We start from the raw sequence: 144,179 nt of genomic DNA, 5'->3' as shown, positions 1-144,179 counted from the left end.
CCTGGAAGCTCAGTCTATTATCTTTATGTCTCAAATGGTCCGTCATGCTTTGGTGAAGTTTAACTGTGATGTGTGATGGTAGTTTGTTAGCTCAATTGTTTCTACGCTGTTGTGTCAATTAACGTGGGTAAATTCGCCTTATTGTCTTAAAAATTTATTATTTGAGGAATATATTCTGCGGGTTCTCAGGATAACCTGAATCAGCCATATCATGTTACTCACACACAGGAATGATTCATCCAACATTGAAGCTGAGTATTTACTGAAGCAAATTTACTTATTCTATAACGGATAAAAAAATCACTCATGAATCCCCTTTGTGAGTAAAACACGATACTATTTTTACAGAACCGCAGGTATAATATTGATTTATTCTTCTTAAAGGTGTACTTGTGTTGGGTAAATATTGCAAGGAAAATAGAACTCGACGGCGGAGATGTGGCGATTCCTCTTTAAGTCTCCATGAAGAGAAAATAAAGCCGAACCGCGTCACCACCCTGACAGAGGTAGATTGGAGCAGCGACTTGAGCGACAGCGATGATATCAGTCATATACTATATACTAAATATTACCTGCTGGAGTGTGAGGTACCCGAGCGTGGTCAGCAGGGAGCACCTCCATGGGTCATCCTCCTAGGTCATCATCCTCGAGTTGAGCTATCAAAGTCATCCATCCTCCTTGGGGTTATCCTGCTCGGGGTCATTCTCATTGGGGTTTTCCTATTTGTGTGTCATCGTCCTTGTTGGTCAGAATTTTTCGGGTTGCCCTACACAGGGGCTAATTTTTCTTGCGTCCTGTGTATTTTGACTCATGCAATGAAGGACACAAGTGCTGGAAGGGCGTGGTTTGTGTCGGCAAGTGCCAGACCTGTCTCTAAGAGGAGGGATATTTGGTCAAGGAATGTCATCGTCTATGGGGTTATCCACCTCGGGTCACCATAGGATCACCCACCTTGGGGTCAGGCTCATTGGGTGTTATTCTCCTCGGGGTCATTCTCCTGAGGTTGGTTCCTTGAGGGGTCAGTCTCTTTTAGGGTCATCCTTAGGGTCAGCATATTTGAGGGGTCATCCTCCTGTGGATCAGTTCAACATAACATAAAGACGTGTTTTTATCCACAGCAGCAAGATGAGTGATGAGCAGCATGTTGTGTGGGTGCTCACGTTACTATGAGTGCCACTTATCGATCGAGGTCAAGTAACATTGTACCAGATGTCGGCTGAGGTCAATATTCTGCATGTGTCATTAGTCACGTCTGAGCATTGTATGAGTGTGCGTGATCAAATACGTGCAGGTAGCAAGTGTCAAGTCCAGGAACAGCTTGTAGGAAATGTGTTTAGGTCAGATCAGAGAGTGTAGCACACCATGGGTATAGCATGTGTTCTGTGACGTCATATCTTTCATACACCTGTGTGGCGAGGACTCGTATTAAGGTCATAAAACCTCTATAAATGGCATCTTCCCACGTACATTACCATATTTTTACATCCATGACATTATTAGCATTATGAAGTGCTCGTTAACCCTTAAGTCGTAAAAATTTTGCCCAGGAGATTAACGAGACAGTGCATTTATGTACATAATGATGTGTAAATGAGCGGTCACACCCAGGCGCCGAGCTTTGTGTAAGAGATTCTAGTCCAGACACTTACTATAGTCAGCTCTACTTTTTATGGCCGCATTAAAGAAAACAACTAAGCATTATTGTGGGCAAGTGATCCGTCCGTCCGATTTTATTTCTCAACATCCTAAATACAGTTTTATTGAATGTATGTCAACAAAACTGAGTCCATATACAACCCTCAGGTCCTGGCTGAGTCGTGTGCCTCGATTACAATGCTCTTATTTTCCACTTTTTTCGTATGTTTTTTCTTTTTCATTCTTCCGTCATTTTTCTTTTTTCTCATCCCACATACTCCTCTTCACTTCATTTAATCTTACTTGGTCTATTCTTAGTCATGTTCTTGCAATATCTCTTATTCTTACCCTTTTTATTACTTTTCAACTCTTTTTTATTCTCATCGCTTTCACTCCCATGCTGTCTTTATACTGTGCTACAGCCCATAGAGTACTTGCTGACAGATACAAGAACAGCACATCCCATATTGTTAAAATAATAGCAACTCGTTTCTTTTCATGTCTGATATATATTTCAGCTGCACAACAGCATTGTCATCTGGAGACAGGAGGCACAGTTTTCATCATAACATGTGAGGAGTACTACACCATGGCCTCTTTCCTAGCAGAAGGTTCTGTGGGCCCCTCATAACACCATCTGTGAGGGAATTACTACACCACGTGAGGCCCCTCATAACACCATCTTGAGGGAATTACTACACCACGTGAGGCCCCTCATAACATCTGTGAGGGAATTACTACCATGAGCCCTCATAACACCTCTGTGAGGGATACTGCACACACATGTGAGCCCCTCATAACACCATCTGTGAGGAATTACTCATACCACGTGAGGCCCCTCATAACACCATCTGTGAGGGAATTACTACACCACGTGAGGCCTCATAACACCATCTGTGATTTCACCACGTGAGGCCCCTCACCATCTGTGGGGAACACCACCACGTGAGGTCCCTCTAACACCATCTGGAGGGATTACTACACTACGTTTTTGCTGTTCAACACCAACAATAATCTATATATTCTGTGTGTTCCTTTTACTTTCTCTAATGAAGGTTTTGTTAAACCACCAATGTATTATTACGTCATTGTCAATGTATATTTTCAGCCTTCGGGCTGCAGAACTTTCATCAATAAATCATTATTATTATTATTTATTATTTACACACACACACTCTCTCTCTCTCTCTCTCTCTCTCTCTCTCTAACACAAAATTATTCACTTTTCATGTTCTTTCACCCCTTTACTCTCACTCTCCCTCTCCCTCTCACTCCCTCCACTCTCCTCCCCCACTCTGTTCTCTCCGTTACTCCACCAGGCATACTCTTTAAGTCCTTGTGAGGTTTACACCACAATGTAACATACAAGGTGTCAAGATCTTGTGCTATACTGATTAACAATAACAATGTACATAGACGAAGGCATGGATATCGACTGTACCTGGTTTGTGAATGATACAGAACTATTTGGTCTAGTCAAATTAATTTGATTATGAATTATTTTATACTAAAAAAATAATCTCTTCACCTTTCGAGTATGTTAACAAGATGATGCTATTGTTGTTAAGTATAAATACCTAATTTTATGTTACTTATTATTAACAAATTAATTTTTTTCTTTATTTTCTTTATAGTTTTCAGTATCGTGATGATTGATTTACACAATTCTTCAAGAGTGGGTAGTTTTAAAGAGTGATGTGAGGGAGTATTATTACTGAACACAACTCCTCAAGTTATGGGCGTTTAACCTGGGCGGTGACTACCATCTCTCTTAACTTATGACACGCCAGGTATAGGACACTGGACCCATTGTGATATTAAAACGTTCAAACTATTTATTTATTTATTTATTTATTATTGGGGGGCTTGGTCGCATAATTTGTATTTTTGTGTATATGATTAATAAGTACAACAATAGTTAGTCAAGGTTGTTAAACGTTGAGATAAATTTATTCTCTAAAAAAAATACGATGATTAATTCTGTATTCAATATATGTACAAAAAAAATACGATAATCTCAATATTCATCAATTTTTCCTCTTCTTTCCTTCGTAGTTTTAATTTTTAACTTTGTCTTCTTTCTTCATTCACAGTTTTTCCTCTTTTTCTTCTTAGTTTTGACCTTTTCACTTTATCCTTTTCTTTATCCATTTTTATGTCTGTTTATGGGTGTGTGTCGACTACAAGGACCCAAGACAAGTTAAATGGAAGCAAATGATGTAGATAGACTCTTATGGTGAAATAAAAACACCAGAGGATGTATTTACTTTGAGCACACAGGAGACGCACCTGAGTATTTTGTGTCGGAGTGTAGGTGTTGAGGAGCAGGGTGTAGGTGTTGAGGGGTGAGTGTAGGTGTTGGGGAGCAGGGTGTAGGTGTTGAGGGGGTGAGTGTAGGTGTTGAGGGGAGGGTGTAGGTGTTGAGGGGTGAGTGTAGGTGTTGAGGTGTGTGTAGGTGTTGAGGGTGAGTGGTGTTGAGGTGAGTGTAGGTGTTGGGGGTGTGTGTAGGTGTTGGGGGTGAGTGTAGGTGTTGAGGGTGGTGTAGGTGTCGAGGGTGAGTGTGGTGTCAGGGGTGAGTGTGGGTGTCGAGGGTGAGTGTAGGTGTGGGTGTGTAGGTGTCGGGGTGAGTGTAGGTGTCGAGGGGTGAGTGTAGGTGTCGGGGTGAGTGTAGGTGTTGAGGGTGAGTGTCGGTGTTGAGGGGTGAGTGTAGGTGTTGAGGGTGAGTGTAGGTGTTGAGGGTAGTGTAGGTGTTGAGGGTGAGTGTCGGTGTTGAGGGTGGTGTCGGTGTTGAGGGTGAGTGGGTGTTGGGGGTGAGTGTAGGTGTTGGGGTGGTGTAGGTGTTGAGGGGTGTAGGTGTTGGGGTGGTGTCGGTGTTGAGGGTGAGTGTGTGTTGGGGTGAGTGTAGGTGTTGGGGGTGAGTGTAGGTGTTGAGGGGTGGTGTAGGTGTCGAGGGGTGAGTGTAGGTGTCGAGGGGTGAGTGTAGGTGTCAGGGGTGATGTGGTGTGGGGTGGGTGTGGTGGTGTGGTGTGGGGTGAGGTGGTGTCGGGGTGAGTGTAGGTGTCGAGGGGTGAGTGTAGGTGTCGAGGGTAGTGTAGGTGTCGAGGGTGAGTGTGGGTGTCGAGGGTGAGTGTAGGTGTTGAGAGTGTAGGTGTTGAGGTCAGAGGGTTGCCTTTGTGTTATGGTATAAAAGTTCGGTAGCGACTGACCGCCACACATGGTGAAACTCACATAAATATATAAGTTGTTTATTATCGTACTCCAGGTGTACACTGGAGGGGTGAGCCATGGGGCCTCCTGATTTAGCTCATGTTGTAAATAAACGCCGACGTAACGCAGGTGTCAAGTCTCAAAATAAAGAAAAACAAAATGTTGATAAGAAATTAATAAATAAAATTTATCTTAGTTGTGTTCTTTATGGATATCACAGTCGTGTGTTATCACCCTTATTGGGGCTGAATTAATGATACGAGTCATACTGTAGTTTGAAGTGTGTAATAAATAGCACGCATCACTGAACCCCAATTGTCTAATATTTATATATATATATATATATATATATATATATATATATATATATATATATATATATATATATATATATATATATATATATATATATATATATATATGCGCGTGCGTGCGTGCGTACACCCACTAAAAAGTTATTCGACACCCTCACGGCGTGATACAATATGACACGGGTGCTGAATAATTTTTTAGTGGGTGTACACATATATTTGTATATGGTTCGGGATTTATAATTATAATAATTTTATAATTTGCCCCACGAAGGAGCTAGTTTATTCTGGATTTAAACTTGCGTCCACAAAAGAAGAGAGAGGTCAATGAAATTGGTATTCAGTCCGAGGTCACTCTAATGGTCCGGCTGAGGGTGTCCTTCAGAGGTCACCTGTAAAGGACACGGGACTCAGGTGTGTGAGTGCTGTTGGCGTCATAAACACAATTAGTGCTCATTTAATTGTGAAATATCTACGTCATTTTGATATGTAAATTTTATTTAAGTGCTACATAAAATATACTGTTATATATTGTTCTCCTTATAAAGTCGTTCCTGAGTAGATAATATTAACGTAATTAAGCCAAGAATTAAGGTAATTAGTGTAATTTTTTCTGATGAGTCGCCCCATGTGAGTCATTCATCTCTTTAAGTCCCACCTGAGTGTTAACCAACCCCACCTGCTCTCACCCTCACCAAGCAATAAAGGAAACACAAGTTATAGAAAACGTCACCATTCTTGTGCGTGTTACAAGACCTTTACAACAGTTCTGGCAATTCATCCTCACCTTTCTTTATTTCCCTCCCTTCCTAACTTGTTTCCTCATTTCTTTCTCTTTTTCCGTTCATTAATGCTTTCCTTCCTTTCTTCTTTCCTTCCTTATTTCCTTGCTTCTGTACTACTTTTTTCTTCCTTCCAATTTCCTTCTTTATCCTTCCTTCTTTTCTTCATTCTCGTTCCTTCCTTTATTTCCTTTATTTTTATTCCTTCTTTTCTCTTTCCTTCCTTCCTTCACCGTTCACCATACACACTGTTCCTACTAGGTTACACGTGGAGGTCACGGTGGAAGGGCAGTGGGGTCATCTGAGGTCATCTGTCCGGTGCCAAGTTTGGTGCTGGGTCGAGTCGCTCATGAATTACGGCCACGTCCTCGCCTGGTGTGTGGTGATAGTGGTGGTAGTAGTGGTGACAGTAGTGGAGGTGGTAGTAGTGGTGACAATAGTGGTGGTGGTGATGCTGTTTGTGACTGGGGTATTGGTGATCAAGAATGCTATGGTAGTGATAGTGACAATGGTGTTGGTGTTGGGGACAGTGGTGGTGTTAATGGTGACGGTAGTGGTGACAAAACAGTTGATGGTTGTTGTGACTAATTGGAACAAAATATGTTTGAATTTTCAAGGTTTCATAAAATCACCAGGTGTGTAGTTTACCAGAGTGGACACCTGTACGATACATTATGAGGATGGATATATATCATATATAAAACAAATTATGCGCTTCTTAATTATATCCCAGAACAAATTTATTGGATGTTACAGAATCGCGGGTAACCGTTTCCGTCATATAACAGCGATAATTTATGAAGTGATGGACGGGTGTTCTTGAAACTTTGACAAGAGGATTAATTCCTATAAAAACCCCGACGAGTTAAACCGGGGGACTAAAGAATTATCGGGGATCTCTCGCGTGTTCGACATCTATGAACACACACGCTGAGTCCAGATGCATATAGCAGGTAGCTAAGCAGGTTTTATTTTTTTCGTCTGGTGTTATTGTAACTTAATTTATAACATCTCGTGCCTGCATAAAATTAGTTACAAAAACAAACACACATGATATATGTTTTTCTTTTGTTTTTGTCTACGTTTTAGCTTTCAGTTCAGTGTAGGTGGGAGGTGTTACCTGTGCTGGGTGTGTGTGTGTAGCCAGACCTGATACATGTTGTTGTACAGTATATGCTGACACAAGACAACCAACAAAACATCGTCGTATTGAGCGTTTTACATAGTTCATGAATCCCGAGAGAGAGATGTATCTTTTTATTGTTGGTGGCTAGAGAATGTACCAACCTAGTATACGCTCTCAAAGACCTTGGTTGTTGAAATGCTTTAATACATTATACCATCAGCGCTACACCCTACACAGATACAACTATTTTTCTCGAAGACTTGTTGTGTGGCCAGCCTTTCCCTGCATCGTATATGACTCGTGTCTTAGGCCGAGACTGTACTGAGAACCTTGAGAAAATTTAACAGTTACGCGAAAATTCCTGATAAATAATTAACACAAAGTAAAGATTCAACAATATTGTGCCATCATTAACTCGTAAATCTCTGGATCATAATTATGCATCTCATTTGTCCGTTGTTTAGATCGAATTGGCAGTGACATTTTTAAACAGTCATGATATTTATGGCACTAGATTTTTTAGATGATATTAGCAGGTTTTTTTTTATTGCTTGCATATACTGTTCACAGATGTTCTAAACACCCTTAACTCTTTCGTGCCGGTTGCCGTACTGATGCTTGTCATATGAGACGCTCCGGATGAGAACAGGACAAGCGATACAGAAGCCTGAGATGTGTTCAGTATACCATTGTTATCCTCCAACTTCCCTCTCTCGTACACAATACCGAGTCACCTAATTTCACCTTTGCCGCTTGTTTCTTATACAGTACAGGGAACCTTTTGACTGTATCTCTCAGGTTTACCCGAGTTGAGTCACTGAATATGGGTGGAGTGTTATGTATGTGTTGGTAGGAGGTGACAGCACATGGGGGGCGGGGGGGTCGTTGTGTGTGTGTGTGTGTGTGTGTGTGTGTGTGTGTGTGTGTGTGTGTGTGTGTGTGTGTGTGTGTGTGTGTGTGTGTGTGTGTGTGTGTGTGTGTGTGTGTGTGTGTGTGTGTGTGTGTGTGTGTGTGTGTGTGTGTGTGTGTGTGTGTGTGTGTGTGTGTGTGTGTGTGTGTGTGTGTGTGTGTGTGTGTGTGTGTGTGTGTGTGTGTGTGTGTGTGTGTGTGTGTGTGTGTGTGTGTGTGTGTGTGTGTGTGTGTGTGTGTGTGTGTGTGTGTGTGTGTGTGTGTGTGTGTGTGTGTGTGTGTGTGTGTGTGTGTGTGTGTGTGTGTGTGTGTGTGTGTGTGTGTGTGTGTGTGTGTGTGTGTGTGTGTGTGTGTGTGTGTGTGTGTGTGTGTGTGTGTGTGTGTGTGTGTGTGTGTGTGTGTGTGTGTCTTTGGGTGATCAGATTGTGGCGTCAGGTTCACTGTTTATTATAGTGTCTCGTGTGATAAACTTGTAAGTAAATATGGAAGCTCACGCCAAGGTGTGATAAGCAAAACTAGAGGCAAGTGGATGGACAACATTCCTCTAGATATTCAACTTGTTTTTATCGAATTCACAAAATTTTTATCGTCTTAAATTAGATAGCAAGTGAGGTATGTTATATTACCTGCTGTTGACCCACCCGGAAATAAGAGGGAGTTTGTTTGTGTTTCGCCTCGTGTACTTTGACAAACACCATAAGTTTGGTACTTACCTCAGCACGATGGTGAGTCCCACTACACCATATTCAGCTTCACTGACGGCGGCGGGGAATGCATCGTAGGTTCAGCTCAGTGGAGCACCATTAAGGGCAGCGCTGCCCTTAATGGTAGCTGGACCTCGTCAGATTTTCGTCGGTGCTGTGATGGTCGGGCGAAGACCTCCGTTAAGGTGGCAGACCAAGGGAAGAAAATTTTAATGTTGATAAGAATAAATTAGAATAATTATGATAATAATTTACCGACGAAATTATTGCAAATAATACGTTACAAACACAATCCCTTTTCTGCCACGAGAGTATCATGAGCACTGGAGTGTACATTAGTTATTATTGTTAGACAAGACTCACTGAAGCTCTGCACCTCATCAGCGATCATTCTTTCCTTGCTCAGTGACAATCATAGCCACTCTATCCTCCTCTGTTCCATCCCAGTCACCCAACAGGTTTACTGTATTTACCTTATCTACCTAATGACCACCCACTAGAGGCGGGCATGCAGAGGGAAGGAGGCCAATGGCCTCTGTAGGATCCTTCCATTGTTATTAATAGTTTTATCTCGACAACTAGAGCTATTTTGAAGCCCATTACTAATCACGATTCCACTGCTTGAGCTGGTATTTCCTTAGGCTGTTCGTTCTGCATGATAACTTTGCGAGTTTGAAGTAATGTTCCCTCGTGTTGGTGGTGCACGACATCACCAAAAATGTCTCGGGTTCACGTTTTCTATCTCTTTCAAGATTTTGAATCTTTATATCCTATATCTCGGTGTCTTTTTTCACTGCTGCTTCCACTTGTTGGTTATTCCTTATCTTGCCACACCTACTCTTTGCAACTTCCGTTTTGTCACACTTCATCATCATTCACCTACTCCACTCCTCGCATTTCTCGTTTATAAAATCCCTGCTCCACTACGTCTTTCCATCCATCTACAGATTCTACAGGTTTCAAATCTTTGTGTATGAGACAAACAGCCACCCACCCCATATTACACAAGTACTAAAAATTATATTTCATTTATTTCATCCTTTTTTATCCCAGGTGCACTGTACTAGTTAAGTGTAGCTTGAATATGTTTTGTTTTGATGCCAGTTGTGTGGCCTTCAGCGTACAAAGACACGGTGCCTCCCCAGGCTCATCATCGAGTCAAAACAAATTTTAACATTCATATATATGGCTAAAGGATACACGTCGTTACAATAGTCTTCTCGTGTAGTTATCACGGTAACAACCTTTTACACAAGGCAATTAATTCCTCTCGTTACGGCTACCAGGTGTAATATACACATGTGAAGAATATTGAGAATATTGCAAATCCCGCATAGTCATCAGACTGGAGTAATCACAGGGGCCAGCAGGGTGATACTCCCGTTAAAGTCAGGCAGCGGAATTGGCCGGAGCTGTATAGGGAGGTGTTGTCCATATTTGGACGAATGCTTGTTGAGCGACCCCTGCTGGTGGTGGCAGCGGCGACGGTGGTGGTGGTGGTAGTGGTGGCCGTGACGGTGGTGGTGACTGAGTGGTAGTGGTGGGGGGTGGTAGTGCTGGTGGTGTTGGGAGGATGGTGTTACACAGCAGGTGGTGTTGCAGAGATGTTGATGGTGGTGGTGCTGGGGGGATGGTGATGGTGGTGGTGCTAGGGGTTGGTGATAGTGGTGGTGTTGGAGGGATGGTTGTGGTGAGAGATGATTGTAATTATGGTGGTGGAGGGGGGATTGTGTGGTGGCGGCGGCGGCGGTGGAGTGGTCGACCTACACGCCCCCCTCCTGCCCGCCCAATGGCAAGATGACGTACGGGGCAGCGCCTGGAGGTCACTTCCCCCCCTCCACCTTAACACAGGGAGTTTAATCTCTCATAATTTATAAATGTTGATGTGATAATGTAATTACTGACCTTGTTACGTGCTTAAAGACCTCAGTTGTTGAAGCCCAGTAATAACACAACAACAACCTCCACCAAGAATGCGAGTGCTTAGGCCAGGATAGAAGGTTAAGGATAGAAGTAGTCATAGATGGAACTGAATATAAATAATAGTTAGATATATGGAAATACATAAGAGAGAGATGGTGTTGACTGATACAGTGTGTGTGTGGGGTAGTGACACCTGTCCCCATCAGATTCTTTACTATATGCCCTAAGTCTTGGCTCCTTACACCGAGTGATGAACTTCTGACTCCTGTTGGTTGTGATGTCACCTTTGCGTCTTACAAGTTTTCACCTCTTGTGTACAACACGTTTTATATTCTTGTATATAGTTATACCACAGCTTAATATATAAAGTACCACAGCTCATTATATAAAGTACCACAGCTCAATATATAAAGTACCGCAGCTAAATATATAAGTATGACAACTTAATATGTAAAGTACCACAGCTTAATAATTATAAAGTACCACAACTTAATTATAAAGTACCACAGCTTAATAATTATAAAGTACCGCAGCTTAATATATAAAGTACCACAACTTAATTATAAAGTACCACAGCTTAATAATTATAAAGTACCGCAGCTTAATATATAAAGTACCACAGCTTTATGTATAAAGTACCACATCTTAATATATAAATTACCACAGCTTAATATATAAAGTACCACAGCTTAATAATTATAAAATACCACAGCTTATTATATAAAGTACCGCAGCTTAATATGTAAAGTACCGCAGCTTAATACATAACGTACCGCAGCTTAATATATAAAGTACCACAGCTTATTATATAAAGTACCACAGCTTAATAATTATAAAATACCACAGCTTATTATATAAAGTACCGCAGCTTAATATATTATCAAGCATGACAATCTAAGAATACATAAACTACCACCACTTAAGAATGCATAGACAGGCTACATAGACTACCACTACTACATGCAGCAGACTACCACCAGTTAATACTACATAGAAAAATAAAACTATAAAGTTAAGATCCTTGCTGAGAGAACTTCATTATAGCAGTTCGCCGCGAGGATTTTTAAAAGAGTCTTAAGAGTTTAATTTGCAGTTTACGCTGTTATATAATTTCAAATTATTGGGTTTAGAGGCTAATAACTCGTAGGTGTGAACCCTTGAGGGGACGAGATAGAGCGGTCACTGTTTCATCCCTGTGTGTGTGTGTGAGTACAATGGTTGGGAGGAGTCTACCACCAACATCATTATCAGCTGTGTGTGTATTGGTAGTAGTGGTGGTGATGGTAGTAGAGGTGGTGGTGGTTGTTGTGTGGTAGGTGGTGGTGGTGGTGGTGATGATGGTAATTGTGGTAGTAGTACTGGTTATAGTAGATGTAATGGAGGTGGAAGTTGTGGCAGTGGTGGTAGTGGTAAGGTGTAGTGGTAGTGGTAGTAATAATGGTAAGAGTGGCGGTGGTAGTAGTAGTGGTGGTGGTAGTAATAGTAGTGGCGGCGAAGGTGTGGCTATTGGGGGAGGCTGGAGGCCACTATATTAAAAAAAAATAGTAGTAGTACTATTGTTGGTGGTCGTAGTGATGGAGGTAGGTCTGGAAATGGTAGTAGTGGTGGTAGGAATGACGGTAGTAGTGGTGTTGGTGGTAGTGGTGAGTTCAGGAGTCGCTCTGCCACACCCACACCCGGCCATTCATTATCCCCTCCACCACCGCCTCCCGCACACCACACACACACCACCACCACCACCGACCGACCACCATTATTGACACAACTATTACTGACCACCACAACTATTACTGACCACCACAACTGCTACTGACCACCACAACTACTACTGACCACCACAACAACGACTACTGACCACCACAACTATTACTGATCACCACAACTACTACTGACCACCACAACTATTTTTTTTTAATGGCCTCCATCCTCCTCTTATAGCCACACCTTCGCCACTATTTTATTACCTTAAAATTAAATATCCTAATACATAAGTAGCTACCCTAGCTGTGTTGAGTTAGTTGAGCCACAGATCTATGCGGCATTCAGTGACTGTGGCCTCATTGTCAATATCTGCAACTGTTGTCGGCTCTGGGGCCGATGCTCTCGTTCCCCTAAGGCAGAGCGAAGCCGACCTAAGGAGAGAGAAGGACAGTCGACATCTCATCCAGGCTGTAACATAACTTCTGGGCTGCTGCTTCTGTTCGGATATCACCTCCGCGAGTCTGACGTAGAAGTATCTTGCACTTGGTCCCATCCCACCAGAGGTTGTGAACACTAGAGGAGTGAAGATGCCTTGATCAACGATCTGAATTCTCTCCCCGTATGCCCTTATCTTGTCGTTCTCGTTCCTCCTGTGTGCAGCATCGAGAGCTAAGTTACGGTGACATGCGGCCATGGGATCAAAAATCCTGATGTCGAAGAAAGCTCGCTGTCCCTGCGTCCAGAATCCTCGAGCACTGACGTCAACACGGGCTTCGTTGGATGTGTTTGAAGTCCTGTGTTGGAAGATCTCACCATCCAATGGAAGGAGGGTCGGTTCTACCCTGACATCACGGCAGATTTCCTAGAACATATTTGCTATAAGATCCCTTACTTGTCATGCCTCATGCATATGAAGCCCCCCTTTCTTGCACACCATGGCGTGATCGACGTCATAGGAAGAGCGACCACCACCACTACAACTACTGACCACCACTACTACTACTGACCACCACCACTACTACTGACCACCACCACTACTACTGACCACCACCACTACTACTACTGCTGACCACCACTACTACTACTACTGCTGACCACCACTACTACTACTACTACTACTACTACTGCTGACCACCGCCACTATTACTGCTGACCACCACCACTACCACTACTGCTGACCACTACTACTACTACTACTGCTGACCACTACTACTACTACTACTACTGCTGACCACTACTACTACTACTACTGCTGACCACTACTACTACTACTACTACTGCTGACCACTACTACTGACCACGACTTCAGCTAATCACTACTATTGACCACTACTGCAGCTAACCACTACTACTGACTACTACCACTACTGCTGACCACTACTACCGACTGCCACCACTACTATTACTGACCACCGCCACTACTACTACTACTGACTACCACTACTGACTACCACTGTTAGTAATGTTCTAAAAAAAATCTTAACTGAATGACACTTTATAAGGTATGTTTGCTCGGAGTAGGTTGGGTGAGGGGGAGTGTTACCTGAAGGGGTGGGGGTAGGGAGGTAAGATAGGTAGGTAGGGAGGAAGGGTGAGAGATGGTGTCAGCTGCAGATAGTACGACTGTGGGGGGTGAGGTGGGGTGGGGTGGGTGGGGTGGGTGGGGTGGGTGAGGTTGGGTGGGTGAGGTGGGGTGGGGTAGAATGAGTGCATGTGGAGGTGGTCGGGTGGGCGGGGGGCTGACCTAACCTTGAGATTCCTCCATCTCTCCTGACCATTCTCTTCCGTGAACTCTTTGTTTGGCTGAAGCGACTGAGGATGCTGCGAGGATGTATTAAGTCGCTGAGGATGCTGATAGGATGTATTAAGTTGCTGAGGATGCTGATAGGATGTATTAAGTCGCTGAGGATGCTGATAGGATGTATTAAATCGCTGAGGATGCTGATAGGATGTATTAAGTCGCTGAGGATGTTGCTAGGATGCATCAAGTCGCTAAGGATGCTGCTAGAATTTATGAAGTCGTTGAGAATGCTGATAGGAAGCACCTGAAGAGCTCATTAATGTTCTGTACGGATATTCCTTAGTGGGTGATAATGTTGCTTAATACACGCAATTGCCGTTGTAAATACTCACAAAGAGCATTGAAGTATAGCGGGGAATTGCATTTGTTAAGACAGATGACTTGTGGTGCAGGTACACCCACGTCCACCTCCCTTCCCTCCCCCAAGGTGAACCTCTCCTGTGACGACCATACACAGAATCGTCTATTTACTCAGCTAACGCAGGTGTGTGTGTGTGTGTGTGTGTGTGTGTGTGTGTGTGTGTGTGTGTGTGTGTGTGTGTGTGTGTGTGTGTGTGTGTGTGTGTGTGTGTGTGTGTGTGTGTGTGTGTGTGTGTGTGTGTGTGTGTGTGTGTGTGTGTGTGTGTGTGTGTGTGTGTGTGTGTGTGTGTGTGTGTGTGTGTGTGTGTGTGTGTGTGTGTGTGTGTGTGTGTGTGTGTGTGTGTGTGTGTGTGTGTGTGTGTGTGTGTGTGTGTGTGTGTGTGTGTGTGTGTGTGTGTGTGTGTGTGTGTGTGTGTGTGTGTGTGTGTGTGTGTGTGTGTGTGTGTGTGTGTGTGTGTGTGTGTGTGTGTGAGGATTTTAGTAAGAATAGTTAAAGGAGTATTGTAGTGTAAGTGAGGTACTGGTTCTTAGTTGGAATGCGCTCAGGCGTCAGTGTTAATATATTCCAGCTATGGCTTCATAAATCCATTTGCTGATGTTAATAACCAAGACAATAGTTTATCTTCCCTCTGTGATGCCTTCCCACAGTCACGTCTTCCAGTTAAGAGCCGAAATAATATACCTCAGTAAGGAATAGATTACTTTGTTATACATTTCAGTTAGACCTAGACACAAACTCTGACTGTCTCTTACAAAAGTTAATGGGATAATTCTCAGCCTCCTACTTTCCTACATTAACTTTGTTACTCACACTGTACCAACTATTTGATCTTTGTATGACCAGTAAACTCTCTTGGTAGCACTGCATCTCTTTAATTACCTCAGATGTAAACTAAAAAATAGACGTTCCTTTAGTTTTAATTTGCAAAATATGTTAAGAAATTAGCCACTGAGTGTTTGAGACATCGTTTAGAAGGAGATACATACAGGATATACACTCTGAGATACATACAGGATATACACTCAGAGATACATACAGGATATACACTCAGAGATACATACAGGATATACACTCAGAGATACATACAGGATATACACTCTGAGATACATACAGGATATACACTCAGAGATACATACAGGATATACACTCAGAGATACATACAGGATATACACTCAGAGATACATACAGGATATACACTCATGATAGTGGTACAGATATGTCCAGTTTTTTGTGTATTATTCGAGCATTTAGTCAGATCTAAACATATTTTACTTTTAGATTTCTTCCGACAATGACAATTTAATGGTAATTGTCACCACAGTTAAGCAAATTGATTCTTATTACATTAACTTGTGAAATCTGACTTTCGTTATCAGTAGTCTATGGTAACTTTGTTGTAGTGAAATTTGGGTTGATTTATTTTTTTATTTATTTTTAATTGCAAGTTGGTCGTGTTACAGAAAGGTAGCAATCTATAGTGCGTGTCTTGTCCTGTCAGATTATAGTGAGTTTTTTGGATATATTACAGGTGTGTTTCCTTACAGGTATGGTGATGACTATGGATATATTACAGGTGTGTTTCCTTACAGGTATGATGGTGACTATGGATATATATTACAGGTGTGTTTCCTTACAGGTATGATGATGACTATGGATATATTACAGGTGTTTCCTTACAGGTATGATGATGACTATGGATATATTACAGGTGTGTTTCCTTACAGGTATGATGGTGACCATGGATATATTACAGGTGTGTTTCCTTACAGGTATGATGATGACTATGGATATATATTACAGGTGTGTTTCCTTACAGGTATGATGATGACTGCTGCTCTCCTCCACCATCGTGCCATTCTTAGTTCGTATGTCAGTCTGGCTTTTCCTTCCTCGAGATACAGTAAACGATATCCTTGTCGTCAAAGTAGGTACGTGGAGTACTGTACTATATCGTAGAACACTCTTGGTAAACACGTCAAATAAGGCTACTTATCATTGTATTCTTCTTTCTTCTGTATTATGCCAAGACAACTGTGTAAATACGATTATATTATTTTAGTAATTGTCATAATATTCGGGTATTTTAACAATATTATTTTTACTTTTATTTTGTTTTTGTTTTGCTTTTGGAAGATGTGTCATAGCTTCGAGAAATATGAATGAAAAAATAATGTTATCAGTTTCACCTCCGGCTCCTTGAAGTAAAGTTTAAGCTGCGTGAACTTTTAAGCCCGAGTGAACAACAACAGGAACAAAAACAATAACACCTCCACCAGCAACAATAACAGGAATAAAAACAATAACACCTTATTAGTTAAGGCTCCGGATATCTTGGGTTATATTAAAATTTCGATATATTAATTTACTAAAAAGTGGATATCATCTAAACTTCTATTAGAATGTTATTATCGCCTTTAATTTAGTAAAATATGATTGCCACTTTTATTTACTAATATATGGACATTTATAGTTATTAAATTTTAAATAATTTCTTTAACTTATTACAATGTGGATTTCTGTTTAAATTTATTAAAATATTGGGCGTGAGTTTAATAGAATGAGAGACTGACATTCTTCTTCCCACCAATGAGGGGAACGCCAGGTACTGTTGAGTTCTCGTGCTGGCGGTAACGTTGTGGTAGGAGCCATAACCTGGTCCTAAGTAATGAAGAAATTGTCTGTCTGTTTCAATATAAAAGTTTAGTAATTTATTGTCTCTTTTTCTTTCTCTCTCAAGTTCGGGGTCGTAAGTGAGGTTGAGGGGTCGTAGTGTGGGAGTCGAAGGTCGTAGTTAGGATGAGGTATCTTAGGGGAGAGTGTGGGATCGTAGTTAAGTGTAGTGAGGGGTCGTGGGTTAAGTCAGGGGTCGTTGGTTAATTCAGGAGTAGTGGGCTAGGTCAGTGGTCGTGGGTTAAGTTAGGGGTCGTGGGTTAGGTCAGGGGTCGTGGCTTAAGTCAGGGGTCGTAGGTTTAATCAGTGGTCTTTGGTTAAATCAGGGGTCGTAGGTTAAGTCAGGGGTCGTGGGTTAGGTCGGGGATCTTGGGTTAAGTCAGGGGTTGTGGATCGGGTGTCCGTCCGCCAGCCAATCAGTTGCCTCATTACAAACACCCTAGGCCTCAGTTGTAAAGTTGAGTGAACAGGCTATAGGAGGCCATAGGTTAATAACAAGGGGTCTTGAAGTTGAAAGTTGACCAAAGGGAGAGGCTGGGGGGCACAAGTTGATGAAGGAGGGGGAGGAGGTAGGAGGGTGAGAGGTTGACAGGTTGAAAGGTGATCGTCATCACTGAGGGGGAGGGGCGAAATTGGTCATTAAAAAAATCGCTTATCGTGCTGCTTTGATGATAAAGAACAAGAGTTGGAGGCAATGTGGGGCGGGAGGGGTGAGGGAGGGGTAGACCAAGATGAAGGAGGGACAGGGGAAGACGAAGAGCAGGGGAGGGGTTAGTCATTTTTAAAGAAGAAAGGAAAGGAGATGAGGGAGGGAGTATGAGATGGAAGGGTTGGTGAAAACGAGGGAGGAATGCAGAGACAGAGGAAGAGGGTAGGAGAAAAGGGTAAATACGAGAGAAGGAGGACAGGGAAATATATATGAGTGTAGTGTAGTGTAGTCTAGTGTAGTGTAGTCAATATTTATAAAACAAGAGAGACCAGCCGGACTGTGGTGACTACCGCGGGATCTCGCTGCTGGCAAAATTATTGCCCGAGTCCTCCTAAACAGACTTTTTCCTGAGGCGGAAAACATCCTCCCAGAATCTCAATGTGGCTTTAGACCATCACGTGGCACCACTGACATGATGTTTGCTGCCCGTCAGATACAGGAAAAGTGCAGAGAACAGCGTCGTGACCAAGGCATTCGACTCGGTCAACAGGGAAGCCCTCTGGTGGACCTTCAGCCGTTTTGGCTGCCCACCAAAACTCATCGCCATTGTGAGGCAACTCCATGATGGCATGAACGGCAGTGCTCTGCACAATTGCATCCATTCTGAGTTCTTCCCCATCCAAACGGGGGTTAAACAAGCGTGTGTACTGGCACCAACTCTCTCTTCCATTTTCTTGGCTGCCTTCCTTACTCGTGCCAGCTCAAATTTAGCCGTCGGGGTGGATATCGGATACTGGATGAAGGGTCTTTTCAACATAAGACGACTCCAGGCAGGAACAAAGGTGTCGACAGCTTCTATTACTAAGCTTCAGTATGCAGACGACCTCACTGTTGTCGCTCACACTGAACGCGACATACAGGAGATCCTGAACACCTACGCAGACGCGTATGCACGCTTCGGCCTTGAGGTGAATGTACGTAAGACTCGGGTTTTCTTTCAGCCTGTCCCTGGTTTCAGCCACACGTCCACCATCCATCCAGTTTAACGATACTACCCTCACTAATGTTATCCACTTTTGGTATCTCGGCTCCCACCTATCCACCACCGCGGACATCGATGAAGAGATTCAACATCGGATCAGATGTGCATCTCAAGCCTTTGGCAGACTCCAAGACCGTGTCTTCAGCTGCAGGAAGCTGAAATTATGTACAAAGTTGCACATATACCGGGCAGTGGTCCTCCCCAGCTTGCTATATGGCAGCAAGACATGGGTCATATACAGGAGGCACATCAAGGCACTTGAAAACTTTCACCAACGTAGTCTACTGTACGTTCCATCCTCCGAGTTCATTGGGAAGACAAGAGAAGAAATGTCAGTATTCTTGCTGACACCAACTGTAGAAGCATCGAGGCTACCATTATCCATGAACAACTACGCTGGATTGGCCATGTTACCTTCATAGACGACAGTAGACTGCCAAAGCAGCTACTTTACAGTCACCTAACGAATAGTAAACGTAACGCTGGCGGGCAACTGAAAAGGTATAAGGATATTCTAAAGACAAACCTGAAAAAGTAAAAAATCTACCCCCTCACTTGGTAAACGATTACTCCACACCGTAACGCTTGGAGGAGCACCACACAAAAACGTGTCAATACTTTCGAGTTAGCCCGACTGTAAAACGAGGCAGACGAGCGCCAACGCCGGAAAAACGTTGTTGCCGCCCCTCCCGCACTAGATGTAGCCCCCCACATGTGCAACATCTGTGATCAACCCTGTCGGTCCCGTGTCGGCCTCTTTAGTCACCTCAGAATTCACCAACCTAGGTGACATCCTTAATAACTCATATCATTGTATCGCAGTTGGATAATCGTCATATTCGATTCCGAGTGACAGCAAAGTAGTAGTAGTAGTGTGTGTGTGTGTGTGTGTGTGTGTGTGTGTGTGTGTGTGTGTGGAGAGATTGGTGTCCACGAGGTAAATCATCAGTATCTTAGTAATTTCTATTCAATGTATGTCGTTCTCGCCTCAACACCTGTCTTTTTTAACGCTCTCTCACCCCTCCCACCTCATCACGGGTTTCCTTTCTCTCCTTTCCGCTTGTCTCTTCATTCTATTTCGTCGCTTATTTTCTTTCTCCCGCTTCCTCTCCCTTCTCCATCTCAATCCCATGCCCCGCTCATTAATCTTTCTACTCACCTTTCACCTCCCTCCCCCCCTGCCTCCCCCATGACACGTGTCGATCCCATGACCCCCAACATCCCCCTCCTGACTTGATCTTCCTCACTTGGTGCCCTCTGACCCCGAGGCTACAGCACGGAGGGACCTTTTTTTTTTAATAAGCGATCATAAGCACGCGACCTTCTCCCCCAGCACACCTATTACAACACTCACCAGGTCCACCTTCTCTTCCAACTGACGGTGCTAGGTAGTAATATTTATTGTCAGGCAGAATCATAATGTTTTAGTTCATGGCTGTGAGGTTCTTCAATAAAACTCTGGGTTCGGAGGTACTTGGATCTTTATTTTTTTTAACATGATTTGTGATTAGTGGATAACATGTGTAAAGAAAAATACAATATAGTCTAAAGTTTGTCACTAAGATGACCCCGGGAGTTTAGTGTCCTTCCCTGCTTACTGAACCCCATTATGTCCGGAGAAGGTGAGGCAGCTGGGTTACAACAAATCCCTCCCTCCCCCTCCACCTCCTCCCCTCCCCCCTCCTCTCTGTTTGTGGCTGAGAATATTAAAAAGAAAAAAAAAGTGTGATATTCCGTGACTCGTTAAATTATAGCGATAATAATTAAATTACATGCAGACTGTTTACTCCCAGACGCTGTCACGAGTCCGTCTCAGTGCTGTGTGAGGAAGGGGGTGGGCGATAAACCGTCTCAAAGCATGACTACAAATAACGATTATTCTCATAAAATTTTAGTTTTAACAAATTTTTTTCGTAGCTTGAAAATATTGATGCTAAAAACTCAAATATTAAAAGAATTACAACATTTCAGTATTCCATGAAAAAATATATTCCCATATGGACAAAGAATATAGAATATTTTGTTTAAGATGTTTATAGTCATCTGCATATCTGTTCCGTAAGTTCCAAGATCTTTGCTGGTGTAGTTGTAAAGAAACAGTGAGGAAGGGTTGCTTCTATCCTTGACTGTTGGTGATGTTGGGTCACCCCGGCCACAACATTAGTCAGTAGTGCTATAGGTTGTGATTTGACGGACGGATGGACGGACGCATAAGAGGCCACATCTACGGATTAGTTATCTGGGCTTCGCTACCCGTTTCTCCTTGCCGTCGTACCCACTTAACTATCACTAACATGTAAACACAGATGTCTAGTTACTTAGTACAAACGTGTGTATTTATGCAAGTTGAAACCGGATGGATTTGTGTAAAAATAAAATAAAAAAGAACGCAAAATAAACATGGCTCCACGAGAATATATATATATATATATATATATATATATATATATATATATATATATATATATATATATATATATATATATATATATATATATATATATATATATAGTGTATATTCGGATAATGAACTGCAAATGTGTGTGTGTGTGGAATGGGCTTGAGGGTGTGGGATGTGTATGTGTGTGCGTGTGCGTGAGAATGTGGGTTGAGGGTGTGGCGTATATGTGAGGATGTGGGGTGTGTGTGAGGTGGGTGCAAGGGTGTGGGTTAGGTGTAAGGACGTGGAGTGCGTTTAATGAGCGTTGTGTGTGTGTGTGTGTGTGTGTGTGAGAGAGACAAGATGAAGAATGTACCTGAGAGCTGTTTACTGCCCATTACCTCTCACAAAACACCTCAGTACCTCCAGGGGTGAGAGAGGGAGGGGAGGAACATCACCCCCGTGTCACGTGGAGGTCGTCAGGGTGGTCGACCTCAAGCATGAAGTAGCGATAATAAAACCAATAACCTAAGGAGGCTGAAAAGACTTCAATTAGCGTCAAAAAGAGGGTTTATTTTTTTAACCACAAATATATAGTTTGTAAGTGATTAATTACCCCAGTATTGGGTGTTTTATTTTCTGGGGTAATGGGTATTGATTGCAGTAGACTGTGATTGTTTTGATGTAGAGTAATTTATTTTATCCAACTCACCTCAGATGATGAGTGTTCTCCCCCTCCCCCCCATCCCACTCCCCTTCCCTTCCCCTCCCATCCCACTCCCCTCCTCCCTCTCCAACCTCTTCCTCTCCTTTCACAATGACAATTTCTTCTCCGCTACACCTCTTTAATCGTGTGTTTTTCAACACCTCTTCCACTCTCTTCCACTTCCTCCTTTCTCCATGGGTTTCTCTTCCTTTCTTCGTCCACATCACCCACACAATTGTTAAACTGTTTTTTATAGTATCCGAGTAGACTGTTATATAATGCGTTCAGCGTTTATATCAGCAGACCTGAGCATATTTCTCACATTATTTTTTTGTTTCACATTACAAAATAAAAAAGTGACAATTGCTGTCGTAGGTATTTTATTTCCCAACACGCTTGAACATATACTTGTGGGCGTCATATAAAAAACACTATAAAATTAATGTAAACATGAAATTGTTCACGAGTAGTACATTTTCTCAGCCAAAATATAACTTACTGACGTCTTAGGAACTCATAATTTTGTAAAAGCTGTTTAAAATAGGAAAGATCTTGACACAGACCTTTCAGCTTTTTTACTTTTTTCACCTTGGCGATAATAAAACAGAACTATATAGTCCTACTGTAAGGATTAAACAGTAATGATGATTATATCAGGTGAGACGCCGGGTAACGTGACCTGTGTATACAAGATGGTGTACGTTAAGGAATCCTTAAACAACTCTTAAAACTGCGATGATGAAATTGACATGAGAACATTTCTACCTTTCTTTAATAGTTGAAGTTACATTAAAAAGTGGTATCATCTTTTCCTTTCGGTCAACATTACTGTATTGTATTGTCTACTCGACCTACGTGAGAGGATTTTTTATCAGTTGTGATGTGTGTGTACAAACTATACAGTGCGTGTGTGTTATATAACCACAGTGCTGAGCTTGTGGGTGAGTGACACTGTGTGGTAGAAGAATAACACTCGTTTTGTAACTCTTTTGTGAAGACTTCAGTGATGTGAACATTTTTATTGTAAATATTTACTACAATAGTTGAGTGACCTCTAGTTCCCATCCCCTCACTCCCTACCCACACCTCCTCTTATTCCTCACCCTCACACCTCCCCTCACACCTCCCCTTACACCTCCCCCTTGCCCTACTTATTTGTCCACCACCTTCTCCCCTTCTGCAACTTCACCGCTTCTCACACCTCAGTATCACCCCTCCCGCATTACCCTTTTTCCTCCCCTTTCATCCTCACCCCTCACCTTCTCCCCTCCCTTCCCCTTCATCCTCACCCATCCTCCTCCAACCTCACCCTTCCCTCCTCGCCTTTCACCCCTTAATTGTCGCCCCTTACCTCTCCCACTTCACCTTTTATCTCTCTATCCTCACCTTCACTTCTTCCTCACCTTTCACTTCTCCCTCCTTGTCTTTCACCCCTCCCTCCTCACACTTTCACCCCTCTGACCGACGTATATGTATGTATGTGTGCGTGTGTGTGTATATATATGTACATGTATATGTGTATGTATATATGTATATGTATGTATATGTGTGTTGTGTGTGTGTGTGTGTGTGTACATATATGTATATGTACTCTCAATGAATATGATGCATCTCTTTGTGTACGAACCTCTGTCTTGCATGACAGTTAACAGTGACATTACCCATATGAATCTGACCTCTATACATTTATAGCTGTTAATGAATATGATGTATTTCTTTGTGTATGAACCTCTGTCCTGCGTGGCAGTGAGAAGTGATACCACCCTCAGTGTCAAGACCTGACTGAATTACTCAGAATAGGCAAACTGTACTACAAGCTCTGCCAATAAATTGTTAAACTAACTAAAACTTCACCCCTCCCTCCTTCACCCCTCCCTCCTCACCTCTCACCCCTCCCTCACACTTTCACCCTCCCTCTTCTGTCTTTCACCCCTCCCCTCTCGTCCTACCCTCCCTCCTCATCTTTCACCCCCTGCCTCACCCCTCCCTCACGCCTTTCATCCCTCCCCTCACCCTCATTCCTCCCTCTCACCCCCATTCCTCCTCCTCACCTGTCACCTTTCACCCCTCCCTCCCTCCCTTCACCCATCCTTCCTCACCTCCCTCCTTCCTCACCTTTCACCTCCTCCCTCTCTCACCCTCCCTTCACCCTCCCTCCTCCTTTCACCCCTCCCTCCTCACCTTTCACCCCTCCCCTCCCTCACCTTTCACCCCTCCCTTCACCTCACCTCCTCCCACCTTTCACCTCCTTCCTCACCTTTCACCTCCCTCCTCACCTTTCACCCCTCTTTCCCCCCCCCCTCCCTCCTGCCTTCACCCCTCCTTCCTCCCTCTCACCCCTCTCCCTCACCTTTCACCCCTCCCTCCCTCACCTTTCACCCCCCTCCTTCACTCACCTTTCACCCTCCTTCCTCACCTTTCACCCCTCCTTCCTCACCTTTCACCCCTCCCTCCTCACCTTTCACCCACCCTCCCTCCTCACCTTTCACCTCACTCCTCCTCACCTTTCACCCCTCCCTGCCTCCTCCTCCTCACCTTTCACCCCTCCCTCCTCCCACCCTCCCTCCTCCCTTTCACCTTTCACCCTCCTCCCTCCCTCACCCCTTTCACCCCCTCCCTCCACGCCTTTCACTCCCCTCACCCACCCTTCATTCCTCCTCACCTTCTCCTCCCCTCCTCACCTTTCACCCCTCCCTCCTCACCTTTCACCCCTCCCTCCCTCACCTTTCATCCCTCCTCACCCCTTTCACCCTCCCCCTCACCTTTCACCCTCCTTCCTCACCTTCTCCTCCCCTTTCACCCCCTCCCTCCCACCTTTCACCCTCCTCCCTCACCTTTCACTCCTCCACTTTCACCCCTCCCTCCCTCACCTCCTCCCTCACCTTTCACCCTCCTCCTTCCTCACTTTTCCTCCTTCATCCCAATCTTTAACGACCTCATCCCATCCCACCACTGTTGTCCTATCCCACCCCATGATTCTGCCAGCCTCCTCCCTTTAAATAACAAAAGCATTGTTACTACATCCCACCACTGTTGTCCTATCCCACCCCATGATTCTGCCAGCCTCCTCCCTTTAAATAACAAAAGCATTGTTACTACACAAGCAGATCATTTATCTGCCTGATGGATTGCCTCTGCTAATGTACGTTGGCTTTTCACCCCCCCTCACCCGACCAACACCTGTGTGTTTTAGGGTACGAGTGTTAGTGCCCGAGTGTTAGTGCCCGAGTGTTAGTGCCCGAGTGTTAGTGCCCGAGTGTTAGTGCCCGAGTGTTAGTGCCCGATTGGAAAATTTACCTACAATGCCTGGTGGAGGTGGATCCGAGTTATTAGAATTATCCTTAACTGGCGAATATGACCTTTATGGTTCAATTGTTTGCATAGAATGCTATTAATAATATCAATAATTTTGTACTGGCCTTCAGAGATATTAAAGTTGATTCAATAATTTTTCTTTCTATTGAATCTTGGGATTTATAGAGTAAAACTGGGTTATTTATACTCAAAGATATGATGTACATCTGTATGAAGTGTGAGACATACAGTAGTACACGTGTAGAAGTTGGTGCTCATGAGAGAGAATTCCTACAGAGCCTTCAGTTCTTTTAGCAAGACCTCCACTGTCTGCTGTAGGTAATGGTAATTTTATTTCATCGCCGGCTCGTATCGACATCATTTTAATTTTCAGATTGTGTCCGGTCGTTATTTAGTCCGGGATGATGGGTGGTCTTGTGGACGCTGTTGAATGTTGGTTGCGGTGAATGGGTCGACAAATGTTGCTTCAGAAGCAAGAATTGTTTGACACACACACATGCCGTGGTAGGTTTTGCTGGCTCTCAACTCGACCCGTCTCAAGTTACACAAGAGTTTGCTTTGGTAGGATACATTGTCTCTGAAGAAAGTAAAATAAACAGTGGAGCTCCACAAGGTTCTACACAAGGTCCATGTTTATATTTTGTTGTATATTTATAAAATGATAATGGCTATTCCTCTCATGGTGAATTTCATGATGTTGGCTGTTGTTTCATGTAAATTTGCCTCTCAGGGTGATGGTGTTTCCTTTGTTTCTCAAGTTTATTCAGACTGGCGTGATGCTTGTGCCTTCAGTCTCATAAGAGTGTTATGGCAAACATCAGTAAGTCTGAGTATGTATCGTCTCAAGAAGAAAGAGGAGTGCATTCGTTCCAGTGAGTAGAGCCTAAGTATCTCAAGTCGCCTCAAGTAGTTTTAAAGTTTAATTCAATGTAGACAATGACTGTTCGTTGAGGGTCTTTTCTGCCTCTCTTATCTCACCGCGCGACCCCGAGGAAGATGTCAGCACACAACAGCATCACTTAATCTTAACTTATTACCTCGGTTCATATTCCCTCTTAACTATGACTTACAACAGTTTAACACAGCAGCCAACAGACCCCCCCGCCCCTTCACATGATTCCACAATATTTTTCATCTACAGTCAATTATTTGTTCTCGTTTATCTTGGTCAGGTCCTTCAAGATACTGTAAAGCTCTTTAGTATATGGTCTTGGGTTGCTGCCTGTAGCTCTTGTCGTACTCTTTAGTTATAGAGAACATCATAGCCGTGAAGGTGCAGGTGACTGGAAGGATATCACCACCACCACCGCCGCCACTATCACCACTACCGCCATCACCGCCACTCTTACTACCACCACTAACACCACTAATTCCACCACCACTAATAGCTGGTCGGTATGTGATGTTTCAGACGATCTCACAGTGCATGCCATCAGTTCCCCGATAACCCGTAGTTGGCTTGGTTGTGATGGCCGCCACTAAGATCATCAAGACAGATCTTTCACGTTTCTCCGTCGTGATGTGATAAGATCGTACTGTCTTGTGCTCAGTTCCGGTCTGGAGATCTTCATTTACCTCATAGTAGAGCAGCTGGGCACGGCACTTCGGACACACCGCGGCCTTGTTACTGTCCTATTTACACCCCATTATGGTATAGTGTACTAGCTAGAGTGTATAATATACGATTTAGTAGGTAGTGCCTGTGAGGATATACTGTACAGGTTCCTACAGACAAGACAATACGGATTTCGCACTGCATTTACAACATCTTCTGAGACACGAGGACGTCCAGATCTTGGTTCATCATTAACAGATCCCGCTCTTTTGAATTTATTCGACAATTCGCGTATTGTTTTGTCTGTAGGACCTGGCTTATGAAACTTTCTTTGAAACTTCTCTCTAATTTCTTTGCATTTCTTTCGGTCAATACGTAGTGTTATCACCAGCACACGTTCTAGCACATTCATCTTCATGGAGTTCTGCAATAAAAATAAATAAAAACCGCTATTTAACTGAAATAGATATGGACTTTATAAACAACTTGTATAATAGACAGGTTAATGTTGTATATTTTTAAGGCAATACGTGGGTGAAGGAAGTTCTAAAGTTCGTACAGTGGATCATTATGTACGTGCAGTTGTGTAGCCCAGAACATACAGGGCTGTCCGGCCTGTGGTGTAACAGGAAAATGATAAATGCAAGTTGTACTGACAGGAAATGATGTATGTCAACAAATGATGAATTGTGTTGTTATTGTTCTACCTTTGCAAAAGTTCACAATGTGTGCGTGCGTACGTGCGTGCATGCGTACGTGCGTGTTATTACTTTTTAGATTTTGTACATCACACCTGTTAGTACGTCACACCTTGAGTACGTCATAGTTGTAGGCAATCACACTTGTTGTACTATACGTTTTACCTGTGCTGCTTCGAACCTATAACACGACACACCTGCTGTACGCCATACTTGTATTACGTCACACTTGCAACACGCCATACCCTCGCTTATCACAATATATTCTGAACACTGAGGCACCAGATGACACCCCACATGTCACTATAAAACTTTGACACCTCATATTATATTACATCATACCTGTGTTACGATACATCCCATGCTACCTGAGATAAGTCTGTTATGGGTGCTAATGAATTCTGCCTCATCCGAACCCGACGTCACAAAGGACTCGGCCTTATGAAGATCCCGGCCTTGCCCGAACCCGACCTATATAATTATAGACCGGGTTCGGCTTGGACATATAATAAATAGTTGTAGTTCTTAGGTCAGTAGGTTAGGATTTATGGTAATGATGGATGACTTGACTGGGGTTTGACCTCTGGTAGTCATCTATGTTACCTGTCCTGGATGTTAAGATCAGGAAATTGACTATCAACAGTACGTGACTTAATGTGTCAAGATGGTAAATATGAAGCTCCTAACACTATAACATTGATCAATTATGAGCCTCGGTTTTAACTTTATCCAGAGAGTTGTATCTCTCAGGGTTTTTTTATTGTTGATGGATTAGTGTAATTATTAACTTTATTACGCTCATTAAACCTTAGTTGAAGCGGAGTAACATAATTATAGAGTCGACTTTATCAGTTATCAGACAGGAAGATTCATTCTACTACAGGTATATTATGTTGGTTTTGTGTCTGAATAATGTGTGCGGGTCACTCGACTGTCACTACCATGTCTGAGCCTTTTTACAGATCCGCGCGTCACTTGTTCTGAAGAAGTCAGACCTCACCAAGAAGCTCCAGGGTGTTAATATATTCATCATAACGATATCCTCTAGTCTAGTATACGAAGTTGTTAACGTTATGGTATGGGAACAGCGCATGACGAGGGGAGCGTAATGGCATTAACTAATAACATGCTCTCTAACTCTTAAGTTGCCAATATTCCGAAATTACAACATTTTCTTTTGCCGAATTACACCCTCTTATTCAGCGTAATGTTTATATACCAATTAACAGCATTACGACAGACTGGTAAGAATATGATTATATTACCTGTAACAGCTCCTGCTAACCTAACCTAACCACACGATGCTTCCTCAGTAAAAACTCGACCCTTGAGCCTCGAGTTTACCAGACGAGTATGATAATAACTCGACCAGATTAAGAATGTGGGTGTGGTCGAGGTATATGGGCGTTGGAGGTATGTGGGTGGGCTATATGGGTGTGGGTGGGGTATATGAGGGTAGGTGGGAGTGGATATATGGGGTGGATGTAGGATATGTGGGCTTAAGAGAGATATGGACGTGGTAGGATATATTGCTATGGGAGGAACCTATTGGTCAGGGCGGGGTAAAGGCATATGGATTCGGGCGTGATAGAAGAAGCATGTAGGTGCGATAGTTATGGATGCGGATTGGATAGAATCATATGGGCGGGGTGGAGGGGCGTTATGCTTGGCCGCCCACCCAGAACACCACCGGAGTGTCACACCCACTTAGCCCATCAACACGTATCTGAATTTTGATATATTCGACCGTGGATTATATGGTTAATGTTGGGGGGGGGGGTGAGTACAGGACGATGAGACGGAAGGAGGAGGAAGACGACGAAAGGAGGAGGAAGGAGGGAGATCGTCATGTGACAGGAAGAACTAAGTATAGAGGAGGGGAGAATGTTGATACAAAGGTAATTAGGAGTAGTGGGGAGAGATGAGGAGAGGCGTTAGTGGAGAGTGAGTGAGGTGTGAGAAGAGAGATGGGGTGAGTGAGTGGTGAGGAGAGGTAGATTGAGAGGAAGTTGGAGAGAGAGAGAGAGAGAGAGAGTGAGAGTGAGTGTGTGTGTGTGATGGACTAGAAAGGTATGAGAACCACCGTTCATTTGTTGTAGCTGCCAGGATCCTATTCCAGGTAGCGGGGTACAGGTGTCAGGATGAGTTACCCGAGTCAGTTGATAATCGGATTGTATTGGTCATTCTCTTCACTCATAGCCTCCCAATAGTCAAGTGGTACCTGTGTCAAGTCGTATCTGTGTCTTTGTACTTGTGTTACGACTCATGACATATTGTACCTGTGTCATTTATACCTATGTCACTTCATACTTGTAGGAGTCTTGGGTAACTGTGTATCTTGGTGGCATGATGCAGGTAAAAGGGAGCGCGTGGGAGATTAATGAGTACATTGTAGTCGCGTCCTTCAAATGGTTTTCCATAAAGGATGACAGAGTTTGTTTTTCTTTTGCTGCTGCAGAGTTCCGGTTGAGAACAATATGTGAATAATCTGTGTGATTTAAGGATAAGGAATTCCTAGCTCTATATACTGTTGTGGTTTGATAGAGAGAACGTGTGTGACGTGAATTAGTCACAACTTCACTTAAGAATGTTGTCTATAAGTGATCTGACATCTTCCAACATACACCACCTGCACCTGGCCAGGTCTCTCTCTTCACCTGTCATGTCAGCTGGGATCTCACCTCGTCCCCTCACTGTCACTGTTGTATAAAACCCTTTTGTGGAATTAGGTAATTGTCTTATAGCTTAAGATTCTCATATCTGATATTTTTCGCCACTAGATGACGTATGTGAACAGTTATAATCCATCTATGATATTAAAGGTATCTGAGCGGTGGGTAAGGCAGACATGTGGAGGGATTGTTTTTAGTGAGACAACCATCCAATCAGCATCCAGACCCAACCTGGGCGGGGCACAGGAGGGGATATTAGTGCATCGTGACATGCCAGAACTGGTCTCTTATAACCGGATCTCGTGCCGCCGTCGTCAGCTGGTGCTCTAACAGGGCTCAGATGGAGTCTACAAGAGGGTGGTTGTAGCAGAACCAGTTAAGAGAGTGAACCCTTCCCTCGGGTACAGAGAGGTTTCTCTACCTTCACCCCACTCTAGATATACATTTATACTCACCCTTTAATGTTTCTTTAACTTCCTTACTCTGCTCGTGCCAGAGAGGTGATTGTTTAACAAAACAACTGGTGTGAAAGGAAGTTTGTTATCACGATAGCCAAAGACAGTATAACCAGTGTGACTGTAAGATACGTTAGTGAAAATGTTTAGCTTAGATAAATTATCCAAGAAGTTCAGTTTAGGTAAGGCAGTTAGTTGCCTTGGTGGCCACTCCATCAGCTGGGCGAGTGAAGGTCAGGAGGATCAGCTGTAGACGGACGCAGCTTCACCAACATCGATGAGATAAAGTTTTCCTCGTTCTTGATTGTTATAAACAACGCGCGTATTTCCCCTGCTCATATCCCCGTCACCACCACAACCTTAGGGGGGAGGGGGGAACTACCGGACGGCCGTCAATACATACAGTGAACAGTAAAGTTCATCCCGAGCTAACCTACATGATATGAGGCAGGTGATCTGGTAACACTGTATGGGGGTAGGGTTGACAGGTATGCTCTATGTGGCTAGTTATTAATGATTGATGATATGAGATTGTCTCAAGATAATTTCTTGTTTATAGTTTATTGGTATCAATGTGTAAAATGTGGGAAAGCGATGTTGTTGAGAAATATGGCATTGCTGCTGGATGATTCATGACTGTGGAACCAGACGTAAGATATTCGTAGTGCTAATACCAACGAGTAGTTTTCATGCCTTCACTACGTTTTCTTTACCTGAAATCTGAAGAAAAAATAATTGCATAACAGACGCTAGGGTAAAAGAAAAAGTAATCTTATTGAAAGTGTTGACTGAGATAGTTTTTAACTCAATTCACTGCGAGAGGTAATTCCTAAGCTGAATAAAATAGTTTATCAGTAACCAGAATAAATTAAAGTTGTCGCCATATTGGTGTTTATAAAGGCATTATTTCTGACTATTTACTATCACCACTTTTAATCACAATTTACCTGAATACTTACACAACTATATACATCGTCATTATCAGTGTACAGTTTAATGAATGTATCATTAAGCGTGAAAAATACTCGTTGGCAGCAGCAGTATGAATAATCATGAGTGTTTACGCAGTCATCAATCATCCTTTAGCAGTGTAGCAATGCCATATACTTCTCAATAACATTAATTTCCTACATTTTACACATTGATACCAATTTAACTATATAGACAAAAGTATTCTTAGGTAATCTCCGTTCATCATTTTAAATTACTAGCCATTGAAAGCATATTTGTCGACTCTTCCCCATACAGTATTATCAGATCACCTGCCTCATATTATGCAGGTTAGCTCGGGACGAATTACTGAGTCACGGTAATGAGTCTCCGAACTTACTCACCTTGTCATCTGGTGCGGGTGTGCTGTTTTATTTCCTTTGGGGTCGATACTGCTTCAGTTTAGGAGAGAGCGAACTTTTGACCCCGGCTGCGCATCCATCTGTCCCGAGCTGTACGACATCTTTCTTAAATAAGTTCTTCTGTCACCAGGGAAGCCTAACAAGACGGAGAAGACAGAGATCACGATAAGGCAACTCTGGGCTGTTGTCCAACACCATATAAGTCGGTACAGTAAAATTCCACTAATCTCGAAAATGAAAGGAGTTGTGTCAGAGCCTCGGCATATAGCATATATAATGATAACCTTGTAGAAAACTGGATATGTCTGCTGATCAAGTGATTCAGGCCAGTTCTACCAGTTTTGTCTGAGAAAGTCTTTCATTTTCCGCAGTGTGACCTTTATGAAATTGTAGGTGAGAAAGGCCAGGTAGGGGTCCCTCAAAGACAGATTTCTTCCCCTCTCTAGTATACGGAAACGAGAGAATAATTTCGTCAAAAGTAACTTTTTATCATAATAAGTAAGAGTGCGCAGACGGTCATGCTAATAAGGCGATGCGTGTCTCGTCACTGAACTGGAGAGAAGACACTGATTGTTAACCTCCAGTTAATAGAGAGGAACACTAACATTTACGACGAGATCAGGACAAGATAGTGTAAACATGGGGGAGACTTTTACGGTGTAAGGGACTGACACACATTCATGACAATCAACATACAATACAAGAAAGAACAGAAGCCAACAAATTTCGTTTAGCGCTCTTATTAGTAGTGGTGTCGGGCAGAATGACTTAAAAACAATTATTGAATTTATCTCCTGAGTCATCTTGCTTGAAGTGTCTATATGACTGAAACTTGGGGGAACAAATTATACCTTTTATCCCTATTCTTACAGGACATCTTAACACTGTACACCTTAACACTGTACACCTTAACACTGTACACCTTAACACTGTACACCTTAACACTGTACACCTTAACGCTGTACACCTTAACACTGTACACCTTAACACTGTCCAGACACACTACGTTTAAGACCATTTCGTTTACAATGTAGGTATGATTATGTTCATGGGTATATACAGTGTACTTGACCCGGGTATGCGTTTAGTAGGATACATATGTGTCTCCTGGTGTATGACTCCCTGACACACCATCATTGTACACGTGTCATGACTCTGTTTCTTGGGGTTATACATTTCCTGTTTATGCCTTTCTTTTGTATACTCCCTTGGACATAAGTTCTTAGGTATACATGCATGCGTTTCTTGAATGTATATGTATCCTGATTGACGTGTGTTCCATGTTCAAGCATTTCCAGGTGGTGTCGGAACTCCAAGTGTTGCGTGTCGGGTGTTGCGTGTCAGGTATTGAATGTCGGGTGTTGTGTGTCGGGTGTTGCGTGTCAAGTATTGAATGTCGGGTGTTGTGTGTCGGGTGTTGTGTGTCGGGTGTTGTGTGTCAGGTGTTGCGTGTCGGGCGTTGTGTGTCGGGTGTTGTAGTATTAGGAGAGTCAGTGGTCAGTGTTAGCGGTGTGGCTTCAAGAGAGCTCCGGCACTCGAAAGGCTCAGACAAGTTAATATTATCATAGTTGTTCACTTTGTTTGTATAATATTCCGCTTAAAGAAACTGTTTTATTTTATTTTTCAATCTCTTCTGTCCTACTTCAGTTACCTGCTCCCCCTCCCCCCGCCTCCCCCCCCCCTCTTAAATGTTACCTCCCTTGGGCCGAACTCTCAAAAGATTTTTATTTTATTTTTTTATTTTTTTTTTACCTTAAATAGACACGTGTGGTTGCAGTTGAAACTCAATTTAATCCCACAAGTGTAATTGGCCATTATCTTTATTACACATTCTGAATGATTTCTACTTTAGAATTTTTCCGTCACTGCAGGTAAGAGAAGGGCCATTTTAAACACTGATCATTATCTTGTTGATTAAATGAGCCACTTAGGTTCGTTCTTATCAGGGGCACATATTAAACTAGCGAGCCTTTGGGAATGTGGGACTTGCATTTATCGAGGCCGCTATTGTTATTAGGCTAAGATTAACTCGATTCACAATGATTCAGACGTCGAGATTTTCCCCTAACTGGAGGCACAACAAGGCCTTAGGTATACATCATGGCGGTGCTGACAAATATGGCGCCGTCGAATTAACATTAAGACTCAAACGTAATTATAGGATATTTTCTTAACTCCAGCAACTGTGTGACGGATTTTTACCTACCAAGTGAGACACATATTCCGGGTTATGCTGTGTTGCTTTCGTGTGAGATAGAGAAGGTATTACCGGAGTGTGTGTGTGTTTAAGAGGCCAAAATGGCGTCGAATTTGGTGTTAAATTCTATCGTATCTTGAAGAGGTTCCATAAGAATCTTGGAGACTTCGGATCGTCATTAGTTGTGGCAGTGTAAGGTGGGAGAGGGCGTTGTTTTCATCAGCTGGCTGGAGAAAGTATGAAGTGTGTGTGTGTCGTGTCTGCAGGATGTGGGCGGAGCACGTGTGAGGCGGGTGTTGGGGTGTGAGAGGTGGGCGGAGCTACCACACTAACACCTAAGAGTCATAAGGCAACACAGTGAAGAGAAGCTGACATATGGCAGTGAACGTCCGCAGACACCAGATCCCTACAGCAGTGATTTCAAAGTTTAGGAATCGGGATACAGCAACCTTTGATTTAGGCTTTTGTTTACTGTATTTAGAAAACCTGTTATCCTACTTGGTTATTTGAGGTCAACGGGAGTGGTGGAGGTTAATAAGTTTTGGTAATAATGATTTTTTTTCTTTCATGAATATGTATTCATTATATTCAGTAATAAGTTTAATGCTTTAAGTTCTCACTGAATATATATACTCTGTGTCCCGTTTTCCATACTGGTCTCCGCCTCCCATATTGCACTTTTATACACAAGCCCTTGTACACTCAGGAGAAAAACCTATAGGCAGGTACGGTCGCCGATGCTGTATAAAGCTGCTGAATAATAAAACTCGACAAAAAATTATATCGTACCAGTGGCAGGAAAACTATAATATATATATATATATATATATATATATATATATATATATATATATATATATATATATATATATATATATATATATATATATATATATATATATATATATATATATATATATGCTGATAACCACATAGGAAACAAGAAACCACTATGTGAATTATACTAAAGCGCTTGGGAACTTCGTGTTTCCTTGTGGCTATCAGCATGTACAGTATATATACAAACAGAAGAATGGAGGAAAATGCAGCTGGCCTATTGGCCCTTCCCAGTGGTGGTTCTTGGCACCTTCCGCTGTCCCTCACGGATGGCACCATGCCCCACCTCCCAGGCTCGGTGAGGGAGGGGTGGTGTTGTAGAGGAAACACGTGGTTGTAGGTCTCCTTCGCTGGTGGTGTTGTAGAAGAAACACCTGGTTAGTGCGCGCGCGTGTGTGTTTGTATGTGTGTCCACACCCGATATTACAACCACTATTAAATATTCAGGGAGAAAATTTAACGCGAATTCTTTTTCAAAAATCATTTATTCCTCCTTCATGGGGGAAAACTGACGTTGATAGTGAAGTCTAATATCAATTTATTAAAAGTAAAATTATAGTAGTGAAGTCAGATTAATGCGGCGCCCGAACGGCTATCGAGGTCCGTATCACACCCGCCCGGACAAATTATTGAACAGTTGGTAAACCATAATTGCAACGTCGCAAGAAGAAAAAATTGAAGAAAATATTGATTTTCTTAAGGATGCATTATGTAAGAGGAGGTCCAATACAGGAGACTTCTCGCGTTAGCCAAACTAGGGAAGCAACTTAAATAGGATTATGTAAGAAATGTTAGGTGGAAACTTAATGCGTGGTGTGGAGTGTGTACCAGCGCCCACAGGGAGAGAGAGACACAGCTGTGGCTTAATTGGGTTGCTGCCTCCCCTTATTTGCATTCAGTAATAATCATCAATAAATGAAAGTCGCGGGTCGCTGGGGGCGGGGAGGAATAACAGGGTAGCGAGGTGTGAGCGGGGCTATTGTAATATGTCGGCCACATGTATGTTACCAAAGAGTATGAGATTTTTACACTGAAAATATTGAACACCGCCCCCCCTCCCCATCCTGTCTCCAGGTGCCTCGTGAAGTGCGTGCGAAAAAGGGTGTTTGTTGTTTTTTTGGTCTAGACGATATCTTAGGCATTGTTTTATATAGGATTTTTCCCCCTCACTCTTTGTTACTGGCATGAGTAGGGGGCGGTGTACAGTGAGAGAATGAAGTGTCTTCCCAGCTTTGGTTGAAGTATAATGAGATCTGACAACCCAACACAATGAATGATGTCACTGGCGACCCCCTTCCCAAGGTTCCACAGGCCTGCCAACTGTTTATGGGCTCCCAGGCAAGTGTTGAGTGGCTCAACCATTCTGCGATGTTTTCGTCAAACCCCCGGTAAGATACTTCATTCTCTCGCTGTACAGTCAGCCAAAGATCCAGCGGCCCCACCCTGGGTCTCCTACTGATTATAAAAATTATATCTTTGGATTGTTGAATATTTATCCTGATAGTGATACAGCCGAAAATATTTCCACCAATCACAATCACCTTTACATACAACCTTACTTTACCAAGTATTGTCAGGTAAAATTGTGAGTAGGAGAACCAGGGTGGGTTCGCTGACTGTACATTGAACTGATCACCACTTAGGTTATTTGTTTTCTTTCTTTGTTTCTTATTTTTTCGGGCAAAACCCAGGCAGTTTTGAGCTAGGAAGCTGAAATTTAGACAGCGTTTATTCGTGTACTCACATTTTGTTTAATCATGGCACAGTGTGGGGAGCGGTGTACATTGTTCAAGGTATATTATGGGGGCGCTGTACATTGTTCATGGCACAGTGTGGGGGTGTACATTGTTCATGGTATATTATGGGGGCGGTGTGCATTGTTCATCGCACAGTGTAGGGGCAGTGTGCATTGTGCATGGCACAGCGTGGGGGGCATTGTGCATTGTGCATGACACAGTGTGGGGGGCAGTATATATTGTGCATGGCACAGTGTGGGGGGGCAGTGTACATTGTGCATGGCACAGAGATGTGGGGGGCAGTGTGCATTGTGCATGGCACAGTGTGGGGCAGCATACATTGTGCATGGCACAGTGTGGGGCAGTGTACGTGTACATGGCACAGTGTGGGGCAGTGTACATTGTGCATGGCACAGTCTTGAGGGGCAGTGTACATTGTGCATGGCACACTGTGGAACGTGTACATTGTGCATAACACGGTGTGGGGCCAGTGTGCATGTGAATGGCACAGTGTGGAGACCCAGTGTTACGTGTGCGTAACCGCACAGTGTGGGGGGGCAGTGTGCATTATGCATGGCACAGTCTTGGGAGCAGTGTACATTGTGCATGGCACACTGTCAGGGCAGTGTACATTGTGCATGGCACAGTGTGGGGGCAGTGTGCATTGTGCGTGGTACAGGGTGGGGCAGTGTGCATTGTGCATGTGGCACTGGGGCAGTGTACATTGTACATGGCACAGTGTTGGGGCAGTGTACATTGTGCATGGCACAGTGTGGGGGCAGTGTACATTGTGCATGGCACGGTGTGGGGGCAGTGTACATTGTGCATGGCACCAGTGTGGGAGGCAGTGTGCATTATGCATGGCACGGTGTGGGGCGTGCATAGTGCATGTGGCACAGTGTGGGGAGATGTGCATTGTGCATTGCACAGTGTGAGGCAGTGTACATTGTGCGCGTGGCACAGTGTGGGGGCAGTGTGCACATTGTGCATGGCACAGGTGGGGGCAGTGTACATTGTGCATGGCACAGGGTGGGGGTAGTGTACATTGTGCATGGCACAGTGTGGGGGGCAGTGTGCATTGTGCGTGGCACAGGGTGGGGCAGTGTACATTGTGCATGGCACAGGGTGGGGGGGCTGTGTACATGGAACGAAACTACTACTTGTTCAGACTTTTACGCTAAGAAGAAAGTAAATAATAAGACGCGTTTTAAAGGTGGTGACCCTAACGTTGTAGATAAAAAGTCACTCCTCACTTTACCTGTTTTCTTGTAACTTATTATTTTTTATTCCTTGAAATACCAAACGATTTACTTAGATTTTTGTTTTCTACTTTGTGTGATGACCTCGGGCGTGTACACAGGCTCCAAACTTTAATTACCCCATACAGCACACACCAGAGCAGCGCAGCCCAAGTCGGGAAGAAGCTAAAGTATTCCTGTATCCTGGTTGTCCCCTCCTCCCCCACGCTCCCCCATACCCGGCTTGGGGCTATCTCATGCACCGTATTTGCAACTTGTATCAGGGGCGTGTATATGGACAGCGAGACCGGGAACACACACACACACACACACACACACACCTACAACTTGAACCACCCGCCGCTGTGTCCCGGGAAGGTGTTGGGGGAGGGAAATATCTGATTCCTCCCCTCCCTTGACAGTCGCCTTCCCATTGTGACGTCAGCTACCACAGATCCTGGTCAGATAGCACTACGGTGATCATAATAGTTCACTCGGTACTGGACCAACACTTTCTATCTTGATATGTGCTTTTGTTTATTTTTTCGGTATTTTTATATAGGAAAGCTGGCTCCACTGTTTTTAGTTAAAGGAATTAATTCACTAATCAACATATGTTAAACTTGTATTTTGTTGATATATTTCTAGCATAACCCGACCTGACTTGACCTATCAAGACTGTGAAGACCAGAGTTAGACAGGTGTGCGGGGTCCGTCCTCCTCGACATAACCCTACCGAGACTTCAGGTAGTCTCAGTGTTCATTTTGAAATTCATCGGACTCTCCGCGAAGATATTTTTGTGAGTGACTGTACTTGTCACCTGAGTGCTGAAGACAACGTCCAGTGAGGCGAAATAATTCAGCCCTGGGCACTGTGGTATTTAGGTCTAAGTTGTCCACAAGGTTCAGTGAACATTCGATGTCAGTTCAATATTTTCACTGTTCAAAAGTGTACTTACCATATCGGTTGTGTGTGTGTGTGTGTGTGTGTGTGTGTGTGTGTGTGTGTGTGTGTGTGTGTGTGTGTGTGTGTGTGTGTGTGTGTGTGTGTGTGTGTGTGTGTGTGTGTGTGTGTGTGTGTGTGTGTGTGTGTGTGTGTGTGTGTGTGTGTGTGTGTGTGTGTGTGTGTGAGAACAAGGACAATTTAATCCAGGATCTTCCACAGTCATTGACAGATGTTATATCAGTAAAACCAAAACTGTGGAAACGAAACTTGTATATTATTGTTGTCGTAGAAGAAGGGAGGACGTCCACACAATCATTATTTACTAGCTGATGAAAGTACTAAATCGGAGGAGAGGAGAAAACTCAAGTGTCCTGAAATACTAACTAAAACGCCTTGTAAACTACTTCCAGTTTAGTGAAGGAAGATATGGTAATACTTAAGATATATACGGTCCAATTTATCATTGTTTTTCTTGCATCAACAGCACATTACTGTAGTGAGATTATCTGTTTTACTTTTAGAACTTTAAGATAAATATTAACGTAGATAATATTTTTGAGGAATAATGAATATTTGAAAAAAGTTATAGCCAAATATTATATTATATTATATTATATTATATTATATTATATTATATTATATTATATTATATTATAATATATTTAAGTCTTTTTGGGTCTCGGCGGATGTAGCCTAATGAAGTACCCATATTATTTGGATGATATTAGGAAGTCATCTAGAGGGCAGAGGTTAGTTATCCCATAAGGCCCTTCACCAAATAAAAACAAAGTTCAGGTTTCACAGATAACAGAAAATTTGGAGAATATTAGCGGCCTTAACAGAGGCCTGGGCTCATAAAATTTTCTCAGCCAGACCCTAAGGCATCTCTCCCCGTCCCGTCGGTCAGGATCTCTCCCCGTCCCGTCGGTCAGGATCTCTCCCCGTCCCGTCGGTCAGGATCTCTCAGGCGTCATGGGTAAAGACGACGTCATCTTCTGTGTTTTCGTTCCAAGTGAAAGTTGTTAAGGAGGTCTCCCTTATCTGCTTCACTAGCTGTGTTTTGTAGGACTGTCATGCCAAAGTCAAGATGAATGTAGAAGAAACTTTGTTGTTTCTTTGTAGATTATTTTGTTGTATCTGTTCCTAGTGTTAGCTCCTCAGGCCGATACATGTAAACATTGCTTGGGTCCAAGACAGTTATCAAGGGAGTTATGTCCCATCAATTATTTATGGCCCTTAAATTATGTTGCCTCAGACTAAAGACTGTTGTGGAGCCGAGTAAGGTGTCATGGTCGTTTGGTCAGTGCCTCACTACATGTCAGAATTGGACCCTGGACTACCATTAAGAGAGGGCAGTGTGGCCCATAAGGGGCATAAGGGGACCTTGTATCCCATAAGTCCTGCTGCTCTCGTCTATACCAGTCGTGGGTGAGTGGGTGAATATTGCAAAGGTTTTAATTGTCGATAAGGACGTGACAGAAATATATATATATATATATATATATATATATATATATATATATATATATATATATATATATATATATATATATATATATATATATATATTTTATTTTATTTTATTTTATTTTTTTTATTTTTTTAATCACCAAATAGAGGAATTTTGGTGTATTAGTTATTTTCAACCTGCCTGTGTTCATCAAAGGGACGTATTAACTTCTTACTGGTCACGCAAGACGCAGTTCTTGACTATCAAAGTAAGAGTATCACAGGAGACTACCAGATCTTCACCGGCTTAATGCTACCAGCTTGTTTCCTTGAGGGATAACACTTGAAGCATAGTGGGTGTGTGTGTGTGGTCCAGCTCTTCACCGTCAAGTTAGAGGGATAAAATTCATTCAACCGGTTTTAAGCGTTTGCCTTGAAGCTCGCAGACTGGATGCCTTCCTTCACTCAAGCACTTTTCTCTGATGAAGTGTGCTCCTGGAGGCGTCTTATGCTCTAACATGATCGGCCAGTGGTTAAGTTTACCGGTGTGAGGTCATTCGGCCATTGCCTTCAACCTTTCAGACAAGACTTCTTCCTTTAGCTTCATATATCTAAAGGATTAATGGCGTTTTAATGGAGAAAAGTTTTCTTTGCTGTGTACAATGCAGAATCTGGAGGGGTGCGGCGGCCGAGTGGATACAACACTCGTATCTTGTCTGAAAGTTCGATAGATCGATCCCTAGGCACTCAAAGTTTATGAGTTGTAAATGGGTATCTTAGTTGCGGAAGTGAAGACGGTCGAGTGCAGTGCTGGCCAGGCTGCCTCCGTCGGTACCGAAGATTGTGATGTATCCACTCCGTCCCTCAGGGGTGTGTATGTCCATGTATTCCACTATCACAGTATCTCTTGTCTTCATTTTCTTCTTTTATCTTCATCATCATCTTCGTTTCCGTCTCGATATCATTTGTTCTGTATTATGTAAGTGGTATTCGCACGAGTCATTATTAACATAATTTTATGATGTACAATTACTGTACAATTGAATAAATATGAATAAACTTAATCCAAGAGCCCTGTGATTACGTTTACGCGTGCTTGCGTGCGTGCGTGTCAAGGGTAGGCTAAGTTATGTTAGTTTAGGTTGGGTTGAGTTGGGTTAGGTTGGGTCAGGGAAGACAAACTGTGACAGTCAAGGCTAAGTACAGTCGGGGTCAAAAGTTTGCTCCTTCCCAAACTGAAGCAGTATCGACCCCAAGTGGGATAAAACAGCACAACCGCACCAGATGACAGTCAAGGCAAGTAAAGTTCGGAGACTCATTCCCGTGATTCAGTTTCACCACTGGGAGCGAACTTTTATCCTCGACTGTACAATCATGATATCCCTAACTTGAATGAAACCGGGAATATTAAGTAAATTAGTTATTATTATTATTATTATTATTATTATTATTATTATTATTATTATTATTATTATTAAAGACACTTGTATTAGATTATTTACTTAAGTGGACCATGGCATCAGGAGCTAACACAGGGAACACCGCCGCGAATGTTATTGAAGGTGTTATAATTTATGAAGTCAGTGCAGGTAGTAAACATAATTTATCTGTAATATACTGCTTGGCTCTCCCTAGTGATTTATTCTCACTGCTATTTATTATTATTATTATTGGTGTGTCGTATTGTTTGTGTGTCTGTTTTTATTTAGTTGTTTGGGTGTGATAGTTGCTATTATATTTATTTACTATTACTATTGTTAGTAGTGTATTATCATGTCCACTGGTTTATATCTTTATTATCTATTCTATTTTTTTATTCTTTTTTTTAATTAATACATATCTCTCTCTCTCTCTCTCTCTCTCTCTCTCTCTCTCTCTCTCTCTCTCTCTCTCTCTCACTCTCACACACCAGTTACTGTTGGTGTACCAGCACACTGATTGGTACTGGTTGTTGTTCATGGCTGTTCAGTATTTGTGTTGGGGTGTGTCTTGCTCTTTGGACACTATCGATTTATGACTTGCACAATATTCTGGTACAATAAAAAAAATCTGTACCGGTACATGGATCACCGGTACATAGATCACCGGTACATCCTAAGACATGTATAAGAAAGACTACCGGTGTATGGCGAGACCTGCCGACTTTTAATACGATTTTATTTTTATTATATCTCGTGTGGGGTGTGTGTGTGTGTGTGTGTGCAAGCGAGTGTGCGTTATGGATCACCCGTCAGGTGTGTCGGGGCGGGAGAATAATGTGCCACAAGGTGTCTTGTTTGTACCACCACCTCCATCTCCACTTCCTTCACTTCCCCCACCTCCATCTCCACCACTTCACCTCCACCGCCTCCACCATCTCCACCACCTCCACCTTCACCTTCTCCACCTCCATCACCACCTCCACCACCATCTCCAGCACCACCAGCACCACCACCACACTTTCACTGTTGACACCTGTGGACGTCGTTGTGTTGCCGACTTCCTCTTCCTCCATATGGTGGTAATGACACTACTGTACTGTGGTTCCTGTACACGTGTGAGTGACACTGTTCACGCCAGATGTACAACCACCATAAAAAGTCCTGTCAGTCCTCCGTCCAACCAATGAACCCTGAGACTCAAGAACCTGGGATTCCGAGACATCACTCAGTGCGTCGTCTGTGGGCCCAACAATGTGTGATGTCTCGGATTCACAGGTTCATGAGTCTCAGGGTTCACTGGTTGGACGGAGGACTGACAGGACTTTTTATGGTGATTGTACAAGTCGTATCATATGTCTTGACTTTTGGTGTCATATGTTGTGACAGCTGGTGCCATGTCTTGTGTCAGCCCGTGTCACTTGAAATGTCAGGTGATACCACGTGTTGTGACAGCTGGTGCCACGTGTTGTGACATTGTTAAGTATAGAGATAGCTGGGTAATTGTGGGGATTTTAGTGCAGCCTTAGCGATGACATAAACGATTTTAGAGTTTTCTATATTTTTTCACCATTTTACAAGGGTCAAAGGTCACCAGAAATGCACAATTTGATACATTTTTGCTCTATTCCATCAATATATCTTTGGCTCTGTAAAAAGGTCACGAAAAATGCAAAAGGATGTTTTTAAATGAACTATAGACCATATTAGAATGGAGAGAGGCGAATGATGGCGTCTTTGAATGTGAAAGTGGGTCCTAAAGGCATGTCTCTCCGTTAGGGACAGTGTGGCTGCAGCTCAACTGTACACTGAACGTTTGGTATGCAAGAAGGTAGTGTGGAAGACACTGTACTCGACCGTCATTACTTGAGTATCCTGTCAAGTAAGGTACCCATTTACTGATAGGTGGACTGTGAGTGCCCAGGGTCGAACCAACGACCTTCAAGACAGAAGGCGAGCGTTTTATCCACTAGGCCGCTGAACTCTTTCACCGCTTTAATTTTTTTATAATCCGAAATACAGTTAGAAGAAATTCATTAAAACATCTATCTTAATTTTCTCGTTGATATATTGATGTTTATTAGTTGATTAAAGCTTAATATGTTTTCATGTGTTTACTGTCGAGAAATTATCGTTTATTTAATGTGTGTGTGTGGGGTGGGGGGGAGTTCGCAGGCCTCAGGCACTACAAACCCACCAGGTGTAACATATTAATTAATGACCATCAACACAGGTAACTCTGGCCGCCCACACACACGTAGAGTCAACACGCTGCAATGGATCACCGCCTCCACGCCACTAGTCGTGTTCCCGCCCTCAGAGTTTCCCAGGATTACGTGTTAGATAATCTACTCTCACGTTCAGTCAACATTATTCCTTAAAAGTTATTAACAATATTTCATTCTTGTGGACGGGAACAGCTGTGTAATTAATGCTCATACAAACATAGGATCACCACGCAGTTAAGGTGTAAAAGGAAGTAAATTAACCTAAAACAGGCATAGTTACGTAATTACATTGTTAACATAGGGTTAATGTTAATAATTTCATGTTGCTGAAATGATAAAGGTCATGAAGCGATTAAAAGTGATTGATAATAAAATAGACAAATACTTAAATGCATTTTTCTCCGCAGAGAGAGTTTAATCTAGTCGAAGTTAATTAATGAGCTCTCTCTCTCTCTCTCTCTCTCTCTCTCTCTCTCTCTCTCTCTCTTATTCTCATTCCTCTAATCTACTTCTCAAATACATCTCTTTCTCTACTTAACCTCCTCCTCTTCCTCTACAGTTGTCGGTTCTGTGTCTTCGCCCTTGTTATCGCCATATCTCACTCATATCATTCCCAAACCACATCTCCCACCTTCTTCTTCGTCTTCCTTAAATGCTACTCCAGTTGCTGAGATTTTTAATAAATACCTGTACGTGTGTGTGTGTGTGTGTGTGTGTGTGTGTGTGTGTACGTACAGGAGATGGTAACAGTGGGTGTATGCGACAACATTACCGCCATGGCAGCCCTGATCCCGTAAGATAACCTTTTAAACAATGTACAAAGATTCATCTTAGATTAAGGCAATTCACAGTGGACCTTGACACGTGTGATTTATTGTCCCCATCAACACACCATCAATGTCACCTGTGCACTCGTAGGTCCATAAACAGTAATGTGCACCTTTGAGCCCCTGAACATAACACTTCAGTGAACTATCATCAACACAGGGTAAGAAAGGATGATAAAGATGAAGCGTAAACCATGAAGAACTTAAATAAAAAAAAATATCCTTGATGTAGGATTGTATTCACTCACCATTTCTGGACAATAGTCTCTAGCATAGATGTGGAGGTTGTCAATAGCCAAGAACTTTATGGGAGATCTTTTTGCATCCAACACCTGGTCGTCACTGTGAGGAAGACGGTACGACATAGACAGACAGAAAGACAGACAGATACGTATATTTATTTACGGAATATTTTAGGGGAGTACAGTATCAGTGGGCGGGAATAACGCTCCCCTGCTACTTTACATATTGAGCAGGTATTGTTATGACCCCGGCACGTGGGTCAGCAGGTGACTAACACGGTGTAATGGCTCGTAGCGTCCTGGAATATGTGATTACCACCTGAAAGTCAAGACCAGATTCATCTAAACTGAGGATTATTGTCTTTGTACAGCGCCTGGTGTTGTCTTCCTCCCTGCAATGATAAGGTCGTGAAAACTGTGTTTGAGGAAAGCTCGTTCACCTTTTGCTTTCTGTGTTAGACTGATTTATTAAGTTCATATCTTAAAAGTTATCAATATAAATACTCCAAGACTTATACTCGAAGCTTAATATTTCTGTCATTTAAAGCAGTATCGCTCTGAGGGCACTAGTGTTGTTGTTGTTGTTGATGATGTAATGTATCACTGCGTAATGTTAACGGAGATCTTTAAACACGTAGTCTGGGTTAGGCGTCCCCCACCAAGTGACACCTGCGAAAGCCAACTAGGGAACAAGGTGGTGGTGTTGGCAGGGATGGACGAGGCCGAATGATGTATCCTTTCAGATCTCTACCGTCCACACCACTGTATAAACTGTAGAATCACTAAACTACACACCAGTTTACCGTCCACACCACTGTATAAACTGTAGAATCACTAAACTACACACCAGTTTACCGTCCACACCACTATATAAACTGTAGAATCACTAAACTACACACCAGTTTACCGTCCACACCACTATATAAACTGTAGAATCACTAAACTACACACCAGTTTACCGTCCACATCACTATATAAACTGTAGAATCACTAAACTACACACCAGTTTACCGTCCACACCACTGTATAAACTGTAGAATCACTAAACTACACACCAGTTTACCGTCCACACCACTGTATAAACTGTAGAATCACTAAACTACACACCAGTTTACCGTCCACACCACTATATAAACTGTAGAATCACTGAACTACACACCAGTTTACCGTCCACACCACTATATAAACTGTAGAATCACTAAACTACACACCAGTTTACCGTCCACATCACTATATAAACTGTAGAATCACTAAACTACACACCAGTTTATGTACTCAACGACAGAGAAGTATAGTTAGGAAAAAATTTACTACTTTTTTTTATTCTTTCTTAGTTCGTTTTTATTATTACCTTTATTTTTTCTTTGTTCTTTAATATTCATGTTTTTTCCATTTTTTTGTTCTTCTTTTTCATCATATGTTTTTTTTTTCCATTCTCCTTCTTCTTTTCTCTTTCATATTCTTTTCTGTTTTCCTCTTATATTAACTTTTAAATGTATTTCTTTCTTTTATCTTTCTCTTCTTTCATCTTCATTTGTCTTCTTCCTCTAAAATTAAAATTATACCAACAATCCACGACTCTCCGACCAGTCAGTCAATTCCAGGCTACAGCGATGACCCGACAGAGAGACATGTAGGTGGGAAATAAACCTAGAAAGAATGATACCAAACGCTCAGTAGTACGTACACCTGTGGGTCGAGAGAGAGAGAGAGAGAGAGATGCGGTCCACTACCCCCAAGACCAGGCTGGCGTGGACGAGTTCCTTTGAGTTCCTTAGGACACAGAGATAAAAAAAGACACACACACACACACACACACACACACACGCGCACGCAAGAGACATGGTTTCCGGCTGTGAGTGATATCCCTTTATGGAGCCTTGAGTTAGATACTTATCAGGGATGACATGCAGCCAGTGTCGTGTAGGATTTTATTGGTAAAGGAAAGAGGGAGGTAGAGTGATGTAGTGGTTATGGAGGAGAAGGTTTAGTTTTAAGTGTTGTTAAGCCTGTGTGATTCGTGGTTGTCTTTTGGTGGTGGTGGTAGATGGTAGGGACGGCGGTGGTGCTACAATGGTTGAGTGGGCGGATCAAGATGGTAGGGGTGAGTGTGAAGGGCGGGTTTAAGAAGGGTGTAGGGCAGGTGTTGGGCTAATTATGGAGGGTAGGTGTCGAGATTTGGATGAGATAGGCAGGTATGGAGGAGGTGAGACGGGGGCAGGTGATGGATAAAGTGTATAGTTAGCTATTGGATTTGATATACCAGACCAGTTCATGGTGGTTACTGAACAAATAGTTTTCATCACGTGTAAAAGACGTCCCACAGTGTACTCGGTGAGACGACCAGCGTGGAATCCTCAGGTTAACGGGTTGCAAATGCCAACAATATGATTGATGGGGCGTCACACTGGACAGACTGGTCTAGCGGGCCACATGCTTGGTGTACACACTAACGCTGTATCTTATTATGGTCACCCTTTAGTGTCTTAACCTGTGTTGGCATCATTGTTTCCTCCGTCTGACTGTTCGTGTAATGAACTTTGGTGTTAAATTGGTGCACTGAGCACAAGTAGGTCAACAGTGTTACAGGTAGGATGATAATACTTGAGAGGTGAAGGTCCTCCTCGGGCAGCTTACGAGGTGGACGGTGACAGTGTGTCCGTATATTATTCTTCGTTTAGTTTGTTCCCGTGTTCATAGAGACCGCACAGTTAGTCTCTTCATCTGCCCGAGTTAGATTAAAGCGTTTAACTCACTTCAAGAACCCATGTGGGCGGCCTCACGAGGTCTGGGGCTGTTCTTAATTAATGTTCTTAAGATTATGCTTTAACTCACAAAGCCACCCAGGAGCTGTAGGGAATATTGCACACGTAGACGACCTCACACAAAGGGACATTATCATCACTGACGACCCTACTACATAATGGAGAAAAAGTCGACATAGAAGACTGCATTAATACAAGCTAATTACTGAAATACTGTATACTGTAGCGGGATTAACTTTGAGAGGTGTGTAAATCACGTCTTGCAGTAAGGTATGACACAGTAATCCCGGAGATGAAACCAATGTCAGGGAAAATGGTAATCATGTCAGAATAAGGTTCGATTATTTGTACAGGATACTTCAGTTTGAGTGATTTACTGTAGGTGGACGATGTGTATCTCTCTCTCTCTCTCTCTCTCTCTCTCTCTCTCTCTCTCTCTCCACACAGCGCATCCTTCTCCCACCCCCCCTTCCCTCCCCACCTCCCCATCCCTTCCACATCCCCTCCCCACATCCCCTTCCCCACATCCCCTTCCCCCGACGTATGATCTGCCACAAGGAAGCATTAATTATACCGGTTTTGTATTAAGTATTTTGTGCCATTTAGCAGAGCGGCTTTAAGATGAATCGTTCAAATGATACAAGCATGAAAATTATCATGGATAATCTAATATGAATATTTTTAAATCCAATCGAATAGCCACTTGAAAATTCAAAATGGTGACCAATTTTTTAAGATGGCTGCTAGTTTCATCAAATTTCACTCTTGTGCTCCTCCTCCATAAAGACCTTCATACATAAATTATAACATGAGCTACATTATGACTCAATTGAAAACAGTTATATTATTGTGTCACCTTCCAGACTCACCTGATCATCCAGGATGACCGCCATTCATTCATAAATGTGTAAAATCGGTATTACCACATTACTGACCTTTTTTGCACTTTGTGTCACTGATTAGTCTATACTTCCTACTGCTGGCACATACATCTGCATAGTGCTGTTCAGGCCAGGCCACAGCGAAAGCAGTTGTGCAGTACTTTCGGCTACAGCCTTTCTCGCAGCTGCACTTGGTCACTCTTAGCAACATTTAACAATAGGTGGTGGATTAGTCCAAAACATCTGCCACGAGTCACTTTATTTGGTCCATGTCTGGCTGGTAGGCAACACGTTTGTATGCTCCTTCAGGACAGACCACCTTGGTGATATCGAGTCGTATGACCTCTCCTTTCAGGCAGACAGATCCATCGCATCATTGACACGTAGCTGTACATGACCACAACAAACTTCTCCAGGACCTGCAGGTCTTCGTCATCAGCTGTTGGTGGGTTGCTGACTGAGCTTGGTGAAGGTGATGGAGACCTCGTCACACACGATCCGTGTTTGCCATGTTGATTTCTTTCCTTTCCATCGGAACGCTGACATGACGCCGCAACCACTAAAAGCGTGGAAGAATGGGAGTCCACTATCTCGTTCTGGCTCTATTGTGGAGACGATCTCATGTATTGGAATCCATCTATAATTTGCTCATTGACCAATGGCATTCCACATCTTATCAAGGCCAAGTTTCTTCTGGGATGGCAGAATGAATATGCTAGTGCCTACAACATCGATGTTGACCTTAAATTCTTTGTTCTCCTCCACTGCTACATGGGTGCATGGGGCCACATCTTCTAGGGAGATCATCTAGATGCTAATGGCATCTTCTCCCTTTGTCACGATGACTCTCCTTGTTGTACTTACTTGGTAGATTCTGTCTGCAAGGAAGTTGAACAGGTCAGTCTTGTTGTTGTCATCTTCCAGGAAGGTCCTCCAGTTTGTCGGGGCTTCGGTGGTTCCTGTCACCCTCCTTCTGATCCCCTTGCCCTCTTTTGGACCTTGCTATTAACCTCAGACTCGACTGTCAGTACACATCAAACATAATGTTGTACTTAGTTCAGTAGGATTACACGTTCGGGAGGATGTCTTCTCTGATGTAGTCATCTATGATGATATCTAATGTCTGTAGTTCTGTGTCTGGTGATCGTCACTTCATCTTCAATTATCTCAACCGTTGAGACTTCTGACTTGTGGAGTTTGCTGTTGTCACTGAGGGAGACAGGGGCTGACTGGTTCTCCTGCTTGAATAATTCGTGACATGTGATGAAGAATTTTGAGAAAAATTGTCAGTCGTCTTTCAGAAATCTTCTCCTTGGAAATGCGGGCAATTGTTCATGTTTGGACACAGCGACATTGTTCTTCATGATTGACTGATAGAATGAGCATTGGTCTGCACTCGGGGAGTCCCTCCATGAATAATTGGAATTGTTCTTTGCTTCTCTTATAATTTCGACCGATCATTGCAGCAATGATGGGGTCGTCCATACCCTTTGTGTCTGCAGAAAGCTTCCCCACTCTCTAACCGATGTGGGGTTGGTAAGGTATCATTTAAGACACTAAATTGCTGCTGCTGTACATGAATGATAAAGCCAGTTCTTTTTTAGCGGACACTGAACCCACCGCTGAGTTACGCAGCAGTGACGTCATCAGTGTACTGTGGTAGTGTAAGGACATTCACTCTTGTCTGAAGGAAATATTTTCATCCATATCATCCGAGTCTTACTGTCTCCATATATCATAAAAAATGGTACCACTTATAGTTCATTGGTTCAGCTTGAGTTGACTTCGTGCTTTTTAAACTTGGTGTTAGATGTACAGTACAGACCTCCATCACACGACCCAACGTGATTTACAGGGGTATGGCCGCTGCCGTGTACTAACAGCTTCTTGGAACCATTATGTACCATCTTGAAAAAATGGTCGTCATCTTGAATATTCGAGTGGTTAATCGATTGAATTTAAGGAATATCCACATCACAATATCATGCTAAGTTTCATGCTTGTATCGCTGTTTGAACGATTCTCTTTATAATATATGGTAGCTGCTCTACTAATTCGTATTACTGGTGAGTGATCGTAACAGTTAGTCTCGTAAAACCACAAGGAAAAAAGCTGGATTTAAGCAAGGTAGTGTGTGTGTGTGTGTGTGTGTGTGTGTGTGTGTGTGTGTGTGTGTGTGTGTGTGTGTGTGTGTGTGTGTGTGTGTGTGTGTGTGTGTGTGTGTGTGTGTGTGTGTGTGTGTGTGTGTGTGTGTGTGTGTGTGTGTGTGTGTGTGTGTGTGTGTGTGTGTGTGTGTGTGTGTGTGTGTGTGTGTGTGTGTGTGTGTGTGTGTGTGTGTGTGTGTGTGTGTGTGTGTGTGTGTGTGTGTGTGTGTGTGTGTGTGTGTGTGTGTGTGTGTGTGTGTGTGTGTGTGTGTGTGTGTGTGTGTGTGTGTGTGTGTGTGTGTGTTCCTTGTACAGCGGCTGGTTTATTGTATACCCACAAAAAATTATTCGGCACCCGTGTCATATTGTATCACGCCGTAAGGGTGCCGAATAAATACATCCCATACTCATCATGTGAGCAGTAGTGCAAAAGGATTACAGAGTAGAGGTCACAAAGGGTGTGTATAACAGTCCCTAGTGGTCAGGATATTATGTTACGAAATATTTTAAATACGTTGTTTTAGTTATGTACAATACGTGTGTGAGTGGGGGGGGGGGATTATGTAATGCGTTTTTATGTGTTTTGTATTTTTACCCCAGGCCACCAGTCCCTGTGCATCCCTCTGGCCATCCTCCCTGACCACCCCACTGACCACCTTCCTGACCACTCCACCTGGCCACCTTCTTGTCCACTCCCCCTGACCTCCCTCCACCCATCCTCACCTAAGTTCTCAGGGTTAATTTTATTAAGATGAAGTTGTCTCGTTGTACAGGTAACCACTCCAGTACTCCGTGTCTCCCTGCTGCAGGTATTCTTCTGTTGCTGTTCTTGTTCCTCCTGGTGTTCAGACGTTATTGTTACTGCTGCAGGTGCTGGTGGTGCTCTACTGTTGTTCTTGGTGCTGCTGTAGTTGCTAATGGGGCCTTTCCCTTCTGCAACTCTTGATGTTGTTACAGGTGGTGTTCGCTGCTGCCTCTAATGCCACACTCCCATCAGCATCCCTCCCCACAACCATTCCTTGTCACATGATTCTTTATTTGTTCCTCTTATTTCTTTCTTGTTTCCTTCTCGTGTCTGCATTTGTTAATGTTGTTATTTTTGTTGTTGAGTTTGTTGTTATTGCTTATTGTGGTTTTTAATGTGGTTTGTTTTTATAGTTATTTTGGTGGGTTGTTTTTGTTTTTCTTGTTGCTATGGTCTATTGTCTGTTGCTGCTGTTGCCGTCTGTTTTTGACTTGTTGTTGTTGTTGCATACACTGTATTTCCATCTTTGTCAAGTTCATTGCTGTAAGATGTGGTCATTGTTACTCACCAGGCCGACAGCTCATCCACCACTCACCTGGCTCATCCATATCTTACTCGGCCCGTCTTCTCAGTTTAAGAGCCATGTGTCAATTTTTCTCCCTAATATTGTGATTTAAAAACGCAAGTAACGAGGCTGTTTGTAGCTGGAGATATATATATATGGCTTCGAAACTGCTGTGAGACTCGACAGTAACAATAACTGGGTGTTGTCATAGCCAGTCGAGTACTGTACATGGAGGTGTGACCCTGATCCACACAAGCGTTAAAGGTAAGCATTGGTGGTAAGCTTGATGACTCAGGTGTTTGGGATAATTATGTAAATTACAGGTGTTTTATCACGGTGTCTCTTTAAAAATACTCATTGGTCCTTTGCCCACCACTCACTCTCCCACTACCCTCCTGCCATACCCTCCTGACGACCTTTCTCTTCAGTCAAAACTCGTCTTACCTGCATTACTTAACCAAATCCTGATTTTAACCAGTGCTCAGAGGGTCACTAGTGCACCTCTTGCGTCATGGTGAGCGAAAACCAATCAGCTTTCGTCATAAGGGTCGAGAACCGATTAGCTTACGTCATGGTAAGCTAGGACCAATCAGCCTGTGACATGGTGGATGAAGACCAGTCAGCTTACGGCATGGTAGATGAAGACCAGTCAGTTTGTTACATGGTGGGTGAGGACCAATCAGCTTAAGACATGATGAGCGAGAACCAACCACTTTACCACACGTTGGACGAAGACCAATGAGGTCACTTCATACCAACGTGAGCGTGGACTTCAGATGTTTGCAGCACTGAACAGCACCCGGAGGACAGCACCTGCTGGACAGCACTTAAATTAGTGGTAACGAGAATCTTATTGAAATTTGTAAGATAAGTTTGCGGCTAAAGTTGTTTGTTGAAACAGTTGACGGCGAGCTTGTTTTTGTGAGTCAGTTTACGTGTTTGAGTCATAGTGGCAATGGTGATGACCACGATGATGATGATGATGACCATAATGATGATGTGAGGAAATGACGATGATAGCATGTAGGCAAAATTACGTGTTCGTGTTTTGTATATACGTACAGTGGTGATGCGATAGGATTGTGATGAAGATCAGCTTGTTATACTTTAAAACAAATTTACGTGTATTAACCCATGGAAGAAAATTGTGAGTTGTGGGGATTATTTTTTTCATGGATGTCTTAATGGTGACATAGTTTATGGTGTTTAGAAATACAGAGAGTTTTTTCCTGCTTAGATAGAATTAATATACTGGGTCCATATGTGGATACAGATTTCTAGGAAAGCGAGATACATTGTGGACTAGTGAGCTCTTTCTCTCTGGATCAACACGTCACATTATATGTACACTCGCAACAAAAAGTATCGGTGCATACTGTAGTGTGAACAAGTTGAGACCAGTGACGATAGGTATTGGGAAAGGCGAGTTGTTCCAGCTGTATGTTGGCAGCCCTGTAGTCCTGCTGAGCAGCTACTATGGCCAGGTCAAGTGAAACAAACCGTTATAAATAAGGTCGGGAAGTGATAAATAGACAGTATGAAATATGAGGAGCTCCCTGTTAACAAAATTATTTGTGATACTTGTGAATATTGCCACATTAATTTATGCTACCAAATAAACCACTCAACCTGGTCGTCCTGAGAGGTGGTGCAGCGTGGTCGGCCGCTCCGAGACCTGTCGTCTGTAGCACCAGTTTCGAGTTATCGCCGAATGAATCCATCGTGCAGCGGTGTTCCTGTGGACACCAACCCGCCGGCCAATATCTGTGACGCCGAACCCTTCGTTATGAAGGGCAATGATAGCTCCTCGTGTTCCCTCTGAGGTTTCCATGTCGTCTGGCATGTGTGGATCTCTAGTGCTTCATATTGCCTCTGTTTTATACCCACGTTCACCGAGACCGAACCCTCGCTCATCATTTAGTCGACACAAAGCAACAATCCGAAAAGAGGAAACAAACGCACTGATTGGCAGCCATATGGCAACACCTAGTGGGGGGGGGGGGGTTATGAGGATACACTTACTAACCTTCCCGACATATCACAGTGTATACGTATCGTATCGTTTCGGAAGTCGTCGATCTCACCCTGCACCGATACTTTTTGGTGCGAGTGTACAGGTCACATCCATCAATTGACCTGCCCTTAGTGTATTGGTTCATGATCATTTGTGAACCCGTTTAAAGTGTTGTCGCTCTGGCAGCTGTTTCAGATAGTCACTTTACCGAGACTTACCGTGAGGGTGTGGTGACTCCTTCAGTAACACTCTGTAAGCATCCTATTACTGTGATTTATCTGTAAAGTCATAATATTCAGTGCATTATTATTTACTCTTCAAATCATGTGTTGTCTTATTGATTTGTTTATAGTAATTGCTGCGTCTCTGTTCAACAGCTCTTCTGTTATTATTTACTTGACACCATTGCGTGTTTGAGCTCAGTCCTTCCCTCCATGACCAAGCTGATTATTTGTGTTGTGAGCCGTGTCGTGCACTACGGTCCTGTCTGTGTGTGGAAGACAAAAGACTCTCTCTCCGACATCTAGTGCAGTCTTCAGTGTGGTGTGCGAGGACCGATTATTCACTTATTATATTTGCGTCTGTGCTCCTCCATGACCAAGCTGATTATTTGTGTTGTGAGCCGTGTCGTGCACTACGGTCCTGTCTGTGTGTGGAAGACAAAAGACTCTCTCTCCGACATCTAGTGCAGTCTTCAGTGTGGTGTGCGAGGACCGATTATTCACTTATTATATTTGCGTCTGTGCTTATATTTATGCAGCCACTTTATATTTGATGGCCTTTTAACTGTTGTGTATTTCTTTCTTATTATATTTACAATATTATTTCCCTCAATTATATCGCTATATGAGTGCAGAAATATGGTGACGGAAATAATATAATAACAACGAATTCCTTACCATACATACCGAGCTTACATTACTCACTCTATAGAAATTAACGTAACTTGAATTTAATGATGAAGTTGGAATGCAAACTATAATATTTTAACCTCCTAAGTTAATGTATTGCTTCTGTACTGTACATATCGGCCTTGTGCTATCTGTAGTAACTTATCGTGATCTGAATTTAAGAAAGTGAAATTCGAATGTGAACTATATTTTTTTTTCTTCAATTTATACAACTGGATCGTCTCGGCATGTTTCTGTACACACAAGAGAATGTAAATAGACAGGGCAAAGGAGACTGAAGCTGTATTATGATGGGGTATAAACAGGACTGACCCTGAGGTGAATTATGGATAGGAATTCCCCTTGAAGAGCCGAGATCCTGTACTGTTGTTGTTTACAGATGAGAAATTTCAACAGGCGAACCTTGTGGTGGGTCTTGTACGTTTCTCAGAGTTGATCCATATATTGGGCAATGTGTGGGTCTTTACTCGTTGTTTCTCGGTTTTTCACACTATTATAGATACAATGATTCTGCTTCCATATTCTTCAAATCTGTACGACACACTGCACCTGCTACACCCTACGAGATATGTAGTTCTCGCTTAATGAGTAATGAGAGAGGGAAGTAGAAGGTGGGTGATACCTTCGTTTGTAGCTAATTTGACGAGATGTGAGATGGCGGTGGACGTGAGGAAGTAATGATGGTGGTAAGTAGGAGTCATAAATATTAACAGGTGGTTTGGTCAGTCAGTTATGGTGGTCAGAACACTGCCAAGTGACGCAGGTAAACATTATGAAGAAAATACAGGTATATCTGAAGACAATCACCAGTGTATATAAAGAAACAACATGTATACATTAAAAAAACAGCTCAGGTATACATAAAAAAGTAACACAAGTATACATGAAGAAAATCACAGGTATACAATAAGATAAAACACAGGTGTACATTTGGATGTATAACATGAGCTAATAAATTTGGAGTAAGCAACAAATTATTGCCTGTTTTCGCCATCGTTGAATTATTCCGTGGTGGTGTAGGTTGGTGGGCTGGTGGTGGGTGTGGGCGTCGGGCTGGCGTCTCGCACCCCGTATAAAGGAGTGGATTTCCCCTCCAGAAACTCGTAAACCGATTATCTTAACTTGGGCTTTTAGTTTATGGTGATGTTATCAACCCGTGAACCTTGAACTACAATCAATTATGCGGGGATCTCGGCTGTTTTTGTTCAGAGATAATTAAAACCTCTGGACTGTGGTTTGAATGAGGGGGATTGTAAACATGTGGCGCCTGCCCTGTAGAAGATCTCCCGTCTGTCGCTCATAACAAGGTGGACATCTTGACAAATGATCAGAGGCTGTCGACGCGTCTTTATTGCTTGACAGGGATCGAGGAGGTGATGTGGGCAGAAAATTGGGTTATCCCCGTGATGGTCTGTATAAGGGCAGCGCCTCGTTACACTTAACCTCAGTAATTCAATTTATACTGTTTTATGTGTTCATGTTTTTTTTAAGAGGCACTGAACTTCGTTTCACTGCACTGGGCACTGTAGTCATCATGCTCAATATAACCTTGCACTACCGTCTTGGGATGGCTCGGCTGTGGCACTGTTTTGCCAGTCATGCCTTGTGGTGAAGCAAGTACACTGCAGCTGCCACGAGTTTTTGTTTCTGTCGTGTATCTTTATTTGTTGTATTATATATTTGAAACGAAGGTGCACGCAAGAGGAGCGATACATCAGTGATTCTACTGATATTGTCTACAGGTACACTCAGGCTACACCTTAACACGTGGTCCTGTTGGCAGTGTTGTTCACAAGATCATTTGATAGATAAAGAAACGAGAGTAAGTGTGGGTGGTGGAGGAGGCTGTGTGTGACCTCGCCGTGACCCCTGCCAGATAGTAAGACTTGTGAATGGCTGAACTGGCCTCATTCACTAAACAGGTAGTAAGTCCATGTTGTGAATGGGTGTACTGGCCTTGGTACACCCAGCAGGAGGAGGTCGATGTCGTAGGTGAGTGTACTGGTTTGATTCATACAGATATTATAACATGGGTGTTGTGAGTGAGTATACCTGGCCTCTTACACCCAGTACACTTGACCAAGAACTTTACTATTTCCACATTACGTCCCCAGTAATAACATTAACTCCAGTGTATAATCATTATTTCTTCGCTTGATATTTCATGTCGGATAATCAGACGCTTATAAAAGGCTGTTGTCTTAAGGGAAGAACATGCTCGGCCACATAATCCAATAAAACCTGAGGAGGTGTGTTGTTCAGAGGGCATTTTCAGCTCTCTGTGTTAGTGCGAAGAGTCACCCTCTGAGCTGGGATTTCGCACCAAATGGTCTAGGCTGTCAAATTCGTTATCTCTCTCCTGGGAAGGTTTGGTGCGGACGCCGTAAATTTTCACCTGGCAGTAACTGTCTTGAGAGGCCTTTTTTATAAGGGGTCAGTCGACTGCATTATTCAGACTTTCCAAGCGCAATGCCCTAAACATGTTGCCTTTTGTGGGTGACCATCAAAACTTCGGAAAAACTAACTAACTCGCCTCTCCCTCCTCCTCCTCCTCCTCCTCCTCCTCTCCGATCTTTCCACCTCCTCCTCCTCCTCTCCGATCTTTCCACCACCTCCTCCTCCTCCACCTCCTCCTCCTCTCCGATCTCTCCACCTCCAACTCTCTCTCCTCCACGATGCTCCGAAAAAAAGATATCTGGACGAATTTGTATGAAACTCGGGCGGGCGGCGTGGTGAGGGTCGCCTGGGGGTCCGGGTGGTAAATGTGAGTGTAGCCCTGACCTTGTATGTGGGCGGGCGGAAGGGCGCGGCCAGCCACCAGGAGTAAGGACCTGTAGCCGCGAGATGTGGTAGGTGGTTGGGGGTAGTGGTGGTTTGTGGGGGTAGTGGTGGGTTGTTGTGGGGTAGTGGTGGGTTGTTGTAGGGTAGTGGTGGGTTGTTGTGGGGTAGTGGTGGGTGGTAGTGACGGGTGGTTATGGGGTAGCAAAGACTACACTGCCTTCCTTTAAATCAATTCATCATTTGTAAAAAAAATCTATTGTCTAAGTATTAATATTTTTGTAATACCTACTTTATAGTCCTGCTTTTATTGTATCACCAAAACCATTATATCATAAATTGTCATGTAGATAGATAGAAATTATCATATTTGCCGACAAGACATGAGACTGACAGCTTCTGCCCTCTTAATACAACCCCGGTATCAACTCTACTGTAAAATATGTATATATTCTAATAGAAATGCCAAAAAATAAAATAAAGTTAATAAAATAAATAATTAACGAAGTGATAACTGTGGTAACATTCTGATATGTTCTTACTACCACCATGTTACGTGTACTATTCCAGATGATACTAAATGTTACATAATACTTCCTTGAGAAAAAGGTACAATATATATCAGGTGCCTTCAGGTTCAGGATCTCAACTGGCTCAGCCATGTCAATATTTTATTATTATCGACTCTGTATTTGTATTTTTTTGGCTAAATAACTGTTTCAATATCAATATGGTGGGTGGGTTGTGCTGCTGAATTAGAGTGAGTTACTTGTTGTTGGGAGACTCCTCAGTGGGGTCGTTAGTGTCCTTGGTTGTGGAGGATAGTGACTGAAAAGAGAAGCGCAAGATGGTTGACAGTGAACGTGATAAACAAAGCGAAAGTCAAGAGATAAGGCAGCTTAAATTACAGGTCAAATTACGTACAATCTAGACAGGTGCTCATTACCCACCCCGTGTAGAACTTTGACCTTCACGGTTGACATGTTCTCTCGAAATAATAAAGAATCTTTCTTCGTTACCACCATCAGTGAAGTTTCATCAAAATTGATCAGTTGAAAATCAGGCGTCTGATATGGTTTTGTAGCGTAATGCTCGTAAGTTTCTCTTGGTTCAGAACAACTCGTGAATCAGTGCACTTATATTGATGAAACTTGTGGTGAATGTGCATTATCATTAGATAAATTGCAGAACACAAAATTAAAGTCTCTCCTTCAGATGTCAAGGTCACAGGAAGGTCAGAGGTCAAAACCTTGTTCAAAGGAAAACAACTGAGTCATGACAAATATTTTGACGACACTTCCCATTAGTGTGTATACATATCATTTACCGACTGCTGAGCACAACATGAAACACACATCAATAGGTCAAGTGTCAAGGTCACTGCTGGAAGTCAGTGGTCAAAATCTTGTTAGAATCATAACTAGTATCAATATGAATATCTTAATTAACGACTCATGAACATACTGTACATCATCACTCGGTAAAGTACAAAACACAAATATTTATGTTTAAGATCAAAGTTGGTAATAGACGAATTATGAACTGCGATACTGTGAAATAACTAACAGATGACTGAGCCTCACGAAAAGATTTTTTTGTCAACACCCAGCTTATTGTTAAGGAAAACCAGTAGAAACAAATAATACCTAAACTGTAAGGTAAGGGAACAAAGACAAAATATGGAAAGGACGACCTGGGTCTCGAGAAGCTAGGTGGCAGCAGGTCGTGGTGGGGTAGAGGTGAAGACGGACGCTGAGTGAGGTGGTTCAGGTAGGAGGCGGGATCAGTGTACTTGGATGAAGGTAAAGTAATCTACAGCAGTGTGTGTGTGTGTGTGTGTTGTAATAATAAGCGACCACTCGACCCACCACTACTACTACTACTACAAGTAACAAGCAAAATAACACCACTGGACCCGCCGCTCCTCTGTCATTAAACCTGAACACCGTCAAGAAATATGGGCTCGGCCACTCCGCTCTGGTTATGGTAGGAAACGTGTTCTGCTGGAGTGAATGTGGCCAGGCAACGCAGGGCCAAGATTTTAAGAAGATGCTGGCGTTCGGTTTTTTTTTTCCACCTTCGTAACTGGCGATGACTGGACGTGTCTTGTCAAGTTGCAGTAGTCTCAGTGCAATTCCGACGACAATTTAATCACTGCATTAGTGCCGCAACTTAATTGAGGTAGTAAGATACCATTTCTTATGTCTCAGGGGTGAAACTTTAACAGACGAACCTTGGAGATTCAGGAACCAAATTCACACCAGGACGTCAGCGTAGGAGACTTCACTATAAACCTGTAAATGTGTCGCCAGTGGTTGTAAGTTAAGGTTACGGCCTGAACTGGTTGCCTTATAGAGAGGTGGCCGTTTATGGTTGTATGCCTACCTCGCCATAGTCAGTTTTGCCCGTATAAAGTACTAAGAGTGAAGCGGAAGGGTAGGGGGTTGGGGTAGTGGGGGTGGAGACAAGTGTGTGTGTCTGGTGGAGTAAAGGGGGGGATGGGTGGAGTTGATAGGGGGAAGGTGGGGAGTAAACAGTCATTGACCGAGTGTAGTAGTGGCTGGAGGGTCTATGAGAAGATGGGTCGAGATGAGAGGGTGTTGTGGGACTACTCCTCCTTCTTGTCCTCCCCCTCCTTCTTTTCCTCCTTCTCTTTTTCTTCCTCCTCCCTCTCCTTCGTCCTCCTCTTCCTCCCTCTTTTTCTTCTTCCTCCTCCTCCCTCTCCCCGTCTTCTTCTCTCCCTCCACCTGCTCCTCCTTCCTCTCCCCGTCTTCTTCTCTCCCTCCACCACCACCTCCTCCTCCACCTCGACCACTGCAACTACCCACCTCCCTCAGGCCACCACATCATTGCTGGCGGTACCCTAGTCGTACACTGCATCAGGTCTGTGTGTGTGGGTGGGGGAGGGAGTAATAATTGGTCTCATTCATTATTTTGGGTGTTCGTGTATGTTACCTCTTTTGCCGTGCTGATGGTGAGGAGTCTTCGTGTAGAACGGTAGATCATTCTTGTTATTTGTGAAAGTTTGTGTAATTTTTTAATATATTTTTATCACGTAAATAAATGTGTGAAAGTGTTCGTAAATTGAAATAAAAGAGTGAGTTAACGAACGGAGATTGCCTCATTAGTGTGTGTGTGTGTGTGTGTGTGTGTGTGTGTGTTTCAAGTATGCTGTACAAACACAATTGAGATGGACTTGCAGGTTATGGTGATATTTTGTCTCTGTTAAGTGTGATGTAAATGTAGTTGTTTTTACCCCTTGTTTGGGTGGGTCGAGCAGGTTGTTTGTGTATGTAATTATGGCCTCGTCGTTATCGTTGTCACAGGCGTAAACTTCTCTCTTTCGCCTTCAGTTCAACTTGACTCGTTCCACACACTCCCTTTTATATACAGTTGTGAGCCATTGTACACGGTGGAGGTCATGTGTTTGTTTAGTGTCTACGTCTCCTATATACATACACCATTATGACCTTAATGTAGATGGACACACACACACAAAACACAGTCGAGGATAAAAGTCTCGTCCCTCTGCCAGCCACAATGTGAAGCGATACACCTGAGGTTTGAACAACGAAGCTCCTGAAGGAAGCGCATTTTTGAAACAATACATGGCTCACCGTGTATCGGGGGAGGGGGGGGGTGAGGAGGTGAAAAGAGAGGGAGGCTGTGTGAGGGTGAAGAATGAGTTAACGAAATGTTCAGAACCTAGCTGCTGTTATTATTATTATTATTATTATTATTATTATTATTATTATTATTATTATTGACACAAATGCAAAAGCGAAATAATAAACTACAAAGGAAAACATTTACTCTTATAATTTTAGAGAAAATAACGAAACCTACAGAATTATCACACCTGGATGCATATAACTTCTGATGTTAGTCGAAATATTTTCACCAGGTTTGCGGTTATATGTGTCTCCGTACAGGTGTGTGTTCCTGCAGGTGTTTATCTTAAGGAGCGTCCACACGTGCGTACATTTTGTGGCCAACATTGAGATCAACAAGAGGAAACACCGGTCTAGTGCACGCAGCCTCACCCTACCAGAGTCGGAACCCTGTGCCTCATTTCGTCTTGTCGATCACATGTTTATTTTTTTATGATTCAGATAGAAACACGTGTCAATTTTGCTTTACTTGAGAACTAGTTATGTTTTCGTCAGTTTTGGTGAGAGGGATTTTATTGTCTTGTGGTCCTCGTGTTGTTGTTATTGGTTGTGGTTGCTGTCCACCCATCAGTTTTAGCGAGAGTGGTATTGCGGTTCCCTTGTTGTTGTTCCATAAGACGAATATATTTTGTTTTTGGATTATTACTTGAGTCTCAATGCACCGTTAAACACACCCAGTGTACCGATAAACATACCCAGTGTACCGATAAACACACCCAGTGCACCGATAAACACCCAGTACACCGATAAACACACCCAGTGCACCGATAAACACACCCAGTGCACCGATAAACACACCCAGTGCACCGATAAACACACCCAGTACACCGATACTTTGTTCCAGGAGAGAAGTTCTTTCTAGGTTCTTGAGGATCACTGGGTCAAAGGTCAAGGTCAGTGGTGTGCTGTCAGTCACTTATTTCAGTGATTTTTTTATATATAATTAAACCGTAAATGAAGTTCTTAGTTATCGTATTATGTCGTGTGTGTGCAATAATAATAATAATAATAATTAATGGTTTATTGAAAGAGCATGACAACCGGAAGGCTGAAAATATACAGTTACATAATTGGGGAATGGGTCTCTTGATTTACAAATAATATGCAAGTAACATAATTGATACAAATATGATATATAATAACTTGGTGGGGAGAAGCTCAAACTACAGGGCATTTCCACATAGTGACAGTGCAAAATGTAAGATGTGTGTGTGTGTGTGTGTGTGTTAATTAAAGCGATGCTCTTGAACTGTAAATCTAAAGGTAGTGTGTTTTATTTACAATTTACATAAAGTTGAAGTTCTTGATTTATAACTGTGTGTGTGTGTTTATATTTCATTATAAATATCTTTGTTTCTGGTTTACAAGTCTGAAAATTATTAGGGTTTTTCTCAATTTACCGTTTACGTCAAGGTCTTGTTTTACATACAGTGTAAGGTAAATCGTCTTAATGCTTCGTTAAGACTTGTTTAATCCACGATGCGACTTTATGCCAGGGATGTACAGAGTCTTCACCAGCAGACGAGAAGACCACAAGGCACACCACATGATCCTAGTGTAGATAGTGGGTGCTTCTGAGAGAGAGAGAGAGAGAGAGAGAGAGAGAGAGAGAGAGAGAGAGAGAGAGAGAGAGAGAGAGAGATAATCATCTACGGTAACAAAGGTATACGATAACTGCATCAAAAGTCACCCCTCTTCACCTCATAGTCCCCCAAACCTCACCTAATGTTGATACGAGTAAGTCACTGAAGGGGAGAACAGATCCCTAAGACTACTGTGAAATTCTCGATGTTATTTTTATATATAAAACTGAGATACAATTTGAGATTAGAGAGAGAACAATGATAAGGGGATAGATAATGATATTGACTTTTTTTTTATCTTCCTTGTCGTTCAGAATTAGTGTAATCTTTCTGTTCATGGTCATTATCGCCTGTTAGTGCAAATTTATAGGGTATTTCAGTGTGTGTTCGGCCGGTTACTTTATAATAGTATAGGTTTAATACTAACACATTTTCTTTCATTACTAATTTATGCAAAGAGAAATTTAGCCGGCAGTAAAAATTCCTCAACCGGTTTTTACCATAAGAGCCTAAGTAACACACGTGGCGGCCAAATTATTGATGTGTTAAGATAAGGTGAATATAACAGAGTAGAGAGTTTTCATTTTGTATAATCTAGTCTACTCAAGAGTTGTGTTAGCCAGTTATTTACATTAGCAACTTCTCCGGAGTTTGGGAAGTTTTTTTTTTTTCAAGATTTGATGTGATTTTCTTTTTATGCCCAATATTTCTTTTATATTTTTGGGGGTCCAGTACTTTGTTAATTTATTTTATTTTATAAGAATATTTGTAGAGTTACTAGTTACCATAAATATGCGTATATCATCCACTCTATGTTGAACTGAGTAAACAAATTCATCACATTAACCACGATAGATCTAAATAGGGTGAAACAGAAGTATTCATGAAGGTTGTGTTGGTTCTGGTCAGAGAAGATCGTGTTGACAGTGTGGCAGCTGTGGGGTCAAGGACTAACACACAATACCACATCGCTTTACGACAAACACAAATGCAACCAGAGAATTTCTTTGCCATAAATAACCAAATCCAACAAATTACAAACAACTATAATGATAAAAACCAACACCAGTACTGATATTAAAATTGTCACTCCACGTATACAATGCATTGTTCTTATTGTATAATGTATGATGAATATTTAACGTTAAGAGAACAATGGTTTACACTTATCATTATCGTGGTGTGAAATGGTTAAACCATAATCCATAAAGGGTTATACCATCTTCCTTAAAGGGTTATACCATTGGTTTTAAAGGGTAAAAACATCGTCCTTAAAGATTAAACCATCGTCCTCAAAGGGTTGTCATCGTCCTTAAAGATTAAACCATCCTCCTCAAAGGGTTGTCATCGTCCTTAAAGATTAAACCATCCTCCTCAAAGGGTTGTCATCGTTCTTAAAGGACTAAACCAGCCAAGAGACCGGCCAGGGCAGCTCTTAGGTTGTAAGGTTTATGATTTAATTGTGTCATTGGCCCATGTAAACACTGTAGAGTATATATTCTTATGTGGTGGCATCGAATATATATTGAATTTAGAGGTAATTACCTTACCTGTTCAGAGGTAATTACCCTGCTTGTTCAGTAGGTAAGGCTATATTATATATTACTTTGTTCCTGTATGTAGTGATTGTTTAACATTTTATATTTATTAATTTACAATATGTATGTATTTAGTAAACCGGCCTATGTTGTGTCTTGGGTCAAATAGTTTGATATTATTAGCGACATGGTATCAGCACTGTGAATTGGCATAAAGGAATAAAATAATCGATTAAGTGATTACTAACACATAATATAAAGAGACAACATGAATATCGCCAATACCTATCGTCCAATACTGTAGTCCTGTTTACACATATATTAATGAATATGAAATTGTAACTCTGCTGCCATCGTCTGTATAGCTGGGCTCCAAAATCCGGCACCGGATCTTAAAACTTCCCTGGCCTGCTGATGACACTGATATCCGGCCTTTATTTTCAATCATTTTATATTGAAATTTATTTTTATCTTCATGTTTTCATAAAGTTTACCCGTTTTTGCATTGTCACTTACAAGAGAAATTTAGTTCCTGTGTGTTTTAAGAATCAGGAACCTGCATGATGAAGTGGGTTGTTTGGATGAAAGTCGCCAAGTTCTCTCCTCGGAAGACCCACACTGACCTGGTCTCGTGAAGTTCTCCTCGGAAGACCCACACTGACCTGGTCTCGCTAAGTTCTCCTCGGAAGACCCACACTGACCTGGTCTCGCCAAGTTCTCTCCTGAAGACCCACAATGACTTGGTCTCGCTAAGTTCTCCTCGGAAGACCCACACTGACCTGGTCTCGTTCTCCTCGGAAGACCCACACTGACCTGGTCTCGCCAAGTTCTCTCCTGAAGACCCACAATGACTTGGTCTCCCAGAAGTGTGTCGTATAATGACGGGTTACACATTGATAAATCCAGGGCCTCGTTGATTATATTTACTTCTGCTGCTCACTTATGTACTGTATGTTAGATCTTCCACCGTAACTCTCACTCCAGTAAGTTATTACTTTTATATGCGAATTGTGATCTTGACCTTCAGGTGAGAATAAGTTCCGTGTATGAAGTATGATATGAACGATATACTTCTCACACGGAACTTATTCGCGTTTAAGTTTCAAGATATACTGCTTGAGACCCGTAGATGGTAGCTCTTCTTGTATTAACTACCTAATGGAGATTTCGCCGTCTTTATAAGCTATTATGAATACACTGTTTCTAAAATAAATTTTCTGTACCATGTAATACTGCTCTGTGTAGGACTGGTGAGGTGTTGGTATACCTGGTGGCTGTAGTCAGGGTCTTGGTCTCAAATTATGTAAGGTCCATTTGTCAGTCACAACGACATTACCGACTAAGTTACGGTCACCACTGGCGGAGGGAGGGGGCACGCTGCTACCTCTGCCCCCCACGACTAACTGTGGTGTGGGCGGGGGACGAGGACCAGAACACACTAGATAAAATCGGGTTTAGTTAAGGGTAATGCCCCGCTCCAAACATGGCAAGTGCTCTACATAGGCGCGGCCGGCGTGGGTGGGGGGCGGTGCCGGCGTGGATGGAGGGATGCGGTTGGTGTAGGTGAGGGACTTGGTAGGTGTTGGTGGGAGGCCTGGCTGAGGGAATAGTATAGGGGCGTGTTAAGGCCATCAGGTTTGGTGGGGAAACATCTCCTTATCTTGATATGCACCGCATGAATTGTGTTTGGACAAATTCACTTAAGATAAAATCCAATCACTAAAATCTTAAAGTGAAGTAATTCCCACCTGCTGGAGCTTCATGAGATCCCAACAGTGTTAAGTTAATGGGATTTTTTTCTCCTGTCGCAGAAGGACAAAGCCTACAATCATCTGTGGTGGAGGTGAGCCATTAATATCTCATGTGAAGTGATGGGCACAGTGTAGTGGAGGGAATGAGACACGTGGAGGAGGCAAAAGGAGGTTGTGAAGAATAAGAAATGAGAAAAGCTTTGTTAGACTTCGAAGCGAACGAAGCTTCTCTTGTTAGCTCTAAAGTGAACGAGTTGGATCATGAATTACCTCAACCCAAAGACAGCTCCAGTATATATATATATATATATATATATATATATATATATATATATATATATATATATATATATATATATATATATATATATATATATATATATATATATATATATATATATATATATAAATATATAAACTTACCCAATTAAGTCATTCCCAATCGAATATTTTAGAATCCAAGCTTCAGCAGTTGAAAGCATCTCCGGTTGAACCGTCTGAAATTGAAACATGGAGTCGAAACGTTTGAGATTGAAACATCCGAACCTTAAACATCAAGTATATCCCGAAATTCCGAAGCCAAAACGTTCCGAGTCAAATTACCCCGAGGAATCGAGACGTGTGAAGTCAAGACATTGATCCCCCTCAGTGAACACACCACACGCGAGACCATCTGTCGAGTTTGAGTGAGCTCACGTGGAGGAACACACCACCTGTAACCCGGAGGAGCTCTGCTAGGATCACCTCCCACCGCCACCATCCTCACAGGTAACAAGGTGAATTCATTTCTTTACTTTTACTGTAGGCATTATGATCTCATTGTCTGTCCGTACGTTCTGTAGTACAAAATATTATGATCAGTAACGTCGAAACTAATGATTCGATTGTCTTCATAGTGCAACTATGTACTCAGCCAATGGTTTCTCGGACCTGGTATACATTTGGTCGAGGTTTGTTGATTTTGGACCATTTCTTGCCTTAAGGCTGGTGGAGAGGAAGTGAGAAAAAAGTTTAAAGAGGCGAGGTACTGTACGACATGTGATGTTGCCCCGTCAAAGTGGCTCCAGTGTTTGATGACTTTACCTGTAGGTAGTAAAAAGATAATGAAGAGGCGCTACAAAAACTGGTCTGCAGGTTAGTGGGGAAAAGGAGTAAAATGTGGGCGTGGAGTTAACGCTGTAAAGACGAAATTAAAGGTATTTACAAATTATAAATAAATCGTAAAATTAAAATTATTGTAGGCAGCAGATGTACTATTTTATGTGATTGGGAAGTAACAAAAGTTGTATTATTAACTGAAAAAATAGAAAAAATACTCAAACAAAAACAGGATTTAAAAATTTTATGGACCTATTAAAAGGGGTCATTAATTATAATTTGAAAATAAAGCTGCTCAAATGCTCTGTATGGTCAGGACTGTTGTACGGATCAGTATCATGGACGCTTTCAGCAGACACGTAAAAGAGGTTACAGGCCGTTGAACTGTGGGGCTACAGGAGAATGCTGCAGATAAATTACACTGATAGCAAAATATATAGAGTATTAAGATTGGCAAGAACAACTAGAGCAACACATACAAACACACACTACTACTACTACTACTTTGCTGTCACTCGGAATCGAGCATAACGATCATCCAGCTTTGATATAATGATATAAGTTATTAAGGATGTCACCTTCGTTGGTGAATTCTGAGGTGACTAGAGAGGATGATTCGAGACCAGCAGGGTCGTCCACAGATGTTGCACAAGTGGAGGTCTACATCTAGTGCGGGAGGGTGAGGCGGTAGTGTCTTTCCGGCGTTGGCGCTTTTCTGCCTCGGCGTGCAGTCGGGCTAAGTCGAAAGTATTGACACCTTGTGTGGTGCACCACCAAGCGTTACGATGTGGAGTAATCGTCTCCCAGGTGAGGGAATCGAAATGGCACTTTCAGGTTTGTCTTAAGACTATCCTTATACCTTTTCTTTACCAGCCATCGTTACGTTTATTATTCATTAGGTGACTGTAAATTAGCTGCTTTGGCAGTCTACTGTCGTTCATGCGGGTAACTTGGCCAGTCCAACGCAGTTGTTTGTGGATAATGGTGACCTCGATGCTTCTACAGTTGGTGTTAGCGAGAATACTGGCATTTGTTCTCTTGTCTTCCCAGCGATGAATTTTGGTGGGCAGCCAAAACGGCTGAGGGCCTGCCAGAGGGCTTCCCTGTTGACTGAGTCAAAAGCCTTGGTTAGGTCAATGAAGGCCATTTACAGGTCACGGAGCTGTTCTCTGCACTTTTCCTGTATCTGGCTGGCAGCAAAGATCATGTCAGTGGTGCCATGTGATGGTCTAAAGCCACATTCAGATTCTGGGAGGAAGTTTTCCGCCTCAGGAAGGAGTCTGCTTAGGAGGACTCAGGCGCTAATCTCTCCAGCTATGGACAGCAGCGAGATCCCGCTGTAGTTGCCACAGTCTGATCAATCTCCCTTGTTCTTATAAATATTGATGATGGAGGCGTCTTTAAGAGCTTGGGGGATTTCCTCCTGAGGTAGGTCAGTTCTGGATGCTGAGGGACCTGCTAGGTAGTTAGGACATCCACATCGGTGTTTCGATTGAACAACGAACTTTTAGTGCTCTTTCCAGCACTGGAGGATGCTTTCTTCGTCCTTAATTAGGGAGTTATTTTCGGAAGAGCGGAGGGGGGCTGTGCCATGAGTGATTGGCCCATAACATGTTTTAGTGGAATTGAAGAATTCGCACATCTTGTGTTGACCTGCAAATTTTTGCATTTCTCATGCTTTATTTTTTAAACCAGTCGTTCTTTAGATTGCAAAATTCGCACTGGACCACAGCTTTCTTCTTGCGGAAGATATCAGCTTTGGTCCGAGACTGAGGGTTGTTCTGCCAGTCAATTAAAGCAGCATTTTCATCAAACCAGTCCTGGCATATTATTTTGATCTGGCCGAAGGGGTGTCTCTGCAGGATTTTTTCATGACAATGTCGAGAAACCCCCATTCGGCACAGGGATTTGGGTTGTTTGTTCTCGGGTTGTTTATCAACTCATGTTCGAGCTGCTCTCTTAAAGCAAGTGCTACCGCTCGATCCTGCAGACGCTTAGTGTTAAAACCTCTTCTGTAGGCTTGCTGCTTTCGCCGTTTTGGGGCGACGTGAAGTGAGAGCTTGGCTCTGACGAGCCGATGATCAGTGTCACAGTGGTCTGAGCCACGGATGGCTCGGGCGATGAGGACATCTCGGCGATCTCTTTCTTTGACAATGATGTAGTCAATGAGATGCTAGTGTTTGGATCGTGCGTGTTGCCACCAACCCTTGAACACGCACGCACGCACGCACGCACGCACACACACACACACACACACACACACACACACACACACACACACACACACACACACACACACACACTCACACTCTCTGGCCACGTCTCTACCTCACCCAGTTCTAACATATAATGACCAGACTCCGGCAATGCGTAAACGAAACTAATTGGACGTTCCATGAAGGTAGTTGTGATTTATGGACCAGTTCCCCGCCGGGGCTCTTGCTCGCCCCGTCACGGGATGGTTGTTTGGGGAGGTGGGGCCGTGGGGCGTGAAATGATGGAGTGAGATGGGGCCCCGGGGCACGAGATGGACTGACGGGGGTGGGGCATGGCTGGAGGTGGTGGTGGAAGTGGCCTGGAGAGACGAGTAGTGGGATGCTGTGTATAGGGGAATAGGAAGGTTGGAGCGGGGATGTGAAGGGTGTGAGAGGGGTTGTGGAAAGAGCGAGGGTGGAGGTGGTTCACGTGTATGGACTATGGAAGGAGGAGGAGAAGTTAGAATACAAGGATGGAACTGACATGGGAGTTGGGATATGATAATGGAAATGGCATGGGGCGGTGTGGGAGGAGGCGAAGGGGTGGGTAGGATGTTTGGAGATGGTGTGGGATGATGAGTGGGGAATGATGGGGACGGAGGAGCAGATGGTAATGGCGGTCAGGGTTGTGAGGAAGGTGTGAGAGAGAATGAGGATAGGGAGAAGCCTTGTTTAATGATAGTTCTCGTCACAGTTTTTGTCCGTTGAAGCAAATTACTCAATATATTACAATTATCATTACAGTGAAGTGGGCACGTGTGACTTCGTTTAGAGGAGACAATGGAATGGAGCTGTAATGTGAAGGGTGAGGGGAGGGAGGATAGGGGAAAAAAGGAAAATTAGAAGGTATAGAACTGTAGACTGTAGAAGGACGCAGAGAACCACAGGGGGAGTACACAGCACCTTAGTCTCACTCCCAACAGAGGTGTGCATAATTAAAGTGTGTTCTGCAGCACATCTGGGCATATGTGTACATTACGTGTGTTTGTTAATTAGATATTATGTATACATGTGTTTGTGTGTGTTTAGGTGATTCGTGAAGTTTAGATATATGTTTGTGTTCTCTTTGACAGTGTTCTGTATACAAAGTCATGACTCAACTATGCACGACTAACAAGTTGATTAACAGGTAGCAGCGTGTAGGTAACATGTTTACCTGAATCATGGATGTGTGTGTGTAAGTTCATTTGGAATTTAATATTAACTTCTCTCAAAATGCAGAAAATGATCGACGTTAAAATAGATAGTTCGTACTCTTGTTAAGCTGTTGTTCTTAATATATGGGTTGTGTTATCACTCCGTCGTCTTCATCGCAGTGGTGCATCTATTCAGAGTGCCTCAGCTGCTGGCTCCCCACTTCTTGCTCATACATTATTTTAAGCTGATATGAATATTGTATGATCTCTGACGCTCTCGCGAGAATCATGTGGAGCTTAACTAAAGCTGTTATGGTCAGAATATTTATGGTGTACCAGTTTTAACTCTTCTGGGGGAAAAATGGTCTGCAAAATTTTCCACTGAAGTTTTTTCCCCAGGTTTTTAGGCAACACATCTTAATACCCGCGCCATGTTCACTCACGCCTATATATGGCAGGTCTGTATTTCGTTTTTGTTTGTTTTTATCAGCCATGATCTTACGTGTTGGTACATGTTTTGTGGTATCAGTGGCCTCGGTGTGGGAGTGAGAGGGGCACAACACCCTCCAGACTGTCGTGTTCAAGCGCCGCCATCTGTCACCGTGACAGTAAATGTTTGATGACGATCCATCCTACTACGGTTATCTTCCTTGGCCTTCTACGGCGTTCATATATACACACACACACACACATATATAATATATATATATATATATATATATATATATATATATATATATATATATATATATATATATATATATATATATATATATATATATATATATATATATATAAATTTTTATTTTTTTATTTTTTGCTTTTCTTCTTTTTTATTAAGGGTTAACAATCAGAATCGTTATCTTTGTTATCAACATTTACTTCTTATTCAATACACTATATCGCGCTGTTAAATATCTTGAAATGGTGCATTGTTTTGTCGTAACAAGTGTTACTGAATTAAAAAAAAAAGCTTATCTTCTCTTGCTTTTATTTGTTTGTCTGCATCTCGTCGCCTTTTTACATCCAAGTTGTGATGAGTGGGAGACGATGTGATGAGTGGGAGACGATGTGATGAGTGGGAGACGATGTGATGAGTGGGAGAGGTCGTGGTGAGAGGGAGAGGAGTCGTGGTGAGGAGGGAGGGTCGTGGTGGTGGGGAGTGGGAGTGAGGCTAGATATAGATTCAGCCATGTTGGTCAGTGTACAAGCTTAGTCATTTAACCCTCTCGCATACACCCCCTCCTCATATACACCCCCTCCCATATACTGCCCCCCCCTCCCCATATACACCCCCCATATACACCCCCCTCCCCATATACACCCCCTCCCATACAGTACACCTCCCATATACAGTACCCCTCCCCATATACACCCCCTTCCCATATACACACCCCTCCCCCTTATACACCCCTCCCATATACACCCCCTTATATACCCCTTCCCATATACACCCCCTCACTTATACACCCCTTCCCATATACACCCCTTCCTATACACCCCCTCCCCCATATACCCTCTCCCCCATACACCCCTCCCCATATACACCCCCTCTACATATACACCCCTCCCCATATACCCCCTCTCTATACACCCCCTCCCCCATATACACCTCCCCTATACACCCCCCTCCCCATATACCCCCCTCCCCATACCCCTCCCCATTCCCACCCCCTCCCCATATACACCCTCCCCATATACCCCTCCCCATATACACCCCCTCTATATATCCCCTCCCCATACACACTCTCCCCCAATATACCCTCTTCCCTCATACGTCCTCTCACCCCATATAAATATTCTCTACGATCTTGTGTAACAGAGAGAGAGGAGGAAAGGGAGAGGGAGAATGAGAGGGAAGAAGAGGAGAGAGACAGAGGGGAAGGAAGATGAGAGAGAGAGGCAGGAAGATGAGAGATAGAGGAGGAAGAGGAGAGAGAGAGAGAGAGAGAGAGAGAGAGGAGGAAGAGAGAAGAGAGAGAGAGAGAGAGAGAGAGAGAGAGAGGAGAGAGGGAGAGAGAGGAGAAGACCAGGATATCGACTAAGGCCTGATTCTCAAAAATTCCTAAGTTATATGATCCCTCAGCTGGAGACAGATAAGAGAACGCATCAAACTCATTTAACCTTCGACACAGAATTATCGATTATAACATAAAAAGTAGATCATCACTATAATTTAATACTACCCCTTCCCCCTCCCCCACCCTCTTCCCAACACACTTCAGGTTACAGCTAATTACATTTACCTCAGTGATCAAGATGAAGTCAGAGTTGAAGGTAACTGAATACACTCTCTCTCTCACTTTCACTTAGTGTTAAAACGAAATGAAAATAGTGATACAGATTTCAAAAAGCCGTCAGCATTAGAGTTACCCTGTATGGTATTGTTCGTATGCGTTTTTATAGGGAAGTTAAGAATAAATAATGAAGGAAGATCTTACTGTGTGTGTATGACCCCAGAGTGTGAAGAATGAGGGAGTGTGGTGGTGGTGGTGAGGGAGTGTGGTGGTGGTGTGGGGGAGCTGGGAGTGTGGTGGTGGTGGTTGTGGTGAGGGGGCTGGTGGGTGGTGGTGGTAGGTGAGGGGCTGGGAGTGGTGGTGGTGGTGGTTGTGGTGGGGGCTGGGGTGAGGGCCTGGTGGTGGTGGTGGTGAGGGGGCTGGGGAGTGGGGGCCTGGTGGTGGTGGTGGTGGGGAGGAGCTGGGGTGGGGGCCTGGTGTGGTGTGTGGTGGGGGAGGGGGGTGAGGGGCCTGGTGGTGGTGGAGTGGTGGGGGCCTGGTGGTGGTGGTGAGGGAGGTAGGAGTGAGGGCCTGGTGGTGGTGTTGGTGGTGGTGAGGGAGGTAGGAGTGAGGTCCTGGTAGGGAGAGAGGCATCAATATTTGATGACAGACCCTTGTCGAGCTACCGACCTGCTGCCCAACACCCAGTATTTACCCTCAGCACCGGGGCTGTGGGAGGGAGGGGCAGTTGCAGTGGTGTTATTGTGTTTGTGTGTGAGAGAGAGAGAGAGAGAGATCCACGTTTACACAAAAAAGACATCGACGGCTTGGTTTTCCCGATCAAGACTTAAACCTGGTGGTGGTGTTGGTGGTGGTGAGGGAGGTAGGAGTGAGGTCCTGGTAGGGAGAGAGGCATCAATATTTGATGACAGACCCTTGTCGAGCTACCGACCTGCTGCCCAACACCCAGTATTTACCCTCAGCACCGGGGCTGTGGGAGGGAGGGGCAGTTGCAGTGGTGTTATTGTGTTTGTGTGTGAGAGAGAGAGAGAGAGAGATCCACGTTTACACAAAAAAGACATCGACGGCTTGGTTTTCCCGATCAAGACTTAAACATCCAGTAATTAGACACAATCGATCAGGATAATTACAAGGAATCTGCCCCGAGCAAACAATAAATCCATCATTATCTTAAAAGAGGCAGATTTCTGGGTCCGGTTTCTTAAAGTTTCGTACGTATAAAAATTATCATCTTAAAGGGGATAGGTAGAAGGTATCTAATTAAGATCGAGTCACACGTGTGATTTCTACTGCATTTTGTCCAACATTTTTCCCCTATGATTTAATTGAGCCAGTTTTTTTACGTTCTCACATCTCCACTTACGGAGAATGTCAACGAAGAAATCTTTTAAGAATGTGATTTAGTATTGCAGTCTTTGTTGTTAGTCGTTAATATGGTATGCGCGTCTTCACTAGCTGGAGATAATTATCACGAGGTTCAGTCAATCCGAACATTGCACAGACAAATATGATGATGAATTACCATTAATGTGTGCAAGAAAAAAACAACAACAATTGCAACTCTCCCTGGAGGGCAGCAGGTGTACCGAGTGTTCACATATTTAAAAAAATACTCCTATGAGTTTCCGAGTGTTTCAAAATTATTCGGTTCTGAGTGACCGTCTTCATTCAGACACAGGAGTAGTCTCTCTCTCTCTCTCTCTCTCTCTCTCTCTATATATATATATATATATATATATATATATATATATATATATATATATATATATATATATATATATATATATATATATATATATATATATATATATATATATATATATATATATATATATTGTTATGATGAACTACTTCTCAGTTTGTGTAGGGAAAGAATATGGTCGCAAGATGGCGCTGGCCATCAGTCAACCTGCGGTATAACTGGCCGGTCTTAAAAGCATAGAATCATATTCATACAATGCAAAGTAAACTTAGTAAAGACATAAAATTCAATGATAAATATGAATCAATGAGTGTCACGCCGAGCAGCTCTCACACAACACCCAAGCAGGTACGTGGCCCTCGAATGTGACCACAACGAGACTGAACGAGCGGGGGTGGGGTGTTGTGTATGCACTAGCATTCATATTTAGACGAAAAGATAGTGCAAACTGAGAAATACCAACATATATATTTATTACTACTATTACTAATATAAATAATATGATGTGTCCTTATACAATACAGTACAGCAAACATTTACTATTTATGCTGCAATGTAATGGGCTGCAAATTTTACAATATTATTATTATTATTATTATTATTATTATTATTATTATTATTACTATTATAACAAATATTTGTAAGCTCAAGGGCTCCCCTGGACCCAGGGCCCCCGGCCCGGGCTCCTCGGGCACCGTTGTAATGTGGTCCTGCACAGGACCTACAACGAACGTACTTTTGGATCCATGAACGGACGTACTGTACCACCAAACGAATAAGACTGCTACTGTATTCCTCTGCGATGATGGCAAGTGGATAGTGTTTTAAAAAATTATGCTTGACTAGATGTGTCAAAGATTCGTATGTAGTTCACCTGTCACCCTGGATATGAGGACGCTTTGAGTTATATTATTGTCTAAGGGTAATTTTGGAAACATTTTGGGCACCATCTATGTGGCTCTCTCTGAAAGAACCATTTAGATGCCGTCTCGGGTCTCTAATTAAGAAACGCACACACACACATACACCTTATGGCGCCATAAGCTCGTTGAACAGGCTTTGTGTGAAATATAACAGTCTAGGACTGCTTTTAGTATACTGGTGGTCCAGAGGTAGCGTTCCCCGGTCACAGTCATGGGCTCGTGGGCCGTGGGTTCGAATCCTGGCGGGCTGAGGTGTTGATTGTATGTAGAAGTCCGCGTGCTTTATTGGGCTAATGAAATATATATGGATCCTCGTGTTTCGAAGCTGGATTTGGTAAAACGTTACTCTGACCACCTACGTGATACGGGTAGTCCCCATTAGAGGTTCACGGCGCCATCAGCTCGTTGAACAGGCTTTGTGTGATATATAACAGAGTCTAGGACTGCTTTTAGTATCCTGGTGGTCCAGAGGTGGCATTCCCCGGTCACAGTCATGGGCTCGTGGGCCGTGGGTTCGAATCCTGGCGGGCTGAGGTGTTGATTGTATGTAGAAGTCCGCGTGCTTTATTGGGCTAATGAAATATATATGGATCCTCGTGTTTCAAAGCTGGATTTGGTAAAACGTTACTCTGACCACCTACGTGATACGGGTAGTCCCCATTAGAGGTTCACGGCGCCATAAGCCCATTGAACAGGCTTTGTGTGAAATATAACTGAGTCTAGGACTGCTTTTAGTATCCTGGTGGTCCAGAGGTGGCATTCCCCGGTCACAGTCATGGGCTCGTGGGCCGCGGGTTCGAATCCTGGCGGGTTGAGGTGTTGATTATATATATATATATATATATATATATATAAAACAAAGAAGTGTGTTTGTGTGTGTGTGTCCGCACGAGAATCTCGGAAACTACTTTACCGATCTGTAGTGATGAGGGATGGTGTTATATGTAGTGATGATGGATGGTGTTATATGTAGTGATGATGGATGATGTTATATGTAGTGATGATGGATGCTGTTATATGAAGTGATGATGATGGTGTTATATGTAGTGATGAAGGATGGTGTTATATGTAGTGATGATGGATGATGATGTTATATGTAGTGATGGATGATGATGTTATATGTAGTGATGATGAGTGGTGTTATATGTAGTGATGATGGATGGTGTTATATGTAGTGATGATGGATGCTGTTATATGAAGTGATGATGATGGTGTTATATGTAGTGATGAAGGATGGTGTTATGTAGTGATGATGGATGATGATGTTATATGTAGTGATGATGAGTGGTGTTATATGTAGTGATGATGGATGGTGTTATATGTAGTGATGATGGATGGTGGTATATGTAGTGATGATGGATGGTGTTATATGTAGTGATGATGGATGGTGTTATATGTAGTGATGGTGGATGGTGTTATATGTAGTGATGATGGATGGTGTTATATGTAGTGATGATGGATGGTGTTATATGTAGTGATGATGGATGGTGTTATATGTAGTGTTGATGGATGGTGTTATATGTAGTGATGATGGATGGTGTTATATGTAGCGATGATTAGACAATAAAATAATAACAGTTTAATGCTAAAAAAAATATACTTTCCTGTACCGTTGTAGTGAAAAACATGGTGAAACTTACATACACCGTTAATGAACTATTGATCTTTGGCCCTACACGGTGCTACATGTATTCCATTGAGTGGCAGAAACGAGGTCTACCACATGCCCATGTCTTGATCTGGCTGAATTATTACTTTATAAATGTTGATTTTTCTGTGGAGGAGAGGGGAGGGGAGGGGAGAGGAGGGGAGGGCTCCAATATACTACATATGCGTGTGAAAAAAACACATTATTCATTCATTATTATTTGGGCTCAACATCATAAGAAAGGATCAAAACATTAGAGTTGTTACGATATAAGGTTATAACTACCACTCATATATAAGACTTGAGATGATATACTATAAACACTTTAATATGGTAAGGTTTAATAGTTATAAGTGTCTTTCTCTCTCAGTCTTTTATATAATTTTCTCTTTCTTTCCTCAGTAATTCTCCCAATGTATATATTCTCTTTCTTTCCCTCTCTTTGTGGATGTAGAAATGTTGTAAAGTCCTCAACTGAGCTTACTAACATGGTCTACCCAAACATTATCCACCACTACAAGGATCACAAGCAGCTGTGTGAACGCGCAATTCTGGCACTAAAGAATGAAACAGTGACTGAAATCAACATGACTCTACTCGACAGCTTCCAGGCAGTGAGACCTCATTCAAATCTGTTGATACAGTAATCGACCAGGAACAATCAGTCCAGTACCCTGCAGAATTCCTTAATTCTTTGGAGCCCGCTGGAATGCCTCCTCACCACCTCACTCTCAAGATTGGAACTCTTATAATGCTCTTAAGAAATCTTGAACCACCAATCCTCTGCAATGGCACAAGACTGGTGGTGAAGAACATGATGCCACATGTACTGGAAGCTACAATACTGACAGGAAAAGATAAAGGTGAGGACGTTTTTATACCAAGGATACCTCTCATCACCACTGACCTGCCATTTGAGTTGAAGCGACTTCAGTTCCCGATTAAAATGAGCTTTGCCATGACCATCTACAAAAGCCAGGGACAGTCCCTAAAGATGGTTGGCCTAAACCTGGTGTTTCCTTGCTTCTCTCATGGACAGTTCTATGTTGGATGCTCTAGAGTGGGAACTGACAAAAATCTGTACTTATTGCTGGTAATGGCAAAACAAAAAATGTGGTCTACCTCGATTGCTAGTAATAATAATAATAATAATAATAAAAATAATAGATTAATAACAATAACAAAAATAATAATAATATTAAATAATAATAATAATAGACAACACAAACACACTAGACTGCAGATCACCGCCCTTGGGTAGTCCCGCTGATAAAATCTTATGAATATTTCTGGCCCCTGACTGGTGCCTAGTGTATCTGATTGGCGACAGAACGTGTCATCGATGTTATCAGAGGCTGTGTAATAATCCAGGTAGGCAACTCTGTTATCAACACAAAGGTCTACAAATATATTACCAGACCTGAGAAAAATGGCGTCTTTATTAATATTGTCCGAGTCTCTTTCATTATATAAAAACAATGGAACTAAGGTGAACAAACAAGAAAATAGCATAAACAGTGTTTGTGAATGACACTTGACCCAACTGGTTCACCGTCAATATAAGCTAAAGATTTAAATCCTCTGTATTTTGTTTAATCCTGTACAAAAAATCATCGTAAAATATCAAGTTTGAAAAACGTGCAATCACGCAAACACCCACATAATATATATATATATATATATATATATATATATATATATATATATATATATATATATATATATATATATATATATATATATATATATATATATATATATATATATATATATATATATATATATATATATATATATATATATATATATATCATGTAGATCCACAATGAAAACGTGGATAAGATAAATCTTGATAAAATCACACGGGAAAAGGGAAACAACGGAGCACCTTAGCTTTCGTCTTTATTCAAGACATCTTCAGAGGCAACTGGATTACATGGACGGAGAGAGGCTTAAATATACAGGGTGACCTTATAAAACATGAGGTCAGGTCATAATGATGTCATCCACTAATCCCCACACCAACACACACGTAGAGAAGCTTAAGAGAAGGGGGTGACGTGACTAGTCAGGTCAGGTCAAAAATAAGGGACCCACTAAATCAGTGCTACTCAAAGTGTGGTCCGCGGACCGGTGCTAGTCCGTGATGGTCAGTTCAAAACTGATAATATGTTACATAAATTTATTTGTCAGTGGCCCAAGGTTAAAAATGCTTTGAAAACCTTTGATCTAGATGTATGATAGTTATTTAGTGGGTAATTTGACGCTGATGCTCTGTCTCCCTTTTTGAATATGGGAACTACATTTGCCTGTTTCCACAAATCTGGCACAACTCCCGTGTCTAATGATTTTGTAAATAAGTTTACGAGGGGTACGCTAATCTCTTCCCTACACTCTTTCAAGACTCGAGGGAAAATTTCATCCGGCCCTGGGGATTTTGTTTTCTTTAGTTTATTTATCTTCCTAAGAACATCCTCTTTTCTGATAGTGATATTCTTTAATTTCTCTTCTTCCTTTCCCTTAAATATCAGTTCCACCTCTGGAATTTCATCGCAAATTTCTTCTGTGAAAACTGATAAGAAATAGCCCTCCCTGACTTTAAAGGCCCAACTTTGTCCTTGACCTTTGTCCTATATACCTGGAAAAATCCCTTGGGATTCGCCTTGGATTCTCTTGCTATTTTGATTTCATAGTCTCTCTTTGTTTTCCTTACAACAGTAGAATAACGTGTAACACCTGTTCATTAGATATAATACCTGTTAATGTATGAACGGGGGCGATGGTGTCAGCAGATAAAGCCTAAGTAGTGTGTATATCTTTGCAACTATATGCGTAATTAGGTCATGTGTTCGACGAATAAGGAGAGCTTATGTACGCTGCTCTGTGATGGCGTTTTCTTGGTTTTGTGTTGGTGCTAGACCAGAGTTGGCGGTAATCTCTCATTATTTTTTTTTTTAAACCTTTGATCTGACCAAGCAATTTTCCTCTTTAAGTTGGAGTTTAGAGGAACATTGGCTGCAGTAACAGTAGTAGTAGGAGGAGGAGCAGGGAGAGGCTCATCTTAAAAACTGGCTGAGGAATTATTCTAAAGTTTTAAGAGATGAAAGTCATTGGTAGACGAAGTATTTACTGTACGTGATGGAATTAGAAGTTAATTACTGTTAAATGTAGATATGGTATAGTGTTCATATTTTGATTTTTATGACGGCGTTCTCAGAGACCCACCCATTGTGTTCATTTTCCCGTGTTGATGATGACACTGTGTTGGTGCACCACTTTCACGATTTTTTTAGTTCTTGGTATTATTAGTTTTTAAGACGTTTATGTTATCTGACGTTATTTCAAGTCAGCTTTTATTAGCAGCCAGAATAAAATATTAAGTGCGTGCGTGCGTGCGTGCGTGCGTGCGCGCGCGCGCGCGCGGGGGGGGGGGGTGCAGAAGTTGTTACAGGATACCTAACAGAGGTCTTGTCTTCCTTATTAAAGTTACCTGTCCCTTGATGTGCACAAGCCTATTGAGTTTTCATATTTGTTGCAGTTCAACACAATCTGGTCAATATTAGGTTCATCTTGTTTCTCTCTTCTTGCCTCGCCTTCAGTACAGTAAGTGTCTCGTCGCCGGGGTAAACTGTGTTGAGTTTGATGTCTGAGATGAACCCCTGGCGAGCTTCGTCGTCGTCTTGACAATTATTATTTTACAGTAAATAAAAAAATAAAAATAAAAAATCTGAAACATATGAAATCTCTCTTTTTTTTATCTTTTCTGAAGTTTTAAAGTGTAAAGTTGGTCTGAGATAAAATATAAGAGAAAAACAAAGACATGCCAGGATGCTGGATATCTTGCAGCTTCTGTTGTGTATTTGATGAGTGTAAATTAGTGATACTTTTAGGTGTAACTGTCACATCAACGGTAAAAAAAATCAATAATTTATTAAACACGGGATTAGTTATGGTAAAAGTAATTGCCCGGATAAATAATAAGTTAGATAGAAATAAAGGTGTAATCAGATGTTAATGAGATAAGTAATAACACATTTCCATAGAGGTAATGATAACATAACACAGTGATGACAGTACTCTTCTGACTCGGTGTTTCTTCTTATTACAGGTACGTCGCTGGTGAGGTGAAGGTCCTGACCTGTCTACCCTCATCACCTGGACACCTGAGTCACCTTGGTATGACTGACAACCTGGTTCAGTGGCTGGCGTGTTTTGTGAGATGTGGCAACGCTGTGTTTGTTTACATCATATTAAAACTCCCTGAATGGCCCTAAAGAACCTCGCAATAGTAGCCAGGTACAGGTGACTGTACATTAGTCGTGGGGGTAAAAAAAAAATGTTTATATTTTTATCAACTAGTTCTGCCAGAGGGTGTAGTCAGCCAGTAATACGGTTTCATTGTGTACTTGAATTAGTTCATTTAGACGTAACACGAGTAATTCTCCCCTGTGTCATATTGCCTCCATCAACTCAAAACTTCCTGCTTCAAATATCTCCTGTCTTGGACAAGGAGACGCTTAGTTGAATAGATTTGACAGCTACACTTGTACTGATCTCTCCCTGGGCTTTTTATTTGTTAAAAGGAATATAAAGCTAAAATAAATTGATATCGTTAGGTCTCCCGTGGTTCTTTGGCCTTCATCCCGGTGTTAGAGTTGTGGTGGTAAACAAGGCTGACTGTTTTATGTCCAGGAGAGGCTCGTTGTCCTCTGATGCTTCACGTTATTAACCAGATGTTGTAGCCAGTATGAGGCTGGCTGTCTTATTGTCAGGTGAGTTTAATGAATTCACTCTCTGCCAAACCTGACCTGACTGATGAATGTTATGTTTGCTTTATAGGATGTTTTATTGACTGGTGACCCAACACACTTTTGGTAATAATTTCTCCAAGATTAAACAAAAGAGAGAAAGAATACTATAAAAGATGAATGTGTTTCTCGTGGTTCCAGCTTGTTGAACTAGACGGTGTGGGCAGTGCGAGGCGTCAGGGTGATGGATGTGGGTGACCAACTAGGAAGCTCTTTGAGTGGTGTTCGATACACTCAAGATTGACACAACTGACTTTGACCGGTGAGGGATTGTGGCCTAGATGGTGTTTGTGGCGCCACTGGGGATGGTCAAGTCCACGCACGACTGACAATAGATAATCACATGATTCTTAATGACAGGTGACTGAGCACAAGGTGGTTAGGTGTTATTTTTTTTTACCAAGTGTTGTGTTTATATATAGTGGACAATGGTGATGTTTAGTTACAGCCAGATGGTGCTCTCTTGTTACAGCCAGATGGTGCTCTCTTGTTACAGCCAGATGGTGCTGTCTTGTTACAGCCAGATGGTGCTGTCTTGTTACAGCCAGATGGTGCTGTCTTGTTACAGCCAGATGGTCTTTAAACTGCTGTCTTTAAACTGACTCTCATTAGTTTAAAGACATCTTAGTACTGAGCGTGCTGGACCTTCAAGCAGATCAACGTCAAGCTAACAAGAGATCCTGTACTGTGGTGCACAGTCAACTCTGCAACAGACTACTGGCGACAACAACAACAACTAGAGATCCGTCAAAACAAGTGGGAACCTAGTGAATAGCCTTAGTCAAACCGTCTCTACATGTAAATTATATACATCAGTTGATGGTATTATTGTAATTCAGAACAGGCTCTACTAATACTTCGTCTTAACGTTAAGCTTTACAAAAACACTGAACAAAAATTACAACTACAATTTCACAGAAAACCAAATTTTGAAGAGATTTTAAGTAATTAAAGTAATGTTACGTATTAGTAAAGGCAAATGAGAATTAATTTACTCGACTCGTTTATTTCAGAATTATAGAAATTTAAGAAAACATCAACAAAACATATATCTAAATATGTCTCAGGACTGAAAACAGACAAGAGTCTTCTGTCATCATGTGAGGTAAACCATAATGTAAGATATAAATACTTACAAATAGACTCACATTAGCATGGAAAGACGCCTAGGATTTACTAGTATATTTAACTGTGTAACAAAATATCGTTGGTATTATAGTTTGTGATGACTGATATATCCATATAACTTACTATTGTTGCTATTTTTAGTAGCCTAAGTAAAGTTTGAGTATTAGTGGGAAGACCAAAGTCCCCACAGCAGGAGTGTAAGAGGAAATAGCCTAGGACAAACATTACAACCGGGTGAACAAAGAAAATTATAGATGCAGAAGTTATCACTATTTGCAGCCGTTTCATAATTTTGTCTCTGCTAAGACTCTGCCACTGTGAGCGTGCGTGCATCCCTCTCCCCTCCTCCCCGGGTAACTGTACTGGTGTTTTGTGCGGTGAATATTTCCAACCCACCACCCTACTCCCTACCTTCTAGAAGTGTGTTCCACAGGTAACAGTGGTGACCTGTCGTATCTACAACTCCCTGTTTACCTTCTATTTGTCTCCGTTCTCTGTCTTACTGATCTTCACTATCTGTCTACCTATATACCTATTTATATCTATTTAATTTAATCTATATCTATCTAGGCACGACACCCTCCCCCACCCCCCTAGTCTGTGCTAGGTGTTGGAGGCAGCGGCTACTACAGGTCTTCATATTCTCGCTCCTTATACCACTAAATAATTATTTTTCTTATTTTGTATGCAAGAGACAAACTTAAATCTCAATGCTGTTGTCCGTCACGCCGTCTGTTTACTCATGGCGGAGATAATCCTCTTGCAATTCCTCTTAAATAGTATGTAATAAATCGCTCACTTTTGGGTCCCCCTCCTAAAAAAAAATAATAATAATATATACTGTACACTTAAAGACCATGACTTGTGGAAATATTACATTTTCTTTTTCTCAAATTCAAAGTCATTTTCTGTTGAGGTTTTTGTTCCGAGCCTCCCACAGGGTCCGAATTCTATAAAAAGATTTGTATCTTTAAAATTTTATAGAGCCATTTTCACACCGGGTTTCTGTTCCTCCCAGAGTGCAGATTCTAAAAGCTTCGTGTCCTAAAATTATTCTCAACTAATCATGGGATGAGAAAACTCATCTCAATCCAATTCTGTTTTACATACGAAGCTCTTTTTTTAGCCACCATCTTTGTGTCATGACTTAATTGAACGTGTTAAATGCTTCATGACGTAATGCCGTTACGGATTAAGATATATATTAACGTACGAAGATTTATGAATCTGAGCACCGCCTACCATTACCTCACTCCTCCCTAGTCTGGTCAACGCCTCCAGCACTCGTAATTTTGCTGAATATTATTACAGTTTAAGTTTGATGCAGTTTTATGACGAAGTTTAATGGTGGAATTTCTACTCTCATACTTCGTTGCTGGTGTTAATATTTTCTCGGTGTGGTCAACGGGTGAAGATTGTCGTTTTGTTTGTTTGTATAAGAGAGTTAGTCACACGTGTTCCGCTAACTGGTAATGACAGGGTAGTGTCTGTACAGTTTGGACTCCATTTACACTGCCATCTTTATATCTCTCTCTGAGTTAGCCAGTTCTCTTATCGTCGGTAACAAGGAAAACTTAAACCTGCTTTACGTCTCTTCTGAAAATATTCGAATATATTCAACTAACTTACTGAACTACCACATGACATAGAGGTTGTATACGGTGACTGTATCATAATAATTTCTGAACTGTTGTGAACCTTTTAGAGTCTTCGCAAAAAACATTATACATATGCAATATATTAAAGCAAATTTAGAGGCCCTTCACCCGTCCTCCTAGATCTCTACACAGAGATGGAGAGATAGAAGCAGACCTGGACAATGTTATAAACACTATTAATAGTTTTGGACAAAGCTTCGTCTTTATTCAAGACAGACACGACAGAACCTTTCGAGCTGTTGACAGCCAGCGTGATGTGGAGGCGCTGGTCATGTCTCGTCGTGACCTGTGATGCAATGTTTCCTTGTTGTCAGAATATTTATACAATCTCATTTTGTTATCGATATTTGAGCCGGAAATGTTTTTTTTTAACGGGGATTAGCCCACCCGGGCACAGGTCACTGACCCACATCGGGGCCTGGGGGGCGAAAATGTAATAATAATAATATTAATAATAATAACAATAATAATTCAGATAAGTAAAATATATAATAAAATATACAAAAATAAAAATAATAAAATACTACTACTACTACTGCTACTACTACTACTACTAATAATAATAATAATAATGATAATAATAATAATAATAATAATAAAAGAACCATAAAGAAATACAAAAATGAAAAAAAGATCAAGCGTGAGAAACAATATACGGTATGTATGCTATGTTATCAATGGTAAGAGAAACAATTGAGACCCTGCAAATGTGTGTAAATGAGGCAGAAAGTCAGATCAGCAACCTGGGACTTGGTCTCAATTTTTGTGATGCCATATGGCAGCAGGGTCTACCATTAGACAACACATTATGCTTCCAATATCTTCCCAGGCGGTAGTACCTCCCTGTTTGGTAACTGCCTACTATTTACTACCTCATGACACTTTTAGGGCAGCGGCAGCTTCTATAACATTACCGTTTCATGCATCAACAAAAAACAGTCCAGGGACGTTGATCGTGCAGGAATTCAGTACTCGAACCATCTACAGCTGTCATGAATGGCTGTAAACTGATGCTTGGTACGAGCACGTCAGGCCGCCCGGACTTGTTTGTTGTTTAGGCTGGTGGTGTCGTCATCATGTCAAGAGTGAAAAGTGAGGACGTCTGTTTCTGGGTGACGTTCTCTGGGCCTCTCCTGTGTTGATGTCATTGTGTGGCGTTCTCTGAGCCTCTCCTGTGTTGATGTCATTGTGTGACGTTCTCTGAGCCTCTCCTGTGTTGATGTCATTGTGTGACGTTCTCTGAGCCTCTCCTGTGTTGATGTTTATGGCTGACGTTCTCTGGGCCTCTCCTGTGTTGATGTTTATGGCTGACGTTCTTATAACATAATCACTATATTGTCTGGAGAGTCATTGATGCTGACATGAGGTACACTGTTATTAAAATGAGAGTCTTGGCCGCTAGTTAGTATCATTTGGCCACAATCTCCCTGAAATTATCCGGCCATTGACTTCTGTAAATAATCCAGCCGCTGAAACTAGATAATTATTCGACCTTCCATTTTGTAAATAATCCGGCCACTGACTCCTGGAAAGTGTCCGGTTACCTGTGATTGAAGCTAACCGGTCACCTGTAATGTAGGAGAGTGTCTTGCGGGCGGTACCCTATTGATCTTAACCAACTTGTAATTTGAGACTGTCTGGTCCCTTGTGTTTGTAAATATTTGACCATTGGTGCTGGGAAAATTATCCTCTATCATTATTTGTGACATTTATTACCACTTCACTCTACCACTATTCACTATATCCACTACCACTACTCACAACACAAACTGCCATAACTCACAACCACTACTACCACTATTCACTATACCCACTACTACCACTCACAACACCCACTACCACTAACTATACACCCACCACCATTACCCACACACCCAGGGGCCACAGACACCACCATTTACAACCACACACTTCATCCAGTTTTTACGCTGAGGTTTGAAAGAACTTTTTTTTTAAATATTTAATACCGATATTCTTGTGCTGTGACGTAACCAATCACATAGGCGTCTCTCACTCAGTCACCACAGGAGATTCTAGTCTTAACCATCATTCACTACCTCTCTTGGACTCGTGTTTATGATTATTAGTAAAAAATTATAATTGAAAAGTTTGACCGTCTGGTGGTGAGCTGTCAGAGTATAGTTCTCTCCTGTGTGCTGGGTGTGGTGGAGCTGCTCTTCCACCTGTATAAACTCTTTACTTTACATTATTGTAGTGTTACTGCAGTGGAACCCCCTTGGTCCTGCTTGTCTCCTGCGCTAAAGAAATAAATAATATTAAGAATGAAATAGATCAATTGTCGGCTCTTGGTGGAAAAGACCAGCTGTTTTGATACGAGACGAGTAGTAGTGTTTCTCTAATGGACAATCTAGCGCGGCCCGTGCAGGCGCTTAACCCATGTGACGATAACCTTTAGTGGATAATGAGAATTAATTATGCCGTGGGGGTTACTGTAGAGGTACGTGGCTTAATGGCCGGTGGAGGTGCGTAAGTGTGAGGGACAGGACTGGGTGGAGTAGCGCCCCGGGCTCACTCTAAACTTGTCCCCAACTGACGGCTCACGCCTTAATGAGCACCCCACCCCGCCGTTTCTCCTTAGGCTCTTCATATTACCTGCACCCGGCCTTATTACCTGCACCCAGCCTTATTACCTGCACCCAGCCTTATTACCTGCACCCGGCTTTATTACCTGCACCCGGCCTTATTACCTGCACCCGGCCTTATTACCTGCACCCGGCCTTATTACCTGCACCCGGCCTTACTACCTGCACCCGGCCTTATGCACGGCCTCCTACTTTACTACCTGCACCCGGCCTTACTACCTGCACCCGGTTATTACCTGCACCCGGCCTTATGCACCCGGCCTTATTACCTGCACCTACCTGTACCTGCACCGCCTTATTACCTGCACCCGGCCTTACACCTTTACTACCTGCACATTACCTGCACCTGCACCTTACTACCTTTATTACCTGCACCTGGCCTTATTACCTGCACCTGTTATTACCTGCACCCGGCCTTACTTATTTATCACCCAGCCTTATTACCTGCACCCGGCCTTACCCACCCGGCCTGCACCCGGCCTGGCACCCGGCCTTACTACCTGCACCCAGCCTTATTACCTGCACCCGGCCTGCACCCGGCCCTACTACCTGCACCCGGCCTTACTACCTGCACCCGTACCTGCACCCGATTACCTCATTACTACCTGCACCCGGCCTTATTACCTGCACCCGGCCTTCTACCTGCACCTTACTACCTGCACCCGACCACCTGCACCCGCCTTTACTCACCTTAGCTTATTATACCTGCACCCGGCCTTATTACCTGCACCCGGCCTTATTACCTGCACCCGGCCTTACTACCTCCACCCGGCCTTATTACCTGCACCTGCACCCGGCCTTACTACCTCACCTGCACACTTCTACCACCCGGCCTTACCTGCACCTTACCACCCGGCCTTACTACCTGCACACGGCTTTGTCACTTGCACACGGCTTTGTCGCACACCCTGGCTTTATCACCTGTACCCGTCTTTATCATCGGCTTTATCACCTGCACCCGGCTTTATCACCTGCACCCGGCTTTATCACCTGCGCCAGGCTTTATTACCTGGCTTTTTCACCTGCACCTAACCTTATCAATGCACCTGGCTTTACCACCTGAACTTGGATTTATCAGCTGGCCTTCCACCTGCAGCTGGCTTCATCAGTTAGTGGTTCTTCACCTGCATATGCGTCTACAGTTGGTTTTACACTTCTACCACCTGCAGACTTACCTCCAGCTGATTTTAACACCCTCACCTGTATCCTCACCTGGTTCTCTCACCTGCACAGGCATTTACAGCTGGTTCTGCCACTTGCATCTGTCGTGGCTCCACATACTTTCTCTGCTTTTGAGCGAGATAGACGCGACCAGCTGTACACCACAAACAATACAGGAGGAATAATGTCTTCGGCGATAAGGAAAGGGAGACACTTCTGTTAGAGTGTCGGCCATCAAGTACCCTTGTGTAAAATCCACAGAAAAATGGACTGATTTTACTAGTAATACGAATCCCCGCACATAGATACAGATAACTTTCCAAGAAGTTAGATCGGGCTGCCAGTAGTTGGTACTTGCTGCAACTTTAGCTGAAGGAGGTCCTGTACAGTACTTTCTACGACCGACTGAACGTTATACTGACGTAGTATAAGTACTCGAGACGCAGGTTGAAGTTATCCCTAAAACTGTTGCCAGATTATTAGAGATGGTAATTTACATGTTGACCTTGTTGACCTTTAGTGCTCATTATTTTTATGTATCTGGGGAAACTTTCTCTTGCACCATCATGCAATTGCGTTTTAACTTGATTGTCAGCCAAATTACGGATTGTAATTGTGTATGATGGTGTTGTTATGTGGTGTTAGTTTCCTCTTGTATGATGGTCGTCTGTCAGATCTGCTCATCGTTCCTTATGATTAAATGTCGCCTGTTTGTACAGTATTGATTGAACACTTGGCCACTCTTGTTTTGTAAATACAATATGCAAATCCGCTTCTGGGTTGTTGTCTTGGGGGTCAGAGTACAGGGCTGTTATTGTGCGTGTTGGTAATGAGGTTTTTTACAGGCATAACTTATTATCATCGTTACTTAATGGGCGATGTACACCTTCCCCTCTCTGCCCTCTTCACCTCTTTACCCTCCCTGAGTGCTTCTCTTCTCGGGTTGTTTAGTCTCATTTTCTCTGTGTTGAAGTTGTTTTATTAATGGCGGTAATTGTTTTTTCCTGTTTTTCATATTTCCTGGTGAGACAAGATTAAGACTGTTGGTCCTGTGTTAGAGTGTAGGGTGAGTGTCATTACTAACAGGAAATTATTATTAGGTCGTAGCACGAAAAACAGCGTCAGTGCGAGCAGTCAACAAAGCCTGGCGTGCCTTTCCACCTGTCATGACTCAGCTGTGAAAGTTCGCTCGCCTTCTGACTGCAGTGCTGTTCTGTCTCTGGTAATGTTTTTTTTTTTATTACAAACCTTCGGCAGTACACGCTATATCTATTTCCACAAAGGTTTAAAATCAGTAATACCCAGAAAAGTGTTACGCGACGTAAGTGTGCGCGACACTGTGTTACGTCTCTGTGTATCTGTATATCAACTGTTGTACGCCTGAGGCCACACACACTATTGTCTGCGCGGTTGTTCATAGATTTCGAATAGCCGCTAAACTTACGCAGGGAAACATTATACACTATTGTACATAATAGACTGAAAAGTTAGGATGAATATTATTAAGAGTTTGGTTAATTACTGCCTGAGGTCCCCTTGATGACCCACTTTATGACCTCTCCAACACTGAGGTGAATAAGCTCAGCTGTGAGTGCAGGAGGACCTACAGTGATCTGTTGCCTCAGGTATTACCTACATTAGCGCCACAACACTCTTAATATCTTACGACCACGAGGAAGCTAATCATCCAGTAAAGAACATCAGCCCAGAGTTGAGCCAAGTTCATGTTACTAACCGTTCTGTTTTCTCGGGAGATATTACCCTGATCCTGAAGACTTATAATTTATGCCGCTATAATAACGTAATCAGTGTTGAGGGGAATGCGAGCAACAGTGAGAACAACGTGGCCTCTAGGGAGACGGTCTGCTGCTCTCGAGGATGTGAACTGGACTTTGTCTTTTGAATTACAGTAACTTGCTTCTGCATATTCTCATATTTCTGTGTTTCTCTATGTCTTTAGTTTTTTACATATTTGCATTTTTTGTATGCGTCTTTCCATACATCACTGTGTTATCGTAAACTTATTGTATGTGATTTGATATTTTTATACCTGTACAGGACATCGGTCATTTTTTGTGCATTTAAATTTTTTCGTAACTTCTCCTCATATATATAAATTTCATGCATCTACACGATTTTGTACTTTCCCTTATATACTACACACATGGCGGCCCTTACACAGTAGTGTGTTACAAGACGAAGGATATCCAAACACAACTTGGAGAACAGCAGTGACGGGATGATACACTCTCTTATAGGTGTGACTTTTAGAGTCTTTCTTTCGGGTTTCAGTTCACATGACCCGAGGAGCCGTGTTAGCTTGTCATGACAGCGTTTGTCCACACGGCGTCGTGTGGCGTCCATCACGTATTAGGTGAATTCTTCTCAAGAATCCCCGAGCTCATGTTCACTTCTCGTGCCATAAACCATTGTGGAGACTCAGATGTGGGTTTACACAGATGACATTCCTAACCCTCAGGTGGCCCTCAGGTGGGGACCTTTTGGAGGAAAGTAAAGATAATCTTTTTTTTGTAATCTTAAAAACACAAACCAATTAACCAAATATGAAGATATATGGCCTGTTGGATTCCTAAGGTAAGGTGGATGAATTTCTCCCCCAGCTAGAGGTGGTATAGAGTGTAACCCTCGTTCGTACGTCTGAGACAAAGTAACTAGTCCAATTTCAGAGTGGCAACAGACACGTAACACATGACGTCCCCGGAGTAATGCGGCACTCACCGCCTGAGAGGATCATGGAATTTACATAAACCACGTTAGTGAGTTTAACTTGTTTTTTTTAGATTTTATTTACTGTATGTTAGCCCAGTTATTAATGGAACTATAATGCTCTGATTTTCGACAACTAAGACAATGAATGACATTAAAACGGACGATATGGCGAACAGTTTTACTTTAATAGAATTTCTGTGAACAACATCAGTGTATTAACTTTGGTGTAGATTCTATGTATATTTTTAGGTCCTGGTCTAAGGTGAAGGAAGTAAGTGTATATTGGGGAAAATATCATGTAATTAATAATGATCTCTGGCATTGGGCATCTTATTTAGGTTACTGTATACCTGCCTTTACACAGTTCAAACTTTTCATCATACAGAAATATTTACTTTTAAACTTTGGCATCATCAGCTACCTCCTTATACTTGCTATTACAACACCTGAACTTCATTCGAGACTAAGTCAACGAGGTGAGCAGTGTGAGAGGGTGTTCAGTGTGTGGGTGTTCAGTGCGTGGGTGTTCAGTGTGTGGTTCAGTTATAGTTGATGAACGTACCGCATCATATCGGTATTTATAATTTTCCTGGCCCTGCGAATGGTACACTTTCCTGGACTCTCTCTCTCTCTCTCTCTCTCTCTCTCTCTCTCTCTCTCTCTCTCTCTCTCTCTCTCTCTCTCTCTCTCTCTCTCTCTCTCGGCATGATACACCTTCACCAAGAATGATGATATATCACGCCGCGGTCCAGCATACCTCCATTATGGTGATCTATATATCACAGCTTTGTCCAGCTTCCTTCCATGGCTGTAAACGCTCTCCAGGTGTCATGATACATCACACCTGTGCTCTGTGTTTGGTAAGGCGTAAAGAGAACACTGCCTTCAACATCGTGTCTTCTGGACCCACATTTTTCAAACGCTTAAATATTAAATCTTATCCTCCCAACAGGTCATAAAAGAACGTTCACTTAAAGTTACGGTTTGTTGAATTTAAGGTGTGATCCCCTTAGCCATTTTAGGTCCATATCTTTGTCTCGTATCTAAAAGAAAGTCAGTTGCATTTGTTTTGTTTTCTTAAGTCCTCAGTTATCGGGAAAAGTTACGAATCTTTTAAGAATTTCTGAGCACTGTCTTGTATGGTTTAAACTCCCAAACTGTACAAGACTCACGGTAAGAGGGGCGACGTTAAGGCGTGATCAACTCTATGGATTTGATTGCCAAAAGTGACCCACTAAATCTACCCTAATCAGATCACCCCCTATTTTTGTTTTCCCTCACAGCCTTAAGAATTAGTAGCTTTAAGTGATATAATGCCGTCAACCCGTCACCATGTGGACCAGAGAACCGTCATGGATAGTTAGCGGTTATCAGCTGGGATTCCATCTCCTTTATCGGCTGCCTCCATCTGTTACCTGACTTAACTATTCCTGCCAAGTTTAGTGCCGCCTCAGGTAAAATAGATGAACGCGATATTCCGCATTGACTATTTGTTAAGGTCGTGCGTGTGGGTGGGTGTGGGTGGCTGCTGGTATAGTTATGTATATGTATGTGTGTGTGTGGGGGGGTGTGGGTGGATGCTAATATAGCTAGGTGTCTGTGGGTGGATATGTGTGTGTGTGTGTGTGTGTGTGTGTGTGTGTGTGTGTGTGTGTGTGTGTGTGTGTGTGTGTGTGTGTACTGTAAGTTAAACACTTCACACTCAGTAAAAACTGCCCCCCCCCTACACACACATACATAGGTGAGAGAAGTCCTCAGTGATGTTTGGGAGTAACTATAAGAAACAATTCAATAACTGTCGAGTACAAACTAATGTAAGTGACCAAAGACGAGTATAATGGTAACGACAGTGGTAATGGTGTGTGGTGGCGGTGATGATGGTGGTGTGGTGATGGTGGGGGAGTGGTGATAATGGGGGGGTGGTGGTGTGGGGTGGATGATGGTGGTGCTTGTGGTGGCGGCGGCTGCGGAGTTACAGTCAGCTTATATTCTGGGCTACTGCTGTACACTGGTGGCCTGAAGTTATATATGTGTGTGTGTGTGTAGTGGGGTGAGGAGCAGAAGAGCACCTGGAGGTAGACACACAGGTGATTAGTGTCCTGTAAATATTTATTGTGTTATATTACATGTTTGTGTACCTGTATGCCTTTTGTTTATTATGACGCTAACGTGTTCAGGTGTCCGGCGTGCGGTGCGTATGTCTGTTTTTCCATCGTTTGCTCATCCATCCATTCGTTCATAAAGAGTAACAGACACTTTGTATTTGAAGTATTTGGTATATTTGTAAGGTGTAGCGGCAGTGATGGTGTGAAGCCTTTTATTTAATGTTTTATAAGTTTGCTCAAGTAAGGAACCTGTATACCTTAACAATATAGTACTGTTGGTTATCATCAGTATGTCTCTGTGGTGTCCTCGGTCCTTCTGGGAGTCATAGCCGTGTAAGCCGAAATGAATCTAAATTATTTCCCTCAAGTGTTTTTTGTAAACTCAAACGCGTGAAAGTCCGGTACAGGTTCGTTGTGCAGAGGGTCAAGTACAGTACATCAGCTGTAATGAGGAAGACGAGACGTGTTTTTATTACCAGAGAAAACTGTGTATACTATTTACTTACCAAAAAACTCAAGCTCGAGTATAAACCAACAACGTCAAGATAAGCTATGAATTAATATCTCGTGGCGTACCTTTGGGCAAATCATTTGTGTTAGTTGAAAAAAAAAAAACACATTGCCAAGTTTTCAAAATACATGAGAGATACCAGAGGCCCACCGTCAGGAAAAAATTGAGTAAAGACGAGATGAACCCGGCCTGGGTAACTCGCCTTGCCATAAAAGTGGAGAACACAATGCAGCCCCCAATCACTGTGCCGGCGGGGAAGCTTCATAAAATTTCCCCCAATTGCTCCTCCTCATGTTGTAGAGTCAGTGTATATGTAGACATCAACAACCTGAAGAGGGAGGATTACCAGTCACACGGGTGAGTAAAGATGCAGTAAGTAAGGAAGTTGTTAGTGGCATCAGGGTAGTTTCACACATGTGCTGGGCGGCTTGTAACACAGTACTCCTTCACTCATTGTTTTGACAGTCCTTTACACCTGTGCTTTGGTCTTCATCATCCAAACTATTACCTTGAAGACCCTCACTTACACCACAGTCTACTCCTCTACTTGCACCACAGTCTACTCCTCCACCTGCACCACAGTCTACTCCTCCACCTGCACCACAGTCTACTCCTCCACCTGCACCACAATCAACTCCTCCACCTGCACCACAATCAACTCCTCCACCTGCACCACAGTCTACTCCTCCACCTGCACCACAATCAACTCCTCCACCTGCACCACAGTCTACTCCTCCACCTGCACCACAATCCTCCCTCCACTGCACTCCACCTGCACCACAATCCAACTCCTCCACCTGCACCACAGTCTACTCCTCCACCTGCACACAACAACTCACCTGCACTCCTCCACCTGCACCACAGTCTACTCCTCCACCTGCACCACAGTCTACTCCTCCACCTGTTAAAATATGCACATGACTTACTTCATCCCCCTCTCCTTTTCTTCCTTCCCCCCCCCCCTTCTCCTGGCCTCCACAAGACCCCACGGCCACCAGTCACTGTGCCAGGATTTTCAAAGCTTCGTGGATGATTTTTTTCCCTGTGTTTAGTCGGCCTGGTGCCCGTCCTTCCTATTATTATTGTTATTATTATTATTATTATTATTATTATTATTATTATTATTATTATTATTATTATTATTATTATTATTATGATTATGTTTATTATTGTGATTATGATTATTATTATTATTGCTGTGTGATCTCGTAATTAGATAGTGTCATGGTCAGATGCATTATTTTATCACACACGCACTGTACTGTAGATATATTATAAACTAAGTTAGATGAGAATATTTATTATTCATCTGTGGAATCCGATACATAGGGTGTTCAGTTCGATCTGTCTGTCTGTCTGCCCACGGCCAAACTCTAGAATGAAAACGGCAACAATATCCACACTTGGCATACAAGGTGATGACCTCTGGAAGTGACGTGTGCAGAGCCAAGAGGTCAAGGTCGTGGAACAATGATGAGGGGTGAAGTTTATATATATATATATATATATATATATATATATATATATATATATATATATATATATATATATATATATATATATATATATATATATATATATATATATATAATCGATCAAAGGAATTCAAGTGAATAAATTATCACATAATAATTTATCAATGAATATATATGTAATATATCACCAGTCGTATATATTAAATCACACATTTATAAATTTATGGTGTATTAATATATCAAAGTAAGTGATTTATTACACATTACAACTTGTCGCTCTGTATAGAAGAGTAGAGGGCGCTTGTGTGGACGATTTTTACACGAGATCAGCCAGGTGAATTACTGGCCCGTAAATATTTAGTTTGACGTGTTTACTGGCTGGGATATTGAATGTTAGCAGCTGCACCTATTGACAAAACCTTGTTAGCATAATGTGATAAATAACAACCCAAGAAAATTGTAATAATGTGATTGAAAGTGCTGTAAGGAGAACATCTATTATTGTTAATGTTGTTGATAGCTCCCCATCACACACTAGCCCCACCTCACACACTGACCCCACCTCACACCCTAACCCCACTTCACACACTAACCCCACCTCACACCCTAACCCCACCTCACACCCTAACCCCACCTCACACCTTAACCCCACCTCACACCCCACCTAACCCCACCTCACCTTAACCCCACCTCACACCCTAATAACCCACCTCACACACCCTAACCCCTCACCTAACCCCACACACCCTAACCCCACCTCACACCCTAGCCCCACCTCACACCTTAACCCCACCTCACACCTAACCCCACCTCACACCCTAACCCCACCTCACACCCTAACCCCACCTCACACCCTAACCTCACCTCACAACCTAACCCCACCTCACACACTAACCCCACCTCACACACTAACCCCACCTCACACACTAGCCCCACGGAATGAGTCACTTGAGGACTATACGTGAGAGGTGAGACGTGGTGAGGTGTTCTTGCCTGCGGTGAGTGTGTGTCAGGCAGGTGAGGAGGCCAGGTGTATCATTATGAGGGGTGACTCAGGTTCCCTCACACTTGTGCACTTAATGGAAAGTTAACACACACACACACACACACACACACACACACATACACATATTTGTGTCACTTATGTTACTTGTATATTATTTGTAATTCGTAACCCATTCCCCAAATATGTAACTGTATATTTTCAGCACACACACACACACACACACACACACACACACACACACACACACTCATTTACTGTTGTGTAAATTATAAGTGCCTTGTTAAATGGGTTCTTTTATGGTGCTCCTGTCCCACCTGTCATACACGACATCACCTGTCACTATACAACACCAGCACCACCTGTCACTATATACAACACACCAGCACCACTTGGGTCACTATACACCACATCACCTGTCACTATATACAACACACCAGCACCACCTATCACTATATACAACACACCAGCTCCACCTGTCACTATACACAACACACCACATCACCTGTCACTATACACCACATCACCTGTCACTATATACAACATACCAGCACCACCTATCACTATATACAACACACCAGCACCACCTGTCACTATACACAACACACCACATCACCTGTCACTATACACCACATCATCTGTCACTATACAACACACCAGCACCACCTGTTGTTGTTTTTGTTGTTGTTGTTGTTGTTGTTGTTGTTGTTGTTTTTGTTATTGTTTTTGTTGTTGTCGTCACTGTGGTCATTGGCCTCGAGGTACTGGTTAATATAGTCAGCTCAGAGCTTGTTCAGTTGTGCCTAATATGGTAACACCTTTGAACACCTATCACCTGCACTGTTTGCTCATTAGTGTTATTACAACTCTCTCTCTCTCTGTCTCTCTGTAAGTGAGTGATAGAGGGGCATAAGTTCCCTCTCACGGCCAGAGTCACTACACAAAACAGAGGTTATCAGAATGTTAATGAGCATATAACTAGAGGAACACCACCAGACCTTTAATGCTCCACCACCCTTCACCACTCACCATCACCACCATATTACCACCACTCACCCCTACCACCACCACTCACCATCACCCCTCACCACCATCCATCACCCCTCACCACCATCCATCACCTCTCACCCCCATTCACCATCACCGCTCACCACCATCCATCACCTCCACCATTTACCCCCCCTATCACATCTAACATCCCTTCCCCCCTTCCCCTACCCATCACCTGATAAAGCCTTCCCACTTCTTAATTGCCGTCCATAAACACTCGATAATGGCTCTGATAAAACACAACATCACTGAAAGGAGAAAAAAAATACACCTATGGTAATGGGTCGAGATTAGCATGAAAGAAGGTTTGTGAAATGACCTATAGAACGAAGAGATCTGGGTGGGCAGCGTGTGTCCTGCCGCCCTGTGCACTTCAGCTCCTTAATTGTGCTAAGTTAGATTGGTGAAAATGTGTATCACCTGAATATAAGACACCCCAGCTTATTTAAACACTCAAGCTTATTTGATGTTAAGGTTTGTCACCCCGCCTTATTACACCTGAAGGTTACACACCCCAGCTTATTTCACGTTAAGGTTATATACCCCAGCTTACACGTTAAGGTTACACACCCCAGTTTACACGTTAAGGTTACACACCCCAGTTTATTTCACGTTAAAGTTACATATCCCAGCTTATTTCACGTTAAGGTTACACACCCCAGCTTACTTCACGCTAAGGTTACATACTCCCAGCTTATTTCACGTTAAGGTTACACACCCCAGCTTATTTCACGTTAAGGTTACACACCCCAGCTTATTTCACGTTAAGGTTACACACCCCAGCTTATTTCACGTTAAGGTTACATACCCCACCTTATTTCACGTTAAGGTTACACACCCCAGCTTATTTCACGTTAAGGTTACATACCCCAGCTTATTTCACGTTAAGGTTACACACCCCAGCTTATTTCACCTGAAGATTATCCTCCTAACTTTAACCTATCCTAAGCTACTGTACGTACCTTAACCTAACCTAACTCTCCCCAGGTAGCGTTAGAGTAGTTAATCATCAGGTGAAATAATCGGAGGTGGCAAATCTTCAGGTGATCCGAAAATGTTAATACAACACTCGAGGTCTGGCTGGTAGGAATTCTCATCCGGAATGTGGATAGTAACTGCCTTGATAATAGTTGTTTTTATAGTTAAGTCTTGATAATCTGGGTATCTGGTTAGTAAAAGTCTTGATATTCTGGGTATCTGGTTAGTAGAAGTCTTAATAATCTGGGTATCTGGTTAGTAGAAGTCTTAATAATCTGGGTATCTGTTTAGTAAAAGTCTTGATAATCTGGGTATCTGGTTAGTAAAAGTCTTGATAATCTGGGTATTTGGTTAGTAGAAGTCTTAATAATCTGGGTATCTGTTTAGTAAAAGTCTTGATAATCTGGGTATCTGTTTAGTAAAAAGTCTTGATAATCTGGGTATCTGATTAGTAGAAGTTTTAAGTCTTAATATTCTAGGTATTATTTAAGTAGAAGTCTTAATAACCTGGGTATCTGGTTGGTAGTAGCCTTGATAATCTAGGTATGTGGCTAATTTAAACACCAATTGTATATAAACACTTATCTGGGAGGTGGAGGTGGTGGGGGTCCTTAGTTTACTCATGTTATGTGGATTTTACATCTAATTTTCATTATTCTTATCAACTCAAACACATTTACCAAGTTGATACATCTGTAGGCGAAACTATAACAGGTGATCAGTGTATTTAAAGTCCGTATTTGAAACCTGCACCAATGACACGGAAACCTCAACCGGTGATCATTGAGAATTTTGGCAGATAGGTTAGGTTAGGTTAGGTTAGGTTAGGTTAGGTTAGGTTAGGTTAAGGAGACGCGGTGGTTCATGAAGGAGTGGGAAGATAGTGAGGAACACATCTCCGACCATACATAGAAACTCATTTATTTGACTTGTGTTTAAAGGAGCTCTATTTATGTACCTTCTCACTTTGCAGGTTTTCTAATGTGTTGTAAACGATTTTTAAAGCATAGTTACCGCTGCGGACTATAAATAAATGGTTGGTGTGTTTATGTGTGGTTTAGCTGGTGACAAAACAGAGGGTGATGATGTGAGCTGCTTCAGATATCTGGGAGTGGTTATGTCAGTGTGTAAATAATGTGAGTGGGAGCAGTATGATGGGTGAATAGGATGTGAAGAATAACTATTAGGTATCTGGTTGGTAATTATGGAGGAACCGGTATTTTTAACCGCCACCTCCCTCCTGACCGTTAGTTCAGTGTGATACAAGTTTATTACAAGTTCTCAGATGATGACCGATAATTGGTTTAAGGTCATAGTTAATTATAGGGAAGTTGTCAGTGAGGCTTCATTCATGTGTCTGTCACATACTGTTCAGTCACTCCAAAAAATTATCTATACAAAATTGTGTTGAAAAAATATGAGACAACGAACGAAGGATTTTGGCAGCCCTACTGAGACAACAGGAGTCTCGGTGTTCATTCTGAAATTCATCGATCCACCTCAAGTAGAGTTAGTGTTTTGAGAGACTGTACATAAAAATAAAACTGAGAAAATATTGTTTATTAACCTATATGTTCCACTTTTGTAGAGAGTTACCTTTTCATAGTCACTTTTATTTGGAACAAAAAGACTAAAAAATACCATCAGAGACAAAAAAAAAGTTGTCTTAAACAGTAGTCATTTTGTGCTATAACAGGTCCCGGGAGACGAGGGTAGTACATCTAATGATCGGGGGCAGCACCATCACTTAGCCTACTCTAACTGTATGTCTACACTCACGAAGGCTCGGGCATCACTCTACAGTCTACACGTTCACTGATATGTTGTATGTCTGAAAGGTTGAGAATCTTGAAATATTTAAGCTACATATTACGGCTATTAAGTTATATATGCTTCAGATATGGTGATCAGAGCTTAGATTCTTGAACAATTTACTGAACATTGATATTTTTTTTCGTTTTTAGCATTCCAAGCAGAATTAAAGTTTGTTCATAGTCACAATTTCATACATGAAAGTAACGGGTGTTGTGGAACCTCTTTGGGAACCCCTACAGAGTCTTAAAAGCATTTTATATTAATTGATTTATATTTTCGGAGTAAGCGCTTAAAATTACCCCATAAACAGGTTTTTGTTTGCCACTTTCGACCTCCTGGGGGATACGAAATTAAGCATCTGGTGGGGAGGGGGAGGAGCTGTGGATTCATTATTGACGGAAATGTTAAGAAAATGGGAAAAATGAGTCTTCCTGCTACTCTATTGGCTCAAAACTTACACGGAGGTTTCACCTTAAGAATAGAAACCTCAAAGTTAACCTATTCTAATTTAACATAACTAAACTAACCTAATCTAACATAACCTAAAATCTAACCTGACCTAAAAAATATTTAATTTAACCTAACCTAAACTAAATCCGAACCTAACCTAAAATTTAACCTAATCTAACCTAAAACCTAATCTACCCTAACCTACCTTTCCTAAGTTAACCTAAAAAGTAACCTAACTTAAACTAAATTTACCTAACCTAAACTAACCTTTCAAAGTAACATTGGGGGTGTTAAATCACCAGGTGAAATATACTGGAGGGTCTAATCTTCAGGTGATCCAATTTTTCGTCTAGTTAATGTCGAGGAAATGAGAAAATGGTCATCATCAACTTGGGGTGTTGGCGCAATCATCCCAACATCGAGGTAATACTGATAACTCATAGTAAGAAACACAGGTGTGAGAAGATGTTGTGGAAATGAAAAGTATGTTGCTGAATGGAAGTTATTAGGAATGTTGTACTTAGGTAGTATAGACAAATTGAAATAATGAGAAACGAAATTGGTGAAACGAGTGTGTAATTCAGAACTGGAGAGAGAGAGAGAGAGAGAGAGAGAGTACTGGATAAACTCCACCACCACACCTGACCAGTTATCTTACTACAGTCACTCACTCCGGGGCATTGGCCACTCCCCTCCGTCACTCACTCCTGGGCATTGGCCACTCCCCTCCGTCACTAACTCCTGGGCATTGATCCCTCCCCTCTATCACTCACCCAGTGGCATTGGCCACTCTCTTCCAGCATTCACTCCTGGGCATTAACCACTCCTTCCGGCACTCACCCGGGGGCATTGACCACTCTTCCAGCACTCACTCCTGGGCATTAACCACTCCTTCTTGCACTCACCCGGGGGCATTGACCACTCTTCCAGCACTCACTCCGGAGCATTGACCACTCCCCTTCGTCACTCACCTGGAGGCATTGACCACTCTTCCAGCACTCACTACGGGTCATTGACCACTCCCCTAAATCACTAACTCCATGACACACAGAGGACAGGGTATTCTTCGCCCACAGGTTTATAGGCGCCGAAGCTGACGTTTAAAGAGGCTGGCAGGCAGTTGATAGGAGAGTTGGTGAGGTGGAAATTGATGAGTTACAGACCAATAGCCTGACGCCTTTCCATCCACTAGAAATATAATCGAAGATTTTCCTCAACGTTCATGAATCATAAAATGTATGCTCTTACTTCACCCCAGCCTCAGCGCTCGTCTATATTAGGACTGCGGAGATTATTTTAACAAGGGACACCTGAGCGGGGTTAATTAGCCTTGGTTCTAAGACCACAACAGGTGTATAGCGTGTCGGTAAGTAAGTCGCTTCTCCCCCGTAGTGATTGGAGGGGCGTGTCAGGTGTCAGCTGATTGTGTCAGGCATGAGCGCAGCCTGACATCCATACATCCCACTCATGTGTGGCGTAGCGGTGAGCTTGTGTTCATCGGAGTGTTGTGACAGGTGTGTCATGTGTCATCTGTGCCGCTGTCATGCGTCTGACACAAACATAATGTCACATCTAGATATCTTACTCAGTGTTTAAAAAAAAATACGGTGTAGTGAGGTAATATGTTCTTTACTTAACTGTTTTGCCAATTAAACCCGATCACTTGTGTGTGTGGGGGGGGGGGGCATATTTTCTCTTGTCCCGGAAAGCCAAGCGATGCAGATTTATCACCAAGTATTTTTTTTTTTCAAACTTGCTTTATCAACTAACAGTATCTCTTGAATGCTATAATATATTAGAAAATTCATAACCATGTTTTTGGATTAATATTTTGGACGTCCCTGGTTCATTACTACCAGGTACTGCACGTTCATGGTTCATTACTACCAGGTACTGCACGTTCATGGTTCATTACTACCAGGTGCTGCACGTTCATGGTCCATTACTACCAGGTGCTGCACGTTCATGGTCCATTACTACCAGGTGCTGCACGTTCACGTTCGGTTCATTACTACCAGGTGCTGCACGTTCATGGTTCATTACCAGGTGCTGCGTCATGGTTATTACTACCAGGTGCTGCACGTCCGCCACAGGTGGTTTCATTACTACCAGGTGCTGCACGTCCATGGTGCGCACGTCCATGGTTCACTACCAGGTGCTGCGTCCATGGACCTACTACCAGGTGCTGCACGTTCATGGTTCATTACTACCAGGTGCTGCACGTTCGCCAGTTCGTACTACCAGGTGCTGCACGTTCATGGTTCATTACTACCAGGTGCTGCGTTCATGGTCCATTACTACCAGGTGCTGCACGTTCATGGTCCTTTACTACTAGGTACTGCACGTCCATGGTCCATTACTACTAGGTACTGCACGTTCATGGTCTATTACTACCAGGTGCTGCACGTTCATGGTCCATTACTACCAGGTGCTGCACGTTCATGGTCCATTACTACTAGGTACTGCACGTTCATGGTCCATTACTACCAGGTGCTGCACGTTCATGGTCCTTTACTACTAGGTACTGCACGTCCATGGTCCATTACTACTAGGTACTGCACGTTCATGGTCTATTACTACCAGGTGCTGCACGTTCATGGTCCATTACTACTAGGTGCTGCACGTTCATGGTTCATTACTACTAGGTACTGCACGTTCATGGTCCATTACTACTAGGAGCTGCACGTTCATGGTCCACACACACACACACACACACTCTGGTTGATGTCCAATAATTACATAGCATAGTTATGACCCCTACTCTTTCTATTACTACTGAAAATTATAACAACATCATCATCATCATCATCATCATCATCATCATCCACTGAACGTTCAATAAATATCTATTATCATCACAACTTACCTCTCCCTTCACCAAGCTCATCATCCTTGGCTGAGTTTACAGTTCAACAACAGAAATCAAATCGAATTTTATGAAGGCGAGTGGCTGGGAGGGGGCAGGGGGGTTGACTCCACTCCTCTTGTATAATACGGACATCATCAACCAGTTACCTGACTCACATTACCTTTATATATATATGGGTAGTGTGTGTGTGTGTGATTAAGACGGTCAGTGTCTAGTTACATCCACCTACCTTAAAACTTTCTTCAGGTGTTAAGGATAATTATAAGACCACATACACTCTCACTACGTATGTGTCCACCACTAGGTCTCCCCCCATCAGTACCTTCCCCACCCTCTTTTGACCCGTCTTGTAGAAAGACCTTGAGCTCACAGGCAAGGCAGTAGGAGGGATGGGTGATTACTTTTGACCGCGACTGTATTGTACATCTTTATTCTATCAGATCCTTTTGGAGAGTTCTGTCCTCATCATCAGTACTAAAACTGAATTAAATTACCATATAAGTACAATTAAACATACGAGAATGTAATGTTCTCTTATTTCAATAAATACAATTAATTTCTCTGCAAAATAATATAGAGAAAATTAAAGGATTACCTTGTAACGTTCAAAGGCTACAGATTAATAACTAATACCACTAAAATACTAAAACTACAATAAAAATATTAAACTTAACCTGACCTGCCACCGCTGTCCTATGAACTTAACCTGACCTCCCACCACTGTCCCATGAACTTAACCTGACCTGCCACCACTGTCCCATGAACTTAACCTGACCTGACACCACTGTCCCATGAACTTAACCTGACCTGACACCACTGTTACATGAACTTAACCTGACCTGACACCACTGTTACATGAACTTAACCTGACCTGACACCACAGTTACATGAACTTAACCTGACCTGACACCACTGTTACATGAACTTAACCTGACCTGACACCACTGTTACATGAACATAACCTGACCTGCCACCGCTGTCCCATTAACTTAACCTGACCTGCCACCACTGTCCCATGAACTTAACCTGACCTGACACCACTGTCCCATGAACTTAACCTGACCTGATACCACTGTCCCATGAACTTAACCTGACCTGACACCACTGTCCCATGAACTTAACCTGACCTGACACCACTGTTACATGAACTTAACCTGACCTGACACCACTGTTACATGAACTAACCTGACCTGCCACCGCTGTCCCATTAACTTAAGCAAGTGATGGTTGAAATCCTGCAGACGCATTTCACTCGAGTAATTGTGTATTTTCTAAAATATAGCTTATAACATCCCCCGTTACATGGCACACTGCAGGACCTGGCCATAACCATCTGAATCGGAACAAGTTTCACCATCAGGTCGACCACAATCCAGATCCTCCACCAGATATTTTACACTCCAGGTCCACCACACACCAGGTCCACCACACTCCAGGTCCACCACACACCAGGTCCACCACACTCCAGGCCCACCACATTCCAGGTGCACCACCAGGAACTTCAAATTCCAGATCCACCGCATACCAGGTCCTCCACCAAGTTTACCACACACCAGGTCCACCACCAGGTACTCCACATTCCAGGTCCATAACACTTCAGGTCCACCACACACCAGGTCCACCACACACCAGGTCCACCACACACCAGGTCCACCACACACCAGGTCCACCACACACCAGGTCCACCACCAGGGCTGGAACACTATACCGGACAGTAACTTTGCATAAATTAGTCGCCGTCAATAGGTGGGCAGCGAGCCGTGGACACCATCATCACCCGCCACACAATCGACCTCCTCCAGATTCACACGATAGAGATTGTTTCATATCACCTGAATATTAAACACCCCAGCTTATTTCTCCTGAATATTAACCAACCTAACGCTAACCTAACCCAAACCTAACCCAACGTAACCTAATCTAACCTAACCTAATGTAATCTAGCCAAATCTAACCTAGTCGTTTAAACCCTCTCAGGTATTGTTACGGTGCTTAAGCTTCAAGTGAAATAAGCTGGGATGTTTAATCTTTAGGTAATCAATTGTGTCCACCCGACTAGAGAAAAAGACAAACGAACGTATCAAGTTTACTGTAAAGGCTTTGAGTAGTGCAGCTTGGATGGTCGTATTTGTTCACTTATTTTTCTCATTGGTTTAAATAAGCCAGGTAAGTTTATCCACGAACTTAAGATAAAATAAATTAACTTATGATACTTTGAGAATCTGGGAACAGACGCCTATCCGATTCTACCTAAATTTATCTTTTGTTTCATCTTTTGTTACAAGCGCCGGAGAGAGAGAGAGAGAGAGAGAGAGAGAGAGAGAGAGAGAGAGATTAGGCACTTCCTATTGTTGGTTGAACTCCCTTATGTTGTAAAAATAAGCCGCTATTATTTCTCCCTCCATGTGGCAGTAACAAGGAACCATTGTCTTTCTTGTAAGGTTATGTGTTGTGCTGAGAATAAGTTGCCATTACTCTTTCCGACGTGCTGCAGTAAAACCTCTCAGGTCTTCATAGTGATTAGGTGTTGTTAGCCTGGACTGCGCGTGTTGACGGTCGTGCAGGGTTTGAACAGCGCCATACAGCGTCGTGCAGCTGAGGGACTCGTGATTAGGTTGTCTGGTCGGTTAGTTCTCTCCTTGTTGCTGTCTTAATTGTATGACGTGTAGCGGTTTGTTGGTTAATTGTCTGCGTTTATTTTTTTAGGACACGACCATACTCTCTCTCTCTCTCTCTCTCTCTCTCTCTCTCTCTCTCTCTCTCTCTCTCTCTCTCTCTCTCTCTCTCTCTCTCTCTCTCTCTCTCTCTCTCTCTCTCTCTCTCTCTCTCCAACTTCCCATCTCACCCTTACCACGTACCACACTCACTACGTGCCACACTCACTACGTGCCACACTCACTACGTGCCACACTCACTACGTACCCCACTCTCAGTATGTGCCCCACTCTCACTACGTGCCCCACTCTCACTACGTGCCCCACTCTCACTACGTGCCCCACTCACTACGTGCCCCACTCTCACTCCGGGCCCTCTCACTACGTGCCCCACTCTCACTCCGTGCCCCACTCTCACTACGTGCCCCACTCTCACTACGTGCCACACTCACTACGTGCCACACTCACTACGTGCCCCACTCTCACTACGTGCCCCACTCACTACGTGCCACACTCTTAATACGTGCTACACTCTTAACTACGTGCCACACACTAACTACGTGCCACACACTAACTACGTGCCACACTCACTACGTGCCACACTCACTACGTGCCACACTCACTACGTGCTCTTACTACGTGGCACATATTCACTCTTGTCACTTTTAAAATCATGGTTCTTGGTAACGGGTTAAATGAACCTCAATTTTAAGAGAGACCCAAGTGTTAATGGGCCCCAGCCTAACCTAAAGATACTACCTGGATTGGGGCCTCAGTTCTAATGGCCACAATCCTAATGACCCTAATCGAAATATGCCCCAACCGATATAAATTAGGCTAAGTAAGGGACTGTCAGGACTGGGGGCCCATTTAAAGCTACAACCGTCATTCTCTTATTCACCCAAACTATCTCTCTTGTCATACTTGTTACCATGGCTTACGGCTCACTGGCTATTATTACCCACTCTTTAAACTTAGTCTTTGTTACTCAGTGTCTTCTTTGAAAGTTAATTAATTGCGTTTTGTTGTGTATTTGCCGGCCCCTTTGACTCACAGCTTATAGATAGTGGACGCGTGTTGTTGAGTTTTCTGCCTTTTGTTGTCTTGAAGGCGCTGGTAATTGTCTTACATCACGAAGCTTTATGGGAGACTTGCAATACGAGTGTCGATGTCTTCTTGGATGTTCGTTTATGACATATCATCTTCGTGGAAAGTGTATATCCAGCGCTGAGAATAGGTTGGCAGTTTTCTTGAAGCACAGACCAAGGTTTTATACTCAACACCTGATGGAAAAGGTTTTATTCCGTTTCTTGTTGTGGAAGAGCTGGGCTGACGCACACTGGAAGCAGGTTTTATGGAGAAGCGAAATCTTTTGATAGATTTTAGCGATAATATAGAGCGTGTTTTGTGTGTTACGGATAAGTATTCCGGTGCTTTACACTAACAACAATGTCTTTACACGGTAATTTGTAACGCCTATTTCCGTCGGAATGTTTTGATGTTCCCACCATAGAATCAGCTCGTGCGCATTATTATTGTTATAGACTTACAATGTATATATCAGCTTGAAGAACTAAGGTCTTGAAGCACAGTCACGTGATTCACTAAACGATTATTACACCCGTAGTACTTTTAAGTCTGAATCAGTACTTGCACTGATATATCTGAATGAGCCATCTGAAGGTGAATATCTGTTACGCTGTGTATTATAGAGTCCACGACTGGCTCTTGTGTGTGTATGGGGGGGTGCAGGGTTTGAACATGTAATGTGTGTGTGTGTGTGTGTGTGTGTGTGTGTGTGTGTGTGTTTGTGTAGCGAGGTTGATGAAGGCAGAGCTACCCGATCACTCCCCCCCACCATTAGCCTCGCCCCTGGAGGTAATCACTGATACAACAGCAACACTTACAAGCTTCCAGACTCTGGCCACAAACTGCCACTTACCAGGAGCCCCCGTAAGACTTTCGTTCTTCATCATGGCCAAGATAATTGTAACCCATTTCCTGTGGATTATAGTCAAGCATCCTGTTTAATTGGTGAGAGGGAAGCTGTAGTTCATTCTGTAGTTGATTACACCACGAGATGACCAGTTAGTCCTTTAGTGTGTGACACTAGAGGAGATAAAGAAAATTTTATATTTGACTTCTTAAGAATTTGAATAGTGTTTGTTTGTAGTTTTGACGTCTAAATTTGACAAGCAGTCGTAGGTTTGTAGACACGTTGTAATTAAGCTTTGAAACTAAACAAAATTAAATTTGCAAGAAAAGAAAAAGACCATTTGAATACATGATGAGGGTAAGTTATTTAATGCAAGAGTTGCCAAGTAGTATACAAGAAATAAGATATTTATTAGGACTTTTGACTTAATTTATAACATTTGTTTGCCCTTGATATTAGGAGGCGACTTAGGATAACACAAATAGTGAATGATAACATTCACAATACATACACATATATTTAGTTAAACAATGTATGACATATCATTGTAACATACTTCAGATTACTTTAGGAGAATCATATAACTAAATTGATAATAAACTGATCGAAACGTAACGAAAATCCTCCAGATATAAATATTATTGTTGGTGGGATAGTTGACCCCCCCCCCTACACACACGTCACTACTACTCGTCTTCACTTGGGATGGAGACGTCTAACTCGTCGTCAGCAATTCTTGATCACGTTCACCCATGCATACCTTGGTCTTGATGAGCTCTGATAGACCAAGAGAAAGCACAGAGAGGGCATAAAGAATATAAATGTATGTCAGTGTCAACAACCTTGGCACAGTGTTCACGTTATCACGTGGGGTGAGTAGAATCCCGACAGTATTAGTTGTGGAAGGTGGACTCCTCGGCTGCCACTCGAGCGCTTCATTCCGAGCGCGGGTGAATATTATCAGTGAGGCGAGACTGAGGAAACAATATTTTAGAATCAGCTTGGCGTGAGTGGGCGTCACATTGACACACGCTACACTACATTTGCATAAGTTATACGCCGGCAACACCTGCACTCCCCGGCCAAGATGACTGAACTATATACCCAAAGTAAACACAAATATATTTTTCAGACAATATTATTTTATCTCGGAGATTGACCGCGAATAAGATTGTATCTTACACACACACAGTATATATATATAAGACGTGTAATATTTGTTAAGTTTAAATAACTCTGGAATGTTGGAGCTTTATAAAACTTGAGGAGCCTTATGTGCCCCACTGCTCGAAGGATCTTGTTTATGGCAGGTTAATATTTACTGATATTGTTGGTCAGTAAATTATTGAAGAAAAATTGCAATAACTGACCACATATTGACATCCATATCTTAGTTTGGCAGCGGGTGGAGGTCTTAAGCTGCGTTACTGTGGGTTGCTGGACGAGATTAGGCCGAAAAGTTCTTTCAGTGGTTGGCTCATTCGGTGAGATAGACATTCATAGAGCTGAGTGATGCAGCTAACACAGACGGAGAAGATGGCAAGACCAACAAGAAAAGTATAACATTAGTTTTTTGACTCTTGTCTCCGTAAAATAAAAGTAATATTAATATTTAGATATTAATCAGCCGTCTTAGTCTGAATTTATTTTACTACTTCTCCTCCCTCATTATTATTATTATTATTATTATTATTATTATTATTATTATTATTATTATTATTATTATTATTATTATTATTATTATTATTATTATTATTATTATTATTATTATTATTATTATTATATTATTGTTATTATTATTATTATTATTATTATTATTGTACATTGACTGTAAAGCTCGACTGTGTATGTACATATTTGTTTTCCTGCACTGTCTGTTTACATTGTATACCAGCACTGTTACACTGTATACATGCACTGTCTATTTACACTGTACACCTGCATTGTCAATTTACATTATACACCTACACTGTTTATTTACATTGTACACCTACATTGTTTATTTACATTGTACACCTACACTGTTTATTTACATTGTACACCTACACGGTTTATTTACATTGTACACCTACACTGTTTATTTACATTGTACACCTACACTGTCTCTGAATCAATGTGAACTTATTTGTCGATTTTACTGAAGAAAAGTCAATCTATCTCTGTCTCCATTTCCTGCCTTCTGATTTATGTTCACCAAAATGAAACTCTCTGTCACGGCTCCTCGTTATGAGTTATGAGGTGTAATGTTGGCAATATTAACTCAATATGTCTTCCTCGACAGCCAATCATTACCTGAGACACATCGTCACCAAACCTCAAATTTCTGCCAATTATCTCGATTAATTTTCCATTTAATGTAACATCACTGAACATGACTTGCACCTGAACTGAGTCTTAATGAGTTTACCTGTGCATCTACCTGTACCACCCCCCCCCCTCTTTCCCCCCACCTGGTTCTCTTTCGTAAAAGTTACTAGTACGCTTCCGGTTCTGCTTTTTACATTACCAGTACCACGTCCAGTCGTGCTTCTCACACTACCAGTATACCCCCAGTTCAGCTTTTCAGATAACCCAGTATGGATACGGTTCTACATGACTCACTACCAGTACATCCTCGGTACTGTCTTAATGACGTCTTCATATTGCTGCCCAGTAACTCACAGTGAGAACAGCTCCTGATAATTACTGGGAATAATACATCACTCTTAGATTTATTTATCTGTCATGATACGAGTAATTTACAGTGTGCTTCAATACTGATATATTCTTAATTTTTACCTTTTTTATATTGGCGCTCTCTCTCTCTCTCTCTCTCTCTCTCTCTCTCTCTCTCTCTCTCTCTCTCTCTCTCTCTCTCTCTCTCTCTCTCTCTCTCTCCATTATTTTTTATGTCCGTTTATGTCAATATACTGTATATATTTTATGATGACGTATTAGTTCCTCCTCCACCATCCTAAAATAGAGGTTCTAACACCATTTTGTAAAGGATCTGACACTTGTAGAGGATCTGACACGGTTATAGAGGCTCTGACACGGTTATAGATGATCTGACACGGTTATAGAGGATCTGACACGGTTATAGATGATCTGACACGGTTATAGAGGATCTGACACGGTTATAGAGGATCTGACACGGTTATAGAGGATCTGACACGGTTATAGATGATCTGACACGGTTATAGAGGCTCTGACACCCTTACACAATAATCACTCAACATATTCTACTACTTATCGATGAGTAACCAGTCGATGTATCCATAACTCGGTCTGTTTACTCACGAAATAAGTCGTCATTCATGATTCATTCACTCATGACTTTCTGTGTTTCTGAATAAATTAATTGAATTCCTTATGTGTGCCGTGTTATATATACCGTGTGATTATTTAATTAATTATTTAGTAGTTAAAGGTCAGAATCTAATTGTATTTTAGTAAACTTATGACTCGCTTGGTTATCCTTCATCCATGATTCACGGTGATAGCTCAGTAAAATTTAAAATATCTCACCATCTTGATTTAAGTAATCCATTCAACAAATTTCCTAACTCACTGAGAACTGTAATTAACACATTTATGAATCACTGAGTAGTAATACAATGAGCTAAGTAGTATCTCCCTGTAATCCGCGAGTAATCAAATAATTCTCGGACGTTGCATCATGTCACTCAGATCATCTCTATTATTATCCTGAATATGTGGAAGTAGATGGATTAGTGCCAGCTCATACGATGGTTGGCTTATTTAAAGTATGGCTGATAATAAAAACTATGTTCGTCTCAAGTGTTGTTGGCAATAGTGCGAGGTGAGGCGAGTACAGTGAACACACGTGGAATAGAATGATTTTGTCTGTGTGGTAATACTGGCAGCGTTTTTATTATCTTAGTCATTATGCTGAGTTTTATTTCCTGTATTGAGGTTAGAGTCTAATTATCCTTGTCACTGTGTACTAACTAGTGTTGTTGGCAGTACTGACAACCGAGTCTAATAATTATTACAGCGTTCCCAGTGGAGTTAGCAAGGTATTGGGGTGATCATCTGTCTGTCTGTCTCTGTCTCTGTCTGTCTGTCTGTGTCTGTCTGTCTCTGTCTGTCTCTGTCTGTCTGTCGGTCTCCAACCCCTCAATAAAGAATATCTGGGTCATACATAACCAAACATGGATGAACTATGTTGGGTATACAATAAACTCTTAACTTTTCTCTGTGACGTCACGTTTCTCCAGAAAATAACCTCAAGCATGACGATTTTTCTACATAAATTACATGGTTGTCCATTTTTTTTTACATGTTACACATATCAAATCTACTGTGGACATCTCTTGGGGGTGCCACATAAAATTTTATTTAATTTATTATTATTATTATTATTATTATTATTATTATTATTATTATTATTATTATTATTATTATCCAGTGGTGAGAGGACTCCAGCTCGTAGGTGTAAAGAGAGTGACGTCCGATATAAAGGTTACTACAGAGTTTAGCATTCAGACCTGTACACAGTATCTACAGCTCGCTACACAGTGTAAGACACACCCCAGTATACTACCCAGCACGTAATATATCACAGCCAGTGGAGAAATTTGACGCAGCACAATACGTGTTTGGCAGCCATAGTATGCTTCAGGTAGGCTGCTTGCAGTGATTAAGAGTCTCCGTCCTTCCAGATATACTCCTGGAGTTGCGCATCATTCATAATATTTGCGCAGCTCCACATTGAGATATGCTACAAAAGGCTCCGGTTGGTGCAAATCTTAAAAGAAAAGATGTATTGATGCTTCTTTTCGTTTATTGGTAATCATGATTAAGTGACACACTTACTACTGAATAATTCGGAAGAGGTCCAGCTGCTGCCGGCTCCAGGGGCAGACAACCGTCTTGGAGCTACAAGGTCCAGGGGCAGACAATCTTCTTGGAGCTGCGGTGCCCAGAGGCTGACAACCGTCTTGGAGCTGCGAGGCCCAGGGGCAGACAACCGTCTAGTAACCGTAATTTATATTTAGAAGATTATCCACAAGACAGAATTATTACTACAGCCAGAGTGTGTATGTATGTCCGTGACCTGTTGCCTGGGTCAGTGCTGGGGATGAGGTGTGAGGCTCGGGCTCTCTCTCCCTAGGGATGGATAATGTCTTATTTATGGACTCGTGGTCCACATCATCGCTTTATGAGTTCCGACAGAGAAAGAAGGAGGCAAAAGTATTATATATATATATATATATATATATATATATATATATATATATATATATATATATATATATATATATATATATATATATATATATATATATATATATATATATATATATATATATATATATATATATATATATATATATATAATGAGAATGTTAAGTATGCAGAATGAAAAGAGACTTAGAAACAACGATACGGAATGAGAGAGAGAGAGAATGAATCATCTCGCCATGCCAGCACAGAGTTATGAGCCAACGCTCCTCGACGGCTTCACCTAAGAACATATTGCGTCCCTCGTGTTGGTTGGTAGTGGAGCAAACTTAAGAATGTTTTTTGTGCGATTCTGACTTATCAAGAGTTTAAATAAGTGATATGTTTTCCACCTCACGCTTTATAAATGGGTTTAAAAGGGTTAATATATGTTTTAACACAGTGATTTATATGCGTGTCATTCCTCACGGTTTAACACAAATTAATTTACTTTTCTTAGCGTTTTAACGAGAATTTTAAAGGTTTTATTTACTTCAGGCTTTAACATAAGGTTTTAAATGTGTTTTATTTCCTTTATTTTTAACACAGTTTTTAGAAGTCTATATACTTCATACTTCAATGCAAGGTTTAAAATTTTATGTACAGGTACACCACATGTTAACTTGGGTTTAGTAAGGGATTGTTTTTTACCAGAAGGTTTATCTTCTCCCTTCAGGTTTGAACAAAGATTCTTAAAACGCTTAATTTGTTTTCCTTTGCGTTTAGACACAAGATTTTAAAGGGGGTTTGTTTAATTTAAATTCTAATTCAAGGCCTTAAATTTCTTGGGGTAAAGGAAACGGTCTGGTCAGTAAGCCTTGAAGGACCTCTGCATTATATATATATATATATATATATATATATATATATATATATATATATATATATATATATATATATATATATATATATATATATATATATAAAACGAAACACTTAACCCTTTCAACACGGTGACATTCCCTTGAGTAAGAAGATATTATCTGAAAGGGTTGTCGTTTAGTTAAAAGGTTAGATCATCGTACCCAAGGGGTTAAATCATCTTATTCAAAGGGTTGTGTCATCGTACTCAAGGCGTTGTCATCGTACTCAGGGGCTTATTCTACATGTCTCGGTTATCTTATATAGTGTTAGCTGTTCATTGCCGCTGGCTTACACGCTATGGAAGATCCTGTAAGAGGGAAGACACAAGGACTGAGGAAGTCATTTATACTCGGAGTTGATAGAAGATGAATCGATAAAAGAGTGTAGGTAAGTCTCTCTCTCTCTCTCTCTCTCTCTCTCTCTCTCTCTCTCTCTCTCTAGTGCAGGATCAGGTGTATGGACTATTTGTAACAGTGATTTATGTGTTCATAGTTGTGCATTTATCGCGTCTATCCACAATTGATGATTTATCCCATTATATCAGTCACAGTTACAAAGTTAATGAGACACTCAATGCTTTACTAGAAACAGTTGTTGGGTCACCGATATAAAGTATCTATTTGAGCACCTTTGCACAACTAGACAAATCTTCAGTCCACACACACACACACACACACACACACACACACACACACACACACTTGGAGTTGTATACAAGTGGCTGAGGCCTAATATACGATAATAATGTTCAACAGGACGGCTGTGAGTGGAGATTACAATGACTTTTATGATGAATGGTTGTGTGGAGTATTGTCAGGGGTCATTAATCGGGACGTTTATTGGCTCGCTGCACGGCGCGTGAAACTGGATTAGGACCAATAAAAGAGCCTTATTCGTGCCTCTGCTGCCTCAAACTTGGGGTCCATGTGTGTTACTTTTCCTGGTAACACTGTCTCAAAGGTTCGTTCATTTAGTTGTTTCGTGAGCTTTGCGTGTGACTCACTCATTCACTCACTAAGAAACTGATATAATTTTAGACTAAACTGAATCGTATTTAATTGGCTCACTCACGAACAGTAAAGTTTTCATTAACGGGGGAAAAATCATAATAATGTTTGGTTTGGTAAATCGTATTTATGTTTCTCTAGATAACAAATTGAGAACATTGCTTAAGACTCACGAAAGGTACGGGGCAGTAGTAGAAGTCTAAATAACGTCGCCGAAATTCCACTTGGACTCTTCAGCTCATTAAGGATAAAAACAGGGAAATCTTTTAAGAATTCAGACACCGCTGCTGGATTATCTGACAAAACTATGTGACACTGTTAGTCCCGGTCGTAAAGTGTGATAAACTGCACCACTTTAATGTAAGTCTCCTGCCCAAGTGAATTTTAAAGTGATACACATGTTTTTTTTTTCAATTTTGGATCAGGTTGAAGTTTAGACACCTCAGTTTATATCTCCTGATGGTTAAAACACCCTAACGCTAATCTAACGTAACTTAACCTAATCTAATTTATCCCAACTTAACTTTACCCCTCCAGGTAGTGTTAAGGTGTTTATATAATATGTGGGCCTTGGGTGTGGAAATGGTTGTGGGTCGAGAGGCTTTTTCTAGTCTTTGTTCTTCCTCCCTGGTCACGGGTACAACCATAGTCCAGCTTCATACACATTCTAACATCAATTTCCTCTTCACTGGGTTTCTGAAGGAGTGAAATATAGTCTATTATACATTTATATACATACATTATCTATATTTATGTACAGAGTCTGTCAAAACAAAGACCTTGCCAGCGGTAAGGGCGGTATGCCTGTAAAGTGTCTCGGCCTGGTAAGGACTGACTACTCGCGCGTACAGAGAGAGAGAGAGAGAGAGAGAGAGAGAGAGAGAGAGAGAGAGAGAGAGAGAGAGAGAGAGAGAGAGAGAGAGATGGCTGCCACGTGGCGTCAGATGAGTCAACATTGCATGATCTATTCAATGTAATTAATTATAGAGAGCCTGAGATAATACGCAGTGCCAAACCCTACCATTAGTTATGCAAATATTAATGTCCTATGATATCATTGTCCTTTACTTAGGTTTACTATGCTAACAGCTAAATTAAAATATCAATCTTGTGAAGGCGCCTTTCATTTAATCAGGTGAAGTAAGCTGAATAGTGGTGATGCCCAATTTTTTTCACAAGACCAAAACACATTTTCCTTCACTCTCATCCTATAAATGGCTAATGTTCCTCATCATTAAACAACTCCTTTAAAAAAAAAATTAGGAGCCCATTCAGACCCCCAGTCCCTTCCATCCTCATCTTACAACTGTCACCCCAGGCCAAAATAAAGCCAGTCTTCCAGGTTTCTTGTTCACCTAAAATTCAACCTTTGGTCCTGATAACACCACCTTCCAGTACTTGTACCAAATCACCCCATCCCAGGCCACCATCTGAATTATATATCAGTCGAGTGTTTTATGCCGTTTCCAGGACCTGATGGTATCCTGTTTATCACTCTCTAAAATAATGTACACTCAAGCTTCTTTCTGTTCTTTAAGGTTTCCAACCTTCCTTCCTCATTTCAATTGGTTTTCTCATCCTCAGCCACCCACTATCGGCTCTTATATTGGAATTGAACCTTCTGTAGAGGTAAATAATCCAGCCAGAGACATTGAAGAACTACATCACTTCTTTGACACTCAATATGGTCTCTGTTTCATTTACTCTACCGTAGACCTTCTCATTATACTGACTTGGATCTCTCGCTTCGCTCTTGACAACTTGATAAATTCTTGTTAGTCTTCATAATTATAAGACGTATTGAACAACGTCTGGCACGGGGATCTTTTTTCTCGACATCATTCTTAATTTTCCTGAATATCATCCTTCCTCTCTCCAACCGCCTCAGCTGTGCATAGCTCATTAATACTCTTGATTACCTTCCAACCAATACTGGAGTACCTCAGGGCTCACTACTTGTTCCTACTCTCTTTGATTAATCCACTGATCTACACAAAAGCATATCCTAATCGCAATAATACTCGTGCGTAATTAAATCTTCCAGTAAGTCTCCTAAGCATTCCACTTGGTATTAAAACATATCCTGAAGCCATAAAATATTCAGTATTACTAAGATAAACTCATACCGTCTCTTGCCTACTCTACAGAATTATCACCACCAGCCTTCTCTTCCATTCAGTATCTATCACCTCATCATACCAACCACCATGACAGTATCCTTGATCTAACAATAATAACCTCTCCTATATCAACCATATATCATAAACAATATATTTTTCTCCTTAGGCCTCGTCCACACTTGAGAAAAAAAATCGCACTGGAAAAAAATGCACAGGACAAAATAGCACTGGACAAAAATAGCACTGGACAAAAATAGCACTGGACAAGTCACCCTTCCTATTTACACCTACAGTCCCAACTCTCTTAGGCTATTATTTACGTGGGCATTATAATTACAGGTTACGTCATAGTACTCAGTAGATATTATGAGAAAACGTTAAGGGGGGAATGGTGTCTTGCCTCCCACCACAACTTGGTTCCTTACTGGTTATTATTAAACTGGTGTTGGTTAGAATAGGTATGGTAGGTGTAGTGACGGTGTTATAGTTGGTTGTGGTGACAGTGTTATAGTTGGTTGTGGTCACAGTGTTATGGTTGGTTGTGGTCACAGTGTTATAGTTGGTTGTGGTGACAGTGTTATAGTTAGTTGTGGTGACAGTGTTATAGTTGGTTGTGGTGACAGTGTTATAGTTAGTTGTGGTGACATTGTTATAGTTGGTTGTGGTCACAGTGTTATGGTTGGTTGTGGTGACAGTGTTATAGTTGGTTGTGGTGACAGTTTTATAGTTGGTTGTGGTGACAGTGTTATAGTTGGTTGTGGTGACAGTGTTATAGTTGGTTGTGTGTGACAGTGTTATAGTTGTGGTTGTGGTGACAGTGTTATGGTTGGTTGTGGTGGCAGTGTTATGGTTGGTTGTGGTGACAGTGTTATAGTTGGTTGTGGTGACAGTGTTATGGTTGGTTGTGGTGACAGTGTTATGGTTGGTTGTGGGACAGTGTTATGGTTGGTTGGGGTGACAGTGTTATAGTTGTTGTGATGACAGTGTTATAGTTGGTTGTGGTGACAGTGTTATGGTTGGTTGTGGTGACAGTGTTATGGTTGGTTGTGGTGACAGTGTTATAGTTGGTTGTGGTGAGTGTTATAGTTGGTTGTGGTGACAGTGTTATAGTTGGTTGTGGTGAGTGTTATAGTTGGTTGTGGTGAGTTGGTTGTGGTGACAGTGTTATGGTTGAGTTTGTGGTGACAGTGTTATAGTTGGCTGTGGTGACAGTGTTATGGTTGGATGTGGTGACAGTGTTATAGTTGGTTGTGGTGACAGTGTTATAGTTGGTTGTGGTGACAGTGTTATAGTTGGCTGTGGTGACTGTTATGGTTGGTTGTATTGGTTTCGGGTTAAATAAAGGGAATAATACAGATTGTGTGTATTGGGTGTGGTATTATGAATATACCTGATACGTCACATAGTGTTTAGTGTATGCCGGTGTATGGCTCATTTGTTATCACCCACAGTTATGTAATGTACAGTAAATACATGAAAGGTTCCCCTGTATTGTGGAGTTTAAATCGTGGAGGACACACACACACACACGCACACAGACACGCACACACGCACACACACACACACACACGCACACACGCACACACACGCACACACACACGCACACACACTTTAGATTACTGCTTGCTGATTGATAATGAGAAGGTAGACTACTATCCGATGGGTCATCAGTAGATACCGGGAGATAGTAAGGGGGGGAGAGAGAACCCACCCTCATTGGGTTAATTACCTAACTGGTTCCTGATCGTTATCCCCCGCTTCTTGCCCCAGGAGGATATATGATAGTAGGGCACCCTTGTGTGTCTGTCTGGGTTTTATTTTTGGTTCAACTTTTTATTTTTTTATTTAGTGTTGTCTATTTATGGATAGTAATGTTCGCCATCTTATGTTAGTGTACTCAGTCATTCAACGAAATTACTGAAATAAAAAATTTAGCCAAACAGCCAAATGAATGTTTGACTGGGGGTTTGATTAGATTGGTTATCGTAACTTAACTATCTTATTTGACTGAATTTTTTTTCTTCTCGCGAAATGACTGATTACACAACTTGTACTGTTAATATAGAGGACATTATTTACCATTATTAACCAAATACTGTCACGGAGAATACATACAAGTAATTCAGAAGCTGTAATGGAGAATATACGAGTATACTTCACAAGGATTACGATCACTGTTGAGTATATTTAGTCAAGTAATTTCAATTCCACGGGGATTTGCCCTTCGTAATCCGCTAAACGACCAACCAGTTTGCTTAATCAACCCCTGGGCCGGTCGCTTACCCCAGATTTAGGCCAAATTATCGAATCCTTCCTGCTGGTACATCTACCCTACCCTGGAACCTCATGGGTGAGTGCGTGTGTGGTTTTGTGTGTGTGACCTATCTTTCAAGTGTGTGTGTGTGTGTGTGTGTGTGTGTGTGTGTGTGTTTTGTTCTCTCCGCTGTGATTTTAAACCGCGGAATCGAATTAATCTTAGCTGATATGGTCGACATGGGCAGTTGGGCAGGTAGATAACTGGCCAATCAGCATGACTGCTTGATTGGTTGTTCCTCACCGTCTACCTTTCATGTAAGTCGGCCAGAAATGGGTGATTAACCTGATGTTTAATAGACACACAGGTAAGTTGGAACAAATGACAGAGAGTTGACCCGTGATGATTTTTAGGGAAGGTTCGTTCACTGCTTCGAGGCTTCTGTTATAGCAATACGTTAACCTCACCTGTGAATTTACCTGTATAATGTGTTGAATACCTGGATGATGCAGAATACTGGAGGGGAGAGAGAAGTACTGGAGGGGAGAGAGAAGTACTGGAGGGAAGAGAGAAGTACTGGAGAGGAGAGAGAAGTACTGGAGGGGAGAGAGAAGTACTGGAGGGGAGAGAGAAGTACTGGAGGAGAGGTACTGGAGGGAGAAGAAGTACTGGAGGGGAGAGAAGTACTGGAGGGAGAGAAGTACTGGAGGGGAGGAAATGAGGTTAATAATGAAGTATTAGTTATGGTCATTGATGGAGTCGACTGATGATGATGATGATAACGAGATAAAGGCATAGATAAAAAAAACTTGTTATTATTAAGTGAAATTATTAAGACATAATTACAGTATAAGACGGTATTGATGGGGATGTTAATAAAGACAGTAATGATGATGATGGCGGTAAATGATATTAATGACGATGAGGCCGACACAGACACTGATGATGATGATGGCTGACGATTAAGCAGATGATAATTACAGCGAGTGATGAAGGATGAAGGTAATATTATCCCTCAATACTGACTGTTGTAAGGTTGATTGTGAAGACCCTGTAACTGTGCTAACGCTGATGGTGTTTATATAATATATGTTAGTGATTTATGGATGACTTTTCCTTATTACATCCTGTATAGGTTGTATCTTACTTTGGATTACGTTTCAGATATTGTATTCAGAAATTGTCTTAGTGATGTTCAGGTATAGTGTGTTTGTAGTGTATAATGTTGTGTTTTGATGTCTTTACAGGTAAGGTCGTGTCATCGGGTGGTGAGAGGTGCGGCTACAGGTGGGTAACTTCCATGTGACTTATATCGTCTGTGTTGGATTGCTTCGCCTTGTGGTATGATGGGTCGTCACTATGAGTCTGAGGTACTGTAGATTAAATCAGGAGCACACAAGGCTCGATTCCTTTGGCCGGGTTCACAGAGGACTTGTTTGTTACTGCCTCTGGGGTACAACACACAGCCTGTCAGTCAGTCAGTCTTAACATGTTTTGGTCTGGAACTTTACAAAATCATCTTGTTCACCTTTAATTCAACTTGGTGTTTAACTGCGGGAGATCACATAAACTATATAAACATTAGAAAATATGTATATGAATTTTTTGCTTGTTTCTTATTGCTCTTTAAAAATATATATGTTGATAATAATATTACAATATATAAGGCCATCAGTATTCTTTATGACCTCCTTAAGAAAACATACCCTTATATATGCTCCAGATATACCCTTGTGTATATTGATATAACTCACTAAGACCTTAATAATATTTCAGTCTACCCTTCTATATAATTTTCCTTTTTTTTCCCAGGAGCTCCACGGAGGCAGTGTCTTGTCAATATAAATCACTTGATAAAATGTACATTAATCACTAACTCCTCTTAGGGAAATTATTCTCGTATATCAGGATTTATTATGTATTAAAGATTATGATCCTTATAGTTTCATCTTTGTGAGGTCTCGTTAAACTTTATTGATCTTATATTATACTCGAGGTGAACAAGTGAATCGGCGTTAAGGTTCTTGATGTTGTTGTTGGTGGTGGGAAAAATAAGAGACCACCTCATTTGTACAGTCTCTCTCTCTCTCTCTCTCTCTCTCTCTCTCTCTCTCTCTCTCTCTCTCTCTCTCTCTCTCTCTCTCTCTCTCTCTCTCTCTCTCGTCCTTTTTATCTGTGCGTCAGGAGATAATGAACACAATAACATGAACAAATAACAATGTTCTTTCGTCAAACTTGGTGTATACATAACACAACACGTTCTCAGAATATTTCAATAGTCGTCATTATTTTATTAGTGTTCAGTGTTCAGAGTCACTAGCCACTTGATTATTTGTGGTCACTTGATTATATCTGTCCACCTATTGATTATAATGTGACCCTTATATTTTTAATGACCATTTAATGATATGTGGCCACTTGTTGATCATATGTGGCCCTTTGATTATTTGGGGCCACTTATTATATGTGGCCACTTGTTGATCAAATATAGGCCATAGATTATTTGTGGCCACTAATTCAGTCAAATAGTTATTAATAAAATATGAAAGATGTGGACACCTTTACCTTCACATTACCTGTTCTCTTACCCACAAAGACATGGCTTAATATTCGTACAGATAAATTTACCTAAAGATACTTCCTTAAATGTTTTCGTTATTATGTGCCTAAACCTGAGAAAAAAATAGAGGGGAAATGATGCAAGATAAGAAAAGAGATGGAGAAGTTACTAATGATGTAGCGAGTCACTGAACTGTTTCACTCGTATGCTTCACAACACAAATGATGAAAGGTTTATTTTTAGATTGTGAAGAGCTGTGTTTAAGGGGGAGTAACGCCAATGAGATCAGTTTGTCTTTGTTTTACTCCTCTTAGTTAATCGTCATGTAATAGGGAATTAGTGTAGAATATTATCCTATTGGTTACTGGGGGACCTGTAGCCTCTGTAAGTTATTTATGTTGTAGATGGTGAGCAATGTAGATGTTGTGTTCCCTCTATGTATACTTGTTCCATTTTCTTCTCCTGTATATAATAGTGTTAGGAAGGTACGTTGAATCACGTGGTATTAATTACAAAAAAAAATATCAATATGATACTTTATATAGTTTTCTCATTGTAACTAATTATTTAATTCATGACATATGCTCAATATGTTAATTGTTTCACTGGTATTTAAGAAGTCACAGTAGGGGGGGGGGAGGTGCGGGTGGGAGCAGAGTTAGTGAGAACCTATCAAGTAAAGAGTGAATAACTATGTCAAGTTTTTTATCCACAACACCTTTTTATATGTTTGTCGATATCCGCCCGTAATCAAGGCTTATATTCGTTTCCCAGGGAACAGTAGTGTGCCCCTGTGTAAATATGTTAAGTGTAGAAGACGATGCAGAAGTGATCTATGGGTGGGGGGAGGGGTTATACAGGTGTGGGCCATGGGTGGACAGGTATACAGGTGTGGACCATGGGTGGGTAGGGATACAGGTGTGGGCCATGAGTGGGTAGGGATACAGGTGTATAACATGGGTGGGCAGGTATACAGGTGTGTGTAACATGGTTGGACTTGTATACCGGTGTGGGCCATGGGTGGGCAGGTGTGGACCATGGGTGGGCAGATATAAAGGTGTATCCCATGGGTGGTGGGCAGATTTGCAGTTGTGGTTTATGTATGGGTGGAAAGATGTGCAGGTGTGGTCCGTGGTTAGGTAGGTGAACAGATGTGGGTCCATGATTAGGCAGGTGTTTAGGTGTGTTAGGTGGGTTGGTAAACAAACAGATGTAAGTAAAAGCCTACCTTGTGGGTAAGGTGGGCAGGTCCTGGCAGGTGAAAGTAGCACCGCGTGAGGTCAACTCGCCGCTCTCTGTCATCAGCTTAAATCTATCGGCAGAAGGTGGCTATCAAAACCTCTGGATTTGGGAGCTCTCTGGCTGGCTGTGAACGTGGGCGTCGACGTGGGTGTCTTGGGAGTGGGCGAGAGTGTCAGTGTAAGCGTTGGTGTGGGTTTGGAGTGTACAGTAGTTGGCAGTGTGGATGTGGGCTTGGGTGTGGATGCCAGTGTTAGGGTGGCTTTTAGCAGGAAACAACAGAGAGGCATCGTGCTGAGCTGTGCAGATTTTATGTAAATAATAGTAGGTATTATCAATGTACATCGTTTTCGCTCCTGTCAGTAGGATTATAAATCATTAAAAATATTAAATGTTAAATCCACAGTCTCCCAGTTGTAACATCAGTTTACAGTCATATTCCAACCAAAAATATCATAAAAATATTCACATTATCAACTCCGTCATCTGTCAAAAACATTAGAATTCGTATAATAGAATGATATTATTCTCAACCAAAGTGCAAAAAAAAAAAAAACCACTCCTTAGCATTTACAATTTTCCTCCAGTTACCCGTCAAGTGTGAGGAGGAACCCTTAATGTCAGCCCCGGTCATCAAATATTCATGAATTCCACGGAGTTGGAGGCCCCTTCGCTCATGTCACTTCCGCACCTCTGTGATCATGCAGATTAAACAGCCATAAATCCCAATACTCCTGCGGTACAGCTAACATTATTACCGTTAACTTTACAACCTCAGAATTATTACCCCCCTCCATGTCAAACCTTCCCCGACATGAGAAATATTAATCCCGGGTTACCTTGTAGATCATAAATAGATATTGTATATTTTATTGTGACGTTGTTCATATTTTGGGAGCCGGGACGTGAGTAATGGTCTCTGTTGATGGTGGGAATAATGGTTTACGATGTTGTGTTTTGGTTGTGATCAGAATAAGGGTGATTGTGGCGGTGTTTTAGGAAAGACATGGCACCAAGAGTTACCGTCTGGTTCTACACCTGGACATACGACAGGTAAATGGTGGCAGATGCTTAAGAACGTTGTCTCTTTTTACCGCTGTGATTTCGTATGTTTTAATGCACTGATGATGATGATGATGATGATGATGATGATAACAATGGCAGTGATAGTGATGATGGTAGTGATCGTGATGGTGGTAGTGATCGTGATGGTGGTAGTGATTGTGATGGTGGTAGTGATTGTGATGGTGGTAGTGATCGTGATGGTGGTAGTGATTGTGATGGTGGTAGTGATCGTGATGGTGGTAGTGATTGTGATGGTGGTAGTAATAATTGATAGTGTTATTACTTGTTAATGTGGTATTCATATTGATGGTGATGGTAATGATTGCGATAATAATACAGTATTGGTATTTACGATAGTTAATGGCTTTATTGATGATAGTATTGTTTATATGGTAGTTATAGTGATGATAATACATATAAAGATGATGGTGGTATTAACAGCCAAAATGGTGTTCATAGTGATGATGATATTTATAGAGAGAGAGAGAGAGAGAGAGAGAGAGAGAGAGAGAGAGAGAGAGAGAGAGAGAGAGCAGCTTTCAAACGTGGCAGACTTGACCCGTGGATTCAAGCAGGCTGGCTGTGGTGAATACTGTTAAGTTTTGGTGAAGCAAAGAGGAGGTGGAGGGCCCCTAGGGTACAAGGCTCCTGGTCCCAATATTGACTTTCCACTTGTCATAGCTGTACGGTCTCCTGTTTACCACCATAACTTATAGCATTAGTGGTGGCCCAGGCAGTATATACACCCGCTACTGACGGCGACGCCCTGCTGAAGACGAAATAAATTGGTACACATAAAGGGGAGAGGTTCAATTAATAAACAATTACAGCTCATTTACAGTACACACCATTACTCCTTCACGCCACCCCATCATAAGTCCGCCTCCCACCCCATCATCCCTAGTCAACCCCTCTCCCCAGGTCAAGCCCCCTCCCACAGTCAACCCCTCCCACAGTCAACCCTCCCCCACAGTCCACAGTCACCCCCTTCCCACTGGTCAACCCCTTCCCCTGGTCAACCCCTTTCCCTGGTCAACCCCCTACCCTACCAACTACTCTCCGGGTCAACCCCCTTCCCTACCAACTACTCTCCGGGTCAACCCCCCCTTCCCCCTGGTGAAAACATCCTCCCCAGCTCTCTGTCACCCACTACAAACAACTAACTAAGCGGTAAGACGGTCGTGCCTCCTCATATATTTTCTCTTAATATAAAATAAACAATGAGGTTAATTATCCCCTTCACTATTGTCCTACGTATATGTCTTAGGTGTACATTTGCATTCAATGTCTTCCCCTTTTACACGTGGCATTGTCTTTCTCTTATGTCTGTTCGATCGTTGCCTTTTACAGGTGTTCTGAGTCAGGTGTGATTAAGTCATCTGTCGTTTCATGAGAATATTATTGATCAAAGTCGGTGATTAATATGTGTTAAGTCATTCTTTTTGCTTCTGCCTCGGTTGTCTTATTGTTGTTGTGGTTAATTTGTTGATATGAACTTACGGGATCACCTGAAGATTAATCACCCTAACATTAACCTAAACATAGCCAACATAACCTAAATTAACGTAACCATTACTTAACCTAACCTAACCTAACCTAAGCTAACCTAACCTAACTTAACTTATCCTAACCTACTTATAACTCTGATGCAGTATACTATCTCGCTACCCTTCTCCTCCCACACCCCCACCAGCCCCCTCCCCAACCTGGTCCTCTCTGGGGGTCTAAGGGGCCTCTCAACCCCCCCCTCCCCCCCCCTGGATGGAGATAAGGGTATCCTGGTTCATGATTGAGCTTCCTTGTGTGTTTAAAAAAATACCGAGGCTCGAGAGGGGGTCATCAGTACCGAGGCCTGAGAGGGAGTCATCAGTACCGAGGCTCGAAAGTGAGTCGCGAGTACTGAGGCTTGAGAGGGAGTCATCAGTACCAAGGCCTGACCGAGGCTTGAGGGGAGTCATCAGTACCGAGGCTGAGAGGGAGTCATCAGTACCGAGGTTTGAGAGGGATCAGTACCGAGGCCTCAGTACCGGGAGGTCATCACCGAGGCCTGAGAGGAGTCATCAGTACCGGGCCTGAGCATCGAGAGGAGTCATCAGTACCGAGGCCTGAGAGGTACCGAGTCAGTCAGTACCGAGGCCTGAGAGGGAGTCATCAGTACCGAGGAGTCATCAGTACCGAGGCCTGAGAGTCATCAGTACCGAGGCCTGAGAGGGAGTCATCAGTACCGAGGCCTGACCGAGAGGGAGTCATCAGTACCGAGGCCTGAGAGGGAGTCATCAGTACCGAGGCCTGAGAGGAGAGTCATCAGTACCGAGGCCTGAGAGGAGTCATCAGTACCGAGGCCTGAGAGAGTCATCAGTACCGAGGCCTGAGAGAGTCATACCGAGGCCTGAGAGGGAGTCATCAGTACCGAGGCCTGAGAGGAGTCATCAGTACCGGGCCTGAGAGGGAGTCATCAGTACGGGCCTGAGAGGGAGTCATCAGTACCGAGAGGTCATCAGTACCGAGGCCTGAGAGGGAGTCATCAGTACCGAGGCCTGAGAGGTGAGTCATCAGTACCGAGGCCTGAGAGGGAGTCATCAGTACCGAGGCCTGAGAGGGAGTCATCAGTACCGAGGCCTGAGAGGGAGTCATCAGTACCGAGGCCTGAGAGGGAGTCATCAGTACCGAGGCCTGAGAGCATTTCAACGTTGCTTCACTCAGTGGGTGAAGCAAGTGTCCCGGGGATAGCGAGGGTCCACAAAACCTCCGCCAGTCATCCTTCACTCAGAATTAATGACCCAAGCAATGATGGCTGCTTATCCACTCAGCAGGTGAGGTAGGAGAGACCCTGGCTGGCGTCGCTTGTACCTGTAAAATTTAACCCCTGTCTGGTGTGTTCATTGTTTATTTTGTTTTTCTCTTCAACAAAAGTATCAGTATTATTTTACAGTTTATTGTATATAACAAAACTCCGAGGAACACTTTACAGTCCGTCACTACACGTACCACACCGAGGCTGGACCCTTGGTAGGCGAGGTCTCACGGACGTTGGAGAGAATTAGCAGCCATCCATTTGTCAACTCCATCACACTTAATGAAGAAGTGTAAACTAAAGGCCGGCTCCGTGGCCAGCAACAGGCAGACACGACCACGCTCCCTCAATTACCTGGAGGAGGACGAGTGACAGATGAAGAGGTGAAGAGTCGTGACGTCACCCTGACCCGCAGGTGATGGACGCGGCAGGTTGGGTGATGATGCAGGTGATCAACTGGGACGTGATGGTGGGTTGTGGGGGACGAGGTGGGCTGAGTGATGACTGAGATGATGTAGGTTGTGGAGGGCAAGCCGTGTGGGTGGTGGGGTGATGGGAGTGTCTATGGGCCCATTTTTTGTCTCCATGTAAGCATAAACTCACTTCTTCACAGGGATAGTCATCTTATTCCATCTCATTTTTTTCTTCTAATTTTGAGAATCTTCATTGGTGTCCATCTTTTGTGTCTGCACACTTGTTGGCGAACAAATTGCTGAGTATTGGTCAACAGTGAAGAAAGGACAAATTTAGAATTATTGTTGATAAAGTAGTCCTTTAGGGTGTGGTGTGCGTGGCCGGTGGACAGCTTCCAGTTTATAAAAAATATTTTATTTGAAAAAATCTCAAACAACAGAGAGTAGTTAAACAATGTCTGTAAATATATTACAGCTGTTGTATTATTAATTAATTAGTAACATGTATATATATATATATATATATATATATATATATATATATATATATATATATATATATATATATATATATATATATATATATATATATATATATAAATGAGTCTGTTCGGCGTCCCTGGGATACATCTCTGCTCAGATATCGTTACATGTTACAGTGTATCTCCTTCAGAAGAGTAATAACAAAGGCACACGTGTACCCTCTCACCTGTACCCTGGCAGTTACTGAGGAGAACATAGACTGATATTTACCCAGACTATTTTCAGCCTGATTTAGTACTGCAAATGTAATTTTCCTCTATTGGTCGTGTAGAGGTATTCACAACCCCGGCGACGCGTCCACTCTATAGTTGTGGTTACACTCCCAGGCTGTGGTGGCCGGTGGTGCCCGGCGACCTGTGTAACGAATTTCAGTCTATTAAAGGAACTTGTTTAGATTGATTTAGGTGTGTTGTATCGCGGTGGCCTTTGGCAGCTATAACATCCTGCTAGTGAGAAGTTTACTCCGCCGCAATGAACCTCTGATGAAAAGGGAAGACACACACTAACAACATCTCTCGCTCTTCTCAACAAATTACTGCCTCTAAAATGTGTCGTAAGTAACTGACTATCGCCATTATAGTAAACTAGGCTGGATCAGGGCTGTATAATGTTGCCCTCAAGTGTGTACGTATCGCAGATAAACCAGTTTTATCTAGTGAAATATGCTAATCTTAGCGGGAGTGTCTTTGATATATGTCACTTAATTCATAGGCATTTTAGTTGAGGAAATGTCGGCAGGAACAAGTTTTTGAACTCTCAGCGACCCCGTATATCACGGTGCTCAGTAGGTACCGAGGAGTCTGCCTGGACATACTCACATTATACAACCTCGTGTACCGTTTAGCTGTTGGGCTGGAGAGCTTGTGGGTGTAACAGGTCCATTTCTGATCTCATAAATCCCCTGGGTCAGCATAACTACCACCCTGGCCTGGTCATAACTTACTTCTCTCCGTATGTTGTGGTGTCGGCGGTGTGGCTACTTCATGTAAAATACCCACATTTGTAAATTAAGTTACCACAGTTCAGACGGCTATAGAGCAAAGGATATCTACCGTCAGGGTGTAGATACATGTTATTACGGTCGTTTGTATATTCATACACACCTCTTCAGCCTAACTGACCACTGTATAATGAAGGCCTATTTGATAACTCCTTATGAACTCGTTTGAATTAAGACGTCCAGGAGCTTCCCAGGTGTGTGTTGAGGCCGCCTCTTAATGACCACCCCAGTAGTACATCACTCAGGATCAGTATTGTCGTATATGTTCTTGTGATTACCCGCAGTCACTCTCTGTAAAGATCATGTATAGTACATGTAAACAAATTTTAAGTATCATGTAGGTGTACAGCTGTAGCCTAGCTGCTACACAATAGATTCTTCCCATCGTCGTCGTTATTATCACTGAATTTCACGTTGTTAGCGAGTATTTGTTGTGGTAGTACCTGTGGTGATAATAGTTGTTACTTTATATAAGAGCGGCAGTAGAATTAAATAAGTAGAGGGAAAGTTGAGAGGTGAACCTAATGAGTAAGTACAGGTGTGTTTCTTACATCAGTAAACCCCACATGTGCATCCAGCATGACTGAGGCCATTTTTAACACCTACGAACCTGTTACTGGGTCAGTCACTTTATTATAACATCCATAGAACATTTGGATCAAAATACCATATTCCTCTAAACGATGTATTTGTGTATAGTGGCAATTTTTTTGTGGGTATACAAATGAAAAAGAAAAAAATCTTGTACAGTAACCATCAGTTATGGTATTCTCAAAGATTCATGTAAGGTAATTATAACTTGGGAGTAATGCTCAAAGAACACAGCTAGAATATTACTCTTAGTTTTTAAGCCTCTGTCAGTGCATTTAAATTCGTTCTATTATCTTCACTTACGATGAAACTTAAACTTAGGAGCATTTAAGAATCCATCCCGAGGTACACTACACGTATATAAGGTTTTAAAGGGATATGAAATATGTTTATATGAGAAGGAAAATTTTCACGTCCCTGGTTGTTTGGAGCTTAAGCACTTCAGTGCGATGTTAACCCTTTGAGTACGATGTTAACCCTTTGAGTACGGTGTTAACCCTTTGAGTACGATGTTAACCCTTTGAGTACAACAACGTGCCCCATTGAGTACAATATATTTTGAACACCTTTAGTACTATAACGTCACCCTTTAGGTACGGCCATGAGTGTATTATGCCAGCTGTTACTTATTAGTGTGTTACGTCAGCTATTACTTGTTAGTGTGTTACGTCAGCTGTTATTTGTTAGTGTTACGTCAGCTGTTACTTGTTAGTGTGTTACGTCTGCTGTTACTTATTAGTGTGTTACGTCAGCTGTTACTTGTTAGTGTTACGTCAACTGTTACTTGTTAGTGTGTTACGTCTGCTGTTACTTATTAGTGTGTTACGTCAGCTGTTACTTATTAGTATGTTACGTCAACTGTTACTTGTTAGTGTTACGTCAGCTGTTACTGTTAGTGTGTTACGTCATCTGTTACTTGTTTGTGTATTACGTCAGCTGTTACTTATTAGTATGTTTCATCAGCTGTTACGGTTGGTGTGTTACGTCAGCTTTTACTTGTTAGTGCGTTACATCAGCTGTTACTTGTTAGTGTGTTACTTCATTTGTTACTTGTTAGCGTTACGTAAGCTGTTACTATCATCTCTTCTTCAATGATGGTTTAAATTACATGATAAATACAGGTAGAAAAGCTAAGAATTTGGTCATGAATATCTTGCTGGTTGAAGTTACCTGGACGGAGTGTTCCCGCCTCGTGGTCCTGTGAGTGACCCGAGCGAGTGTCTGGGACGATAGGTGGTTGTAACACGGTCCTGGATGTCCCTTTAATGCGTCCAAGACTCTCCATCACCTGTCCCCTGCCTTAGGTATGAGTAGAGGAGGTCGGTCCATTAGCTGTGGTAGGAGAGGGGTAGAAGGGAGGTACTGGCCGACCCTTATTCAGAATAGGGAGGACAGTGTTCTTGGTCCACGTGTGTGTGTGTTTGTGTGTGTGTGTGTGTGTGTGTGTGTGTGTATTATGCCTCGATGAACGTCTTCTGAACCACTCCTTGTGATGTTGGTCATGTCAGAGTAGCTTACATAGGTCATGCACGTGTATAGTATTGTCAACTCCAGGTACTGAGGGACTTGGCACCTTCTAGTCGATCAGTCCTCATGTGCCTCGCTCATCTACACCCACATTGAGTGATTTTTCTCATTTCTCCTCCTCCACGTCTTCCTCCTCGTTCTCCCACCTCCTTGTCTTCACCTTCCTCCCCCACGTCCTTGCCCTCGTCCTCCTCCTCCTTCTCCTCGTCCTCCACCTTCTCTTCGTCCTCCTTATCCGTGTCGTCATCCTTCTTCTCGAAATGTAAAATAGTAAATAATATTCATGGGAATAATAATATTTTCCCCTCTGTGACGAAGACGCTAAACGGTGTTATGAAATGGTCCCATAACGGTGACAAAATGGTCTGTAACCGACGAGTGAATTTGTCTGTAACGAATATGGGAAATGGTCTGTAACGGAGATGCAATTTGGTCTGTAACGGGGATGCAAATTGGTCTGTAACGGGGATGTAAATTGGTCTGTAACGGATATAACGCTTAGTAATTGCAGGTTATGTGGCAGTACTGAGAACCACGAATGACGTCGACGGGAGACCATAACACCACCTCGTTACAGCCACGTTCACAACACCACCTCAACATTACTGTCTCGACCCAGAGGCACTAAAGTGTGTTTACAACCCACCCTCCCGTGAGACTGAGATCTGAGAAGTGTTTCTGTGTTGAGACTCTCTCTCTCTCTCTCTCTCTCTCTCTCTCTCTCTCACAAATAACGAGAACTCATATATTTTTTTCGAGTACAGTTTCATTGCTTATTTAACACCATCTTATCATTTATGCCCATACCAAGATGAGATGTTATTGATATTGAAACAGCTTATTTAGCCAGAAAAATAGATACAAGGTGAACAATAACAAGAACATCGACATGACTGAGCCAAGTAAGAACCTGTTATTGTTGTTGCGAGGTTGATGTTGTTGTTGGAGTTATTATTGTTGATTGTGGTTGTTATTTTTTGTTTTATAATTGTTGTTCTTGGTGGTGTTGGTGTTGTGTTTGTCATTGTTGTTGTTCTTGGCTGGTGGTAGTGTTATTATCGTGTTGGTGGTGTTATCTTTTGTGGTTATTGTTGTTTTTGTTTTTAAGTTATTGTTGCTGTTGTTGTTCCTGTCGTTCCTTCTGTTGTTGTTATTTTTCTTATTACTGCTGTTGTTGTTATATTATATACCGTGTTTTAAGCTGTGTTTTGAATAAGCCCCAATCACGGAGTCTTAGTTTATACACACCAAACTATTAGGAACTAGGGACCATCGATGGGTTCTTTACCACCGTCCTGGCTCTCACTTCTGTTCGTTCGGAATAATCTCGAGATGTCTGAGTCTCCCTGTTGCTTGTCCAATCGTTTAATTGCTCGTCCAGTCGTATCAGTTCTTGTTCCTTCCCTGTTCTGCGTCCTCACAACATAACTAATAGAGAAGGAAGGAAGGAAGGGAGGGAGGGGGGTGGATATTTCGGACTATTCTTATTAAATTATGTCTTTGCCTGGATGGATGGAGACAAAGGAGGGATAATGTATGACTACCACCTAAGCCACACGCACCTCCCTACCAAATTTCAGCTCTCTATCTTCAAAACTGTGGAAATGCATAAGGAACACACACACACACACACACACAATATATATTTAATATACAATATATAAATAGACGCTGGGCTCTATAGGGTCCAGTGACGATTGTGCATCCGACTGACGTTAATGCGTTCAAATCATACGCATGGATTATGATGCATTAGTGAGAATGTGTCGAGTTCACGTTTAGGTCGCACCTCCCAAGGGTCTGGTGCGTTAATGAGAGTGCATCCAGATCATGCTCCTAGGCTTTGATTCGTTAATAAGTGTGTTTGTCACATACTCCCAAGGTTTGTTGCGTTAGTAAGTGCGTCTACATCACATACTCCAAAGCTGTGCTGTGTTAATTCTTCCAGGACACACTCCTAGGATCTGGTGCGTCTGGTGATACACCCAGCAAGTTTCTCGAAGCACACTGTACTGTTCTGGACCCACATTATAGGGTTCCTGACGGAGTTTTCCGAGAATGTATCTCGCCTGGTAGGTTAGGTTAGGTTAGATTTGGTTAGGTTTGGTCTGATTTGATTTGTGTTGTATGTTGCGTCACCCGTGTTTCTGTATCGTGTAAGAAACACTCTACTGTATACTCTTGGCGTGTTGAGAGTACCCTGTGTTGGGAAGGGGTGATGAGACTCTTATTTTAGTATGGTAACTTGTGTTGTATTGCGAATAACTTTATTAATCCTTCTCTCCTTTTCTTATGTGTAATTTATGTTCTTCTTAAGCTCCTCCTCCTCCTCCTCCTCCTCCTCCTCCTCTTCCTCCTCCTCCTCATCTTCTTCCTCCTCCTCCTCCTCCTCCTCCTCCTCCTCCTTAATCGTTTACATTAATTTATTGTGAATATTTTGGTCTTTTTTTATTGTTATTAATACTATTTTAATGCATTTTTATTTCAAATGATTTTGCTAATAGTTAAGTACTGTTGTTTTATTATTGTATTGTACTTATCTAATTTACAAATTCATTATTATCAATACTATTGTTATATATATTATTTATGTTAATGTTTCTCTAATCATTATTGCTGATCATTATTATCTTTAGGTATTTAATTTCTCTCTCTCTCTCTCTCTCTCTCTCTCTCTGTTAAATTACCAGAAAGGCGTTTTGAATCCTCAACCCCCCCTTGTCTTTCCTTCCTCCCCCAGCCTCATCTGCTCCACCTGCCTCATGCAACCTCCATGTTCTCTCCTCCTCTCTGCCTCTCCTCTCCTCCCTACCCCACATCCTGACGCCGCAACACAACAGCATAACTGTATGTGCATCAGTAATAATCTTTGAGCTGTGATCGTAAATCTTTGTTTAGTGTCAGATGCAAAAGCACTTGTTAGATAAGGTTTTAGTTTTTTTATATATACATACAAGTACCTTAACCCGGCTTTTGTGTTGGTCAGATAATTATTTGTGTTATAATTTAAAAATACATTACTGAAAGAGCCTCTTGTTCTCTCTTTAGGGTTTGTTTGTGTCGTTGTATTAGAGTTTGAGGAGAGTAATTACTGAGACTAAGGGATTAAGATAGTGATGTGTTTACCATGTAATTTGTGACTCAGTGATTTGAGGGGAGTAGGGAGGGTGTGGGCAGGAGGGAGGTAGAGGGAGAAGTAAAGAGGGAGTGGAGGAAGATAAGAAAAGGAAAAGAGATAGGGAAGAAGGGAGGGAAGGGTGGTAGGGAAGAAGTTAGGGAAGAAGGGGGAGAGGTAGGGAAGAGGGGAGGGAGGTAAAGAAGAAGGGGGGAAGGTAGAAAAGAAGGAAGGGAGAGAGAGAGAGAGAGAGAGGAAGGAGTGAAGAAAGGGAATGAAGAAGGGAAAGAGAGGGGGAATGAGAGAGACAGAGCGTTAGATATAAAAAGGGAGAGAGAGGGAAGAGGGGATGGAGTAAAATAGGGAGAGGAAAGAAGGAACGGAGGAAAAAACGGGAGAGATATAAGAAATGAGAAAGAGGAGAAAGGAAAGAGGGAAGGAGAAAAAAATGAAAGCAGAATGAAAGAGAGAAGAAGAAGAGTAAAGAAAGAAGATGGCGATAAAGGGAGAGAGGAAGGAAACCACAACACTACGCCCTTATTATTAAACATCTTCCCTTGAAGAGGGTCGTCGTGTTTCAACCCGAGTTTTAAACTAAATGAGTCCTGAGGGACACCGCAGTACAGTACTTAACGGGGTGGTGTGGCGGTAAAATTAACTAATTCCAATATTATAAATTAATTTTATTGGACCTATTTTGGTTACGTCAAGAAGACAGTCAGATGCTCGCTTTCATTATACACTACAGAAGGGATAAGATCCAAGTAGAAATTTTTGAGAAGCCAAGCCAAGTATGGTATTATAAGCGGTCTATTTCTTTTATACTTTAGCTACACGGTAACTAGAATTAAAAGAATTTATTTGTTTTTCGTATTTTTTTTTACGGTACAGAAGTTTGAGGTTAATTCTGTGTGATTCAGTCGTGTGTTAATTATCAGGTTATGTAGATCTATGTACTGTGTATTGACGGACCTAGGGTGTAAATATTATGATTAAACATTTGAGTAGTAAACCGATTAAAGAATGTGACAAGCTGTACAATGTAGTCTTTATGACCTTAAGTTTTACGACGAAATTGTATTGGTCGTAAGTTTAATAGAGAAATAATCTCGATTCACTTTTAACGTCTAGAGCTTACCTGGCCGTGTGAGCCGCGCTGAGCAACTATCACCGCTCAGTGTACGTCCATCACCGCCTTGTTACAGGTCGCTCCCTCCAGTTGCTGATTGAAAACCAGCCTTGTAAAACGTCACCTAAATTATATTATCTGCGAGGCCCAGTAAACCCTGGTGTCACGCCCCCACACCCAGGATTGGTGGCAGCAGAAAACACGCAATTCGCTCAGGAATCTTTAGTGTTAGTGATTTAAATTTCCTTCCCTCGCCCCCAAAAATATAACCGACATCACATTTAGCTGGTACACAGTCTCGGTGCAGCACCACCGTTTGTGTTTAGCTTTGTTTGGTGGTCCTCCCCGCCTCGTAGTGGCTTTCCAGTCCTTGATCTAATCCAGCCGTTATCCACCATGGGGTCAGGAGGTCGTATACAAAGGAGTCGTAAAGGATCTCTGGAATATATTGAAAGCCGTATAAATTTTTGCACCATTATTCAAGAGATGTAACATTGGTGGTTTATTATTAGAGGTTGGCGATGATTTACGCTTAGTGTGATAACCGCTTAAACTTGTCAGAATGACGAGTGGCTTTACTGGGATGGTCCACCTGCCCTACATCTTTCTAAACCTTGAATTAAACCTCCCCTTTCAAGACAAAGACATGGTAATCATTTACGTTGTGTATATGATCAGAATGTTCGAAGACTTGCTTAACCTCTGCAAAAGGAAGATTACCAGAAGCAACGTCGGCGCGTATATAGAAAGTTCAGCGAATTCCAAGAAACAGCACTGAACTCTCTACCGTGGAACGAGGGACAGCGGTATTGTTACTCCGGAAGTCGCTGGGAGAGATATACACTTAGTACTTCCCGGAGTAAGAGGAAAGAAATCTGAAAACAATTCATAACCAGTTTCTCTTCCACAGTGGCAGACGCTCCGGCTGATAACGATGAGAAAAGTTTAACCAAGTGTTGGTGGTGAATGATCAGAGGTTATCCAATTTTGTCAAAATTCGAGATGACTCCGTGTCGGGGACGAGGGGCGTGGGAGGAAACAGGGTTTTATCTTAATCGCCGTGAAAACTGAGTCGAGGATTAAGGTGAATGTGGAGGATGACCTGATGTGTTGTCTTGCTGTAACTCATACCAGAGCTGGTCGGCAGGTCACCTTAAACCAACTCCAGCTATCCCACTAGTTGTGCTGAAGTAGTATGGAACTGTGTTTTTGTATTTTTGTGTTGAATGTCAGTAAATAACTTAGAATTATTAGATACAGTATAAAGTTTGTAAACCTTAGAAAATGTTAGATGTACAGCTCGAACTCTCATAGTCACTTACGATGGTGGACGAGGAGCCAGAACTACGAAAGCTGAAAATCACTAAGTAAGGTAACCACAGAATGTTATACCATCTTAGTCACCCTCGTTACCTGCAGTGAATGAATGGACACATTTTACTACGGTAATACAGTACGTTTGAGCAAATTAAACACCACTTTGTTCTTTTTCTTTGTTTCGTCGTTGAACTGAGCTGACTAGTTAAATAATTATGTTCTTAAATTTTTTGCTTAGGGGAAATTTATCTGAGGTTTCTCTTAACATACCAAGTTCAAGGTTGTGTAAAAGATGATGCTACTTTTGAAGTGAATGAACTGGGAATAAAATCACTTAACTATAAGTGTTTATAAATAATGATGTCAAGTGTGACGTGTGAGTCATATGAAGAAGATTTGTACAATAATGACGCAGATTAATGTGTTCATATAAGAATGTACACAACTGATCTAAAGATGTTATCCCTTGATTATTAGTTGTTCTTGTTGTTGTTTATCACAGTGAAAATTAACAAACTCTTGAAATATACACGTTTACCGCTGTATCATCCCGTCGAGTATTACATAGCAACGAAGCGGGTGAAGTCCCCCCCCCCCGCAAAACACACACACACACACACACACACACACACACACTCACTTACGCGCGCGCGCATTATACTAGTGTGAGAGGCCAGGTTTTAGTGTTTGACTTCCCGAGTTTAGAATAAGTCGTGTCTGAAAGTTACTAATACCAGACGCCCAAAAGTAATGAAACCTGAATTATGTCACTTTATTATATCTATTTTAAATAGATGTGATCTTATATGTGAATAAGAACTCTTTTAGTTAATGCAAACGACAGAAGATTCAGATTCCCTTAAATTCAAATATGAGTACCAATAATTTTCTTAATATTTGGGGGATTTTGAGTTCAGGATTCGGGGTTCGGTTAGGCCCTTAAACCAGACCTAATTTGAACCTGGGAAAATCTTTTACCTCAGTCATGTTGTTAAGTGAGGGAGGGAGACAGAGAGAGGGCGAGCGTGGCATCCAAACCCGTTCTCCCGGCCTGAGTCTCACCCACCCATTGAATCACATCATTCATTCAGAAACAATACCCCGAGTGGTACGGCCAGGGTAATTATCCCCCCGCCCCCCCTCCACGGTAACAAGAATATCACTACACGTCAAGAAGACCTGCTGTAAAATAGTTGTTGTCCAAAAGGTTGTGATGTTACCTCTTCTCCCACCTGGTGTGATGTTACTTCCTCTTCATCTCTTCCACCTGGTGTGATGTTAATTTCTCTTCATCTCTCCCACCTGGTGTGATGTTGTCTCCTCTTCATCTCTCCCACCTGGTGTGATGTTGTCTCCTCTTCATCTCTCCCACCTGGTGTGATGTTACCTCTTCGTCATCTCTCCCACCTGGTGTGATGTTGTCTCCTCTTCATCTCTCCCACCTGGTGTGATGTTGTTTCCTCTTCATCTTTCCCACCTGGTGTGATGTTACCTCTTCGTCATCTCTCTTCATCTCTCCCACCTGGTGTGATGTTGCCTCTCTTCATCTCTCCCACCTGGTGTGATGTTACCTCCTCTCATCTCTCCCACCTGGTGTGATGTTGTCTCCTCTTCATCTCTCCCACCTGGTGTGATGTTGTCTCCTCTTCATCTCTCCCACCTGGTGTGATGTTGCCTCTTCGTCATCTCTCCCACCTGGTGTGATGTTGACTTCTCGTGTGACTGCTATGAGAGGATCAGATGTACTGGAGGATTTTAGTTAAGGGCGAGTGAAAGAAATAAGGATGTTTATTGATGTTTAATTAGGATGTTTTTGTGGTAGTTGTGAGCTTTGTGTTGTGGTGGTGGTTTTGTGTTGTGGTGGTGGGCTTTGTGTTGTGGTGGTGGTGGGTTTTGTGTTGTGGTGGTGGGCTTTGTGTTGTGGTGGTGGGTTTTGTGTTTTTGGTTTGGGCTTTTGTGGTGTGGTGGTGGTTTTTGTGTAGTGGTGGTGGGTTGTGTTGTGGTGGTGGGCTTTTGTGTTGTGGTGGTAGGTTTTTGTGTTTTGGTTTGGGCTTTGTGGTGGTGGTGGGTTTTTGTGTTGTGGTGGTGGGTTTTGTGTTGTGGTGGGTTTTGTGTTGTGGTGGGCTGGTGTGGTGGTTTTGTGTTGTGGTGGTGGGTTTTTGTGTAGTGGTGGTGAACTTTTGTGCTGTGGTGGGGGGCTTTTGTGTAGTGGTGGTGAACTTTTGTGTTGTGGTGGTGGTCAGCTTTTGTGTGATGGTGGTTGGTGATGGTGGTGAACTTTTGTGTGGTGGTGGTGAAATTCTGTGTGGCGTTGGGGAAACTCTTGTGTTATGTTTCCTACTCAACGTGTTTTAAAGTTCTGTCTCTTCCTTGTGGATCATCAGTACACTTAAAGCCATCCATGTTTCTAAAGAACCGAGTTTGTTAATATCAATATCCTGAAGAAATTTCGGGGCTAATTTCGATTCAACGAGATTGGGGTCAGATATAATGAAATGGCGCATAATGATCATACGACGGAAGCATAATTTACCATTTAAAGGGAAAGGAGAGTATATATAAGAACAACAAATATATTAATACACAGAATTACCTAAAATTTGTTGGAAAAGACATGGGTTTTTTAACCTGGTTCACAGTTACTAGTTGTGAGACGCCCAGGTGCCGGGTAATTTATCTTGCCCAACGATCAGTAACGCCCTTCTAGTTATATTTGTGCATGAAGACGTTGTTTAGTGTTGAATATTAAATCATATGATTATACCTTTGTGTTTTGACTCCCACTTCCATGTATAGGCCACAATTCTTTTTTTTTTAGTTTGTTTTTCTTCTTCTGGTAATGCAGGTCCGGAGTTAATTGCGTGTCTATCCTTGTATCGTATATAGTTGAGAATAGTGTTTGTAGGCAGCTGTGTGGGGAGGTGGCATTTGTAGTGTGTTGCCAGAAGGGAAACTGTGGTAAATGTATTAGGTTGACATGATTAATTTCAGAAGAAGAGATATTGCTGATGGTGATGGCAATGTTGCAAGGAGAAAAGAGGAGTATGTTGCAAAGAGAGAGGAAGGGTATGTTGCAACGAGAAGAGAGTATGTTTCAAGGAGAGGAGTATGTTGCAAGGAGAGGAGTATGTTGCAAGGAGAGAGGAGGTGTATGTTGCAAGGAGAGGAGTATTTTGCAAGGAGAGGAGAGTATGTTGAAAGAAGAGAGGAGGAGTATGTTGCAAGGAGAGGAGAGGATTATGTTGCAAGGAGAGAGGAGTATGTTATGTTGGAAGAAGAGGGCTGTGTTTGTTGCAAGGAGAGGAGAGGAGAGGAGAAGAGTCTGTTTACAAAGAAGGTAGAGCCGGTGGAAGCAGACCAACAAAGTGTAGTGAAGTAATGTAAGAAAGGCGCAAAATGGAATAGAATGGAGAAATCGATGAAAACCGACCCAAGAAGAAGAAGAAGAAGAAGAAGAAGAAGAAGAAGAAGAAGACCTCTCCTCTTTAAAATGGTCGTTTAATCTCACACACACACACACACACACACACACTCCACACACTCCACCATAACAACCACACTCACCTCCTCACTCACGCACTCACTCTTACTAGAAAAATAATATCTAATCAGAATCACTTACTCTATTCCGACCTTTTTTTCTAAACATTCCAAAATTCCCGTAGTGTCGACTCCCTGTTTGAGAGTGTTGGGGGGTCGAGAGAGAACATATAATTTCAAAATAGAAACTTGAGGATGACTGATGCATAAACTGCCTTAGACGGGGAGCCTTCACAACTCTGGAGTGAAGTAAAAGTACATTGATCCCTCACGTTAAGTTGATGTGGCTTACAGTGATCTCTGACCAAGGCCATAATTCTCAAACGTTGGTAAGTCACGCAAAGAATATTTCACCTTAACGAGAAATAATGAGCACTATTCTAATTCGCTTACTGAAGCTTCGGCACAGGAGATAACGTCAAAATAACACTGAGGCTCTCCCTTAACCATATGAGATCTAGTACTCTCTCTCTCTCATATGAATCTTCAAGAGAACCTGAATCCTGCTCATTGATTTTAATCTGGTATGACTCCACATTATCCAGTTGAGTAAGAACACGTATTGTTACCCCAAGTTATTCCCTGACATCGTACAGTAAGTGCAGTGAGATGCTTTCTGGCCGTGTTTTCTGACCACTGGACTGAAACATGTTGGATAGTTTGGTCCACACCGGTTACCTGCTGCTCTTGTCCGATATGGTTGACTGAGAAACACTTCTTGTGAGGGTAAAGGTCGGCAAAGTATAAGTTTATAACATTGTTCTCTGGTGTTTTTAAACGTGGCTACATTTAATCGGACTAATAAAGCAACAACAACAAAAAACAACAACAACAATAACAGCAATAATAATAATAATAATAATAATAATAATAATAATAATAATAATTACTGTAGCATTAAAGAAATTATAAACGAAGTGAAAATAATAAACAGGTAAACTAATACAAATTAATATTACAATAGATACATATAAATAAATAAGAAAAATCATTAAATCAACAGAGAGACAAAAACCGAGGCGGCTCACAGAGAGAACAAGTTACCTGTACCGAGACGCTGTGTTACCTGTGTTTATCTTGGCCAGGTGATGGTAATGACCACTGCCACACGAGCACCTGAGTCTCAACCTCTCACTTTACAAGGTGATGCTCGCCTCTCAGCCTATTGGCATATCGGTGTGAAATTAATGTGTTCTAATCAATGATTCCTCCCCCACAATTTTCAAACCAGTTTCTAGATCTGGTGAAGGCAGAGCTGCAACCATCACCAACCGTCACCATCACCAACCGAAGCCGCCATCACTATCACTATCACCACCGTCACCAAGATCATCACCATCACTACCACCAAGATCACCACCACCGCCGCTATCACCACCACCACCACAACAACTATCACCACCACTACCACTACCAAAATTACCACCACCACTACCACCATCACTATCACCCCCTCCACTATCACCATAACCACTATCACCATCGCCACCACTATCATCACCATCGTCATTATCACCACCACCATCGTCACTACCACCACCTCCACCACTACAACCCCCACCACCACTACCACCAACACTACCACCGTTATCACCACTGCTACCACCATCACCACCATCGCCACTACTACCATCATCGCCACTACCACCACCATCGCCACAACCATCACCGTCACTATCACCAGCTCCACCACCACTACAACCTCCACCACCCCCCACAACCACCATCACCCCCCCACAACCACCATCACCCCACAACCACCACCTCTACCACTTTGTCTCTCAGGGTGGACCCATGTTTCAGGTCATCCTCTACATTGCCCTAAGACTTAAGTCATTACCGTCCTGGTGTTTTGGATGACTTTTCTTCCCATCATCTAATGTGTTCCAACCTCTATGAACAGTTGATGTGTGTTTAAGTAAGGTATTAATATCCATATAGTCACTGGGATGTATTGGTACCTGAATTTGTTGTGAATGATGAAGTGACTTATTATTATTATTATTATTATTATTATTATTATTATTATTATTATTCATTAAGTCGAATGGTAACAGATGTAAAGTGTTGTAGAAAAAAAGGAAATTTAAAATAAAATCAAGAACAGTTAAAATGAGTTTCATACGCCTTGCTTCCTGTTCGGAGCAGTGCGGACGAAACACACTGTAGACTTAAGCGTTTTTACAGTACACAAGGAGGCAATGGGATCGACACTGCACTCGACCATGTACACCAACGGTGAATTTGTAATGGTCACCATGCTCGCCTCGCAAGCGAGCGGACCCTGGTTCGATCCCTGGGCAGGGTGAAACTATGGGCAAGTTTCTTTACGCTATTTGCCTGTCTACCCAGCAGTAATTGGGGACCTGGATGTTAATCGATTTGCGCATCGTGTTCCGGGGTAATGGTTAGCCAGTGCAGTTGGTGAGTTGTCCGGTCTTCTCCGACGATTCCTTGACACTGGGTCAGGCAACTCTTTAACTCAGGGTGTGGTTGTTGTGTTGGGGACAGCCAACCTTAAATAAATTGGCAGCTAGGTGGCCCTTAGGCCGGCCATCCTTGTTACACGAGGGGCAACCATTATTATGAAAATGTATGTCCTGTATGTATGAGAGAGTATGGTAATTTATAGACAAGTCCTACTACATGAAGTAAATGCCTGCATAAGTTTATATTTTAAGGTACGTGTAACAGTACGTTGTTAAGTATAATTACCTCTATAAGGGATAAGTATGTATGGATGTTTGTAATATTTATTATTTATTTAATGTATTGTATATATGTAGAGTCGTGCCCCACTGCTAGCCACAATGTGAAGCCGATACACCTGAGGTTCGAACAAGGAAGCGGGGTTGGTGTGAGGGCAAGGAAACGGGAGGAGGCAGAGATGGGGGTAAGGTGAAAGTGTGTGTGTGTTTAAGAGGTAGGGAAGACGACGCATGGGAACGTTAAAACTACTGAGATATTGTGTGCTGTAGTAAGAAAATTCAAGTGAAAGAGAGAGAGAGAGAGAGAGAGAGAGAGAGAGAGAGAGAGAGAGAGCTAACAGTGAAGAAATAAAGGTCAATAAGACTCACCAATAAAGACTTCTTTTAAATATTGGTATAAATCATAATTATTGTATTACTCTCATATACTGTATACACTTTAATTAGTTCCTACGTTCTCCTGAATGACCAAACACTCCTGAAGTAATGACACTGAGCGTAAGGTGGGAGAATCAGTGGTGCAGCGTCCCAACCTGTGTCCCCAGTTAGTTGAATCACTACCCTGGAGAATAAAATGACGTGGTAAACAATCAAGGAGGCTGGACCTTGTATTGAAAGTCAAGTCCCATAATCACTTCACCGCCATAAAATTAAGATAGCTTTTTTTCTTAGTGATAATATAACCTTAGCAACAGTACAGACGTCAGTGCATGCTGTATTTAAAGTGTATAAATTTATAATAAACTATTGAAGCATGTGGTGTTCGTTCCATAAACATCATTGAATATATATAATAATTTTCATTTTATATCTAGA

At 42.2% G+C, this 144,179-nt stretch overlaps 1 protein-coding gene across 1 annotated transcript; it reads left to right on the top strand.

The window, feature by feature from the left end:
- Window positions 1-94,299: 94,299 nt before the first annotated feature.
- LOC121880087 (leucine-rich repeat extensin-like protein 3) lies at window positions 94,300-95,042 on the top strand. The gene is made up of 2 exons (XM_042387144.1): window positions 94,300-94,478; window positions 94,637-95,042. The coding sequence occupies exons 1-2, from the start codon at window positions 94,300-94,302 to the stop codon at window positions 95,040-95,042; spliced, it is 585 nt and encodes a 194-aa protein (XP_042243078.1).
- The last annotated feature ends 49,137 nt before the right edge of the window (window positions 95,043-144,179 follow it).

This window comes from Homarus americanus, unplaced genomic scaffold, assembly GCF_018991925.1.
Source record: "Homarus americanus isolate GMGI-L3 unplaced genomic scaffold, GMGI_Hamer_2.0 scaffold30108, whole genome shotgun sequence".
NCBI classification, from domain to species: Eukaryota; Metazoa; Arthropoda; class Malacostraca; order Decapoda; family Nephropidae; genus Homarus; species Homarus americanus.
The sequence above is the reverse complement of the archived record's forward strand: the minus strand, read 5'-3'. Positions and strand labels throughout refer to the sequence as shown.

What these genes read in the sequence shown, in the direction of transcription:
- LOC121880087 (XM_042387144.1), top strand. Translation starts at nt 94,300, where the DNA reads ATGAACCCGGCCTGGGTAACTCGCCTTGCCATAAAAGTGGAGAACACA. An exon ending in GAGGATTACCAGTCACACGG is followed by an intron (nt 94,479 to 94,636) that starts GTGAGTAAAGAT and finishes ATTACCTTGAAG; the next exon opens with ACCCTCACTTACACCACAGT.